The 130,044-nt window shown below is 33.0% G+C and overlaps 2 protein-coding genes across 3 annotated transcripts; one reads left to right on the plus strand and one right to left on the minus strand.

The window, feature by feature from the left end:
* The first annotated feature begins 5,358 nt into the window (after nt 1-5,358).
* On the plus strand, nt 5,359-103,659 carry vn (membrane-bound neuregulin protein vein). Of its 2 annotated transcripts, XM_077434215.1 has the most exons (6): nt 5,359-5,946; nt 79,656-79,718; nt 100,345-100,480; nt 100,663-100,805; nt 103,137-103,236; nt 103,530-103,659. In XM_077434215.1, exons 1-6 carry the CDS (start codon nt 5,424-5,426, stop codon nt 103,648-103,650), a joined length of 1,086 nt encoding a protein of 361 aa, XP_077290341.1. In that variant the 5' UTR covers nt 5,359-5,423; the 3' UTR covers nt 103,651-103,659. The 2 variants fall into 2 exon arrangements, with proteins under 2 accessions (XP_077290341.1, XP_077290348.1); XM_077434222.1 differs by lacking the exon at nt 79,656-79,718 and having other exon boundaries at nt 5,362-5,946.
* Nucleotides 103,660-108,733: 5,074 nt separating this feature from the next.
* mad2 (mitotic arrest deficient 2) lies at nt 108,734-113,964 on the minus strand. The gene is made up of 3 exons (XM_077428941.1): nt 113,737-113,964; nt 113,263-113,409; nt 108,734-109,318 (listed from the first exon to the last, which is right to left on the minus strand). Exons 1-3 carry the CDS (start codon nt 113,837-113,839, stop codon nt 108,912-108,914), a joined length of 657 nt encoding a protein of 218 aa, XP_077285067.1. The 5' UTR covers nt 113,840-113,964; the 3' UTR covers nt 108,734-108,911.
* Nucleotides 113,965-130,044: the final 16,080 nt, after the last annotated feature.

The raw sequence follows: 130,044 nt of genomic DNA on the forward strand, positions 1-130,044 counted from the left end.
ATTGACTGGTCCAAAAACTGGGCGATAGCCAATAACGCTCAAGGCGCGAAGTGACCCTCGGAAAAAACAAATAGGTGTGTCTACCTTTGGAGGAACAATCCCATCTAAGTTGCCAAGCCGAATTAGCACAATTTAAAATAACAGTTGATAATACTGTCGTAAATAGGTATTATATAATTTGATCATCATATCAGCCATTATTTATTTAATTTTTTATTTTTATTTATTTAATAGTTTTGGACCATTGTGACATTACAGGAAGAACCTAATGCGCCACAATGGCCTACATTTGAAAAAGATATAAAAACATGATATAAAAACAAGTAAACTGTAAATAAAGGAAAAAAGCAAAAGCAGAAAACATGGTAAAATAAAATAATAAAAAAAAAGTAACAAAAGGAAAATAATACATCATTCAGAAAGAAAAAAAAATAACAAAAGTGTAAAAATTAAAAATAAAATCCATAAATCCCATTCTTTGTTTACACTGAACAAAATTAAAATAATATATAAAAATATACAAAGGAGAGAGAAAAAGTAAAATAAAAAAAAAACAAAATATAAATAAAAATAAAATCACAGCGAGGCCCAAACGGAAGAGCGTAGATTAAGATTCCACTCATTCATCACATTCAAATTAAGAAAGTAATGATGAGCGCAGGTTACCAGATAAATATGTTAATATAATATCCGATAATCTACGCTCCCCAAGGTGGAAAATATCACATTCAGGGACAGCAGCAACGATTTCATTGAGAAGTCGAATAGCTCTTGGAATAGGAGCCATTCGAAAAAGAACTGTGCGAGCAGCAGGTACAACCATCAAATGATGATGTCTACCAAGCACATAATTATTAGGGACATAAAGTCCCAACTGTTCCAGCAACAACGGGCATGACGTATTACCACGCAATAGCTGGAGAACGAAATGAATTAACGAGAAGTTTCTCCGAAGTTCAAGGGAATTATACCCAAGCATGCCCAAAAGCAAAGAAGTAGAGTAGAGATATGGGTAATAACCATATTCTTTCCTATATTGGAAACGAAGAAATGCTTTTTGCACTTTCTCAATCATCAGAGTGTAATTTGCTTCATGCGGATTCCACACAATCGCATTATACTCTAGCTTACTTCTCACAAGCGAATTAAAAAGCAAGCGAGAAGACAAATCGTTGAAGAATAACCTAGCATATCTCAAGACAAATCCAAGTCGACGAAAGGAAACGTCGGCGATTGTCTTGATGTGGTTGTGAAAGGTGAATTGAGGATCAAAAGTGATACCCAAGTCGACCATAACTTCAACAAAACGGTATATGTCGGTCTTCAACATATGTCGATAGAAGATTACTAATATAATAAGTAATATACATATAAATAAAGGAGCTGAATCTGACGGCATACCTCCATGGTTGATCAAAGCTTGTTATCTAGTACTTTATTTATAATATTTAACAATTCTTTATCTACTGGTGCATTCCCATCCAAATGGAAACTGGCCCACGTTGTGCTTACTTTCAAGTCTGGCGATAAGTCATGTTGTGATAATTATAGACCAATAATATAATCAGATTTTCAAAAAGCCTTTGATAAGGTTAATCACGGTTTGCTAATTCACAAAGTATCTCATGGCAGTCTACTTAGTAGATGTTTAAATTCCTACCTAATAGAGCGACCAGATATAATAAACTCCTTTACGTACCCAATGTCTATTCAAATTATGGAAGAGGTTTATTTGTCTGGCTTACAAGTTCCACCATTAATGCACTCAGTACTGCTTCTTATGATTTCGATGTTTTTAATGTAAACGCAAACCAAGCTAGAATGATTATTGCAGATTTATATTTTAATGTATAACAGAGTGTTGTTAATTAAGTTTATTTGAATTTCAAAATAAATAAATAATGTTACGTAAAATAATACGTAAAAAATCGCATCTAGTGTAGCTTGCAATACATTTATGTTGGTGGCCAGTGGCATAGTATTATACTTTCAAGTCTGGCGATAAGTCATGTTGTGATAATTATAGACCAATAATATAATCAGCTTCAAAAGGAAAGGAGTAGGATAGAGATATGGGTAGTACCCATAAATTATATTTGAAAGTGGCGGAAATCCAATTTTCAGTTCGCATGCCGGGTTCAGCTAGTAAATAAATAAAATTAAAAAAAATATATATTACCATAAAATCATATTACCATTATTAACCTATGCTTCACCTGTATGGAATAACGCCTCGAATACTAACCTTTCCAAGCTCCAAGTAATACAAAATAAATCCCTAAAAATAATTTATAATACACCCATATATACTAACCTGAAATAACTGCATGCCATATATAATATTCCGTTTGTTACAGACATTACTAACTGCCAGTAGATTATATGACATAATCACTAATAACCATACTAACACACTTGTGAAGAGTCTCGGTGATTACAACAAAATGTCTATACCCTTCAGGTATAACACACAGATTACCTAAATACAATCTGCTCTAGGTCATCGACTTTAGAGAGTCTTTAATTAATATTATGTATTAGATGTATTATGAACATTTATAAGAATTGTAAATATGTTTTTGAGCTCTTTTTCCTATTATGCTTTAGGTTAACATTACAATAATATAATACTGTGATTAATAACCAAATTAAATTAAATTGTAAAATAGAAAATGATCAGTAGATCAGTAGCTATTAAAATAGATATTTATTTATTTTATTTATTTATATATATTTTAGCTATCAAGCTAATTTAAAAATACATCTTAATTATTATACTTAACTCTAAAATTTATAATTAACTTATATGTAATGTCCCTCACAGAGGTGTCTCTTCGCACCTCGCAGGAATGCATCCATGTTTTTAGCAGACCTGACGCACTCAGGGAGGGCATTATACATGAGCACACCCCTGTGAAAAACACCCCCAGCCGTCTTATTCTTTCTTACTCTACTTACAACTAGTTTGTCCTTATTTCTAGTATAAAAACTATGTTTATCTCTATTCCTTATTATATAATCATATTAATAAGGAATAACATATTTGTTACATATTTGTGATGATATGGTAGCACTAACGGAAACATGGTTGACTTCATCATTTTTTGATGCTGAACTTTTTGATTCTTCCTGGAGGCTGCATCGTAGCGATAGAGTAGATCGACGTGGTGGTGGTGTATTATTTGCTTGTCGTGATTGGTTTCGGTCGGTCCGGATGACAAATTTTGAAACTCTATCTGGTGAGGACTTATGGAATTCATAACTTGAAAATCATAATCGAGAAAGAATATTACGAAATACAAAAACCTTGTAAACATAGAATGAATTCAAGACGATAAACGATATATAATAATAATAATAATTATTTTTAGTTGTTTGTGTATATATGTATATGTTTTGTTTTTGTTATGTCTAATTTATTATTTTGTTTCTTGTCTTTTCTGTTATATTTTTGACCATTGTGGCGCATTAGGAATTCCTGTAATGCTACAATGGTCCAAACTTTAAATAAATAAATAATATCTTATCGAGACAATTCGAGCGATAGTCAGTGTGAACGTCCACATACGAAAGGGAGCATTCATCACTGCTGTCTACAGATGATATTTATTTACATTATAACATTCTAATTATACAAATATAAAAAATGCTTTATTTAAATAGTCATCATTTCAACAAATGTAACACAAACGACTGGAATATATCCAATCCTGAAAAAAATACACATTTACTATTATTTTTATATTTCATTATCATTTACAATATATTTCACTACTATATACATATATGCAAAATATGAAAACATTAAAAATTAAAGTATATTCAATAGTATAAATATTCCCAATTTGCACCTGTAATGCTACAACGGTCCAAACTTTAAATAAATAAATAAATAATACATAATCATCAAAATACTTAGGTAATAACTTATGATCTAACTTATAAACAAAAGACAATGTACTAATATTTAGACTAATTCTAATACGCATCCATCCTAATTCATCTAACATACTTCCAATACTCTTAAATCTACTCACATTCAAAATAGCTCTCATAGCTTTATTCTGTATTTTTTGCATTTTTTCTAAATTTTCGCCACTAAACAAATTAAGCACAGTGGCACAATAAACCACATGTGGCAAGACAATTGAATTAAACACTAAAATTTTACTTTTTTTACTTGTGAATATAAGATTAGCCAGCAGCATAGCTCGGACGTTAAGCTTCTGCTTACCGTAAAGAAGGTGCCGGGTTCTATCCCTGAATGAAAATGAATTTTTCACATTTAACAATTTTAAGCTTAAACTAACAACTATAATATAACATAGTTAAAAAAATTAACCAAAACTATCATTAGTAGTCCTAAAATAATATAATATAATTCAAATGTAGCATTTTAATAAACCTACATATATGTTTACGTCATTTTCCAGAGGTATCCATTAACACCCCTCAAGAAAGCACCAATTCTACCTCTAAAGCACCTTTCAGGTGTTCAAATATACAAGAAGGGTATTGTATATTTGAACACCTCTGTGGAAAACACTTCTTGCAGTTTTTGCTTTCTTAACTCTACCTATAATTAATTTATTCCTATTTCTAATTTTATAATTATGTATTTCTTCGGTAAGCCAGCAGCATAGCTCGGTCGTTAAGCTTCTGCTTAGCGTCAAGAAGGTGCCGGGTTCAATCCCTGAATGAAAATGAATTTTTCAGAGTATGCTGTTGGTCAGACCTGGATTTGTGACTCCAGGTTGATCGTTTCCTATCAAAGTTTGCCAATTTTCTCTGATTTCATTGTTGAAACGGTTCTCGGAAAAAAAAATTGGCTAAAAATCCTTCCTACCTACTATGTCACCACTATTTGAAATTTGATTGATGTACAATAAAAGTTTATGTACAATTCATAGGTGTCTCGCAATTCAACGACTTATAATAAAAATGCTGCATTTGTATTTGTAATTGGCCAGGAAGGCGCATTGGGATTTACCTGTAAGGCCTAAAAAAAAAAAAAGATGTATTGTGAATATAATTTCGTAATAATAAAAATTTTAATTTCCATTTATCCACACCCACCCCCTGGATCGGTCTGATTGGATCGGTGGAGGCCTCGCTTACTGGTATGATCATGATCCACCACTGTGTGGAAACCTTCACCTATGTATACGTTAGGGCGTGGGGTCGGGGCGGGAAATGCGCTCGGAGAGGGGGTGGTAATTTCCCGAGGAAAAGCGGTTGAGGGTAGGGGTGGAGGCGTGGTAGTGGGTGGGGCCTTTGCTAGTGGTAGTGGGTGGTGTGGGGTGGTGTGGGGTGGTGGGGTGTGGTGTCGTGGTGGGGGTGCGGGTGCCAGTGCTTGGTGTCAGTCGGGCGCCGACGTGGTTGGCGCGCGCACGTGTGTCGGCATGGCGGCGCGCTAAGCGGGCATGCCGGCGCGGCCGGTCGCCGTGTGGTCGCGGTCGCGGTCGTGGTCGTGGTCGTGGTCGTGGTCGTGGAGTGGTGGTCGTGGTCGTGGTCGTGGTCGCGGACTCGCCTTCGGCCAACGCGTGCTCGTGATGGTGGTGGTGTGGGCCGCCCTTGCCGCCCTCGCCGCCCCCTTCCCCGCCCCGGCTGCCGCTGCCGCCCCCGCCGCGCCGCGCCGCTGCCTCAAACACCAAAAGCAGCTGGTCGCGCTCGCCGAGGGCGTGCAGCGCGCGCCCCTCGTGCTCGAGGCGCGCGCCCGCTCCGTCTCCCCGGACAACGTCTCCGTCACCTTCAAGGTGCAGCGCGTGCTCAAAGGCACGGCCAGGGAGGAGCTGCTGCGCCTGCAACTACCCCCTCAGGCCAGGCGCACCCTCAAGATGGACGGCCGCTATCTCCTCCTGCTCGAGAGGGCGCCCACCCGCGCCCTCAGGCTCCTCGATCAGCCCACGCCGCGCGGCATCGCCAGGTGCCTCAGGATAGCTCCTGGTAAGTTCAAACTCCAAACTTATCCAAACACACACCACCGGAAAATCTCACATTTTCCATTTCCCACATGGGGCACTCGTGCGATTCCTATCATTGAAAATTTCACATCGACTACATACAGCCAGCAGTTTGGCTTAGTGATAGCGTATATATTTAGCATCACTGAGGTCATAGGTTCGAGTCCTCGCCACTGCTGGTTAGATTCCAAATCGATCGTTTCTCTATCAGAGTTTTTGCCAATTTTATCTGATCATTGCTGAAACGGTTCCTGAAAATTGGTATTAACCCTTTGACTGCTACAACAACGATAAATCGTTGTTTTGAAATCGGCGAAGATTGCTACGACGATCGTTGTTGACGTCATTAATTGTCGTATTTCAATACTTTCTTTGAGCCACCAGCGCATCAGTGGCACGAAACATTTTTTTTATATACGTATTTATATTTATTTTTCAATCAAGCTTTATAAATATTTATCAATTTTTTAAATAAAAGCTCTTCAATTTCGGGTTCATCATCAAAGTAAATTTCGGGTTCATTGTCAATGTCATATAAGGAGTTATTACTTGGGAATTGATTATTGTCGATAAATCCATTTTCAGAATCAGTAGAGCTGCTGATTTGTCGAGTTCCTCGGCGAGGAGCTATTATTTCGCTTTCATCACTTTCACTGTCCGATATCATTTTGCAGAGTTAAAATAAATGGCAAAAAACAATAGAAATCCGCTTTCAATTATATAGGTCACGAGACGTCACGAATTCATGCAATCAATCAAATGCAACTGAAATGCATACAAAATGTTTATGATACATGTTGAAAAATTATTTGATTATTAGAAACTTCGCATTCTTGTGTGTCTCGCTCACACGTACACAATTAAAACCAAGAAAGAAAGAGAGAAAGACCGCTACCTGTTTCGAATATATCGCATGTTGTAAGGATACATCGATATCTAAAAATAGATTATTGAAAAGAATAAAGCGTCGGAAAACAATTGTCAAAACTTATTTAGTGTATATATGTAGGTATCTCTTTCGCACGCACGCATGTAAAAGCAAGACAGAAAGAGAGAGCACGAGTCCACGACTGCTTCTTAAAAATGTATATAAAGTATTATAAAAATTACGAGTGTTCGGCGAAGTAAGTATGTAAAAAAAAATATTATATTTATTTTTTTTCAAAATAATTACAAATGTTAGCATTTTTCGCTTGGACATTGAAAAACCTCGTAGCAGCCAAAGGGTTAAATCTAATCCTGTTGTCACAAAAATCTGCCCGTGTATAATTTGTATTAATTATACACAGTAATCTGAAATCCATAGATGTCACTATGATTATTATTTCTGATTAATTGTTATATTCTATATAGTATATACTTTAATTGTTATATTCTGATTGTATATGTATGTATTACTGTATTTCTGATTTCTGATTGTTTATGTATTTCATTAACGTACACCCGTCGCATTGGAGCAAATCTGTAATGGCGAGTGTGTATTGATTTGTGACAATAAAATAAATGAAATAAAATATTATTCAAAGACCGACATTTGTTTATCTGCTGTTCTTGTTCAATATCATGACTTAATTGCTTTTTCTGAAACTTGGATTTGCGATTCTGTCTTAAATGGCGAACTTTTTGATGACCGCTATTTAGTTTTTCGGAGGGATCGTTGCAGCAGAGGCGGGGGAGTACTTCTCACTGTACGAGCTGCTAGTTTTCAATCTGTTCGCCTTTTTGATCAGCTCAATACCATCGGTGAACATATTTGGGTTGAACTTTAATATGTGTACTGTATTTTCCTCCGAATTATAAATTAATTTTTTTCAAATTTGCAAAATAATTTTAATGTTTTGGCTGGCAGGAAAGTCATGATCTTGGGTGATTTTAATCCTAGGAGTTTGAATTTTGTTCCTAATGAATTAATTTTTATGTCAGAACTATTAAATATGAGTCAATTGAACTCAATAACTAATTGTAATGATTTATGTGTTTATGCATGTATAATGTATGTATGTATATGTATATATGTGTATTTTTATATGTATGTATGTATGAGTGTGTATTTGTGTATACGTGGAAGTATTTGTGTATATTTGAATGGTGTACATATATGTTTATATAATTGTCTTTGGCCAAAAAGGCGCATTGAGTTTACCTGTTAGGCCTTCTTGGTGTAAATTAAATAAAAAAATAAAATAAAATATGTATGTAGTTGGTGGTGGGGTGGAAACTACATGATTTTTCACAATTTCGTATGCCTAAACTTTACACTGTTGGTCTAAAATGTTCTGACCGATCGACTGATTCTACACATGTATAATTTGATCGACCGATCGAATTATACATGGGTTTGAAAATTTCATATCAACTACATAGTTGGTGGTGGGGTGGAAACTAAGCGATTGCTCTTAGTCAATTAAGATATGAATTTTCCACAATTTCGTATGTCTAATCTTTACACTGTTGGTCTAAAATGTTCTGACCGATCGAGCTATTATATAGGTATGTAGAAGTTTGTCGAAAATTGGAAAGCGTATAAACTATTTTCCTTGTTCTCCTTGAAAATTTCATATCAACTACTTAGTTGGTGGTGGGATGGAGACTAAGCGATTGCTCTTGGTCAATTAAGACATGAGTTTTCCACAATTTCGTACGCCTAAACTTTACACTGTTGGTCTGAAATGATCTGACCGATTGAACTTTTATGTATATACGTATGTAGAAGTTTGTCGAAAATTGAAAAACGTATAAACTATCAATTTTCTTTTTTACACATTAAGAACTATTTTTCACGTTACCCGAAATTTTCCTAAATGTTACACTAACTAATTTAGTGAAAGGTTGAAACTAAGTGATTTCTATTGGTCTAAATGTTCTGACCGATCGAACTGATCGACCGCTTCTACATATAATTCCATCGACCGATCGAATTATACGTAGAAGTGTGTCAAAAATTGGAAACGCATAAGCTATCATTTTCTTTTTTATACATTAAGAACTGTTTTTCATTTTGCCCCGAATTTTCCAAAATTTTATTTGCCTAAACTTTAGACTAACCATCTTAATGAAAGGTTGAAAGTAACCGATTTTTATTGGACTGAAAAGTTCTGACCGCTTGATCTATTATATTTAGAATCGTTTAAGCGTTTAAATGATTAAACGTTTAATCATTTTCCTTTTTACACGTTCAGAAATATTTTTCAATTGGCCTGGCATTTTCCACAATTTCATATGCCTGAACTTTAAACTAACTAGCTTAGTGGAAGTTTGAATCTATGCGGTTTTTATCGGGCTGAAACGTTCTGACCGCGTGATACATATTTACATATTATACTGTCGAAATTTATGAAAGATAATTTTCTTTCATCATTTTCATTTCGAAAAGTAAATCATTTTCTTTTTTTACACCTTTAGAAGTGTTTGTTCATTTTTCCCGGCATTTTCCAAAATTTCATTTTCCTGATCTTTACACTAACTAGCTTAGTGGAAGGGATTGAAGAGTTGAAACTAAGCGATTTCTATTGGGCTGTCTATTTACCGTTCTGACTTGATATTTAGAAGTTTTTCGAAAATTGAAAAACGTATATACTATCTTTATTTTTAATTAAAAATTGTTTTTCATTTTACCCGGCAGTTTGTACTTCACACTAACTAAAGGTTGAAAACTAAACGATTTTTATTTGGTTAGACTATTCTGACCGATCGAACTATTATATAATATTTAGAAGTTTTTTGTTTTATTTTTAACAAATTACAAACTGTTTTTCATTTTGATCGACAATTTTCAAAATTTAATTTGCTTACACTTTAAATTAACTGATAGAAAGAAAACTTAGCAATTCTTATTGGTCAGTTACGATGTTCTGATCCATTGCATTATAGTATGTAGATATGTATATGGAAGTTTGTCGGAAAATCAGCAATGTATTAATCACCGTTTGCAATTTCACACGTTTGCATCTAGAAAATGAATAGCAGTGTTATAGTAAAATTATTTTTTTACGTTTTTAAAAATGTCCAAAACTACTATTTTCTGAATTGAGCTACTCAATCAAACATCAACAGGTGATCTTCTATAGTTCCTTGTAAACTTTACTTCAAAACTTCCAAGTAACTACCGGAAAAACCATTTTCAATATCGATCGAAGAATTTCCAGTATTTAATCTATTTATATATGCATATCATATATGTACATCAATTCAGTTAACTTTGTAGTTACAGTAAAAATACGCGTAAAAACAGTATTTAAAAAAGAAATAAAATGAGTAAATTTGTCTACATCTAATATACTAAAACCATAGCCAGATAATATGTTTTATTTTATTTGCATTGTATATTGAGATTTATTACAAAACTAGTAGAATACTCAAAACTAAAGATCATTGAGTTGTATGCTCGATTATGTCTTCATAAAGTATAATGAACAGACTTGGTTTAAAAGTTTTACTATGGCATACGAATCATCGAATGCTTTACGTTTCCAAAGTTTATCAACTATCATATGCCGGAAAAATCCTGAAAATATATATAATGTCGTGTGAAGATTTTCTATTAGGAAAGAAAACACGTACATATACTGTATTCGCTTAGTTATCTACATTAAGTAGTGTTAACCTATTGATCCTTTAAAACTTAACAGAAAAAATTAAAATGTGCGGTCGGAAAATTTCAAGGAAAGTCTTTTCTTGCACTCGAAAAACTTCTGCAGATTAAAACTTGTATTGCAATATTACGTACAATCACTGATTAAAATTCCTTTCTTATCTTTATTTTATATTGATTTAAATGGAATATCGTTACAAAATTTATAGTGTTATGTTAAAATGTCATTATTTGATTCATTCAGTTTTTTTTTTGCGATAAGCGAGGCGCTTCGATTAAGTCAGAAATTTTACAATTTAAAGATTATTCAACTGATATGATCACATTTAGTTCAAGCTATCTTCTCTACATATGCACAATATTTACTTAGGAACATATTTAATATTTTTTTAATTGAAATATCCAAACGTTTGAACAATAATCCCCAATTCGTCCAAAATATAATTAATGTGCCTGTCAATAATTATTTTGTTTAAATTTAATTCTCACGATGAATTCACGTGCTATCGATACAGATTAACTTTAATACGTAATATCGAATTATTATGTGAACATTTATACACTTCATTGAGATAATTGTAATTTTGTATGTCCTATTATTTTTTGTTATCATTATCGATTGTTTTTTCGTAGTATGTAACGTATTTATTTAAATTTGCTTAAATAATCTGCCCAACAACAAAGATAAAAAATTTATCCCACCTATTATCTTGCATATTATCGTTTAGATTACACCTCGACGTTTTGTTTTATTTATACGCTTAAGTTCCGTTTAGCAATCACTAACAATAACTTTCTAATGGTAAGAAGTGCGCAATTTTTCCGGAAAATTTCCACCACATAAACAAATAATAACACATGTTAACCCTGACCTATAAAAATGAGGCGCGCGATACGCATATGATAAGCAATATATATTTTTCAGGCAAAATTTCATTTTTAAATTCAATTCATTTCGTAACTAAATCGTAATCATTTAATTCCATTTGATAAAATTTTTTAACTCGTTCATTTATATTCATTTTTTTCTTATATGTATATTATATATGAGTCCAAGAAGCAAATTTGCAGTATTTATTTACAATTCATTTTGATATATTTAAATTATTTTGTTCAATCAAATACATATAATTATTTAATGAATTTATAGCGAACTTTAAAACCAGCTCTTAAAATCGATCCGATTTAGCGTGAGACTTACGAGAATTGAGCATGCTGTCGTATCTATGCAATGTATTACAACATTATAATGATGTAAAATAATTTCTTTATTTTTTAACCATATAATATTATTACAATATAATTCAATGCAATGTCTTTAATAATATTACTGTGAGTTTTGCTGTCCATAACATGACGTTGACAATTACCTTCATCGTCTAAAAAATATAAATTTCTATTAATATAAAATATATACTCATTTCATAAATAAATTACTAATATCAACAACTTATGTATTTTATATTAAAATTTTATTAATGTAAATATTTCGAAACACGTACTGAAAACTAACGAAAAATAAAAGTCAAATTCTACCGAACGCTATACGCACGTACAATGTTGTATTTCTTGACCAAAATTCAATTTGAAACTGAAACGAAATGTAATTGGCCATCGCGAATTGAGAAGGGGGTCAATACGATAGCATATACATTTTACATAAGTGTAATTCCAGATCGGTTCGATAACAGTTTCATTTATTACGATAATTTATGGGGCTTTCTCGCAATATAGCGGACTGACTATAAATCACCAGGCCAACGAATTATTATTTATACCCAACGCCATTTGTTTCCTTTACAAAGATGTAATCACTATAACTATTCAAAAAATAATCTCGGACTTATAGCAATTTCAAAAGTGACACTTCTTTTATCTCATATGTACATACTACACATAAAACATCCGTACTACAAATTCCAATACCGGTACTTTTGAAATCGGTCCTACTAGATTTTGACCAAAATTAGACCTTCAGTACTACTGGTAGTACACAATAGATTACTAGTAGTACCGAAATATAATAATTTAATTTTTTTGTTACTTAAATAGCTTTGAATTTAGAGCAAATTGTCTTAACGCCTGGTTTTTAAGAATTATTCAACACTGAATATGCTTTCGCTGTGTACCTAAGTGTACCATAAATTTAAAATCAAATGTACATATGCTGAAAACATCTATGTATGGTGTAACAATAGATGAAGTTTTTTGATCGAACTCGACATTTTGTACGTCAATACGATAGCACTCGACATTTTGTACGTCAATACGATAGCACTCGACATTTTGTACGTCAATCTCGTCAATACGATAGCATGTACATTTTACGTAAGTCACGTGCTTATATAAGTACATTTTGAGTCTTAACTTACCATTTTTTTTAATATTTTTACAAAATGTATACTTCATACTGTGTACGTTTTAATTTATATGTATATTTAATAGTGTTTAACAAAGTTATCCACGTTTGAAAGTCGCCCATATCGCCGCATTTCGGCGTATCTAGCCATTCTACATATCTCGCTCTAGCGCACACTCCAACTGATATATCTCGATTGCATCAGATGGTATTTAACGGTTGATGTTTTTTGATTGATTTTTACAAACTGTATACTTTAATCTGTTTACATGTGAATTTATATGTATATTTAATGGTGTTTAACAAAGTTATCTACGTTTGAAAGTCGCCCATATCTTCGCCGCGTTTCGGCGCATCTAGCCATTCTATCTCGCTCTAGCGCACACTCCAGCCGATAGATCTCGCTCGCACGGCAAACGAGGCTGTTCTGATTCGATCGGATCTATTCAGTGATTGCATCAGATGGTATTTAGCCGTTGATGTTCGGTTGATGTTTGCAAGTGGCCGCACAAAGGATAGCGAGTGGATGTGTTTGTCTCGTCGGCCGACCGTCGACGAGGTCTACCACGTATATGTATACACCGAATAGGGCAAAACGGTGGCAAAGAAGCTGCCGCCGAGCATCAGAAGCAGATGAAGAAGCGGTCGGCAAGGCTGAGCTGGTTGTTGGTACCCAGTGATACCCAGGCCCCGACTGGCCACTACCAAATATGTCGCACTGGCTACGAGCAACCATGCTCGAAACACCGCTCCTACTACAAATGGTAACCATTGTCCTGTTGCGTGGATCACACCTCGACTCTCTACTACTATGTGGTACCCAGCAACCCAAAACTGCTGCGTCAATAGTGATAGTCTCCCTTAAAAGTATTTCTGAATAAGTTTTGGCGTTTTGGCATAGAACTACATATATATAAGCCGCCTTTAAACAGGCTATAGATTCGAGATGATCTTTAGCATATTGAAAGTACTCATATGATTATATAAAACGACTATAGTTAGTTGACCTGGTGAGTTAAAGTATTGCGTCAAAATATCAGTCTTTCTGCATTGATTTTAAATGCCTTTAATTATTACTAAATTATATTCACAATACATCTTATATCTATTTTAATAGCTACTTATCTATTGATCATTTTCTATTTTAAAATTTTAATTTAATTTTGTTAGTAATCATAGTATTATATTATTCTTATATCAATGTACAGCATAATAGGAAAAATACCTCAAAAACCTATTTACGAAATTATGTTCACAATACATCTTATATCTATTTTAATAGCTACTTATCTATTGATCATTTTCTATTTTAAAATTTTAATTTAATTTTGTTAGTAATCACAGTATTATATTATTCTAATGTTAATGTACAGCATAAAAGGAAAAAGAGCTCAAAAACCTATTTTAAATTCTTATAAATATTCATAATACATCTAATACATAATATTAATTAAAGACTCTCTAAAGTCGAAGATCTAGAGCAGATTGTGTTTCGGTAATCTGTGTTTATACCTGAAGGGTATAGACATTTTTTTGTAATCACCGAGACTCTTCACGATTGTTATTAGTGATTCTGTCATAGCATCTACTGGTTAGTTTGTTAGTAATGTCTGTGACTAACGGAATATTATTTATGGCATGCAGTTTTTTCAAGTTAGTATATATGGGTGAGTTATAAATTACTTTTAGGGATTTATTTTGTATTATTTGGAGATGGAAAGGTTAGTATTCAAGGCGTTATTCCATACAGATGAATTATAGGTTAATAGTGGTAATATGAGCGCGCGATATAATTTTATTTTATTTTGAGTTGATAAAGAACTATGGCGATTAAATATTGGGAATATTGAGGATATACCTCGCATCGCTTTGCATTTCGCTGCTTCAATGTGAGGTGCCCATCTCATTATTTTATCGAACGTTACTCCTAAATATTTTGTTAATGATTGCAATTTTATACTTTCTCCATAGGGGATTTTCAGATCTGAACTTGGCTTCTGCACTTATATGAAGGTGTTTACCTTATACATAACATATATCAGCAGTTTATGTAATGAATTAAACGTATATCAACAGTTTATTTAATGAATTGTCCACTTTACAGTCACCATAAATTCATGGTTATCTTTAAAGTATGTATCGTTTAATATATAAAACTACGTTTTATATCGGAAATAATTAGTTGACTTGATGATTTAAAGTAAATTCGCAGTATTGTGTCAAAGTTGTGTAAAGTAGATGGCCGAAACTACTGATATTTATAGTCTTCACAAAAAAAATTACGATAAAAATGAATCGTTTTAAAACATCAATTCCATTATATACTTATAAATTTTGCGTCGTAGTAAGATTATTTATCCTACTGTTAACTTGGAAGAAGGCATACGCTACGTGCAATGTTTTAAAACCGAATTGTCCGGCATTGCTCGGTCGAGTGAAAGTAAATTTTATATTATTTTACACTTTACAAAGACACTAGTTTTAATTTTACTACCATGGAGTAGTATATGGGTACTTAATTTGGTGCTTTTATATCTAAAACTATGTATATGTGTAGATTGAAACCTACATATATATGTACATATGATGCCATAGAGTTTGATATCATGCTATCAATTCCAGACTATTAATATTGAAAGCCTGAAGAAAAAGATCTTCGATCAATGCGTTTTACCAGTGATGGATGTGAAACTTGGATATTGAACGCCAAAATTCTACACCAAGTCCAATGCACTCAAAGACGTATGGAACGCTGTGTGCTCGGGATAACGAAGAAAGACAAGAAGCGGAAAACGTGGGTGAGAAGTATGACAGGGATAGTGGGCATAGTGGATAGAGTAAAGAGATTGAAATGGCAATAGACGGGCCACGTGGATAGAAGAATGGACGAAAGGTGGACAAAAGAAGTGCTAGAATGGTACCCGAGAGAATGCAAGAAAGTAAAAAGAAGACCGCAAGGAAGATGGGTAGACGAAATTTGGAAAATGTGTGAGGTGAGATGGATGAGAGTTGCGCAAAACAGAGAAGAGTGGAAGTGTGGAGAGGCCTTCATCCAGCAGTGGATGGTGAGTGGCTGTAGATGATGATGATGATGAATGTTCAACAACTTGAACTATCATTAAAATAGCAGTCCTGAAACCGATGCAATTAAATATATATATGAAAACTAGAACGATCTAAAATTTCAACTTGGAACTAGTGACTAATATTACCTGGTCTAGGATTTTCCGTATACAATTTTATAATGAAAATTTAAACCAGAAAAATTCCTTCTAAATATTTCATTCTTGTCTATTCGTTTTCTCAATCAAATATTGGTATATTTGATATATATATATATATATATATATATATATATATATATATATATATATATATATATATATATATATATATATATATATATATATATATATATATATATATATATATATATATATATATATATCAGTCAAGTGCCGTTTTCGTTATGACCTATATTTCAAATAGACACAAATAGATTGATGCATCCTCACTTAATACACTCAGTCACTTTCGTTAAGAACATTGCCAGTCGTTTACATTCCTAAGTATTTTACAAATTCGCCATTTTCCAATATGACATAGTATTTTGTTGAACATTCGCATAATTTGTTTTTCAATATTAAACACGTATTAAAATTTGAACATTGGAACGCAATAATCTATCCACAAAACGATAACAGTGTATCATCGGTTTATCACATATTTTGAATGTTCTATTTATTTACATTTTTTCCATACGCTTCTCAAATTTCATTCGACGTAGGTATACATTACCGGAAGTAAGAATATGTTTTTTATTTGCATGTATTTTATGATCATTTAAAATTTTATGCGATTAAATCATTTCAGCCTCTGTTAAAAGCCATATTTCGTTTTGATCATAATTCTATGAATTAGGATTGTTTAATTTGAGACCATATTTAGCAAAGGGTTGTAGAATTTTATCACATCTTTAAAATTGGATTATTAAGAGGCTAAATTTTGCTATATGGATTCCATTGAAACTTCAGAATTATGGAGATTTTTCATGAAGCATCCCACATAAATAGGCATAGCTAACCCTTTTCCCTAACGAAAATGAAAATATCAGTTTAAAGAAGTATATGATGTTATCAGAAAACAGATAATATTGAAATGTTATCTGTTTTAAGAAGATGTTTTCTATTTTTCCGTTTCATATTTGCTTTGATAACATCTTCTTATAAAATTGCATATATGTATTTTGCGCAATGCCGTTGACTTACTACAAATCACCAATTTAACTAATTATTATTAATATGAAGAGTCCTGATCTATTTAATCATATAAGTTTTATTTACATATGTATATGCGAGAGATTAACTATTTTTTCCCATTAACTCTTTTAAGAAGTATATGATGCTATGATAAAACAGATAATAATGAAATATTATCTATTTTAAGAAAAAAAATTATTTCTTCGTTTCATATTTGCTTTGAGAACATCCCCTTATAAAATTGCACACATTTTAAGCATATACTTTGGGCAATGCTGTTGACTTACTACAAGTCACCAATTTAACTAATTATTATTAATATGAAGAGTCAATCCTGATCTATTTAATCATATAAGTTTTGTTTATATGCGAGAGATTATTTCAGAATTATGGAAATTTTTCATGAAGCATCCCACATAAATAGACTCTACGTCAATAATTAACAAGAATTAAGATGAAAAATGGCTCAAACATATGTATAATTCGTCTATTAACGGGAATTATTTTTTATGAAATTAAATCACGAAGCCTACTTATCTTTATCGATATTAAATGCGTCACACTTCCTCTGTACAAAGATGTAAATATTATTGCTATGCAAAAGACAATCTTGATTTTATATGTGACACTAGTTCATGGCGCGATTTTCCAATACTTTTAAGCGCCTTAATGAATAGACGCAGTTCTAAATATACTTTTTAACTGTGAATTTTTTCCCAGCAGTTACGTCTCTGAAAGGAAAATTTGAAAATTGTCAAATTTTCTCAAGCTGAATTTCCAACTTGGTTGAATCTCGCGCTCTCGTCACGACCTCGCCTCTTGGGCCAGCTCGTCTGGATCCACCTGTGCGATTTGCCGTGTATTTTAGTGACAAATCGGCATGCTTGTACGTGTCTCATTATGCGTGTGTGTGTGTGTATGTTTGTGTGTCTCGAATGGCGTTATTTGCGGACTATTGAAAACGAACAGTGGCCAGTGTGCAGGGCATACGTAACGGATTTAGCGTGCATTAGTCTAGAAAACTGCATTCTTGACAATGACGGGTGCACCGCTGTCGATACGCAACCAGGTACATCGGAGACACATATGTACCTAAAGCACATACTTTCTTGAAATCATCATCATCATCATCATCATCGTCTGCCATTTACTACAACCACTACTGCTGTCGCCTTCAAAGCTAACCCTAATCGATACTGCCTGATCGGTCGGTCTAAATGTGTCGACTCAAATATGGGTCAAATCGATTATAAATGAACAAAGTTCTACCGGATGGAACTATCCCTCACGAGTAATAAACTTGGCTTAATTCACTGGTTGAGAGTTGTTTTAGCAGTTAAAGAGCGTGGGCTTAAACCACGACCAAAATTGAAAAATTTAGTCGACGATGAACTTGGCGATTATAAAATCCAGATCTGCAAAATAAGCATCACCAAAGAAGCCTACTTTATCAAAAAAAATAATAATCCATTCCGACTATCCGTTATTTCCATCCCAAAAGACAACGGGAAACCATAACATCTCTTCTTATATTGCAAATAGTTTAATTGTCTGATTTGCTAATATTTGATTTCTTAAAAAGAAGATAAACAACAATCAAAAACATCAAAATTTTATTTGTAAAAATTCACTCATGTGGGTTAGTTCTATTATACAGAAGTTTGATAAAATTTAGTTGTACCAGTTAGGCGGAATGTGAATTTTACATACATAAAAGTTCTAAGTATGATTATAGGAATTGAAATACAACAATTCAATCAATCCAGTTTGTATTACATTTTTCACATCGGATTATGCAATCAATCCATAGTTATAATATATGAGACTTCAATTGAATTTCAGGATTTAAACACTTTTCAACTGAAATCTGTTAAAACCATATCGTTTTAGATTTAAAGCGAATCAACACGTTAAAGTTTCTGGGAGCGCATTAAAATCAATTTGATTTCGAAGAATTTCTGGTAATGCTAGTTTTTGTGAGAAATATACAGTTCCAATTCATAAATTAACCATTTTTGTTTCATATTGAAACAATTGATGATAATTATGATGTAAAATATGACTGTTAGTATGTAAATCGCAAATTAATTTGATTCATTCAAGTATTGCGAAACAACAGTGGCACATTTCATATAATGAAAAAAAAATATTCATCCACTAGTTACGGATTGTAAAACTCCAGAACTTAAGGATGGGAAGATTTCGCTACGATAAAAATGAAGTAAAAAATATGTATCGTCCAATTATTGCATTTTCCGACTGGAATTGTCAGCAACATTTACGATTGTTTACTAATTGGCAGTCAGAGTCTGATTGTTACGGCTCGGTCGGGGTTAATATTTGTGTTGAAAATTGCAGTGGGAAAATGGCGGAAAATGTCACAAGGTGACGACTGATGTAGCTGTTGCAGCATTGTGCATTGCTATCGTAAAATACGAAGATTCTAAATTGATTCTACAGCAATTTTGATCAGAAGATTTTCTTGATTTATTCAAGCTTATTATGTAATAAAAAAAATTCATTAAATAAATCAATGCTATTGAGTTTCTACAACAAATTATGTAGATACTACTCATGTCATTATTTTCCTTCATAAACACTACTCGGTGTTTCTTAGGCTGATGAAAGTTGAAAAATACCTCAAAAAGCTACAGCCTTATAAAATCAGAGTCAACTTAAACATTAACTGATTTCATTTTACAATAATATATTATACATATACAATCGAGAAGAATCACAGGGGATTTAAGAGGAGTGAGAAAGTATGTAAAAATATAAATAATCATTATAAATTCTCTTAGCTTTCAACAAAAACGATTAACTAAAGCCGTCGATTCATTTGTAACATACTTGCGAGCAAATTCTCATAAAATACTCGGTTTGATGATAGGATTAAGAAATTTCAACTAAAAGAACATTTTAAAAATTCAAACTGAACATTTTATGATAACGTACTACAAATGAATCATTGACTTAAGAGATCATACACTCAGACTTTGTAGAAATCAAATTAAAAATCCCTTCTTATCAAATAGAGTAGTTTAAGTTCGGAATGGTGTATAAGATGGACTAGTGATTTTTGACGACTCAGATTCATTCTTGAAATTCAATGGCATACTTTATATATTATATTATATGCATTAACGAAGTATCGATAGATGAAGTTGTTGATGCTTCAAATGTCTGTGCTTTTTCCATTAATGTATATGTCTATTATAAGGTCTCATGCTTTTAATGTAACAAACGTTGATATAATCCACATATTAAATCTTTATTATAACACTGTTCGACAAATGACGACTTGTTTTTTGGTCTGTAGCTCGCAATTTTACCGATTTAAAATTCAGCACACTTCCAATTAACCCTTTTAAACGAAAACAAAAAATATTGTAACCAAAACACTATTCCAATAAACATGTTTCGATAGAAAATACTCAATATAAAATAGTATTAACAGTGGGAAAAATTCCAAGTGAAAATACTTACTTTTGACTTTTGATTTGAACTGGACGACTAATTAGAGAGATTTAAAAACTGAAAAGTACTAAAAATGAAAGATAAAATACCCGACTATAGATTCCAATATGCATTTTTAGCAGGAAATTGACAGATTTTGAGACATCGACCGAACAACACGAAGATATAGAAAAATCACGCGATTTAAAAAACACATATTTTCAGCTTTCAAATCTCTCTAAGTAGTCGTCCAGTTTAAATCAAAAGTCAAAAGTACGTATGTTCACTTGGGATTTTTTGACACTGTTTATACTATTTTATATTGAGATTTTTCTGTTGAAACATGTTTATTATGATAGTTTTCTAGCCTGTGTGCTGAATTTTAAATCGGTAAAATTGCGAGTTAACATCTCGTACAATTATTTACTCGTATTTACACGAATCTGAATTGAATTAATAGGGATAATATATTAAATAAAATTCCACTTAGAAAAATCATATTTCGACTATGATTTTTTTAAGACTAAAAAACACATACATATATCTACGAATCTCGAGCCAATCAACATTTTTTATTACCAGATTCGTGTTTACTGGGTATAGATCTATAAGAAAAGTCATATGTCGTCTCTGAACCATTTTTCAGTGTAATTAGCGTATCTTGTTATGTAATTTTAATACGGTATTTGATAGAATTTTTATAATTCTCCACCTCTATAACACCGCAAACGATACTAAATCAACACTCCCTTACATATTCATGTATGTATGTATGTATTTCACGCGCCTAAAAATATGAAAGCTCGAAAATTCAATAGGAGCTTTCTCGATCATACCTACACAAACCTAAATATAAACTGGAGCGTTTTAAATTTGGCGTTAATGTTCCGACGCCGAGTAAAATACGATCTCGCTGACAACACTTACTTTCGTTTACATTTTCGCCCTTTCCGCATTCGGAACATTACGGACGCCCTTTTTTTCCCATCGGCACCTAAAAATCTCTTACGGTGAGGTGATGAAGTCCCATATATAGCCTTGCCGCTTGCCAGTGTTTGTGTGCGTTTTTATATTATTAAATACATATATATATATATATATTTATGGTGTTGGCGCGTAAGGTCGCCTTATTTCAGTGACCCAACGCGCTCGCCGCGTACTACCGTAGTACGCGCGGCACGCCAACTGAATACGATATCAACCTGTTGCTAAAGTGCATTCGCACTCGCTCGACACTCCCGTATGCACTCTATTTATGTCGTCGATCACGTGTGGACAGTTTTGATGATTCGCACTGATCCTTTCCGGGATTTCACTGGCTTTAGGGAGTGTTTGAATTGTACCTATCTCGTGGCACAAGCAGATAAATCCGACTCATCGACGGATTTCTGCTGTTAAGTCTAATAGGGATTCAACCGAACTGATTAAACACACTTTAGTACAAATATGAGACTGATGTCTCATCTCTGATGATAAAATATCACAATAATATTGTGAAGAAACCCATAGAAAAGGATATAACAGGAAATGTCTAACAGGTAAACTCCAATGCGTCCTCCTAGACAACTAATTACAAACATTGCAGCATTGTTTTATTACATAAATCGCTGTATTACTAGAGGCTGAAGAACATGAAATTAACAATTAATAAATCCATAGAGACATCTATGGATTTAGACTTGTACATTTTTTATCAAATTCAGATATTTGTGACAATTTGATGGAGGAACAGTTTCAACAATGAAATCAGATAAATTGGCAAACTCTGATAGGAAACGATCGACTAATACCAAGTCTGACCAGCAGTATTAAATATTAGCACGGGCTCGAACCCGGTAACCTCTCGGTGCTAAAAATAATCGCAACCTCCGAGCCATATTAATGCAAGTTTGCAAAACTTTTTTAAAAAGAAATATTTAAAAACGATGTGTAAATCTATAGTTTTTAATTTGGAATATTCAAAATCTCATAGTGCTCTAACTTAGATCGTAGACAGTTTATACACATGCATACAATTTATGTATACAGAAGGGGTTGTATTTGGGTTGTTTTTTCAAACTTTCATCAGACCGAGCAACGCTGGTCAATGCCATAAAAATTGTTGTCTTTTGTGTATTCGCTATATATGTAAATCTACAGTTTTTTTTGTTTAAAATCATCGAATTTGGTTTGATATTTCATAGTACTCCAACTTGTAAGTCAGATTTTGTCAAATTCCAGAACCTTAAAGAATATTTAAAGACATTTTAACTGACTATTAATTGCATATGAAATAAGACAATTGTGTTTGGTATAAAATTTTTATCTTACTATAAATAACTGATCCTTCACCAACAAATAACCATAATATGAATGTGAATGTGTGACCAAGATTACCAATATTTTTCAAACAACTATTTTTGAATTACACTGAGCAACACAAATTTACGTTTGTTACTACTGCTCGAATAAGTATGTTTAGATAATAAAAAATTGAGATTGAAAACCAATCCTTGTAAACGTAGTGAAATATAAAATTGGCCCAATGGATGTATGATGAAAAATAAAATATGTAAAAAAAGCATATATTTGACATTTAAAATTCGCTAGATAATTAATTAAACATTTTTAAAAGCTATAAAAAAAATCACAATCAATAGAAAAACATCTGTCTATTGATTTTAATACTCACTTTTGTCACAACCATACTAGATTTTGAGTTAAGGACTGCAAAAGCTAAAAATCTGTAAAAATTGCACAGTATTTTAAATTCTCACATCTCATTTACAAGGAAAAAAACCAACAAAAATCATTATCACATTCGAATTAAACGGGTTTAACGTAGTAAAGATTGATTATTTTCTGTTCCGATAATTTTTTTTGTTGCTCAGTGCTATTAGTGAATCAAAAATATACTATGAGAGAGTGTGAAAACTTGTAATATAATGTTATGTGCTATAACTTTTGAAGTATGTAACATTTGAAGTTGTGTGAGGATGGCGAGAGCGTCATATGAAAAGCCAGCTGTCATCGCGTCGATCTGACAGGTGATTCTGTTATATCGGAGATATTGCTTGATATCGTATGATACAAAACAGTATAAGTGGTTCAAAAACAACTAGTGAAACTAATGAAAATTTATATATAAAGTCGCATAATCCTCGCGATGACAGGTTCAAATTTGAACAGCCCCAAATGTCCGTTGTTCGCCGACTCGATCGGTGCGATTTTTCCCAGAAACTTAGAAAGTCCTGATTTAGACCAATACTTCAAAACCGGTGTTCCACACTAAGTGTGTCGTCAAATTACCGAGAATAGCGAGCGTAAACATCTCATTATAGCGGCCGTCAATCGGTAAGGCCAAGGCCTATATGACGAGCCAGACCCGTATCCTGTTCGAGTGCACCATCGGGATGCCTCGAAAATAGACAATGCGAATTTTCGAATTCTGCGAAAATGTGGATTGTTTATAATCGAATGTGTGCCACGCGATTGGGACAGTGCCGCAACTGCATACCTGTCTCCGTTTCTCTGTTCATTGTGCTACAGGTATTCTCCTGTCGCAAGTGCACGTTGCACTTTTATCGATACCCAGAGCGCCAATCGATCTTTAGTTAGTCTTGAGTTAATTTGAAAATGGACACTAAAAAAATTGGCCGTCTTGATGAAAGGAATATAATAATATATGTGTTTAGGCAAGATTCTATCGTAGAATCATTGTTGTACAGTGCCATTTGCAATCGTTCACTATCCACATCAATATTTATTTTATTTTATTTAAGTTTAAGTTTGTGTGCACCCAAATGTGCCACAATGGTGGAAAAATAGAGATATGATACGTTTATTTAATTGTTATTAGATCAATTTGATTTTTAAATGCTTTTTATTATTACGAAATTAAGTTCACAATACATCTTATATGTATTTTAATAGCTACTGATCTACTGATCATTTTCTATTTTACAATTTTAATTTAATTTTGTTAGTAATCATAGTATTATATTATTCAAATGTTAATGTACAGCATAATAGGAAGAAGCGCTCAAAAACCTATTTACAATTCTTATAAATGCTCATAATTCATCTAATACATAATATTAACTAAAGACTCTCTAAAGTCGATGATCTAAAGCAGATTGTGTTTAGGTAATCTGTATATATTCCTGAAGGATATAAAAATTTTGTTGTAATCACTGAGACTCTTCACAAGTGTGTTAGTATGGTTATTAGTGATTCTGTCATAAAATCTACTGGTTAGTTTGTTAGTAATGTATATGAAATAGTATAATATAAAGTTGTAGTCCTGAATTGGAAACTAATTTACTCAGCGGACATTTATATATAAATTGTAAATAATTCGAATAGGCAATTGTCTGACCAGCAGCATTCAAGATTAGCATGACATTGAACCCGGTAACCTCTCGGTGCCAAACATTAAACGCAACCACCGAGCCATATTGCTGCCTGTTTATCTTAAAGTTCTTCCAAATTTGGTGATTTTAGATTGATAACTGGATTAGAACTGTAGATTATGTAGAACAAACATGAAATATATCTATAAAATTAGTTGTTTTGTCCTGGATTTAAATTTATTTACCATTTTTTAAGTATCATTTAAGGTTATTTGATAATTGATCCTCTTTAAATCAGTACAAAACTGCATACGACATATTTTAGTAATTTGTGTGATTATGTATAATAAATGTGCCACAGTGGTGGAAAAATAAAGATATGTATGAGAAAAATTAAAATATATACATATAAATATGTACACACACACAAAAAATTCATTTATAATCAATCGCAGATAAATTAAATATATCAAATAATAAAATACAAAGTAGGGAATGTCTAGCCACAAATAAAAAAACATCCCTGCGAGGCCCAAATTTTTTAAGATATTCTTTCGATAGTCTACCTTTTTAATTTTAACTGTTAAACATTTATTATTTGGATGCTATGTTCGATCTCCTGCAGAATTCATATTCCTATCCATGACGAAAAATAGACTATATATCCTGAAAGAATTAAACCATAAATTGAAAAAAATAAGATAGGATCTCAAAAAACTGACCCAATATGTGTATGTATGTATGTATGTATGTGCATATACTTACGTATGAACACTTTTCTTTTAAATTAATCTACTTTTGCTCCATTCAATATTTTAGAACTATGTACATATGTGTGTATTCCAAACATATCTATTTGTAAATGCTCTAAAACCGTAACATATAAATAAAAGTTTGATAAAGCAATTTTTATTTTAAAGAATATAATATTAATTGTGTGCTTTTTTCAAGTAATTGTAACGATATGTGACTTGGAAGTATATCACTCTTCAAAATATGAATGTTAGATATACAAGAGGGTGTCCAATAAAAGTGGCATATGTAAAATCATAAAAGTCGATCAGTCCTACACGTGATTTTCAAGAGTAACGATCGATTTTCCGAAGAAAACAGGTGCCTTCCCGGAATTTTCCCCGCACACAAAGCAGAGGCGATAAAAGCGAAGTCAATATCGTCGATACAACAATAAGTATGTGCGTGTTCAAGTGTGTAATATTTTTTTAACCTTTTCTCGCCGCATCGACAGGTCGTTTTCGCTCCCAACAATAACAAGCCGTATCCATTTTGCAAATATCAGACCACCGAAATAGAGCGATTCCATCGAATCATCGTTTCCTTGGAAATCTCATCACCTGCCCGGTATTCGACGATGCTATTCTATACATAAACTGTTCTCAAAATGTGCTTTTTACTTTTTTTTTTGTATAGATTCCACCGACATCAAAATCTGCCTTTTCGCCAGATAATAAAACTTTTATCAACTCCTGATTGAACTCATGTATTTTTCATGTCAGTATTGTGATTAATCAGGGTATTCCATGTGCTATTTCGCCTAACCGTTGATACGTTTATTTAATTGTTTTTAGATCAATGATCCTCTTTAAATCAGTATAAAACTACTTACGAAATATTTTAGTAATTTTCCATAAAATTGTTCAAATATGTATTGCCTATATATGTATATATTTAGATTTTCACCCATATCATATTATCATATTCTTAGATTAGATACAAATAATGTTCAACTCAAGCATCAACCGCATTTAATCATAACATCAATTTCCTATTCGTAATGATACTCAATAATTAATGTACACTAAACCGCAATAACAATGCATAAAACTTTCCATATCTATATATAGCATTCTCCCAATTATTCGGGATAATTGAACGGTTAATTGAAAACCACAGACAATTTGAACTTTTAATTTTGAAATATGATATATTTCGAATGCGGACAATAGATGAACATACATATTTTTTTAAAGGTTTGTTAATGAAATTAGTGAGTATATTTTCTAAGGACGTGCTCACATATAATTTACATACACATATGTATTTGTAAATATAAAGAAAATTCACTTATGACATTTTTCCATCATGTGTCTGGAGAATTTGCTGTGTATGAACGAATTATACATACAAATCTCCTTTATCAAGTTGATGTATTCAAGAAAACTGTCAAATCATTATCGTGTTGTTGCTAAAGCAATTGATGATTTTTCCTTCACTTCAATTAGTTAAATCATATTAAAACCACTTCTTGAAATTGTATTGTTCGACATATTCAAAGCGATAGATCTAACGTTGCTAATCATAACCTGAACCAAGATAGATTTACTAATAGTTTTCAATAATGTCATGATATTGTTACATTCATTAACAAATATTTTAAGACCAGGAATATGATGTTGTTTCAATATTAAAAAAAAATCACTCATTGAATCATGATTTGAATCAAAGGTGGTAATAACTTTGCTAACTTAAGTTAGTCCTTCTTTATCAACAAGCTTTTATTTAATTTTATAATATTAAAATAATACTGAATTCATGCATGGACGATCAATAATATACTGTTTTTATGTGTGTACATATGAATGTTTTATTTCTGGATAAAAAATTAAAGTGAAATCTGGAAATCATTATCGTTCGAGGATATGATGGAATTTGACCGAAGTGTTTTTAACTGCCGATTGCGGTGTGCTATGTGTGATATGTGTATGGATATGTGTTATATATGGGAATTCCTGAGTATCATCGGCCAAAGGTTGTCCACCGCTTAATGAGTCATCAGTCATTCGCGGGCAAAATGAGTGACGCTGATGCACCGCGATGCACTCCAACGTCATTGCATGCAACAAGAAACAATCCGTGGTGTCTTCCACGTCAGCTATGCGTTTGTAAACAAATCGCATTATCATTATTGTTTTCTTCCAGATTCGAAAATCGACTACGATGATTACGTTTGCAATGTCCGATGACTTGTGCAGAGTCTATTATAAACGTAAATGACTCAAATTGACATACATATGTACATAGATGACGATTCTATACAAGTTTTCCTATACTTTCTAAGGAAAGTGATATTTAATTTACATCAACTTTTGTGTTTTCGTTTGTCTTCATGTAAATGTACTGTTGTCAGTACATAATTTGGGCTTCATTTTTAGACTATCCAAGCCCTTTAAACCATAGTACTGTTTTGTATTAATTTGTCAGAAGTCATGTGGATTTTTACAAGAACCGTTTGGAATCCTTTCTATCGAGATTATACATATGTCAATAATTTAGAACCTATAAACAAAAAATTCCATTCCTACTGCAATTCCATTGATTTATTAACTGGAAGGAAAATATATGTTTTATGTTTTTTTGTTTAAGATTTTGAATTATAGCATTGATATTCCTTATTTATTAAGTAAGATCCTATTCCATTGTCCAATCAGATCTCTCCATAATCCTTAATTGTTTCACATTAATCCTTGTAATACCAACTATTAATTCGATTCCCTTCTATGTAGATTTTGTTCTTCCTTTGACAATATTCCCTCTCATATTGATCCTTTGTATTGTTCCTTTTCTTGCTTCAAACTTGTATTTTTTATGATTTTTCTTTGATATGTATAACCCATATATATCATTATTTATTCATTTTTGGTGTCAATGTTATACATATATATATATGTATGTACATACGTTGAAATGCTGTTTGTTTATGTTTTTTAAATTAAATAAATTATGCATATATGCATAAAGATGCAGTAAATTATGATAGTATATATGTATTTATTATTACATACATAACAACAAGTATCCAATAACAATTTTGACTTCTTGAATCAGCACTGGCTTTTATTAGATTCTAGCGTAAAATTGACCGTAGTATTTTTATATAAACGTATCATTAAATCATTATACATATATGTATGAATGAATAAATGTACATACATATTTAGAATTTTATCATTTTTTTTTATGACAAGCGATATCAGATTAATTAATCAGTGCATATTAACTTTCATAGATTGCGATTTTTTTTCAACGATTGGCATTCTTACTAAATACTATGTAATGCATGATTATATAAGTCATGTGTTGTTTATGATTGATTATAGTGTATATCACAGTAGATACTTTTAAACACGTTTTAAAAATTTTAATTAAAATTAATCATTAAACGCATACATTATACACAAAATTTCCTTTTTGTATTTTAGAACCACACTTGGCACAACGTTACATATCGGCGTGATCTTAAAATTTTATTTAGTATAAATAGCAACGGAAGATGTATCTATCTGCATATTTTTCTTGGATTTTTTCACTGACTTTGAAATAGTTTTAAATTAAAATGTTACTCTGCGTGGCGAGCTCGATTTTACTCTGTGCACCGGGCATATTCACACGTCTCGATGAACATGGCCATTATTTTTTTTTTCACATAGGCCTCATTAATAATTCAACTAAGTCATATCGGATGAGCACGTGAGAAAAGGTGGCTATGTGTTAAAATAAAATTTTCATACTAAAACACTTTTTTACCATCAAAAAATTCGGTTTCGAGACTTGGACTCGTACAGATTTGTGAATTATTTAAATTGAAACGCACTATAGCCCAAAACTCACTTTAGCTTATTCTTCTTCTTTATTATAATAATTTAAATACAATGAAAAATGAGTATATTATTTAGATTTTTTACTAAATAGATTACGCAAGTATGGTGACACGTTTGAAATGTTGAATTTTATTAAAAAATAGATGTATTATCAGTGCTTATTAAAATATTTATTGTAATTGATTGTTTCGTTTATGAAAATCATATGTAAAACATTATATTACTAGTGCTTCGTTTACAGACATTGATTAGATCTATGGCAGTTCAAATGTTGTCTTTTGGATACAAAAATGTTTATATAATATTGCTATACATTTCTCAATTTAAATACTTCAAAACAAAATAATCCAAATGAGTTAAATAGCATGATACACTTTCTGGAAATGAGATAATACAGTGTCTTGGTGAAATTCATTCAATTTGGACCATAGAAGTTTTCAATAAATTTCAATAACTACATTAAAATGAAGCCATACATATGAACGATATTTTCTTCTAATTATATTTCACATAAATCAAAATTTTACATACAATAATGAGACTTTCTGCGTCGTTAAATATATACATAGGTATTTTATTTAAGGTTCGTTTAAGACTCATTAAAATATATAATTTTTAAAAATCTCATATAAGGCATTTTAGTCGTTATTTAAATATTCCAATATGTATATAAAATTAATATTTATATGTACATACATATGTTCGATATATAAATCCACATATTGCAACTTTGGACAACCAAATTTGGTATTATATTAACGAGTATGGAGATATTTAATAAAATAAATACACGCGAACGAGGCGCACAACCAATCAGCGTGAAGTGGTCCACGTGGACTAAAACGTTTGACCAATTAGAGCAACGACGAAAAATTCTGACCAATGGGTGCATTTTAAGCATCCGCTATAGGAATATGGCGTCACGACCGATCATGCCGAGGGAAGCGGAGACCTGAGTGTCTGACATGTGCTCCTGATATTAAACACCTGGCTTGGAACGTCTGACATACACACACATATTCATTCATCATTTTGAATGGGTGAACGGGTTGGATCGGTGAGCGTGTAATGCGCCACTCAACTTTTTATATTAAGAAGTGCGCGCGCGCCTATAGATTACCTTACATTATATTTGTATTATACAAATATAATATAAATTATATACATATATAACATGTAACTTTATTTTAAATCGTGTATCAATTCCTTTCCGAAATCAACGGGCACAACTCTAGTTCTCATGATAGTTGTAGACTGGAAGCGGTCGCAACTTTTTGATGGTTTTATCTTACTGTCATCCGACCGAGCAACGCCAGGCATCGCCGGCTATGTTCTAGTGTTTGTAATGTAAAAAAATAATTCGAAATGGTTAAAATTTGAAGTGAGCGTTTGCATCCCGTTGATCGATCGCTAGTTACGCGGGCGAACAATCCGCAACATAGTACGTGGATTTCGGGCTAACCCTATCTGTCCCGAGCTCTAAAAGAGGAGATTCATCACGCCTGGCGTGCCGGCGAGCCTCTTATTAACATTTTATTTGTAATTAAAAGCATTGTTCCCCGTAGCGGATGATGAATGAGTTCCTCCCGCGCGCACTTATCGGCCAACTATACAGCTCGTGGGAATAAAAATGTAAATTCGTTTTCGTTTTTAATCACGAAACCTAGACGAGGCGAATACGTGCTGGGTGTGTGTGTGTATAGTTACATATTATGGAATACGAACGTTTTAGTGTTTTTAATTTTCACGTATAATATAATTCGTGTATTATGTTTGTTTAAGCGTCCGCGCATTGTGCTCGCTCGCGTTCTAACGCAAAAGCTCACCATCATGCTGTGAGTTTTTATTTATTTACTTTTTTTTCATTATTTTTGACGAGATAATCGCCGACACTGCCAGACGCATCGGTCGTCAACGGTTGGCATGCGAGCACTTCTAAAAATTGAGCCTGAAAAAAGTTTGAAAAAAAAAACATTTTCAAGTCCATATTTCAACTTTTAAATATTCATGCAACTTATCATTCCTAAATGAGTAACAAACAAGTAGGTACATAGGTAGTACATACATATATGGCAGATATGATTTATATAAAATTGAATGTCTGTTTGTCTCGTATAGGTTCGTAAGCCACTCAACCGATTACGATGGATTTTTCAGGATTTGTTTTATGCATGTCCGGGAAGCTTACTGTCAAAAACGGGAAAAAAACTCTTAGTAATAATATTCGTAATTACGATTTTACCGACGCGAAAGTTTGAAGCGCCATTGTGTAGTCAAGGAAATGTGTTCGTTGGTAACCACGTTATCAGTTGGTTTGTGACGACACAGCTTTGAAGAGATGTTAGTTGAGCTCCAACCGTCTTCACCGTTTTTACGACAAACTATCGTTACTGTAATAACGGGAACGGGAACTGGAACAGAAACGGGATCGGGAAAGGGAACGGGAACGGGAATTGCATGCGTTATTGTGGCATTGCAACGCATGCCGGGTTCAGCTAGTTCTATATATATATATATTGCTAAATATCGGACCAGATGTAAGTCGATCTTTTACTAATTATAACCTACAATTAACAATGTTTTTATTAGTTTCACTTCATCAATTGGTCTGACAAACTTGCCATACTCTTTTGATTGCTTTGAAACTTTGCCATTTAGTGAGGGTTGGCCGCCGATAGAGATTTCAATTGGGTCCGCAAAGTCGATTGTGAAATATATTCGTAATAAACACGTTTAAGAATCCAAAAATTTTGAAAACGGTGATAGCTAACGCTTTGCCACTAACCTGTAGTCTTATATTTTTGGCCCCCTATTCTACCCCCTATTCGTTTTGCCAGATTTTAATTATTTAAACGCCTATAACTTTACCTTTTTCACAATCTATCTTATAAAACTTGTATTATAGACTCTCATTATATTTCATATTTATTATTACTTCACTAATAGGTTATAAAGTTAATGATAAAAAATTGTTTTTGTAAAATCAAATTGGACGATGCGGTGTTCGTTCTTTGGCCAAGGCGTTTTCGCCGTCTCTCTTTTCAATCTCATCAACATACAATTCAAATTTTTGGACTGATTTTAGACTCTGTGTCTCTTTCGAACTGCAATATTTTACGAACCTATTATCATACTGGAATTTATAAGCCATTTTAATGTCGCCCCACTTCGATTTTGTCATCCCACATGTCGAAGATTAGAACTGTCAAAACTTAATTGTTGAAATAGCAAAATAGACAATAGAAAAAGCATTAACATATTATATGTAATAAGACTTGCAAGGTATGTAAAAAAAAATGTTATTCAAACCAGGCCCAGATATTAGTTTTAGTATTGTGTCATCGATTTCGTTTGAAAGTCATCGGCGAATACATACATAACCTAAAATCTGTTTCCACAATTTCTGATTGCTTCGATCAGTTTCAATTTACTCCAGCATATTTACATGCTGCGTTGACCCAGAAATTAGTTTTAGTATTAAAATATTTTTAGTATCAAGTTAAAAAATGTATTAAAAACATGGTATATTTCAATATGATGAAATATACCATGAAAATCTGAATAATTTCTCTATAACATCAGTCAATCAATAAATCTGTATGCATACATATATCAAATAGTAAAGTAAATGACAGTCGTGATGGCACCAATCAAAACTGACCCTACCACCAACCTATCCATTCGAAAATGGAAAGCCAGTTCAAACCCTTCAACCTTAAACAGAGTGATGTTTCGCATTTGAATACGAGAACTTATTCATAGGTAGATATTATCCGCACACACAGGGTGTGTCGTAAATGCTTTGTATGCAAAATATGGATCATAAATCTGACGCGTTATTGGGTCCTCGACCGCAGCCAGGGCTTATCAACTATGGTAATTCAGTTTAACGATTTAACCCCGAGTCGTCGTATGACGAGCATTCCTTTTGCACCACGATTAATTGCAATTATGCACTATTTGCCGACTGGATTCGTTTAACACATGCGCATACGCAAAACGCATTACAGTTAAAATCATCATCGACAATGCGAAATCATGTCACGTCGATTAGCATCGATTTGCTCTTGTATTCAATTTGGAGCATAACATATGCCAAAGAAACTGCAATATGTATCTTAGTTTGAGCTTGGACCATTGAGGCATTACAGGAGTCCCAAATGCGCCACAATGGTCGAAAAAAATATAGATAAATGAGAAAAATAAAAATATATACATATATGTATACACAGACAAGAAATTTAATAATAGCATGTAAAGTAAAAGTATCAAATAGTACAATATAAAGTAGGGAATGTCTTGCACCTATTGCCAGCACCAATATATAAGAACCAGCCGCAAATACAAAACATCCCTGCAAGGCCTAAATGGAAACATTAAAGAGAATCAAAAGTTCATCCACACATCACATTCAATCATGAAAATAATGATGAGCGCAGTCTACCGGACAAATAGGCTAAAATAATCTCCGATAACCTACACTCACTGAGGTGGAAAATATCACATTCAGGCTCAGCAGCAACGATTTCATTGAGTAGTCGGATAGCTCTTGGAATAGAAGCCATTCGATAAAGAACTGTGCTGAAAGGAGGTACAACTATCAAATGATGATGAACCACGTACATAATTATAAGTAACTACTATTCCAACAAGGACGGACATGCCGTATTACTACGTAGAAGCTGGAGAACAAAACGTATTAATTAGAAGTTTCTTCGAAATTCAAGGGAATTATACCCGAAAGAAAAGGAGTAGGGTATAAATATGGATAATACCTATACTATTTCCTATATAGGAAACGAAGAAATGCTTTTTGCAATTTTTTATTCATTGTAGAGTAATTTGATTTTCATTATACTCGCTTATGTTTTTCATTATGCTTGCTTCTCACAAGCGAGTTGAAAAGCAAGCGAGAATATAAAGGGTTGGAGAATAGGCTAGCATATCTCAATATGTACATAAAGGTGACTTTTATTCAATGAATATTTATAAAGCCTGGTATTGCTCAGACGTTTGAAAGTTGAAAAAATGTAAAAAGTTAAGCTTGAAATACTTTAAAAGGTTTGAAAAGATGTGAAAAGTTTCATTTTTTATAAATTTCCAACAGCCGAGCAACGCCGGACAATTTGACCAGTACATTTTGGCACAAAAAATACGTAAATACTTCACAATATCGTTTCCACTGAACGCTTTATCGAAAAATTCTGAGAATTTTGCAGATCGCGATACAAATCGAAGTACACCAGTCTGACAAGTGGATTCGGATTCGCGGTGAGTTTTCCGTCGGAAAAGCGTCGACGAAAAGCTGCTGGCAGAGACCGTGTCCGGGTTAAGCCGGTCTGATGAAGACCAGCTCTTGTCGGCTGTCTACATTACCATAAATCATGACTGGCCAAAATCAAAACACTTCTTTGACGGACGTTAGCTTCTCTAAATAAACGACCGAATAAACGATAAGTGCACTCGGAAAAACTGCAAACGCATACCGATCGAGTGCGAAAATTTTCGCACACGATGTGGCTTTAAAGCCTACAGGATGTCTTAAGCGGCTGGTAGGATTCAAATTATATGTGAGAATACGATTTGAGTAAAATTCGGTGTCTGGTTTTCATTATTTTGCGTGGAATTCATTTATATTATTACGTATTTGTTTGGATTAGGATTAAGCATTCCTTTTTACCAACGAGAACCTTTCAGATCAAGTTGTAAAATAAATATATTAATTTTGCAATTTTATTAATAATACTATGAATCAATCTGAAAGCTCGATATGTCATTATGTATATAATCATGAACATTAACACAATTTTCAACGCGATGAAAAACAAAAGGGGTTAAAAATTCGGTATGTATATGTATATTTCATCCGAATAAATCGTCAATATCAAATGAATGTTTAATTTACCAATACATATATGCAAAAATATATTTAAACATTTGACTCCTACAAGTTTAAATGTTTAAATTTAAATTGACACCTCAGCTTAAGATTTCTAACAGAAACAAATATATTAGAGATATGTACATATATTTATTTATTTTTTAATTATTTTGAATTTAACTATTTAATATTATTGCAATACAATTCAATGCAAGGTCTTTAATAATATTGCTGCAAGTTTTGCTGTCCATAGCGTTGACAATTACTTTTATCATCTAAAAAATATTAATATAAAATATATACGTATTTCATAAATAAATTAACAATATCAACAACTTATGTATTTTATATTAAAATTTTATTAATGTAAATATTTCAAAATACAAAGCACGAACTCAAAACTAACAAAAAATAAAAGTCAAATTATACCGAACGCTATACAAACGAACAATGTTGTATTTCTTGACCAAAATGCAATGTGAAAATGAAACGAAATGTAATTGGCCATCTGAAGTCGAATGGAGGGTGAATGTGATAGCATGAAAATTTTATGTAAATCTAATGCCATATAGGTTCGACAATAGTTTCATTTTTTACGATGATTTATGGTGCTTTCTCGCAATATAGCGGACTGACTATAAATCACCAGGCCAACTAATTATTATTTATACACAACGCCATTTTGTTTTCATTGCAAAAATGTAATTACTATTGCTATTCGAAAAATAATCTCGGACTTATAGCAATTTCAAAAGTGACACTTCTTTATCTTATATTTACATATATACAAGTGTATATTGCTCGACGCACATCCATACTACGAATTCCAATACCGGTACTGCTGAAATCGGTTCTACTGGATTTTGACCAAAATTAAACCTTCCGTACTACTGGTAATACACAATGGATTACTGGTAATACCGAAATATAATAATTCAATTTTTTTGTTACTTAAATAGCTTATCGCCTAGTTTTTACCAACTACATATTCAACACTGAATATGATTTTTCGACCTGCTATTCAAAGGAGCCGTTAAGTGTACCATAAATTCAAAATCAAATGCACATATGCTGAAAACATCATACTATTCATATCTAAATATGTAAGGTGTAACAATAGATGAAGTTTTTTGATCATGCGAAAATTCGAACTCGAGATTTTGACTGATTCAAACTCGGAATTGATCAATGATCACGTTTTCATGATCTAGAAAAAAGTGTGTCAGTGTATTTTGAGGATATTTTGAACACCGTTCGTCCTATCTAATTGATACGACGCTAAATTTTTTAAAATTTTTCAATTGACCGGAAATGCCCCCCCCCCCCCCCCTTATAGGTGTCCCATTTTGTTTTTTAATTCAATTATCTTCCCAAACCGCTAACCGATTCAGACAGAAATTTGTTGAACTCGAGATTTTGACTGATTCGTACTCAGAATCGATCACTGATCACGTTGTCATGATCTAGAAAAAATGTGTGGCTGTGTGTGTGTCTGTGTATTTCGGGAATTTTTTGAACACCGTTAGTCTTATCGAACTGAAACTTAGTATCGGTTACTGAATTTTTTATTGAAACGACGCTAAATTTTTTCATATTTTTCAGTTGACCGGAAATGGTACCTCCCCTTATACTGTACATATGTGTCCCATTTTGTTAAGTTTTTGAATTCAATTATCTCCCAAACCGCTAACCGAATCAGATTAATTTTTTTTTACATGTAATAGAAATTATAAATTGTATACCCTAATATTTTTAAAATATTTTTACCTCAACCGAAAGTAGTACTTTTACTCTAGAGAACTGAGGTCTTTTATGTTTTTCTCAGAAACCTTTCGGTTTATTGAACTGAAGTTTCATATGTTTGAAATTTCACTGTTGATTCTGAACCCAAATACTTCCATAGTAAAATGTCTCACTAGAACCACTGGTGCAAAGTGTATGGGGGTAAATTAGTGGACATTACCTGTTGCAATGTGTCAGTGTTTACATACATATGTCTGGGAAAGCTTGGAGCCAAAACTCGACGCGTCGCCGGCCGGTTGACCCACTAACTTTTCTATTTCCACTCTCTGGTAATATCGTAAATATATATGTATATACATATATATACATACATGTATATGAGAGCTCGAGCTTCCGAGGGGTGTCCGACCGGAAGTCCTCGTCTTCCTTCGAGCTTTTTTGCATGTCGGCGTAACGACTTTGTCCCCGTTAAACTCATTCATCTCGACTCGGTCTCGTTATCTGTTTATCTTGTGTGGCCGCGCGTTAAAAACGGCCGTTTGGCAGCGAATTTTCCGACGTTTTTTTTTTTTATTCTTTTTATTTTTCGGCAAAAATGTGATGCAACCGGTAAATTAGTGTGTCAATGACATCCGACACCGACGCTTTTATCATCGTCACGCGCCACTCTCAACTGAAAAATATCAAGATTGTAAATAACAAGTAGACTTGAATTTGCATTTAAAGTATAACCTAACTTTTGGCTTGCTACTTTGTAAACATTTTTTTTGGATTCTTCGTTTGGCTTATTGCACTAGAATGAAAATGGTACATTTGAGCCGTTGTATTTGAAAGGGGCACAAGGCTACTTTTCTGCATTTCGAGAAATCTATATCTACTATATGATATGGCAGATATGATGATCTTTATGATGTATATAAAATTGAATGTCTGTTTGTCTCGTATAGGCTCCTAAACCACTCAACCGATTACGATGGAACTTTCTGGATTTGTTGTATGCATGTTCGGGAAGATTATTGTGAAAAAAAACGGGAAAAAACCTCTTAAAAATAATATTCGTAATTACGATTTTACCGAAACTTGAAGTTTCTTACACGGAAGTTTGAAGCGTCATTTTGTAATCAAGGAAATGTGTTCGCTGGTAACCACGTTACCAGTTCTTTTATGATGACACGGCGTTGAAGAGACTTTGTTAAGTTCCAACCATCACTTGAAACGAGAACGGGAACGGAAACGCAACTGGAACGGGAACGAGAACAGGAACTGCCTCATTCTGGAATTGCAATGCATGCTGGGTTCAGCTAGTATTAAATATAATGTTTTTAGTTTAATCACTTCATCGCCATAAGCGCACCAGTGCGCGATCTTTCGTAATTAAGGCTATGACTCAAAACTAATTTTGGTTTCTTAACAGTTACATCTTAAAATATCCTGCCCTCCTAATTAAATTAAAAAAAGTCAATATTTTTCGTTAGTTGGTGATATATACAATATATTGAAGAGGTAAACACATATAATAAAATAATCGAATCGGTTTCTACAAACTCGTGGCGATTAAGTGCTTAATCATATTTAAATAACAATATTTAAAAATACTGGTGAGCTGTAATACGTTTATTTTGCTTTTCCGAGATTCTGGACATATCGAATTAAAAGAAGTGGTTACAATTTGTGAATTAAGTCAACAAGAAATAGTGTTTTTGGAACTGAAAATTGGACTTTCAAATACGACGGTTCATATGTGGATACAAAATATATAAAAACGGACGCGATCTATGTATGTGGGTATGTATGTGTGTATGAGGCGGATGCGTCGACAAGTATGGAGAATTAATAAACGTCAGGAAGATTTACTTTCTCCGTTTTAAAAACGCGTTGTATACGATATTTTATCTGCAATGTAATGGCAGACGATACATTAACGTGTATTGATGACCAAAATGAGCAATATGGCAAAGTATGAAAACGATCGGATAAGAAATAAAAATGACCACTGACATGTTTTTTTTTATTTTTAAATGCTTTTTATTATTACGAAATTATGTTCACAATACATCTTATATCTATTTTAATAGCTACTGATCTACTGATCATTTTCTATTTTACAATTTAATTTAATTTGGTTAGTAATCACAGTATTATATTATTCTAATGTTAATCTACAGCATTATAGGAAAAAGAGCTCAAAAACCTATTTACAATCCTTATAAATGTTCATAATACATCTAATACATAATATTAATCAAAGACTCTCTAAAGTCGATGACCTAAAGCAGATTGTGTTTAGGTAATCTGTGTTTATACCTGAAGGGTATAGACATTTTGTTGTAATCACCGAGACTACGAAAGCCATGTGAAACGTAAAGGAGGTATGTAAAAATAAAACAAATTTTAGAATGCCAGGAGTGTATGTTTTGCCTAAAAATATTTGATAAAATAAATTCACGCAAACGAGGCACACAACCAATCGGCGTGAAGTGGTCCACGTGGACTAAAACGTTTGACCAATCAGAACAGATACATTCTGACCAATGGGTGCATTTTAAGCATCCGGCATATCGGGATATGGCGTGACGACCGATCGTATCGAGAATACGCGGGGAAGCGGGATAGCGGGGAAGTGGGGACCTGAGCGTCTGACATGTGCTCCTGATATTGAGCACCTGACTTGGCGTCAGCGTCAGATGCACTGCGCGGGAGCGTACAGTGATACACACACACTCATTCATTATTTCAAACGGCTGAATGGGTTGGATCGGCGAGCGTGTAATGCGCACATTCAACATTTTACTATTAATACATTTTACTATTAATTAAAAAAAATTTTAAGTGCTAAAATAATAGCATTTCATATATGCCATTATTTTAGCATTTAAACCATATTTTTTTAAAAATGTCACTTGTACCAGTCTTTCAGCCCGTCAAATTACCTTAAATTATATTTATATATGTATATATACGTATAACATATAACTTTATTTTACTTCGTGTATTAATTTCTTTCCAAAAATACCCATTGAAATCAACGGGCTCAACACATAGTATATTATATTATAATATATAAGCAATCAATCAATATTATACGATGTTTCGTAATAACGTCCACTTAACAATATTTACGTACATATCTCCATACAATTTCCACAACATACGAGCTTTACGACGATTTCAACTCTAAAACTGCCAATAATCGAAAATAAATGTTGCTCGTATTCAAAGCATCGCAAATCAAAGCCAAAGACAGGTGGTGGAAATTTTCGGAAAATTCTCACTCAGATATTACATATTGGCAAATGAACAGTTCAAAATAGCTTTTACGAAGTTGCGGATTCGATGCGCTTTAACCGCGAAACTCGTAAAGTGCAAGAAATTTACGACTTCCAAATATTGCTTGCGAAACATTTTAGCCGCTCGATTTCATATTGTTCTAAATATTATGTGTAATTTGTATGTGCTAGAGCTTATTTACAACTACGGCATATTTTTTTTAAATTATTACAGGAATTTATGTACTATAACAGCAGTGATTTTCGTATAGTTCTACAAAAACATGCCAATCCATCGGGAATAATTAGCATTGTGATGATTTAATTTGACAGCATAAGTTTCAAATTTAATATACATACATACATATATATGTAGGTATATGATACATATGTATAACGAAACAAAAAATTGCTTTGATTATTTGAAACAATTAAATAAATCGCTTAACTTACATACAATAAAAAACATGAAGGGCTTTTGCATAGCAGAAGAGAGGTCTTGGGTTCACGTCCCGGCCAAATATGCTGTTGGCGAGATCTTATGATTATGACCGTCTCCTGTTAGAATTTACTGATTTTTACTAACCTCTTATACGTTTCACATGGTTTTCGTGTGAGCGGTAATTTTTTATATCCCTTATCTCTTATCCGATCGTTTTCATACTTTGCCATATTGCTCATTTTGGTCATCAATATAAGTTAAGGTATCATACGCAATTACGATGGTGAAAAAATATCGTATTAGACACGTTTGAAAATACTGCATCGTATTACACGGTGACGTTTATCTGTCACATTCATAATTCACATCGGTAGTTTCATTACTTTTCGCCCTGCCATCTCGCTGTCAAATTTTAACTATTTAAACGCCTATAAGTTTTTCTTTTTTCACTCTATATCTTACAAAATTTGCTTTATAGATTCTCGTTATCTCTAATATATATATATATATATATATATATATATATATATATATATATATATATATATATATATATATATATATATATATATATATATATATATATATATATATATATATATATATATATATATATATATATATATATATATTTATAGTTTTGTGGAGGCTTGCTGAGCCAACGGTCTTGGGTGTTGCCACACCGGCCTTTATGCAGGGTGGCAACACTGTTCAGTGAATCTGACAGAATGGCATTTAACCCATAACCTCAAATCAAAACAAACTTTCTAACCAATACAGGCTTAATATATGTACACAGATCAAACAGTGATAGTTTTATTTTTAGTTATTAGTTATTACCTGATTTTTCTAGCTTAGTTGTTATGACGGATCCAATAAATTGATATTGAGTTATTAGCATATGGAATTTATTATTTCTCACAAATTTTCTGTGTATATAAAAAAATGTTGAATGTTCATAGATTTCTCTATTGTATTTTATGTTGGAAAAATTGATAGTACTTATTTACAAAAATAATCTAACCATATGTGTCGCTTTGGGATAATTCCTGTCATGGCAGATGTGATGTTTGTATTTATGCAATAAATAAAATAAAATATACATGTACTAAAGTAGATCCGGGTATACTATGAAGTATGTCTGTATAAAATGAATATACAAATATATTAAAAAATATTATCAAGGGATTGAACAGGTACATATGTATATTGGAGGCTCATTATTCAGGAGGAATTATTAAAAATACATATTTTAAATGTTTAAACTTCAAAAAGGAAAAAAAATCAAATAGAATCGTATAACGGTGACATAAAGACAGTTTCTTATGTATAATTTCTAAATATATTTTTAAAATAATTTAATAATAAATATGAGTACGTGCTATATATGTATAATACATATGAGATAAATCGTTGTTTGTTTGTTTCACATTTTGAAGAAATCATACACATAAATAAATAATAATAAAATAAATAAATAGTAATAAAAGATTACGACAGCAACATATATCAAACACGTTCCCCTTTTTGAATATTTGATATATTTTTTAATTTGTTCAAATTTGAAATCCATAGTTTGAAAGCAAACTTATTCGTGTCGTTTCGTTTAACACGAAATTAAAATAATTAATGCAAACTCGCCCAAAGTAAACGTTATATTCAAATTGAGCCCTTATTATTCCCTAAAGGGCAGGTGTGTTCGACTTCCTCCCTTCGTTTTATCTTTTTCCGCTTTTTGATGCCTCTTACATTATAAGTAAAAGGTGTTCGTATTTCTAATTTATCTTTACAAAGACTGATCGACCTGCGTTTTGTGTCAAAATATTCATTAAAAATGAATCGAACCGAATCGAGAATGAACGTTAAAAAACATTGAAGGTATTGTTAAATTTAATGCGATGTGTTTTATCTTTATTCAAGACAAATTCTCCAACTTAAATGTTTTTAAGGTTATGTTAGTGATTTGTATTATTAAATAAAATAATAATAAATAAAAAATACATGGCATTCGATGCACTTGCATAGAAATGACGCGTGCATGTTTTTCAACACTATTTCAATGCAGCGATTTTTCATTTGGATATTTTCGATCGGGAAGAGTAAATAAATACATTTATCTTTCTAAAAAAAAATATACGTGTACGTGAGCACAGTAACGATGACAATAAAGTGGGGCTAACTGGCGTGCATCCTGCTGGTTTTGCCAAAAATCAAAAGTACACAATGTCGGCCAACTTTATTATACAAATAATGCTCTTTTAGAATTTATTAAAGCGTACAAATGCAAGTGCGTGAGAGCGTTATTATTTTCATTTATTTATAGTTTTTCAGACCTGATACATATATATTTTATACATACAGGTTTTTTAATACACACATATCAAACGTACCAAAATGATTTTAAAATGTTACTGTGAAATCAAAGCGTCTTTTAAATTTTTAATAACGGTTTATTTTTAATTTAAATAGATCTAAAATTGCAAAAAACTCTATATTTGTAGTATCGATAAAACGTCTCGTAATAATATCATGAAATATTTAATGTAAAGCGTCTCGTTTAAAATACATATTATATATTAGTTAACAGTACTGTTCACCTTCGGGACATTTTTTTGTACTAAAATGTGAATAAAACTATTTTTTTCCAACTTTATTCGATTTATTTTCAAATATCAAAGCTTTATTTTTAAAGTAGTGAAATTGCAATCAGTGGTGAATAATGGAAATAATTGGCAATTGAAGTTGCAAAAATAGTAATCCGTCAAATTTGATTTTCATAACTTCGAATGGTGATATTCACTACTGATTTAATTTATTTATTTATTTTTATTTTTACATACATATGTATATACAAATATACCAGGAAGGCTTAACAGGTAAACCCCAAATGCGCCTTCCTGGTCCGCATAATTATTACATAGATACATGTAAATCTAAACAATATCTGACATCTATGGTCAGATATTACAAACATCGTATTAATACGATAAATAACGATGAATAACTTTCATGTAACAATACGAATTTTTTATATTCGATAAACAACCACAGAGACAACTATGGTGAGCATTATGGCGAAACCTAAGATATAACAATAACTAAAGGTTCGCAACAGAAAATTGGGAAGGAAACGCCAATTTTACAGGAATCGTTTCAATGAAAATAAGAAAAATTGGCAAATTCTGATAAGAAACGATCGACCTTGACAAACCAAGGTCTGGCCAATAGCGAGACTTAGCGGGAATCGAATTCGTAACATCAAGTACGAGATAATTCAACATTTACCACTAGACCACGCTACTGGTTAATACTAGCTAATTTGAAAACTAAGTTCAGAAACTGAAGCTAAGCAAGTTTGAACTAAATAAAAATAAAAATGAAGAATAAATGCATTCATTCATATGTTGGTGAAAAAAATAAGGGAGGATTGAGTCGTAACGATGACTTTAATTGGTATTTTTTTATAGACGTTCAAAGACAAGTATTTAGATGCATATGCCAATTTCAAAATTAAGATAAATTAAAAAATGCCTTCAATCGCTTTCTTTATTAATATTAAAATCACTTTTAGCAATTAATAAACTCTGTCATACGTATTCGTGACGTACGCGTGACGCATATCGGGTTGATTTCATTCCGATAACTATTATCTAAACACACAATTCACAACTATGTACGTATATAAATAAATATATATATATGTACTTAATATACATACATTCATCAGTAGAACACACTTTTAAGTGTGTTCGTGTGCTATTTGATCCGTAAAATAAATCGACCGTAATGGTCTACTGATTCCCGTCACGGCATCAAAGGCAGGAAGGTCAAAGTTTCGATTTTTGTCTAAGTTGAAATTGTATTATAACCATTCGCAAACTTCTTATGCAGTGTTTTATATATTTATTTGAGGCAAATTATTAATATTTCTTGTATCAAGAGAGAAGAGATGAAATTAAGTTCTAGTAGCTACATTTACACAATGGGGATTTTAAATCAAAATTGCCGCTTTGTCAGAAAAAGAAAGTTTTTCATCAAATTTTTTTGGCAGTATGGATGCAAAACGTAATCATTGAACGCTAGAATATTACACAATATATTCAAATAAGTATGGAGTCTTGAATGTTTGATATAATCAAGAGATACATGAAACGGAATACATATGTACTACATGTGTAGGTGATGGGTATTACAATTGAAACTAGCATATTGTAGCAATTAAAAAGATTTAAATAGAAAATAGGCGAGTCAATAGCTAAAAAAATCACGAAAGGTAGATGAGTTAAGAAATTACAAAAAATCTAATATTTTATCATATTTTTCTGGATGTAACTAAGATCATGAAAAATTTAAAAACTGTCCATTGATCTAAGAATCATATTCATCTGCTTGTTATTTTCAAGATAACATTTAAAATGCATATTCAGGTACACTTGTAAATATCATTGTAGCTTATAAGTATTGTATTTCATTTTAAAAATAATTAAAACATGATTAAAATGTTCAAAGAACATTTAAAAGGGCGAAATATATAATGTTTTTTCTTCTTATTAGAATATTCATAATCTTGCTGTATACTTGCAGTTGAGAACCATTGGATTAGATATATGAACAGATACGAATGGAAATGTGATGGTGAGGCCTACATTCAGTGAATGGATGAATAAAAATTTCAAATACGCCTCGATATTTTGCGATTCTGATGGAATGCAATGTTGCATCAATTTTAAGTCATCATTTACAAGCGGCTTGGCGCCAGCTCGATAAGATACCTTATCAAATCTGTTATGATTATTTTCTTCTATGACTTCCGAAGTGATTGTACTATTATATCACATAAGTAATGCGATTAGATTAGGTCGACGCTCGTACAGTCTTTCCTCGGTGACGAATTTTCCGTGGCTTTTCCGGGGGTAGCTCGCTAATCGCGTACAAAGTTGCAGCGCGACTCTCTCAGCAAACGCACAGTTTATTTATAAAAGATGAAGTTGCATGCGTTGTTTTATTTTTTACTTTTTTGTTTAATACTTTTATCCCAAGGGTGTATATTTAGAGCGACACAGTCGGCTAATGTGCACCGACGAATAAATTTTCCGCGTTTACTCAATAAACACTATGTGCTTATGTGCGTACTGGAAAATAACGAAATTTATAATGATAAAATAGAGCACTTTGATTGGGCATCGCCGCTATTATTAAACGGAATTTAAATGTGTGTATTATTCAAATCGACTCTGGCGCAAATTGCCTCTTTGCGATTTTTTTTCGCACTATTCCTCTTTGTACAAGTTCATTGTGATTGTTATCGTGAAATCGCGCTCGAAAATGACGTACTGAAACGATTTGAATCGACGTGTTTCTGCGAAATAAAAAAAAACTCCTCTTCTTCTTATTTATATATTCTATATTTAAAATCAAAAATTATCTATTGATAAACAACCCGTAATCGCACCTGTATATTTAATAAATAATCTATCAAACTAAAACGCTATTAAATTTTAAATATTCCACATGTAGTAAACAATCTTCGCGTCAAATTCAATAGAAAAAAATTTACTTTAATTGTTTTTATACAAAAAATGACAATTATTCCACATTACAGTGAAATTTGTTACAGTGCACTTTTTCAAGATTATTGAGATTTAATCAAATAACTTATCTTTAAATAAAAATAAATTAAATAATATCTTAATACATACTAAAGATTCGATAAAAATGCAGTTTATATCATTTTGAATACGTTTTAATCGAATCTTAGAATGCTTACGAATAAAAACGTATCATAAAAATTTATAATTTTTTCAGATATTTATCAACAGCAATCGATTGATAATTATCTACTATATTAAGAAGAATGTTGTTATTAACACTGCAATATAAAATTGTTAAATTGGATCCAACGAATTTATACTTAAAATTAATCTAACTTTGACCTAACTTCATAGTTTCTGAAATGAATTAGAACTCGCGATCAGCAGGCTTTAATACAATATGTTTTAAAATACTTTCGTTTTTCCTTTTTTTTCAACTTTAATTTGTTTGAGCAATGCCAGATTATTCATCTTTTCAGTAATAAAATACCAAAGCATCAAACTATACACACCATGTCTTTGTGACTATGGAATTACAATTTCGTCCTACAAAATGTTTATACCCTTCAGGTATAAACACCGATTACCTAAACACAATCTGCTTTAGGTCATCGACTTTAGAGAGTCTTTAATTAATATTATGTATTAGATGTATTATGAGCATTTATAAGAATTGTAAATATATTTTTGAGCTCTCTTTCCTATTATGCTGTACAATTAACATTAGAATAATATAATACTATGATTACTAACAAAATTAAATTAAAATTGTAAAATAGAAAATGATCAGTAGATCAGTAGCTATTAAAATAGATGCATTGTGAACATAATTTCGTAATAATAAAAAGCATTTAAAAATCAAAAAACAATTTCGTCCTGTTTAGATATTATATAGGAAAAGTTGGGTGATGTTCACACGCTATCTTCCACTTTATGAGTGTCTGAAAGAGTGGCTTTTATTTTTACAGCTTTATGATTTTTCACTGTCGCTCTTTTTTCTTTATTTTTTTAATTTTTAAAGTGAACCATCGCGATGTTCCCGCGCGATAACGTTCTCTCGTCTTATTGTGACGCGTATCCGTAACGCTCCCGTAAACCGTAATTGTCTGTCCGTCTGTCCGAACACCCATTGACGGTGACAGTGCTGACGGTGATATAATGATATAATCACTCACACATACACACAAGTGGAATTAATTGTCGGCGGGGGAAAAAAGGACGTGATAATCATCGCCCGCGCGTCCTTACTATTGCGGACATCCGTTCACTTTCACTTCTTGAAGATTGATTATTAAAATAATATATCCACATCAACAACATACACACTTAAAAGCACACATCAGTGACTATTAAAATTATTTTTTTCAAATTTTTATACATAAAAATAAAAAAGTTATTCAATACAAGCGAATTTCGCGCGAAAATCTTTGCGCTTTCAAAGTCCAACAATAATCGAAAAGCATCAGTTGAATATACATATTTTTTCTCTAGAAATCCGTTCGTTTTTTTCAATTGGCGAACGTTTACTCGAACGCGTCTCTCACAATTTACACAAATTGATAAAAATATCCCAACAAATTGTAACAATGTTCGCGTATTTAAAGAAAAGAAAAAAGCGTTTTCTTTCATATTTTTCGATTTTGTTTGGATTGCGCTGAATTATCACATCTCTACTTAAATATAAACGACGATGATGATTTAAACGTCGGCATCGTTTAAAATACAATTCCGAGAAAAAATCGACCCACAAGTAGACCGAATCTACCAATATAAATATGATCTGGTATACTCAACACACCGGTAGGACTATTTAAACACTACGACAAAGTTGTGCAAATTTTAAACGCCAAAAGATGTACGCAAAGATAACCTATTTCATTTCAGAAGTCGTTGAAATATTGACATGTACATAATTTGGTTCAGTTGAAATATTGACATGTACATAGTTTGGTTCAATAGTATACTGTCAAAAGTGATGGCAATCTTCTTTTATCACCTATTTTAAATACACAAATCAAAATGAATGAATATACGAGTGTAATATTAATGAATATACGACTGTAATACATTTAATAGTGAACATATGAAAGGTCTAATTTTTACCCTAAAGGTCTTTCCACGTGGTATTTCGACCCTTCTATGTAAAAAGGATCACTTTTGAATGGATGAAAACTTGCTTAGCTTATCTTTTAAAACTCTCTATGCTGATACTTAATATGTACATATATAAGATATGACGAACTTGATATGTAGCATTCTGTTTACGAATAATAACTACTTTCGAGTATTTTTCGAGTATAAAAATATTTTATAGCATAATGCTATCTTACTTATGTAAATATAATACATATACATATATCAGTTTGGTTTTGATTTTTTTGATTATTAAATGCTTTTTATTATTACTAAATTATGTTTAACACAATGCATCTTCTATTAATAAATAATTCTTGAAATTGCAATTCAATTAATAAATAATTCTTCGGGTGTAATTTTATTGGTATAGCATGAGATTAAATATTCGTATGCGACAAATCTAAGACTTTGTCTATGTTTATGTATGTAGAATATAAAAAGTATCTAAAACAAAATTCAGATATGAGAACGTTCTCAATACACATTTGAGCGTTAACTCAAACATTTGGAATTTTCATTGAGACAAAAGCTCTATTTTCATTTGTTGGATTTTGTCCATGTATGATTTATTAGTTAATATTGCTATAAGATTACATACATAGGTATATAATATCAAAAATTACAAAGTAAAATGTAGAATTTCATTCACTGATACAAATTTCAGTGCTGATAAGATTAAAGTTGTTCGAATTATCTCCGAAATACAGACACACATTTTTTAAAAACTATGAAAACGTGATCTGTGATCGATTTTGAGTTCATGTATGTATGTATTCCTTGAAGAGTTCTTTCTCAGTCAATATCTACAGGTCGAATTTTCACATGATCACAAAACTTATCTATTGTATAGGTAGATACTAAGGCTTCCAAGCTGGCTTAAACCGAAACCTAAAAACCGGCTTTTCGACCATCTTTCAAAAACCCAAAAACCAGCTTTCTTGGGTTGATTAACCGGCTTTTTAAGATTTCCTTTAATTAATGTTTTTTTCCTCAAAACTAACAATTATTAATTTAAAATTTCTATGAAAGATAAAAAAAAAATGTGTTTTGGATCCAAACTTTTTTTAAGCAAAAAAAAAAGGTATGGTACTTAGCGGTGGCTTTGAGAGTTTTACATAATTTGTAGTTTTTACGCGTTCCTCTTCTTGTTAGTAGCTGATTTAACTGAATTTTAGATCTAAGTATGATCTTATGAATGTTTATAACTCAATTTGATTTATAAGCAATTATTTTACAGCAAAATAAAATACATATTTACAATTTTTTTTCGATATAAAAATTTAAAGCTTAAAACAAAAAAAATCTTAATTTTCTAAAACCGCTAAAAGCCGGTTAACCGGCCTTTTATTTGTAAAATCACCGAAAACCGGCTTTTTCTTTCGAGCGGTTTTTTTAGAACCCCTAGTTAGATACATATATTGTTTAAGTTTATATACATACTAGCATATATAATTTTTTATTTTTTTATATATGTATGGACATACTAGCGGAACCCGGCATGCGTTGCAATGCCAGAATAACGCATGCAATTCCCGTTCCCGTTTCAAGTGATGTTTCAAGTGAACTAACGTCTCTTCAACGCCGTGTCGTCATAAACCAATTGGAAACGTGGTTACCAACGAACACATTTCCTTGACTACACAATGACGTTTCAAACTTTCGCGTCGGTAAAATCGTGATTACGAATATTATTATTAAGAGGTTTTTTCCCGTTTTTTATCACAGTAAGCTTCCCGGACATGCATACAACAAATCCTGAAAGTTCTATCGTGATCGGTTGAGTGGCTTAGGAGCCTATACGAGACAGACAGACAAACAGACATTTAATTTCATATACATATATATGTAGATATATGTACGTAGCTTTGAGGAAGTACATACATACATAGCTACCTTTATATTGTGCGATGTTTCACGCTTTATCTCTACACCCAAGTCGGAACACGTGTGTACGTCACCGTGTCGGCAAGTGAGGGGCGTTTGCTCAATATATTTCCTCACTCGAAAGCTACCGCTCGTTCTTATCTAAATAACTCAGCGCTGTGTTACAGCTGAAGTGTGTGATTTTTCTCCGAGGCAGAGAGATATATGCAACATTATCTCCCGGAGATGAGGACACGGTCTGGACCCAGCACGTGGCCAGCAAAGACCACGTGTAAAAACAAGCGCTCATCTCCTTCTCCCAATTCACACTTCACTCTTTCCGTTTTTTTTCCTTCATTCTTTTTATTATTCTCCAAACGTCGTCTTTCAAGTTTTTTTGATTTTCGCGATTGATGCGAGAAGGTTGGCGTAGTACAATAATAGTTTCGCGTATTGTGTTTCCTCCTGTCAACTCTTCATAAAAATATCGCGAGGAACACTTGGCACACGTCCCGCCAACTCTGCGTACCTAGAAATATCTGCAATGCAAACATCGTCAGTTTAAACAATTTTTTTACTAGTATTTGAATCAAATCTCAATAATGCTCAGCATGTGCTATAATCGAATCGTCGGATTCTAATTTATTTATTTTAGTTTTATTTTGATTTGATTTTTAAATGCTTTTTATTATTACGAAATTATACGTTCACCATACATCTTACATATATCTATTTTAATAGCTACTGATCTACTGATCATTTTATATTTTACAATTTTAATTTAATTTTGTTAGTAATCATAGTATTATATTATTCTAATGTTAATGTACAGCATAATAGGAAAAATAGCTCAAAAACCTATTTACAATTTATTTTAGTTTAAGTTTGTACCATTGTGGCATTACATGAGTCCATAATGAGCCACAATAGTCAAATAAATACAGATAAATGAGAAAAATAAATATATACAACACATATATACATTTACATATACATATTCATAAAATGACATATTTGGCCAAAAATCAATATATATCGTGTATTACAGTACATGAAGCTAGACGCCAAATTTGAAATTTATATATACATATGAGAGTTAAAACTATAAATATTTATATATTAGAGATAACCAGAACCTATAGAGCAAATTTTATAAAATATAGAGTGAATTATAGGCGTTTAAACAATTAAAATCTGATATGAAAATATCACGGCGAAAAGGTTTAAGATAGGTATATTATAGTAGCTTGCCGTCACCGTCATAGACGTCACCGTACCCAAAATTGTGGCTATTTGATACGCATTGTATACGATATTTTATCTCCAACGTAATGGCAGATGATACATTAACGTATATTTATGACCAAAATGAGCAATATGGCAAAGTATGAAAACGATCGGATAAGAGATAAGAGATATAAAAAATTACCACTAACACGAAAACCATGTGAACTGTATAAGAGGTATGTAAAAACAATATCATTATAATAATAGCAGATAAAGTTAATATATCAAATAATACAATATACATAAAGTAGGGAATGTCTAGCCAGCAGCAATATACAAGAACCAGCCGCAAATACAAAACATCCCTGCGAGGCCCAAATAAAAGAGAAAAGATCAAATAAGAATAAGAATAAGAAGAATAATCTATTTATAATAATCTATATATAAAGTTGCCAAATACTAATTAAAAAAACGCATTGTATAATGGCAATAGTAGATGATGTATCTATGCATAAATTGACTTGAAAGAGATGCTTACGTTAAAAGTGTGTATTTGAACGATTTAAAAATTATTTCCATTAAAAAAGAATAAAATGGAGTTTCGCAATTGACATCACTTATATATGTATGTTATAATAATAATAATAATAATAATAGCTTTTATTCCAGACGATGAGGAGAATAGTGCAATCCCCAACGCCCATATAAATAATATATAGATAATAAAAAAAAAAAAAAAGTATTGAAAAATAGTAAACAAAAAATAAATAAATAAATACATAAGTAAATATATAAATATTACTGATAATAAATAATATTAATAATAAATAATAATAATAATAAATAATAATAATAATAATTATAATAAATAAATAATAATAAATAAGTCTAATAATAATAAATAATAATAATTTTATGTCTATTCAAGGCGGTCGGTGTAGCAGTTCCATCCATCGAACATACAATGAAGAATGCAAATGAGAAGATGCAGCAGCAAGAAGACAATTAGGCGATAAAAATATACGAAGACGTAGAGAGGCCGCTCTCATCCTGAGAATGGCTTCAAAATGAGGCACATGCCCTTCTACAAACATTTGCGACGCGCTACAGCTCCTAGGTAACCCGAAAAGAGCACGGTAACAGTTGTTGTATTGTACCTTTATCTTCCTCATCGTCTCCCGCTTGTATCTGGTCCATAATTCACCAGTATAGAGGCTAGTACAAAAGGACATAAATAATTGTCTCTTAACCTCTACACTGGAGTGGAAAAATCGTCTAGCCAGCATATTTGCCCTTACACAAATGGCTCTTCTTTGTCTTTCGATGTCACGGTCATCAGATAGATCCTCCGTCAGCAAGTGTCCCAGATACTTGACTTCCCTAACAGTTTCAAGATTACGCCCATCTAAAATAATGTTGGGGACGAAATGAGGACCTCGACCGTATCGGAAAATCAGTACCATGGATTTACTCGTATTATACCGCATATTATGTTCTGCAGCATAACTCGAGCAAACTTCCAGGAGGCGATTCAGAGCTGACGGAGAAGGCGCCAAGATCACCATGTCATCCGCATAGCTGATGTGGTTACTGCATATTCCTCCTATGTGGCAACCAACTCCAGTCTGTCGAAGGCGATGTGAAAGTTCATCCATGTAAAGGTTGAATAAGCCAGGAGACATTGACCCACCCTGTCTAACCCCGCACTAATTTAACTTTTTATATGTAGTAGCCGAATATAAAAACTATACAGGTAGAAAAAAACGCGACAGGTGAGATTATTAATAAGACACGAGACAATCGAATAAAAATACGAAACACGTAATAAGATGTCGAAAAATTTAGATTAGTCTTCTTTAGAATGTGAATAAGCTTATTTGCTAGATTGTATTAAAATAACATTCTATTTAAGTTGAACTTTCAGTGTTTTAATAATATTTTAAACCATTTCTTTAAATTTAGTAAAAGGTTTTAAAAAAAGTTCTCCTCTAAATTTTGCCGCTTGCCGACCAGGACTTATATTTTATTTAATTTCTCAAAATATACCGAATGCCTAATGCAGGGTCTTTATATTGTATCTATTACTCATCAAAACCTCTACGATTCTAATTATGTCACAACGAAATAAAAACATTGATCAGTATCAACAGAAATAATTATTTTCGCCTGAAGCTCCTTGTACACATGCTTCACAGATGCAAGAGAGATTCGTAACAGTCGGTATTACAATTATATCCGTCTTGAAATGATAGCTTATTATATTAGTCAACATTTAATACATGATTTAATGATTATTATAGCTAATTAAAATAATTAACCTCGCAGATTTTGCATTATTTTAACTTAAAACACACATTTTTAACTGGACGCTTGGCGTCCAGCTCAGTGGCCAGCAGATTTTTTAGCACAGTAAGGCAAGTGTTAATATCCAATAGTAAATATGTAGATTATTCAGCAATTATCATAAAAAATACTCCATAAATTAAAATGAAACAAAAATTTAAACATAGCAAAACAAATTTTCATAACTTGTACGAGTGTGTATATATGTATGTATATACATATGAGTGGGATTTAGTTTTCTAATCTATAAAAATGCACGTATGAATGATTAATTTGGCATACATGAGTAGAATGAATGGCGAGATTGGTAACGCGTAATGTGTCGGAACAGTTTAGACCGTTGTGGCGCTCCGCCTAGTAAACAATGTTTTAAACCGTTCAAAAAGTCTAATTTTTCACTACCACCTACATTGATATGTCTCCTGATAAACAGATCCTACAAATGTATATATAATTTGATTTTAAAATGTTCATATTGATCATAAATACCTACAATATTTTATCGGTATATTCTAATAGTTACTGATTCAGCGATCCTACACTATTTTATTTAACATATTTACATATGTATAAACAATCAATAAATAAAGTAATATATTGTATAAGCAGCGTGGACTAGTGGTCAGCATATTATGCTTTCAAGCAGAGTGGTCACGGGTTAGAGTCCCACTGCTGGCCAGACCTTGGTTTGTGACTCCAAATCGATCATTTCTTATCAGTCACCTCTCTTGCTAATCTCAAGTTATTCAGCGTCTTGAGGTTCGCCAATTTGATTATAAATTGCTGCAAAAATTCCTCCATAGATGTCACTGCGGATGTTTGTATGAATTCGCATTGTATAAAATACTTATTTATATTGATTGTATTGTATAAGTGCTCTCATCACTTTGGAGCGATCTGTAAAGATGAGTGTTCATATTCTCGAGATTTTTTTCTTATTTGTCTTATTTTAATGGTGGTTTTTAAGGCATAATAAGAACATTATACTTATTTGAAGACTTGATTTAGAGAAAATTGTCTGAATATTAGCACTTGAAAGGGGAGATACCTCTTGGAATATAGCTGAATTTGCGAGATGGGGAAGAGGATACTGATCTTATTGGATCATTCATAACAATAAAGCTAGATAAATTGGCAAACTCTAACAGTCTGGATTTTATGACCATCCATATCTTACCAGCAGATATGTAGGTAAGCTGGGATTTGATCCCACGACCAATTTCTGTAGGTAAACATATACGCTGTAGCTTCTGCATAAATCGATGGATAACTCACTCAATAAATACCTTTAAAAATGTACACATTCCAATAAGAATTTCCACGCGAATTATAATGCTTATCGATCATATTTAACCTTCGCGTGGTGCGTGAGTCAATCACCTGTGAATTTCGATTAAAATCGCGTCAAAATTTGACTCCCGTATGCAAAAATGCAAGCATGGAATGCAGATCGGTGAACCCACGGGTTGTTGCACTAACCCACTGCCCCCGTGCACGCAATCGTGACGAATCGTTTACAAACCGATAGATCACACACACGATCGATCACTATAATGTTTTTGCAAAATGCAGTTCGATGCATAAACCTCTGGCCAATTTTATCACATGCTTAGAATTTTTACGACGTCGATAGTTTGCGATTTGTGCTGCTTCAAACGAAGCGCATCTTCTGCTTTATGTAATCTGTGACCTAATTTTCAGTATGTATGCTTGGGACAAATATTATTAAACAATGTTTATTATAAACATCGTTTATGATTTATTGTACTATTATTACAAGAATTTTATTAGTTGCACTTCAATAATTGGTCTGACAAACTTCCTACACTCTAGTGATCGCTTTCTAAGCTTTGCCATTTTGCGAAGTTTAGTCGTTGATAGAGATTTCAATTGGGTACGCCAAGTCTATAGGGAAATATAATCGTAATAAACACGATTAAGAGACCAAAATTTTTGGAGACGGTGACAGTTAACCCCTTCCCACCAGCCTGTAGACTTACATATATGTTTAACCCACTCGTTTTGTCAGATTTTAATTGTTTAAACGCCTATAACTTTATCTTTCTCACACTATATCTTATAAAATTTGCAGTATAGGCTCTCATTATCTCTCATATATATTTTTACTTCACTAATAGGTTATTTTGAATAGATTATCCTTTCGTTCGCTATGTATGTATAAGTGGTTACTTGACTGCAAGCAAATTGGCAAACAAGTATCTAGTGATTTGTCTGTGGTGGCGTTTTCTAATGGACTTGCAAAGTATTTAAGCACACAGATTAGTACACAGATTAGTACAGTAGCACACATATTTTGTACAAATGCACCAAAGAAATAGCACGTCCAATATATAATGTCGCAATCCAGGCCAAAACTCACCCCTCGGAGTATGTTCGGTGATGTTTTATCCTTGTATTGACATAAGTTTGACAGTGTATTTGAAGAAATGTGGGATAAACTTGTTGAAATAATAAAATCGTACGAATTAACAATGACATTACGATACGCCCATCTCAGCTGAAGTCTACTTAGGCATGCCCTACCGTACGATTCAGTGTGTCTGCGTCTTTAGTCGCTAACTTTCAAGGATTCAAAATGCACTGAGTTCTCTTTTAATGCGGTTTATAAAACCAGCATCATATATCAATGGTTACCGTGTAATGCTTTCAATTGTGTGGTTGCGGGTTAAATCTCTGGCTGTGCTGCTGGTCAGACTTTGGGTATATGACTCCAAGGTTGATTGTTTACTATTAGAATTTTCCAATTTATCTGATTTCATTGAAACGGTTCCAAAAAATTGGCAACCCTGTCCTACTTTTCGCAAAATTCGAGCTTACAGCATCTTGAATCACAAATTTATAAAAAATATTCAAATTAATCAAAATTTTTCCAAATTTATCCATAAATGTCTCTATGATGCTCTGTTAAATTAATCTATAAACTGTTTATCGATGTTTGTATGTAATTGGCCAGAAAGGTGCATTGGGATTTACATTTTAGGCTTTCTGGTATATTTTATTTTATTTTTACCAATGGACAATTAATTACAAACAATGCAGCATTTTATTATTACATAAATTACTGTATTTCCAGAAGCTGAAGAACTCAAAATAACAATTAATTAAAGAATTAATCCATTGAGACATCTATCGATTTTAGATTTGTACATAATCTTTTCAAATTGCACATACAATAAATACAGAAGATTTGTGACAGCAGGAAAGATGATTTTTTGCCAATTTTGAGTAACCGATAAAAATGGCAAACTCTGATTTGGATTCACAAATACCCCCAAATCTAATAACATAATATATACGTACATATATTATATTATATATACATGATTCCTAAATACATGACTTTTTTTTAAATACAAGTGTCACATTTGATTCAAATACAAATTATAGACACTTTTGCTGCTGCTCAAACTTTCTCTGACATTTTATTTCAAAATTTTCCGATAAACGTTCTAGATCCTGTATTTAGTTGTGTGGTTATAAAGATTAACAATTGATATATAGCAACACTTTTTCGCAACAGAGTTACTGCCAATGCTACCTCTCGAATACTTGAGTTCTACGTCAAAAACTATTTGGATTTTTTTTTAATCAAAAAGTATAATGTATTAGTACTCCTGATGAGTCAATAGCAATGCATCGCACGGCGCTGAGTTGTCTGCACCTCTCAACCAGACTCATATTCTCGTATGTGTGTACACACAGACAAGTTTCGATAATAGCTCGGCGCCGGCACGCCCCTGTGACATAACATGCGACGCCTGGCGTCGTTACTCATCTACGCCACTGCACTGCACACCTTTAAACGTTACCAAACACTTTCAACACCTGTCGCCCCCTATGTGTTTTGTTTGCATAAAAAAATAGTTTGAGAACCACTGAAACTCCATCTCAGAGGTGCGAAATCTATGATCCATGTACAGATTTTGATAAGCAATCTAATTTGTAATTTAGAAAGACATTTTTATATATGTATGTATGTATGTATGTATGTATCCTTCGTTCGTAGAAATCCGTGACGTCATCGTACAAATAATTCGCTTTTTCCGATTCAAAGTTCCCGGGGGCGTAAGCGTCAGGGGCGGAGTCCTAGGGAGCGCTAAGAGCGAAGCCCTAGGGGCGCAGAGGCCGAGGGCGGAGCCCTAGGGGATGCAGACGCTGGAGGTGTACATATAATTTTTTATAAGAGACTTACTATATACGTTTGTTTATTCGTGACAGTCAATTTAATAAAAAAAAAACAAATGAGTATTCAAATAATTTATATAAAATAAAACTATTCAAATAAATTTAATAAAATGTTTACTATTAGATTAGTCATGTTTAAACGGTTTATATTACAAATACCAAGCGAAGCCGGGTAATACAGCTAGTTTATTATATTTTATTCAAATTTTGATGCCCCCTCCTCACGTTAGACCAACAACCACGATGTTGGCCCAACATGAAGAGAGGATTAGAATAAAGTGAATCATTTCGTATAAAAAAAATTCCATTATACATTCAGTAAACCAGTAACATAGTTTAGTGTATAATATTAACAACTGAGGTGTCACGGGTTCGATCCCTGGTCCAGTGTTGGTGGCACGCAGTCGATCGTTTCCTATCTGAGATTGCCAAATTATATGATATCATTTTTGAAATGGTTCCTACCAAATTGGCCACCTACCCTAATTTTTTACTATTATTCATTAATTTTAATTTTATAATAATAACAATTTTTACTACAGACGATTTAACGGATAGTGCAATCCATATCGTTCTATATACATAAATATGTAAATATTACAAAAATTAAATAATAATAATTCAATTTTAGGTAATAATTTTAACAAAATTATTACAGTTAAAACGTATACATATGTACATATATAATTTACAATTGTATTTAATTTACAAAGCATTCGGAAAATTTTAAATACTTAACACTTTCCCACCAATGAATAAAAACACATGATATTTATATATAAATATTTTTTTAAGTTAATATTTAGCCGTTTAATCCAGACAAAATTAAGTTATAATCTTAAATGTTTTTGTTTTTATCTAAAGTTGATCATTTTCTAAATATACATAAATAGTCTGCGATATATTTTTTTAATAAAAAAATGCAACAAATGTAGTCATTCTTTTTCAATAAATTTGGTGATAATAGTGTACTATGTATGTACATAATTTAAGGGTCCCAAATCCGAATATTCGAATAATTTTTATACGAACTTATTTTTTTCATTTTCAATCTACAGCACATTTGTTATATTTGATGTTCCAGATAATGATTCTTTTAAAATTTTAATAATATCTTGAACTTCTTAAAACTACAAATAAATAATTTAAAGCTACTATTCGATATTCGATATTCGAATATATGTACATACATACATATGTATATATGTATTTACCTACATATATGTAGATAACAAATAATAACTAAAAATAACTGTTTGATCTGTGTACATATATTAAGCCTGTATTGGTTAGAAAGTTTGTTTTGATTTGAGGTTATGGGTTAAACGTCATTCTGTCAGATTCACTGAACAGTGTTGCCACCCTGCATAAAGTCCGGTGTGGCAACACCCAAGACCGTTGGCTCAGCAAGCCTCCACAAAACTATAAATATTTATATATTAGAGATAACGAGAACCTATAATGCAAATTTTATAAAATATAGAGTGAAAAAAGAAAAAGTTATAGGCGTTTAAATAATTAAAATTTGACAGCGAGATGGCAGGGCGAAAAGTAATGAAACTACCGATGTGAATGATGAATGTGACAGATAAACGTCACCGTGTAATTCGATGCAGTATTTTCAAACGTGTCTAATACGATATTTTTTCACCATCGTAATTGCAGATGATATCTTAACTTATATTGATGACCAAAATGAGCAATATGGCAAAGTATGAAAACGATCGGATAAGAGATAAGGGATATAAAAAATGACCGCTTACACAAAAACCATGTGAAACGTATAAGAGGCTAGTAATAATGAAACGTATATGAGGTTAGTATTAATGAACAATCAGTAAACCGCTGTTTATATTAAGTATTTTTTGATAAACAAAATAATCAAGCAGTCACTGACCGCTAACATAACTTACTGATCATTTATTGACCAAATCAAATTAAGTAAAAAATATACGTTTAGTTTTGTTTGCCGAATTGAAACCTTGTCAATTATTTTACAATTCTTTTTTAAGCAAAGTGGTAAAATTAAATAATATAAAAGTAATAAATAGCATACTATATTATTGTTATATCATTAAACTTTATGAGTATGGCAAATTTTGCGCAAAAAATTTAAGTTTGAGAAAAAAAAGTTTATATCCATCAGCAATTTAAAAATATATATAGAGACTTTTATATTTGTATGTATATATATATTAGATTTTCTATGAAATCTCAAAAATGGGAAAACCCCACTCGTATCTGTTTATAATATGTACATTATGAGGACCACATGTACATAATATACAGACGATGCACCAAATATGACAATTATATTATATAAATCACGCCTATGATAATAACTCACGTTACAATCAATTAATACTCGTTTTAGAATTAAAATGGAATAATAAATCTTTTCGAATGAGTTATCCTACATATTTATTTATATATCGACAATAAAAGTCATCCGTTGATTTAACGCTGTTATTGAGCTCTGAACTGAGTTTACTTATTGTGCTTACTGTGAATCATATAATAACATGCACTTTCATTTCTATGGTAGTTGTTTGTTCTTTTTTTTTATTGTCATCTTACACAAACGTTCAGCAGGACTTGGCTCACCATTCCCGGACATATACGTGTGCCTATAATAGATTGGCAAGTTTAATTCTAAACAGAGACAAGCCCAATACTGTATATCCGTTTCGGCAGGCGATCATGCGCGTAACGACACGAAGATAATACACATCAAAAGCGCAATTGTACTAAACGTTGATTCTCAAAGTTTTCTGATCAAATCATCAATCAAATCCCATATAAAAAAAATGATTTATTTATATAAGAAAGATTGATAGATAAAGTATCTTTTTCTTTTTTGGAAACCCGTTTTTGCGGAAATTGGATGTCACCATTGAACTCATTATTTCACTATCTTATATAGACCGTAGGGTTTTTAACCCTAAGAGTGCATTGAAATTTATTTAGAGCGATTGCATGCGTTGAATATTTATCATGTTGATTGCATTCGATCGGTCGTTGTTTACAATGCAGCGCAACGCATCTCGAGCGGCGAACATCAACTTGCACTTTTTCATCTCTGTTTACACGATAATACACGGTTAATGACTGTTGATTTATTTGATTAAATGGGTCAATGATCAGTAGTATTGTGATGTATTGTAATCTATTCTACTCGGGCGGTTGAAAGTTGGAAACAAAAGTAAAAAGTATAACTCATTCAAACAATGTTAAAGTTTTCGATTGATTGAAAAAAGTAAGAAAATAAGGAAGTTCAGGATTATAAATTACAATTTATATATTACCTCTTTCAAAACCATGATATATCATACTAAATTTGTTGATTCTTAATAGATTTTCATAGCTGACAAGCATCTGAACACACGTTCATCTTTATATATGTATGTACCATACAGTTTACGTGCATATAATTAGCCCGGCGTTACTCGAGTGTGTGAATGTTGGAATGAAGGTAGTACAAGTATGCAGTCTAATTCATAACATCGTTAGGTAGTAGATTGAATTTGAAGGTTCTAAATTAAAAACTGTAAGTTTGCATAGCAAACAAGCAAACATTCGTCTTTCAAACAGATTACATAAAAACGCGATGAGTTTGTTTCTGTCAAATTTGACCGCATAACTTTTTCTACGCGAAGATTAATTTTATTTTTATTTACGAATATTATAAATATTTTTACATGTCGTGATGTTTTTAAAATCTCACACTTATACAGCGTTGATTTAAATATTGTGCGTGTAATTTAAACGTTTCGTATATATATTTTTTAATATTTGAACTTGACTTAAATATTTACCGTATTCGATGTGCCAAATGCGGTTTAATTTTTATATTATCTCTGTACCTATACAATAGATGACGTTTTATGGTCATGAGAAAATCTAACCTGGATATGTTGAATAAACCCAGAATCGATCATTTATCACATTTCCATGATTTCTTTTTAAATAAAATTTTGTGTTTTGGAGATAATTCGAGGACCATTAATCTTATCACGGCAAATATTTCAATCATTGAATGAAATTCTAATGATTACGTTTCAAAAATTTTCAGTGAACCGAAAATTATACCTACCCTTATAGTTGTAATCTTTTAAAAAAAAATTAATACAATTATCTCCGAAACTGCTTAATGGATGGGCTTTAACTTTTTGACATGTAACAGATGTGATGAATTTCACACACTATTATCTTTCAAATATTTTTACCTCAATTAGAAGTAGTACTTTTTTGTATTAAAATTTCGAGGTTTTTTATGTTCTTCTACTAAATTTTTCAGCGTATTGAACTGAAATTCCATCCCTATAAGTTATAACACAATATCAAATAGCAGAATAAATTTAGTGAAGATCTGTCAACCAAAAGTGGCAGTTCACTCTTGCACATTTTTTCTTCTACATTTTTTTTCGACCTTTCATATATGTGTTATCTTCATAAAAAAAATACAGTATAATCCTTGTATCAATTTCATGTAAATAAAAAATTTTCAACATATTTGATAAACTGAAAGTGAGATTTATTTCCTTCAGAAAAGTCGAAGATATTATTACCATTTGATTTTTGCATACTACTGAAAGTTTTAATCGTATTGTTTATTTCATATGTCGTTTGTAGTTTTTCTTTTTTTTTTCATCGGTGATTTGGAGGTTAATTGTTTGAGTATTGATTGATTTAATCGATGTTTGGGTGTGTGTGTGTTTAAGGTGGTTTATCTTTAGATTATAACGGACCGCGGTTATATTGAGCGGACCACCGAGTAAATAATTGGCCAATGGTTTACAATGGGTACAGATCCACACACAGCCACGTGTACAATGGGACGATAGAGAGCGAGAGAGAAAGAGGGATAGAGAGGAGAGAAGGGAGGCAGGGATTTGACATGCCCCGATTCAATTAACTGATCAAAGTCAAACATAAAATATATTTTCGGTTTATTTACAAATACGCGCCCCACGGCGCGGCTCGAACTCGTAGACGAAAATGATTTATTGCCGGACCGTAAAATTTGTTTTACAACTCGGAAAAACTTTATAGAACGATCAAAATATAATACATACGCGCGTGTGCGTAAGTGTGCATTTCTCGTACGTATATACACATACGTACATACATACATATATAAAAGAAAAAAAATGATGTGTGATTTTCCCCGACGGAGATTTTTCTAAATCGCGCCCGCGATCTTATTTTAATCGAACCGATGCGATGGTGGTCAGTGAACTTTTCCAGCTTGTGTGTGTGTGTGTGTGCTGAAAATAATAATAAAAAAAGGAAATTGGTTTATTTCCGATGCGAGTCGCGTTATGAGAGTCAAACTTAAAATATTGTAACGTGTTTGTATAATCGGGTGAGGAGCGTGAAGGTGCACCGGAAACGCGTGGAAAATCTGTATAGTTTCGAAAGTTTTTGATTTAGTTTTTTTCATTTTTTTGCCAGTATATTCCTGTCTAATGTGACGTTGAAACATTCGTGTTTATATATCGCATCTAGGAATTTCAATACCGGTACTACTCATATCGGTTTTGGGGGCAAGAATCGACTCTCGGTATGTACTACAACTGATAGTACCGAAATATATTTACTCTCCAATATCGTTATTTAATTCATCTCCAGTTTCTTTATTCATATTTCAATCCAAAATAAGATGATATGAACTTTCAATGAAACTATGGCGTATTGAATTAAGAGATTATAAATCGTATTAAAAGAATTATTTCATTATTTTTTCCATAATCCAAATGGACAATGCAAGTTAGTCGTCATTTTTTTACTAATCGATACAATTTACTGTGCTTTTTTCTTAAATAAAATAATACCAACATTGTCGGTAGTAGGAAAATAACTTTCGTTAATACCGGTAGTGATATATGACGTTATATTTTAAATCAATTTTTTTAATCGCGTCCTTATAGAACGCGATGATAATGATTCTGTACGACCTAATTATGTACATATTTTGAAGATTCACTATTTAAAGTTAGCTTTATTTCAATTGTATATTTTTTTGTCTTTTATTTTCTACGATTGTAAAATTTTAATGTGTGTTTTTGGATATAAATTGATACGAGATTTAAAAATTAAAGAAAAAAATTAAAATTTTATTGCCTAAAAATTAATGACACATTATTTTTAAATGTTACTGATATTTTTGAAATATATCTAGGAATATAATAAACAAAACTAGGAATATATCACTACATTACTTGCGTATTTAAATCAAATTGTGAATTTATCATAATTGTGCTCTCAAGACGCAATATTTGCATTATGATAAGTAAAATCAAAATTTTTCGAATTGTCCCGAATATTTCTCGTCCCTCTCCGAAAATAAAAGTATGGAAATAGATTTGATCAAAAACTAACCTCTGTAAATAAAAGTATTTATGATTCAATTTGATGAATTTGTAAGATTTTAACAGACTGAGAACGATCAATCTGAATCATCTGAAAAATTTTACTAGAAGTAAAACTATTTACAAAAATGAATATATTTTAATTAATTTCAAGAAACTTATATTGTTAAAATAAAATGTTTTAAACATAAGAATTCAAATTCAAACATAACAATTGAATTTTCTTAAATTTTATTAGCAAAATAATAAAAGAAAAAATTATTTTAAATTTCACTAATTCAGACGAAAAATTATTCAAATTCAAAACTCTTATTGTAAGTTTAGGCACTTAGTCAAAATCTTATCTTACTAAGATTTCTATTGAGATGAATTAAATTTTGAACTTTCCTTTTGTTCAATCCTATCTATATTTACATAAGGAATATTATAAAAATTAAAAAAAAAACAATAGAAAAATAGAATATTTTATAAATTACAAAATGAGCATGTATTGAATTTATTATCCGACCATTCGTTTATTATTTGTCGGAGAAATACATGCAGATTATGCAACATTGATTTTGCTAAAAATTGACATTTTTAATCGTCATCATTTGAGTCATTCACCCGACCAAATGAGCAACCGAAGAACACGCGACGAACCGTGGCCGATTTTTTTTTTTAGTTTAATTATTTTTCAACATTATTTACCCGCACACATAAACACTGAATAAGTGTGCCATTGTTTGAACAGAGATTTAGAGGATTGAACCCGTCGTCGTCGGTTACCAGGCGAACGATTGAAGAGATCTGTGTTTAGTCTCAGTTTGTGCCAAACGTAAATAAATGAACAAATTTAAAAATAAAATTTGATTTTTAAAACGCACGCTGCGCGTCTTAATCACTTTCCCGCTTTTCGCGATTTTTCCGTTTTCCCACACTTCCATTCACACTAGCGATTGTATGTGTGTGTGCACACGGCAATAAAGTAATTAATGAAGCCATAAATAGCCATGGCAAAACAAACGAGCAGTCGCGGAAGAGCTAAATCTGTCGTTTGCCATTAATAAGCCACGTCTAGACTTAATATAATATGCGAGTCGGTGAATGACATATTTGAACGCATCTTACAAGCGATCAACACGCACTTTTCACAACTTAAATTGGTCTATAAAAGCACCAAGACTCTTCTGGTTCATCAACCGCTTCGATTACATACGACAATATGAGTATTAAATATGTGTCTGCATTGTTAACGATGCAACGCGCTGTGTGCATGTTCATTCCAATCTCTCTATGAAAATTTAAATGTATAAAAAGTAAACATAAATACATATATCGAAGATTGTAAAAACGATCCGTCAAATTATTTATTATGACATCGTAAATCAAATGAGTCAAAGTTGTACTATATTGCCTATGATAAATGGGTCAGCTTAAAGTGTCAATAAATGTATTATATATAATTTGTTTAGTGCTGATAATCACGCGAACTCCTTGTAGATTTTGTGTTATATTATTGTCTGTTCCATGCTATGAAGGGAAGACTAAAACAGACGATTTTAAATTAACGTAGAGTTACGTACGCTCTATCTTAAGAATTCTTACGGAAATGAAAATAGCAGAGTTGCCATTTTAAAAAGTCTTCATTTATTTCATGATTGTAGCCTCTATATAGTAAATTTCCTTTGAAAACATTAAAAATATCATCATCAATGGGACTGATACATTTTTTTTGCTTAACTTTGATGCAATGTTGCGAACCTGGGTGTTAATCACCAGGTCAAATAATCATCACAAAGTATTATATAAGTATTATTGCTCTGCGAGAGATAATCATGTATTTAAATCGATTATAAAGGAGACATATGTTTTATTTGTCATATAAAATATCATAAATTTGATGCAATATTGCGAACTGGCTGTAAATAATTATTATTGTTACAAATTATCATTCTTGCTCTATTTAATTCAATAAATATTATTGCTATGCGAAAAATAATGTTGGATTTCAATTGATACGAAGGCGACATACATTTTTTGACATATAAAATTTCATACATATGTACATATATTGTCCACATGAATTTGACGCAATATTGCGAACTGGCTGTAAATAATTATTATTATAATAAAGCGTCATTCTTTCTTTATCCAATTATTAAAATATCATTACCATGCGTGAGATAATCTTTGACTTAAATCGATTTTAAAGGCGACATATATTAACTATACATTTTCATCAAATAACATACAATTTTAAACATTTAACAAAATACTGCGGACTGACTGTAAATCACAAGGCTAACGTAATTTTAATTGTAAAAATCCTTATTCTTGATAAAGGTATATTCAATGATATAAATATTTTTTCGATAACTGTCACTTTTTACAAACCTCCTTTTAGCTTCACTTACGAAAAAATTCTGTAAAAAATTTTCCTCTTATCCGATCGTTTTTATACTTTGCCATATTGCTCATTTTGGTCATCAATATAAGTAAATGGATCCTCCGCCATTATGATGGTGCAAAAATATCGCGTTAGACGCGTTTGAAACTTCTCCCACGAAAAAGTGCCTGACGTTTATCCAGCGTTTGTTTAGACTCTTCTCACTTTTCGCCATGTCAGATTTCAATTGTTTAAACGCCTATAACTTTTTCTTTTTTTACTCTATATTTTATAAAATTTGCTTTAAAGGTTCTCATTATCTCTCATATATAAATATTTATAGTTTTAACTCTCATTACGTCAAAATGTTGCGTGACGTCAGAGTGCGCGCCCTCTTAACAAACTGACATTGCCATCGCCCCAAGACGATTATTTGATAATTTATTATTTCAATTAAAGCTTAAAGAATCACTAGTGGTGTCAGTTATATAAAAAATTGTCACGTATTTTGCATTCGTCGATCTGTTTGACTTTGAATGTCGATGGCGCGCTTAAGACGCATCGTCGGCTCGTCCGGCCCTCGCGAGCTTCCTCCGATAAAATATTAGAGATTCCACGGAATCGTGTGTGTAAATTGAGATGAATAGAGATGGAAAGAGTGAGGGGACATAAACCGATGAAAAAAACGGTGGCTCGCGAGGTGCTCTCGTTAATTTATTTTGCCTGTAGGCGCTCCTGAGTCATGGCGTCGTCTACAAATACTCGTCTCGGCGACTGTGATTCAGACGCGGCCATCCGAAATAGAAGTCCACCAGCTGGGCACCTCGTTTAACCCTCGTACGACCATTAAAATGGATCTTAATACCCCAAAAACTGTATCGAAAGCGTCAAAGACCATATAAGCATCGAAATCCTTGGAACAAACCCCCCCTAGGCTGACCTATAGTTGGGTTTCAACAGCTAGACTAACACACACTACGATTCCTCGATTTTCTTTCGATATGCTTTCCTTTAATTCAAAAATTTATATCATCGAATATGAAAACGTTCTGTATATTATACGAATCAAAAACATATTTAAAATATTCAAGACAAGGGCCAAAAGTTCAAGTTCATTATAAGAGAGTGTGAAGCAACGATGATACGTTTGCTTTTCTTTGAGGAAAATTCAAGCTTCACGTTTGAAAGATTTAAATTTTCAAAGATATTTTTATGTAAATTCAAAATAAACAAATTTGTGTGATCGTTTATATCTTATATATTTATGTATCGTAATGATTGTTTATAATCGTAAAAAAGATGAAATGTTATCATGTTGTGTTGGATTAATCGGTCGCTTATTTTATTACGAGTTGATAATACTGTCGTGAAATGTTTTATTATATAATTTGATCATCATATTTGAAAGTCCAATTTTCAGTTTCAACAACAATATTTCTGTTTGCCTAAATTCACAAATTGTTATCGCTTCTTTTATTTCGATATGTTCAGAATCTCGGAAAAGCAGAATAAACGTATTAGAACCACCAGTAGTTTGAAATTTTATTAAATTTGTTTAACATTATATTTAATGAAATAAAGTGGACTTATAACTCTTTCAAACATAATGGCTCAATTATGGTGTCATATTATATGAAATAATCATAAATTATTATCAGTCATTTCATTTCATTTAAATTTACAAAATATTATGGAAGTACTTTTTAGAGTGAACGATAACAAATCTTATTTTTCACCGAAAAGATATCCCACTTTCAACATAATTGGCACATACATACATACATATAGTAAGAGAAAACTGTCTTCTTCTCAATATTTACCTAATTTTTCTAATCGTCTAGTTAGAATCTATAGGTAGAAAAATTTTCCACATACAAACTTTTGAGGCTCAGTAATAGCTTTTGAGGTTCAAACCAGCAGCATGGACTAGTGGTTATGTATATGCTTTCGAGCAGAGTGGTCACGGTTCGATTCCCACTAGTAGCCGCTGCTCAGACCTTGGTTTGTGTCTGCAAGTCGATCATTTCCTATTAAATTTTGCCAATTTATCTAATTTTCATTGTACCGGTTTATCCCATTTATCGCAATTTGCGACTTTTTCCAAATGGCGCTGATTCAAATAAAAATACTGCAAATATATCCATAAATGTCTCGCAAATTTTGAGTTCCTCAGCATTTATATAAAAAAAATGCTCCGAAAATGTAAGTTTATAAAAAGATTTTTCCATACATGTCTATATGATGTTTGGTAAATTATTCTAAGAATTGAATGTATATCGATGTTTATTATTTGGCGCATTGAAGTTTACCTGCTAAGCCTTCTTGGTATTGTATATATATGTATATAAAATAAAAACAGTAATGTTACTACATACTATCAAAGTAAAGATCAAACAGCTGATACCGTTCCAATAATTTCAAATTTCTTTTTTCACTCTAACACATCAAAACCAATTGCAAAACATCGATAAAATACAAACAAACACGCAAAAAAATATAGGGAAAAAATTTATCTACAGTCGCACGTCACAAGATAAGGTCCAAGCTTGCATGCGACAAGTTAAATCTCGAACAATTGACATAATTTATTATAACATTTTTATAACCGAATTCATTAACGACGCAGCCTTTAATTAATGACCCAATAAAGGTACGGACGTTCAAATTTTTATATTATTTTTACACCGATACTTAGAAACACGTCGCTCTAATTAAGCGACCGAGGTCCATCGTCGTAACTTTCGCAAATCGACAGCACCTCGTGAGTGTGTTTATGCACATATGTATGTATGTATACACACACACACATGTGCGAATCTATTATTCGGGCCATCCTCGTGTGCACTTTTTTATTTATTTTTTATTATTATTGTGGGTCCCCAAGGCAAAGGCGCCGCCCACGACCGGTCACACACACAAAAGGGCCCCCGAAGTGGACCGAGCCATTCGGCATTTATGTAAATTGAGGAATTTCAGCAATTTCGACGTATAAAAAATAAAGGGGTAACGGTGCAGCCGTATTGCCGACTTTTCGGCGGTCCATCTCCGAGATGGAGAAGTGCATCTTGCAACTTGCACCGTCTTTTGACCAAATTAACTCGTTACACGCGCCGCATTAAAATCGCACACGCGAGAGTGGACAATTGGAATGGATGACTTGTCGCCCTATTTCCATTTGAGTGTTGTGTTTTTAAATTATATACATACATACGTACATGTTTCTTGTTCGTGATGTATCGTAAGGTCAGTGTCGAGCTTTGGATTTATCGAAAGTGGTTGATTACCTTTTGAAGCTGGTACAACAAGTTGATCTGTCGTTTTGAACTCAATTATACGAGAACATTCATTTTCACTATCATATTTCTATGATAAAACCGCACAGAAAAATACGAACGCGAAAGAAATCGCACGCCAAACAATGCACATGAAAACATGTCCTTATCATTATTTTTTTTAATTTTTAAAATCCTTATTATTATTACTATATCATGTTCACAATACATCTCATATATATTTTAATAGCTACTGATCTACTGATAATTTTCTATTTTACAATTTTAATTTAATTTGTTAATAATCATATTATTATATTATTCTAATGCTAATGTACAGTATAATAGGAAAAAGAGCTCAAAAACCCATTTAAAATTTTTATAAATGCTCATAATACATCTAATACATAATATTAATTAAAAACTGTATAAAATCGACGATCTAATGCATATTGTGTTTAGGTAATCTGTGTTTATACCTGAAGGGTATAGATATTTTGTTGTAATCACCGAGACTCTTCACAAGTATGTTAGTATGGTTATTAGTGATTCTGTCATATAATCTACTGGTTAGTTTGTTAGTAATGTCTGTAACTAACGGAATATTATTTATGGCATGCAGTTTTTTCAAGTTAGTATACATGGGTGTGATATAAATTATTTTTAGGGATTGATTTTGTATTATTTGGAGCTTGGAAAGGTTAGTATTAGAGGCGTTATTTATATATTATATATTTGTAAGCCTTATAAAAATTTTAACTGCATTTTTTAAACTTTTAATAGCCTCACTCTACCGACTTACGGATGCTTACTGTCAATATTATTTGCAAATATCTCCGACATGAAGCTAAATATAAATAAAATCATTCAAAATTATATCCTAATCATCCGTCAGATCGACGTGATGACAGCTGGTTATTCTAGCGTGGCTTCCTACCGCCCCTCACAACTCACTTAAACAGTGGTAAAATATACTTTATTTACCTTTTTTTTAACAATTGAACCGTTATATTTGAAAGTAGCAGACATCCAATTTTCAATTCCAAAAACACTATTACTGTTTGACTATATTCACAAATTATTATTACTTCTTTTCATTTGATATGTCCAGTATTTTTTAAATACTGTTAAACGCAATACAGTACATATATGTATATATTTAATGTTCTGTGAAATATTTGCGAAAAGTGGACGTATGCCACTTTTAAATATAACGGCTCAATTACTGAATAGTTCTGACAGAAATAGTGCCTATGGCCAAAACGGGATATATGTACATATGTACATATGAGGCTTACAAGTTATAATGGTTAGTTGGAATGCTGCATTCAATGTTTTTTACATAATAAAATAAATACATTTTAATACACTTATTTATTATTACTACTTAATTATCTAAATATATATCTAAACAACGATATCAATGACGAATTCGATTTCGATGCTGTTTTCCATTCCGATTTCCGATAGCAATTTCGGTTCCAAATTCAGTTCCGGATCCGGGTTCCGATTTCAGTTCCGGCTCCGGATTCTTGTTTCAATTTCGGTTCCGGGTTATCAGTTCTGGTTCCGGATTAATTTTTCAATAGAGTTCAGCTTCAGTTCCCGTTCCGGATTCCGATTTCAGTTCCGATTCCCGATTCCTATTTCTGATTGGCTGACGATAAACTTTATTTTTCGATTCAAATAGATTTTATTTACTATTAAAATAGCCATGTTTATATTATAAACACTGAGCCGGGTAAAACTACTTGTATATTATATTAAAATGAAGCTAGTTTTATCATTTGTTTATTTAAATATTTCAAAGTATTCTACTATGAAAAAAAAGTCACATAAAATCGAATTTATTGTTATTCAATTTTTGTTATGCAACTCTTGACCCAATTATCAACACAATTTTATATAAAAAAGAATATACATATGTATACATACATACATAGAAGTGAGTTACGATGTTGCCCTTATTCACAGAATTTTTCTTTTGTATGCATTATCATTAAAACGAAGTGAAAAAATGGAGCTTTTGTATTGTGGCGAATACACCGCGCCCTTCAAAATTTATATGCATTTCTTATGAACATAAATTTGGGTCGATCCAAAAACGAGCAAACGATCCGAACAGAGATAACGAACCGCGGTCAAGTATGTATGTAAATAAAACACACAATTCTGAGCTTCGTTATGTCAGAAAATCATTATTCACTCAGCGAACGCGACACGTATGTAATAAGCGTTTAAAAATAAAATTTCCTAATTTCTTCCCATACATTCTTGGTCGCGGGAAATTTTCCTGCTTTCGCCGAATCTGCATTCGATCCTCGTCCGGCACGTGATCATTATTAGCTTTTTCAACATCAATTTGATGACAAGATCCAATATAGTCACCGGTTATATACTAACCACAACGTTATATGCGACACATCTCGCGCATTCTGATGAATTTGTCGTGGAATTTCTCCGCTGTTTGAAATTCATACCGCAATTTCATCAAACAAACTTTGCCGAATTATAGCGTTAAACTGTCGTCGGACCACTGCATTTTTTTTCATCATCCTGTACGTGCTCGTTTCGAACGACCTCATCGTATTTTTTCTGGGATAATTTGTGAGAAGTGAATTCTCGAATTTCGGGGAAAACGTTCGCTCATAGAGTAGGTCATTGGATATACGAGTACGGTGACGCGTTTCACCAAATCGATCATTTCAAATTGGTTAAACTTATTTTATTAAATAATCACTGAACTAGTAAAGCTAATAAGAAGCTTCTAAAAAAGACAATATAGCGATAAGGATGGGTGAGAAGTGCCTGAAGGGTACCCAAGAGAGTGTAGTGAGATATGTAAATAGATAGACGAAGTTTGGGCTCAGGTGGATAAAACATATCAACATATTATAAAACATTATTTTCAAAATAGAATGTGATGTATGATTGAAATTTCGATATTCTCTCTTCCATTAGCTAGCAGTATGACTTAATGGTAGCGTGTATGTTTAGCACCAAGTGATCAGTGGGTTCGATCAGCTACTATACTGCTGGTTAGAGAGTTTGCCAATTTTATCTGATCATTGTTGAAAAGGTTCCTCAAAATTGGCATAAAATCATCTTTCCTGCTGTCACAAATCTTCTGTATTTATTGTGTGTATAATTTGTAAAAAATATGCACAAAATCTAAATCCATAGATGTTTCAATGGATTAATTATGTTATTAATTAATTAATTGTTATTTTGTGTTCTTAAGCTTCTGGAAATACAGTGATGTATGTAATAATAAAAATGCTGCATTGTTTGTAATTAATTGTCCAGGAAGGCGCATTGGGGTCTTCCTGTCAAGACTTCCTGGTATATATATATGGAAATAAATAAACTTAGTACATTGTCTTTTGTTTATAAGTTGGATCACAAGCTATTACCTAAGTATTTTAAGGGTTATACAATAATAAATAGAGATATACATATATAGTTATTATACTAGAAATAAGAACAGTTTAGTTGTAGGTAGAGTAAGAAAAAAAATAAGACAGCTTGTGGTGTTTTTCATAGGGGTGTGCTCGTGTACAATGCCCTTCCTGAGTGCGTCAGGACTTCTAAGACAGTGGATGCATTTTTGCGAGGTGCGAGGAGACACCTCTGTGAAGGACAGTGCATATAAATTTATACATCAAATTTTAGAGTTATTAAGAATATATTTTTTAAATTAGCTAGATAGCTAAAATTATATAGATAAATAAATAAACTAACTGAACCCGGCATGCCTTGCAATGTTGCAATAACGTATGCAATTACAGTTCCCGTTCCCGTTTCAAGGGATAGTTAGAGCTCAACTAACGTTTCTTCAAAGCCGTGTCATCATAAACCAACTGTTAACGTGGTTACCAACGAACACATTTCGCGTCGGTAAAATCGTAATTACGAATATTATTATTAAGAGGTTTTTTCCCGTTTTCTTTTCACAGTAAGCTACCCGGACATGCATACAACGAATCCTGAAAGTTCCGTCGTTATCGGTTGAGTGGTTTAGAAGCCTATACGAGACAGACAGACATACAAAGAGACATTCAATTTTGCATACACATATAGATAAATATGATTAAAAGCTCCGTCTATTACGCCTGATCCATCTTTTCACAAGGTTTCTATATGTATTTGTTTCATTTCATCAATTTGTCTGATAAACTTCCTACATTCTTCTGGTCGCTTCGAAACTCTGCCATCATGAGAGGTTTGGCCACAGATTAAGATTTCAATAAGTCGATGGTGAAATATAATCGTAATAAACACATTTAAGAATCCAAAAATTTTGGAAACGTTGTCAGCTAACCCTTTGCCATTAGGCTGTAGCTTTATTTTATTTTATTTTACATAGATATATACCAGGAAAGCCTAACAGGTAGACCCCAATGCGCCTTCCTAGACAATTAATTACGAACATTGCAACATTTTTATTACATAAATCGCTGAATTTCAAGAGGCTGAAGAAACAAAATTAATAATTTATTAATCCATAGAGACATCTATGGATATAGACTTCAGATTTTAATTGTTTAAACTCCTATAACTTTATCTTTTTCAGACTATATCTTATAAAATTTGCATTATAGGCTCTCATACATATATATTTTTACTTCACCAATAGGTTATTACAAATACATATATATAGAAACCCTTAATTGTGTATGAAAGTTTGATTAAAGACAATTACAGTTCATACGATAGCCAAGACTTCTTCTATAAGCAATCATCCTAATTAATGTACTTTTTTAAATAAAAAGAACTGTATAGTTTCACATCCATATGAAGTCATCAAACAAATACTCTATTACGCTCATAATTCGATGATTGCATCATTTTCAGAAACAGTGTGTCAACTCCTCTCCAGTATGATGCAATTAGCTCCATTTTATTACATTAAAAGTAAAATCTATCCCAAAAACTTCACCTGAAAAGTAGTATTTGACCTGCCGATTATGCTATTGGTTCATTTGAATTGCATGAAAAAGAAGCTGTGGTGGTATAAGAACGTGTACATATATGTACATATGTATGAGCCTTTATATTTGTAAGTGGCGCTAGCCCACTTTCCTTCATTTCGAGAAATATTATATTAAATATTTTAAAATATTTAAAAATAATGGTTTAAAATTAAATTAAAAATAAGCTCGTTCTTCTTTTCCAAGATTTTAGACATATCGAATTAAAAGTATTGATAATAATTTGTGAATTGAGTAAAAATGAAATAGTGCTGTTTTAATTGAAAATTGGTCTTCCGCCACTTTCAAATATTAAAAAGGCTTACCTCGATAAAATAAACGATTTTTTTTATTAATCCACAAGAATAGTCAAAATATGATTTTTCTAAGTGGAATTTTATTTAGTTCTCATATAAAGACAATTTAATATATAATCCCTATCAATTCAATTCAGATTCGTGTAAATACGAGTAAATACTAGTACGAACTTTTAGCTCGCAATTATACTGATTTAAAATTCAGCACACTTCCAATCAACCCTTTTAAACAAAAAAAAATAGTGTGGCCATAAAACTATTCCAATAAACAAGTTTCAATAGAAAATACTCAATATAAAATAGTATTAACAGTGGGAAAAAATTCCATGTGAAAATACGTACTTTTGACCTTTGATTTGAACTGGACGACTACTTAGAGAGATTTAAAAGCTGAAAAGTACTACAAATGAAAGATAAAATACCCGAATATAGATTATAAAATTCATTTTGAAAAGGAAATTGACAGATTTTGAGACATCGACCAAACAACACCAAGATATAGAAAAATCGCGCGATTTAAAAAACACATATATCTCCGAATCTCGAGCCAATAAATATTTTTTATTACCAGATTCGTGTTCACTGGGCATAGATCTATAAGAAAAGTCATATCTCGTCTCTGAACCATTTTTCGTGTCGAACAGTGTTTTCAATGATAAAAATCTTTAAAAAATCAAACCATTATATACCAACATAATGTACGTATAAGTTAGATTCGCTGCGGATTTTCTAGTTGGAATTTCGTAATTCTCTCTTGATTAATCATCGTGGACGTTTTCCAAGTTCAGCAGACAATTTTTTTCGCCAGTGACTCGAAAAAATTGCGAAAAGCGTCTATAAATGTGTCACCGTCTCAGACGTAAAACTTGGCAACTAATTTTCCCCGTTTTTTTTTTCTTCCTTCCTTTGCACCGAATAGAAAATACTCCTTTTTCATCGTGATTTTTTTTCCCGGTAACGACACGTCACACACCACTCTCGGGGATTACCGCAGTACTTACCGAGAGCGATGATGGTGTTTATTTTCAGCTGAAAACTGGTTTTTCTCGGAAGAACGGTGCGAATCGGAGACGCGCGAGCCAAAGTTTTCGCCAAAGAAAAATCACGCTGAAAAGAAAATTTATGCACGAGGTGATTGCACTCTAAATCTGTCGCATATAAAATCAACCCTAAATATACCATCACATCTGATATATCACATAAAAATGCACAATGTCACAATATATCTTAGTTTAAAAATACACAGCACATTTTCAACTGCTTGGTTTCAATATTTATTTCCAATTGCATACTTAATGTAAATTTCAAATCAAACGACATTTATTAACTTATAGTATCCAGCTTTGATCTACATTTTTGTATAAATGATCAAATAACAGTTGCCGAAATAATAACTCTTTTATTTATCTAAAAAAATATTTTTGTATTTTATATATTTTTTAATTTATACCAGGAAGGCCTAACAGGTAACTCCAATGTGCCTTCCTGGCCAGAAACATTGTACATTTGATACAAGTATTATTATACAAAGTTAATACGTACATATCTATTAAAATTGACGGAGACATCTATGGTCAAATTTGTAAATTTGCAGCATTTTTTAAACAATTCAGCTAAATTCATTAAATATATATCAATTAATATCCACAAAGAGATTTATAGTCAAATTTGTAAATTTGCAGCATTTTATACAATTCAGCGAAATTCAAGATTGCAGAAAACTCTAGATTTGCAAGAAAAAGGCGAAGGTTGCCAATTTGTTGGAACCGTTTCAATGTAAATCAGATAAATTGGCAAACTCTGATGGGAAACGATCGACCTGGAGTCACAAATCCAAGGTCTGTCCAGTAGAAACCAGTGGGATTTGAACCCGTGACCATTTTGTTCAAAGCATCATATGCTAACCACTGGTTTATTCTGCTGTTCTATTTGTTTTCTAAAATAAAATTTCCATTATATTCTGAATCAAAATGAGAAACTCTGCTAAGTATAGAATATAATATATTAGTATAGTTGGTTTAAAAAATTAATCTAATGTAAAATAAATAGAATTTTGAAGCTTTTGATGATAATCCTTACTTATCATACAAACAATCAAAATTATGGTTTGCTATTGATTTAATTAATTTTAAAAAATTATTTATATATATATATACGTATTTACCATATCTTTTATATCGAGCTTAAATTTTATTTGTTCATTTTTTCACTATATAAATTTATAGTTTTAAATACAAAATCATTAAATTTGGAATACCATATATCATGGTACTTAAACCGTAGATGGTTTTTTAAATAAGTGCGTCTCGAAATGGAAATAGTTACAAGTTTTATTTTTCACCCACTTCAGCAACGCCAAGTAATTCTGCAAGTAATTTATTATCGAGAACTGCCTTATTTTATATATTTTTTATTCAATGGCATCAAATTCTGACACTGCCCGACTGACACATTTTGACATGCTACGCATGCATGTATGTATGTATCTTTGAGGTTAGATTTTCCTTGATTACCATTAGTTTTCCTATATTAAATGTTATATTTGTAGCTTCAGGGGCTTTTGACTTCGTTTTGAGATTAATATTTGAATTTTTCCGTAAGATTTAGTATCAAATGGAGACCGCCAACTTCATTGTCGGCTTTAAAATTCTGGTCGCGTGCTGCCCGAGTCGGTGCAATCCCACGGATCGGTGGTCTGTTGTTGTGGTGTTTCTCTCTCTTGGACATACCCTCCGAACAGGTTGATCAGTTTGTATTTGGTAAAAATTTTTAACCATTTCCGAGAATATCGTCTGTGTGTGTGTCGGTGTGCGCGGGCGTATAAACAATGAGATGTCAGGATATTTTTCATTAAGATTCAAGGCTTTTATGCAATTCCACTCGCAAAGAATGACCTCTCACCAACCTGTCCAAAGCCATTTTTGGTTCAAACAGTGCACTCAAGAAACTTCGAGCTCCCTTCAGGCCCTTTTTTGGAAAAAAGGCAGACGACGCTGTAAAAAACTGACGCGTATTTGCGAAAAAAATAAAACGATTGCATTCAATCTATGCCTTCTCAAATTGCACGCTCTCGAAATCGGCTTGACATTTTTGCCAAATTATTATTATTATTACTATTATTATATATATATAATATAAGTATTTCGCATACATATCAAGTTCTTTATTACACTACACTGAATTACCCGGCGTTGCTCGGGCGATTGAAAGTAAAATAAATAAATAAAAATCTTTAGATTATACAGTTTTGGTCAAAAAGTTAGAGAAATCATCACGATTACACCAAATTAGATTATTCTAAATTGAAAACTGTAGATTTGCATTTCAGACAAACGAACATCTTTGTATAGTAAATCGAAACTCTACTGTATGACAAGAAAATACAACACAAATCGTATTTTAGTAAGTGGGCCAAAATGAATCACCCTAAATAGTTAGCTTATAACTTAAAATATATACATATATAAATAAAATAAAAATATGCAAGTGAATAATTATACTATTAAATATTTTTATTTAGTATTAATTTTAAAATTATCTATTATAAAAAATATATTGAGCGTAATAGAGTGCGGCGATATATTGTACATATTATGAGTATTCAAATCACTGCAATTATTGACATTTTTAATAAAAAAAACATTAATAATATTAATTTTTATAAATTTTTCATAAACTTAAAGCATTATTTATTTATGATAAAAAATAAAAATTGGTACTTTTTGAAAAATTAAATTTAAAATCAAGTGATGAATTTTGGCCCACGCATTACGGTTGACCCAATTTATTAAAACGCTCCATAATCAAACATTTCGATTTATTATTTAAACAATAGAATCAATAATTGATTTTTTTTAAATTAAATATGTTTATATAAACAAGTCCTTACCAAAAATTAGAAACAAATCGAACATATGTACGTATAATCTTTGATTTGCGATTGATTTATCGTAGCAGACGCATAAATACATCACAGATTCACCTCGAAACGGACCATATATCTAGGAAGAACCTTCATCATCATCTCTCTCAATTGAATGCAAGCAAGCAACTTCGATTTACACGATGTTTTCGTTTCTTATAGCGCACAACAAAGCGACACCTGTGATTGGCTCAGGACGCAAGGCTACGCACGCGCCAAGAGTCAGTAAGTAAAGTGTGATTGAACATTAACAAAAAACCAATAACAAAAATAATCAAAAACAAAATAAAACCATACATAGCATCTATGCGTGTGATTGTGTGGGTGTTTTCTCCTTTTTTTTCGTGTTAATAACAACTGCTTATATAATGGTACATCAAAGGTGTATAGGACGGTCCTTTTTCATGGGGATTTATATGGGCAGGACGTTTTTGGGCGTCGAAGGTACTCTCGTTACCCTTTAGTATTCAATTTGGAGGCTTCGGTATCTCATTATACATTTTGCAACAGGTTTTAAATCAGCACGGAGAGTTGTTGGTGGCCCTATATAACCGAGCGTCACTTTTATTTGTACTGTGCGCGAGCATTGTTCCGACTCTCTACGGACAGTGGTTCGTAGCCTTTTTATTTTTATTCACTTTAAAGCGTATTGTTTTTACTCTATTGTCCTGTTAGGCAGTTATCACGTTGCACATGCAATATGCTGCAAGTACCTGCACACTACCTGCAGTGTGTACATATATATGCGAGTCTTTCGAAGATGATCAAAGAAAAGTTCAAATGATCATGCCTTCATACATTAAAATTTTTACCGTTTATTTACTCTATTTTTATTAACTAAATAACTTTTTTAATTCCATCTTCTTTATTGAGTATAAAAAATCCCATGTCTCACATGTCAAGTATCTTTTTAGAAGCTTTTTTTATAAATATGTATATTCATTCTCAATGGATTAAGATTTGTTCTATGAGTTGATCATATATAGAATAGGTATTGTTTAAAAAATGTGAATAGCTTGGAAAATTTGAAAAAACTTAATGAAAAAGTCTGGAAATATAATGACTAGAGTACGGACCCAAAACGCACTGCTCAATGTTCAATTGTTGTAAAATGCTTTGTAAAAAAGGTTCGGCAAACCTTTAACAATGCATTTACAACATTTGAACAATGAACGGCACCCTGGTTATCCGGGCTTCAATAATGACTTTAATATGAATGAATATTGTGCTAGCTTTAGATGAAACCATTTTAATTAATTACTACAGTCATGCGAAAAAAATATAAATGTGAATGACATTTCATCATATTGTGAAACTTTGAACCAACAGACCAACTAATACAAAATTTTTCCAAAGCATATAATTCTTACTCTATTCATTTTATTTTGCTTCCAATTTATTATTCTATTTAATTTTTTTTTTCAAACTGTATGATTTTTGAAGATACTCTTCTTCGAACAGTGGCCCATTTAACTTATATTATACACCAGGCTTTCTCAAACATCCAAAAAAAATTGAAAAATTGTTTTCAATTTAACATATTGAATAAGAATAATATTTTATTTCTGATATTCTAATCTTAAAATATGTTAACTCTTATTTTAGATATTATTTAATTTTTTTAAAAGTAAAAATTACCCCCCCCCCCCCCCAATTAACTATTATTATTTTATTTATTTACATATTAGCCACAGTGACATTACAGAATACTCTAACGCGTCACTGTGACCAGTCATATAAGCATAATATAAATACTATATATAAGAAAATTAGCGAGACATCTATGTATCTATCTTATAGATAATAACTTTTTGAAATCATATTCAAATAGTGGTGACATAGTGGGGTGGATGGTTATTGCCAATTTGATGAAGGGAGCGTTTCAACAATGAAATCAGATAAATTGGCAAACTCTAAATATATTCTTTTCAATCGCCGTCAGCTCACGGGATCGAACCCGGCTACCTCTCGGTACTTAGTATCAACGCAACCACCGAGCCATGCTGCTAGCTATTAAATTAAGACTAAGCCCTCCGTACTTATTTATAGTCTTATTATGCCTACTTATTATAATACAAAACTATATCAAAAGCATATTTTGAAAATTACCGAGCGCTCTCATTCGTAAAAATTTCCATTTCGAGCACTGGTATGTATATTGGATACGGTTCGGTAATTATTCCGCAAAAAGTGATTTCGCGCACGTCACTAAAATCTCGATCATGGAACATCTGGCATCCAAAAACTCCATCAATAGAAAGGCAACCACGCGAAATATTGTACTAACGAGAACTCGAGTGCCAGGTATTCCGTATTCGCGATTTTTGTGGCAACGATTGTCGTGCGCGCGACCGCAATTTGCGCAATAATCCGTTTACCATTGGATACATACCACGTACCCCATCGTATTCTCTCATGTGATTCCGGAGATTAATTTATAACATACATTGTAGCTGAATTATAATTTTTATCCTTGTAATCTTGACCTTTTGAGCTAATATGGCATGGCTTGCTTCCTGCATCTTGCTAGCACACAGGTCAGTAAGTCACAGTAAGCGGAATGCAAGCCAAAGAATTTAGGTACTGTAAGCATTTCAGTCTTAGGGCGAAATCACACAGCGGTAAATGTGGGACGTGGGTTTTTTTTTGATAGTTTTAAACATATAGAAAAAATGTCGCGTTCGTGGGATGCGTACGTGGTATAGTCCTTTGAAAACGATACATACGACCGTTAGTCGTTGAAATTGTATGGTAGTATTTATCCTTTCTTGACAGTTGTCTCTTTTTTCTGGCCACAGTATCATATTGGGGTGACCTGTGAAGACACTTTGGTATACTTGTGTATTAAAAATAAACAAAAAAAACGACCCTTGGGACCGAATCTTACCGAATATTTAACAAACCTCCACGTACTTCAGAGTCTTCATTCGAAAAATTCCAAGCAACCAACCCACGACTTTATTCCGATTATTGAAATTCAACATATGTATACAACAAATCATTCCCTTTTCCTACTCACCACTATGTCCGTTTTAAGGTATATTCATATTAGCACAGCACTTACCGGCAACTCTATATAACCAGCAGTATTAAAAGTATTCTTTGATAAAGCAACAGCAAGTAACAGCAGTAGCCGACAACCGATCAGCAGCGTGTACTATTTGAAAGTATATATGATTTCTAAAAAGTGGTCATGGGTTCGAGTCCCACTGGTTGCTGCTGGCCAGACCTTGGTTTGTGACTCCAGGTCGATCGTTTCCTATCAGAGTTTTCCAATTTATCTGATAACCATTGTGGAAACGGTTCCTCTATTAAAATGGGCTAAAAACTATCCTACCTACTGTGTAACCACTGTTAGAGTACGATTTATGTACAAGTTTAAATTCATAGATGTCTCGTTAATTTCGAGTGCTGCAGTGTCTAGGAATACAGCGACTTATGTTATAGATCACCTTTTTTTATAGACCATTGTCAAGCAAGGATAAACACTGCCATACAATTTCAACGACGAACGATCGAACGTATCGTTTTCAAAGGACTATACCACGTACGCATCCCACGAACGCGACATTTTTTACATACCTTCTTTCAGCTTCACTTAAGATTACAATTCAGGAAAAAATTTGCCTCTTATCCGATCGTTTTCATACTTTGCCATATTGCTCATTTTTGCCATATTGCTCATTTTTGCCATATTGCTCATTTTTGCCATATTGCTCATTTTTGCCATATTGCTCATTTTTGCCATATTGCTCATTTTTGCCATATTGCTCATTTTTGCCATATTGGTCATTTTTGCCATATTGCTCAATATAAGTAAATATATCCTCCGCCATTACGATGGGGAAAAACATCGTTTTAGACGCGTTTGAAATTTGAATTTCTTAAAAGTGCCTGACTTTTATCCAGTTTTTAGTTTTAAACATAGATGGCGGTAGTAAAATAAAATTATTGGTATTTTTATTCAAAATAATTCTATATGTTTAAAACTATCTAAAAAAAACCACCGCTGTGTGATTTCGCCCTTATTCTCATTTCAATACTTTCCATCATACCTCATAATGACTTGAAGCAGCTACGCCTGAAATCAACCACACTTGGTTCTACGACTTAGCTAGCTGGCCACACATCTATGTGATAGACCAGTCCGTAGAATAGTCCACACATTATCCCAGACACTGTGTACAAAGTCTGGTGCGTGTGGACAGTGCTCGAGTACTTGTAGTGAAGCAAGCACCTGCGTTGGTACCTGGTGCCGGTCAACTTTCACTGCATTAACGGCACCCCTCGTACTACGGCGTAGTACTTGGTCTGCTGGCACTACAGTTAGCCGCCAGCAAGCAAAAACCTGCGGCAGACGATCCTTCCCCTCCTCTTCGATCTCCTCCAAAGGACCTGCCTTTAAAGGACCTGGGGCGCCGTACTAACGGTACACCTCAAGGACAACCGGACAACGATCCCAAGAGACACGCAACTACCCTGCTAAAACTAACCACAACTCGGCGTCTGCCCCGAACAGTACCTCTCAACATTTTTCACAATAAGAACAGACACTTCAAATCTCAATACATATTGACAATCAGGCATTCTAATACCAATACTAGCGGCTTTTGGGCAAGGTACCACCTTAGGTACTACTGATATTTTTTCACTTACAGCTTAACCTGACGTTCTGGTGTAATCCAGAAGTTACGTTTTGGACATGTTTCATATTGTACCTCTATCTCTATATCTATAACATCATCATCTACATCCAATCACCACACAGTGCTAGATTTATTCATTTAAGCTTAAGGCCCACTGCCTTTAATGGACCATTGTGGCATTACCAATGGACCAAGATGGTCGAAAAAATACAGGGAAATGAGAAAAATAAAAATATATACATAAATATGTATTTACGGTTCCGTACAAAGTGATCTCGCAAATGTCACTTTAATCTCGATCACGGAACATCTGGCACCCGAAAACTCCATCCATCGAGTGTCATATATTCCGTAAATGCGATTTTAGGGCAACGATTGTCGTGTGCGCAATCGCAATGTGCGAAAAAATACATTTATACATAATCATAACAAAAACCAATCTGCATTATATTAATAGCAGATAAAGTCAAAATGTCAAATAATAAAATATAAAGTAGGGAATGTCTTGCATCTGCAGCCAGCATCAATATATAAGAACCAGCTGCACATACAAAACAGCTTTGCGAGGCCCAAATGGAAGAGAGATGATCAAAACTTCACTCATACGTCACATCCAATTATTAAAATAATGATTAGCGCAGGCTACCAGACAAATTGGCCAAAATAATTTCCGATAACCTACGCTCACAAAGGTGTGAAATATCACAGTCAGGCTCAGCAGCAATTATTTCATTTAAAAGTCGGATATCTCTTGGAATAGGAGCCATTCGATAAAGAACCATCAAATGATGATTTCTACCAGGCACATAATCATTAGAGACATAGGAGTCCCAACTGTTCCAGCAACGACGGAAATGACTTATTACCACGTGGAAGCTGGAGAACAACACGAATTAATAAGAAGTTTTTCAACGTGGATGCTTAAATTCGTCTCAGATTTGAGCAACTCTCATCCATCTTATCCTACATATTTTTCTAATACCATCCACCCATTTCCTTTTTGGCCTTTCTTCCACCCTTTTACAATCTCTTGGGTACCATTTTAGCATTTCTTTCATCCGTTATTCTAACTAAGTGACCCACCTATTTAAACCTCTTCACTGTTTCTACTATATCAACTACATATCCCAACGTTTAATGGTGGGTCTATTTTTCTGTCTACCATGTTATCGTCATTTGCGTTTCCATTCTTTTGAGCAATACTCAATCCATGGAACCTTACGTGTGATCTTTTACAATCACTTGGATACCATTCCACCTTGTGACAAATCTTCTACCTAGTTGCATGACCCTCTTATTGCCACTTCAATCTAGTACATCTAGTAAAAATGAATAGTGCATTAGTCCATTTTTAACACATTATTGATAATATTTCGAGTCTTTCAAAGTTTTGCTATCAATTAATCACTACATTGTCTACTAGTTTGTCGCGACGGGTCTTCGGACGATGAATTCTCCAACTAATTGCGAAGACAAATCGCTCCGTCTGTGAGTCCAATTAAGAGACCAAGTCAATTGAGCACCTTTAGTTTACAATTATGTAGGAAATTGAGCAATTTCCGATTACTTTCATAATTACCTACGAAGCTCAAATATTTTTTAATCCGATTCAATTCACCCATCTTAGGTAGTTTGTTGATTTCAGCTGTCAGTTGTAGTTTACAATAATGTATTAGTAATATAGGAACTTTTTTTTAACTTATCAACATCCTTATTGTAATGAATTTACCATTAATTTCAATATCATGAATGTATTTTTAAGTGCCGACTTCAAAATTATATTTTGTTATAGGATTTATCGAATTTGTTTAAAACATATACGCCAAATTATTCAAAAAATGTTTTAATTTAACATTCAAACGTTTGAAATGTGGAATTCGAGCAAAATTTAAATTTTTTAATGATTTCAAAACGGTCGAAAATTTGCCTATGTGGAGGCGAAGGCACCACTTTCGGTTCGGCTCGTCAGGGAATGCACGCCGATATAAATATTTAAATGATCATGCACGGTAGTTGCACATTCTCCGCATGTTTATATGTATTTTTCGATTAATTTTCGAGATGAGTGCGACAATTAGGCCCGGGGCGGCGGCCTGTTAGTTCAATTTTGATGTGCGGCACTGGCGGCGAACGAACCTCTTCCCAGAACTGCTACTCGTACACGCAAATTTCTCAACGAGATTCCAAAAACGACTATCATTATTAAATCGACGATACTATCGAATTATATTAAATACCTAAGGAATAAAAATATCTTATTGAATTAAATTCACCAACATAAGGATCACAAAACATTACTAAAATTGTAGTATGTAAATGGTAAGATACGTAAATAAAAGCTTCACTAGTGCTTTCACTTCTAATTTGAAAGCTTCGTGTATATTAAGTTCAATTTTTTCGAATTGACGAATAGTCAATATTTCGAATATATCTCGTTTATTAAATATTAGTGTTTTTACCCGGCTTCGCTCGGTATTTGTAATATAAACAGCTTATATGTACATGGCGAAAATAATAGTAAATATTCATTTGTTTTTTTTATTAAGTTTATTTGAATCGAAATAAAATAATATTCAACCATATATCGATATCGTCGTCATAGAAACTTTTATTTGTTTTAGATGCTCCCAACAAACCTTACATACAAAGTCTCTTTCTAAATTACATATACATATATTAGATGAGCGCCTAAAACAGTTTTTTTGGCTTTTGCAGTCATTCACTCAAAATCTAGTATTTCTGTTTCAAAAGTGAGTATTGGGATCAATACTTAGATATTTTTCTTATTGATTGTGTTTTTTTATTACTTAAAAATATTTCTAATTAATTATCCAGTGAATTTTCAAAGTGGAAAATATATTTTTTTATCGTGATATTATGAACGCGTTCATAAGGTTTTGGTTTTCTATCTCAATATTTTTTTCTCCTCGAGAATTACTTAACAAATCTAACTTGCTTCTTACTTAATGTGTATGCATATTTGCATAGTAAAGTCTTTCGTAGTTGATTTTATACATTTTTATAAAGCAGTTATTTATCTTAAAATATACAATAAAACTGATTGCATTATTAGAAAATAAAAATAGAATGGATTGCACTTTCAAAAAATTTTATTACAATTTGATCAAATCGGAATTGAATCATTCCACTACATACATACATATATTAATGTTGATTTATCGAAAATCCAAAAATACAGTTTAACCATTAAATTTAATATTCAATCTCATATTATTCTATGTAACTTAAACTAGGAATTCACAAACTATAGCCCATTTTTTAATCGGAAAACAAATCAGAAACGATAAACATAAACTGAAGTTAATTTCTGGAATGTCTGAAAAACAGTCCTATTTGGTACTCGCCATTTTTTCTGAAAAGGTTCCTTTTTCTCCAGCTTTCAATCGCGAAAGCAATGCTGGGCAATTCGGCTGGTAATTACAAAAATAATATAAATTGTCCAAAAAAACCGCTACGTTTTTGATCCAAATTCTGGCCAAATATATCTAATGAAAAATGCAAATCGACAGCTTGTCTCCTTGTAACTTGTAAAAATTTACCACCAGTAAGTAGAATATAACATATTCCGTAACGATTTGACTACATTTCAATACTAACAAACAACATTGCACATATTTTGATTTTTAAATGCTTTTTATTATTACTAAATTATGTTCACAATACATCTTATATCCATTTTAATAGCGACTGATCTACTGATCATTGTCTATTTTACAATTTTAATTTAATTTGTTAATAATCATAGTATTATATTATTCTAATGTTAATGTATAGCATAATAGGAAAAAGAGCTCAAAAACCTAATAACAATTCTTATAAATGCTCATAATACATCTAATACAGAATATTAATAAAAAAATCTATAAAGTCGACGATCTAATGCATATTGTGTTTAGGTAATCGGTGTGTTATACCTGAAGGGTATAGACATTTTGTTGTAACAACCGAGACTCTTCACAAGTGTGTTAGTATGGTTATTAGTGATTCTGTCATATAATCTACTGGTTAGTTTGTTAGTAATGTCTGTAACTAACGGAATATTATTTATGGCATGCAGTTTTTTCAAGTTAGTATATATGGGTGTGTTTTATTTTGTATTGCACGTATAGATATGTTCAATGCGTGTTACTTAACTTAAAATCGAAAAACGTGTGAACTAGGTCACACGCTGCATACCGATGCACCGAATCTTAAAGAATCCGAAAAAAAGTTTTTTAGTATTTATTTTTGGCAAGTTTGCCGACAAAGGTCGCCATAGACCATGTCGACCATTATGCCCCGATGTGGGTCATAATTTTCTATAGGAATTTGGTCTGAGATATCACGTGTGTGTGTGTGTGTGTCTTGGATTGTCTTCAGGTGGACGCAACAGGTAACACAGCCGTGAGGCCAGTTAGTCGAGAATTTCTCTCGGCAAGAATGCGAGCGATTCGCAACCGATGCACCGGCCCTGGTGCAATGTCGGGTGTATAGTTCTTGGCCAATTTGCATATCGGCCGCCCCTGCATTCCAGGATGCAGCCTAATCGCCGATTTCTTCTCCTATGCAACCTGCGGTGCAGCGGAGACCATTGCACAATTATCGGATGCCACCTGAAACGACAGGTCACGTCGCTCTGACAACATGATGAAAACTTGCACCTCTCAAACATGCCACTAGACCAGGGATTCTTCACTTATCGTGTTCCGTGGACTCTTCCAGTGCATTCCATAGACTCCTTCGTACAACGTTTTTAAATGCATCAATTAAAATTATTATAAAAAGCCTTTTATATACATGATGTTTTTGAGGAAATATCTATATTAATATATTTATTTATTTATTTTTTATATGTGTATATACCAGGAAGGCCTTACAGGTTAGCCCCAATGCGGCTTCCTGGCCAATTACAAATTACAATTACAATTACAAGTCGTTGAATTACGAGACACTGAAAAACTCGCAAATTAACGAGACATCTATGAATTGTACATAAATTTTATTGTACATTTATCATACTTCAAATAGTGGTGACATAGTAGGTAGGTAGGATTTATAGCCAATTTTTAAACGGGAACCGTTTCATCAATGAAATCAGAGAAAATTGGCAAACTCTGATTGGAAACGATCGACCTGGAGTCACAATATCCAAGTCTGACCAGTAGCACTACAGGTGTACTCTTTTCTATGGAGTTCAGCTCATGGGATCGAACCCGGCACCTCTGGGTGTTAAGCACAAGCTTAACGACCGAGATTTGCTGCTGGCTATATATGTATGTATGTAATTTCGAAAGAGACTTTGTATGTTAGTATGTATGTATATATGTAAGTATCTTTGGTTGGGAACTTCGTAAACAAAACAAAGTCTCTATGACGACAATTCAATTGGTTGAATATAATATTTTTTTCAATTCAAATAAATTTAATAAAAAAACAAATGAATATTTACTATTAGATTCACCATGTTTAAGCTGTTTATATTACAAATACTGAGCGAAGCCGGGTAAAACAACTAGTCATCTGTATATGCATATAAAATTAAATGTCTGTTCGTCTGTCTGTCTCGTATAGTAGATTACTGTGAAAACGGGAAAAAACCTCTTAATCTTTCCACCGCGTACGACTACTATACATTTCCTAGCGAACATGCCCTCAGCGCGTGAGACATGCATAGATGTCTTGGAAGTTCCAACCTGTATAAGAGCCGTCTATTGTGTTAAAATTTTATAACTTGGTTGAAAATATTACTAAATGTATACTTTACCAAATTCAATAGATGGCAGTAGTCAAAAAAAATTCAATATAGGCTAAAATAATTTATAAAATATTACAACCTATATTTATAGTCGAAAACGCGATAACAAAATCCGCAAAAAAGCAGCCGCGTACAGGGCTAAATTTGCTAAATTTGGTGACGCGGGCAAAGGGTTAATAATAATATTCGTAATTACGATTTTACCGACGCGAAAGTATGAAGCGCCATTGTGTAGTCAAGGAAATGTGTTTGTTGGCAACCACGTTAACAGGTTGGTTTATGACGATTTTTGCTAACGTTTCTTGACAAAGAAGTGCTTAATCGATATCTGTACATATAGATATATGTATACCTTGAAGGCCTAATGCGCCTTTTTGGTCAATTAGGAACATCAATAAACCATTACATTTATATAGTATCATAGAGACATATATAGACAAATTCGAGAAAAAAAATTGTTGGCGTATAAAATATATGTATTCATATATTAGCAAATTCGAGGTGATAGCATCTCGAAACAGGAAAGGTTGGCGATTTGATGGAACCGTTTTAATAAAATCAGATCAGGCAAACTCGGATAGGAAAAGATCGACCAGGAGTCACATATCCGAGTTCTGACCAGCAACAATAAGCCCATGACCTCTCGGTTGAAAGCATTACACGCTGAACACCGAGCTATCTTGCTGGGTTTTAATATCTGTTCTAATTGGAAAATATTTCCATCGTTGACCTTTTTATTTACATTTAGTTTATGGAAATATAAACATCTCCTGAATTGAAAATCGTATGACGTTTCTAAATTTTACCAGAACCTAAGCTAATTTATTTGAGCTCTATAAGCTGGACGTCGTCATAAACATCAGACCGGGATTAGGGCGGGAAATATATCTGAAAACAATGGAATTTCGGGGATAGACTGCGGCTTGGGAACAAAGGAATGACCGGTGGCGATAATTCTCCGAGTGTCACGCGCCCTGAATAATTATGACCGGAGTCAGTGTCAGGGCTGTCACAAGTCCGGACACGTACTCTCCGAGCCGAGTCAGACTTGTCGGCGACTCTTGTTTTCGTCGACCCGTTCGAATAATTGCTCTCTTAAGCTTAATCGCTGGCGGTTAATTGATCAAATTTTCAATGAGAGACACTCCGACAAAAGTTGAACCAACTCCGATTAAATCCAATTTTATCCATTTTTCCGGGCTTGGCTTTGTTGAAAAAACTTGATGTATTCACGCACTTTTATAATTTTGATTGCTATTATTAATTTTTTTTAAATCAAGTTTATCAGGGTCCAAAGTGGATATTTTCACGAATGGGAGCACTCAATAGTTTTCAAAACATGATTCAGATTTTTTTCAGAAATTTCAGAAATAAAATATTATCCTTATTCAATATATTAAAAAAATCAATACAAATAGTCCAAATAGTCGAAACAGCTTAAACATCCAATATTAAATATTCATTTGTTTTTTTATTAAATTTATTTTAATCGAAAGAAATATATATTCAACCAATCGAATCGTCATAGAAATTGACTTTTTTTCGATTTCCGATAGTTACAAACTTATGTACTTACAAACTAAATCTCTTTCGAAATTATATATTCGGCCGGAATTTTGACTTGTTTTAGAAGTTCCCAACCAAGTTCCAGCCAACAATATTTACTTACATGCAAAGTCTCTTTCAAAATTATATATTAGACTAGTGCTTTTACCCGGTTTCACTCGGTATTTGTAATATAAACCGCTTAAAAATGACCAATCTAATAGTAAAAATTTTAATAAATCTATTTGAATAATCATTTATTTTTTTTTTTATTAAATTGACTGTCACAAACAAACAAACATATATACTAAGTATCTTTCGAAACCGACGGCCTCTCTGGCGCCCCCTGGAGCCTTCACCCCCGGTGCCTGTGACCCCGGGGGCGAAGGCGCCAAATCCTTCGAATCCTTTGAATCGAAAAAAATCGAATCAGCGCCTATGAATCGAAAAAATAAATTAATCGAATGTGTTGTCTACGAACCAACCAACGAAGTTTACATACATATATACAAAGTCTCCTTCGAAATTATATATAACTAGGGCTACGCCCCCTGCGCCCCCCACTGAACCTTCACCGTCTAGGGCTACGCCACCTGCGCCCCCCTGAGCATCCACCGTCTAGGGCTACGCCACCTGCGCCCCCCATGAGCATTCACCATCTAAGGCTACGCCCCCTGCGCCCCCCGAGCATTCACCGTCTAGGGCTATGCCCTCTGTGCCCCCCTGAACCAAGGCGAATGTATCGAAAAAAAAATCGAATCATTTGATTCATATATATATATATATATATATATATATATATATATATATATATATATATATATATATATATATATATATATATATATATATATATATATACAAAGTATATATACGAACGAAGGATACATATATATATATACAAAGTCTCTTTCCAAATTATATATTAGATTAGATTAGATTTTAATTCTATTGAACTTTTAAGCTTTCAGTTTGTTAAGAAAACTCGGACGATTGAGCTCCTTGTTGAAAAATCACACATTGGAGACTTTCCCACAGCAATCATAGGACTTCTAGGAGACAAAAAATTATATATTGCGCAATATTTCGGGCCAACTTCGATGTTGAACCCGTCGGCGCACTTTGACAGCGAAAAGGTTAATGGCGTGCCCCTCGTTATTAATTCAAGTGAGCGTCCGCGAACGTCGAAAACGATTAATTATTGTACGCTGACCGTCTGTCTGTGTGGTTCGATGGAACAAAAGCGCAATAATAATATGACATCTAAATACATACATACATATATGTATATACACTGGCATAATCGCACATAACAAACACTGAATGGCGACCGTTAATTTTAATTTGTCCGTTTAAATATACCATTTCGTATGCGAGCGACGATCGTGCACTTTTAACTGCTGCTCTTGAACTGTCATTGAAACGGACTACCTGTACGGAAAATTCCCGGAAAAGTGCATCCATTACTTCTCTATCATTTCATTTGTTTATTCTCTACCATTTCACATTGATATATTTTATAATAACTAAGTCGTTCCCAATAAAGTTATATGCACTGTTTGCAAATTAAAATTCAACATATGATTTTAGCAGCTTTACTACGTAGGTATATCCATACTATAGCGTAATCGTGATCGTATTATTTAGCCAGCAGCGTGGCTCGGTCGTAACGTTGATATTAAGCACCGAGAGGTTGCCGGTTTCAATACCGTGAGCTGACCTCGATTGACAAGAATTTATTCTGAGTATAATCTTAAATGCTGCTGGTCCGACTTGGATATTTGTGGCCCCAAGCTGAACGTTTCCTATCATAGTATGGCAATTCACTTGATTTCATTGTTGAAGCGGTTGCTCATCAAATTGGCAAAAACCATCCTACCCACTATTTATCACATCTATAAATTTATATATCTATGTACCAATTTAATATCATAAATGTCGCTCTGGGGTAAAATCCGTAATGGCTTCTTGGTAAAAAAAAGTATATTTCTCTTATAAAATATTTAAGTAACATTTTTTATGTAACTTAAAATTAAAAACCGACAAACACATTTTCAGAGTATCACTAACATTCATCCAATTCAATTACATATTTTGATATGAATCTCATACTAGTATATGTATATTTTATTTTTAATTTATACCAGGAAGGCCTAACCGGTAACCCCAATACGCCTTCCTGGCCAGAAACATTGTATATTTGATATAAAGATTATTAACACCCACAGAGCCATCTATGGTAAAATTTGTAAATTTGCAGCATTTTTAAACAGTTCAGCGAAATTCATTAAATGCATATCAATTAACATGCACACAGACATTTATGGTCAAATTTGTAAATTTGCATCATTCAGCAACAAATCAGCGCAATTCGAGATTGATGAAAACTCTAGACTTGCGAAAGAAAGGAGAAAGTTACCAATTTGTTGGAACCGTTTCAACGAAAATCAGATACATTGGCAAACTCTGGTAGGAAACGATCAATCTTAAGTAACAAACCCAAGGTCTGGCCAGCAGAAACCAGTGGGATTTGAACTCTGTGCAAAGCATTATATACTAACCACTAGTCTATTCTGCTGGTTATTATATGTGTGGGATTTAGTTTTATAATCTAGTAGACTGCATGTATGAATGATTAGGTTAGCATGAATGATGAGGTTGGTAACATAGTATGCGGCGGAACAGTTTAGATCGTTGCGGCTCTCCGAGTCATAAACAATATTGTAAACCACCAAAAGAGTGTCATTTTACTGTATGTCTCCTGACAACCAGATCCTACATATGTATGTACATATATTTACGTCTAAGATTCTTTTCTGTAATTTTGTAACCTATCCTTAATCGGCATATTCATTGAAACCAGATTCAATTTGCAGTGTTTATACATGTTGGGTCAGTTTCTTATAGTATATGTGGGATTTAGTTTTATAATCTAGAAGAATACATGTATGAATGATTAGGTTAGCATGAATGGTGAGGTTGGTAGCATGGAATGCGTCGGAACAGTTTAGATCGTTGCGGCTCTCCGAGTCATAAACAATATTGTAAACCACCCAAAGAGTCTCATTTTACTTTATGTCTCCTGACAACCAGATCCTACCTATCCTTAATCGGCATATTCATTAAAACAGATTCAATTTGCAGTGTGTGCCTACTCAACTATGTACTTTGCATTAGGCTGTATCCTACTATTATCACGGTCCGTTTATACATGTTGGGCCAGTTTCTTATAGTATGTGTTAGATTTAGTTTTATAATCTAGAAGAATGCAGATACGAATGACTAGGTTAGCATGAATGATGAGGTTGGTAACATGGAATGCGTCGGAACAGTTTAGATCGTTGCGGCTCTCCGAGTCATAAACAATATTTTAAACCACCCAAAGAGTCTCATTTTACTGTATGTCTCCTGACAACCAGATCCTACATATGTATGTACATATATTTACGTCTAAGATTCTTTTCTGTAATTTTGTAACCTATCCTTAATCGGCATATTCATTAAAACCAGATTCAATTTGCAGTGTTTATACATGTTGGGTCAGTTTCTTATAGTATATGTGGGATTTAGTTTTATAATCTAGAAGAATACATGTATGAATGATTAGGTTAGCATGAATGATGAGGTTGGTAACATGGAATGCGTCGGAACAGTTTAGATCGTTGCGGCTCTCCGAGTCATAAACAATATTGTAAACCACCCAAAGAGTCTCATTTTACTGTATGTCTCCTGACAACCAGATCCTACATATGTATGTACATATATTTACGTCTAAGATTCTTTTCTGTAATTTTGTAACCTATCCTTAATCGGCATATTCATTGAAACCAGATTCAATTTGCAGTGTTTATACATGTTGGGTCAGTTTCTTATAGTATGTGTGGGATTTAGTTTTATAATCTAGAAGAATACATGTATGAATGATTAGGTTAGCATGAATGATGAGGTTGGTAACATGGAATGCGTCGGAACAGTTTAGATCGTTGCGGCTCTCCGAGTCATAAACAATATTGTAAACCACCCAAAGAGTCTCATTTTACTGTATGTCTCCTGACAACCAGATCCTACATATGTATGTACATATATTTACGTCTAAGATTCTTTTCTGTAATTTTGTAACCTATCCTTAATCGGCATATTCATTAAAACCAGATTCAATTTGCAGTGTTTATACATGTTGGGTCAGTTTCTTATAGTATGTGTGGGATTTAGTTTTATAATCTAGAAGAATACATGTATGAATGATTAGGTTAGCATGAATGATGAGGTTGGTAACATGGAATGCGTCGGAACAGTTTAGATCGTTGCGGCTCTCCGAGTCATAAACAATATTGTAAACCACCCAAAGAGTCTCATTTTACTGTATGTCTCCTGACAACCAGATCCTACCTATCCTTAATCGGCATATTCATTAAAACAGATTCAATTTGCAGTGTGTGCCTACTCAACTATGTACTTTGCATTAGGCTGTATCCTACTATTATCACGGTCCGTTTATACATGTTGGGTCAGTTTCGAGGAGCTACACATGTAAACCGATCTCGTTTATATTGTATGAGTCAACTCCAAATTGATTCCAATGTACATTTTTCTTGATATGACCAAAGTCAGCGAGCGTTTGTTTTGAATTGCGAGCTAAACGACTAGGGGGGGAGGAGAGGGTTTTAACTGTTATGAGTGGGTGTTGTTACGATCGACGAGGACAGAGATGAATCCGAGTGTTGCAGCTTCCACGTCGGCAGCTGGCGAGACCATCTCCACTCTATCTCTAAATAAGTCCAAGTTCAACAACCTCCACACGGGTGTTATGTAAAATTTTGCCCGCCGAACCGAGTGCTCCAGTCAGTCCCCGAGCTCCAACTGGGAAGAAACCGACCGAAAGGGGGCAAAAGCGAAAACAAAACGAAAAAAAAAATGACCCACCCACCCACCGCCACTCGGGCTATTATATTTAGAGTCGGTTGTGTTTGTTTGTTGTCGTTGTGTGAAGATTAGAGGAGATTCCCTCTCGGTTTGGATGAGGGGAACGTGTGTGAGGCAGACGCCCGTCTACCAGACGTCTCTCGGTTTATTTGGGTCGCACACTATCATTAAATGTTTTATTGGGTAAACAAAACAATATTTCGTAATCGGCAAGTTGTAAGTGTCAAACAAATGTCGCTATACATTACGATAACTATCCGGGGAGCGAATTCTCATTCAACACGTTGGATAATAAAAACAAAATTGATGGAACCAGACACGTACCGCACCGTACATGGAAATATGTAATTTCATTCTTTTATAGTGGCAATTTATTTATAATTGTTCAGTCGGGGAGTGCCTGTTGAATTTGAAGCACAGCTTTATAGAGAAATTTATTAGCCACATGAGTGTTTATGAGCAAAAGTTAATTTCAGCATTGATCTGCAGCAATTTTTTCGAACGCAGAGCAAAATAGGAAAATGCCTACAAAGTTCCGAGAGCCAAAGCATTTTATTTTAGCGATATGTACAAATACTGCAGTATATTTTCAAAATGATCTGATTCAAATTTGACTTGATTAAATATTAAATTTTTTATTTATTTATTTCGTTAGGAAAATTTACAGTTTTATTGATTTCAAAATTATTATTAGAATATAAACCGTTTTAAAAATTTTCGCATATATGTACATACATATGTATGTAGGTGAGAGAAAAAGAAAAATTTAAACATTAAAAATAAAAGATAACAATAGCATATGTAGTACCAATGATAGTGGTAAGATAATAATAATAAAAATAATCACCTAGATTAGAGTTATAACAAAAATATAATTAGATTCAAATTAAGCAAATAAGTAATAAATTAAGTAAGACAATTAGAAAAAACACAAAAATAATCTATATATGTATATAAAATTGAATGTCTGTTTGTCTGTGTGTCTGTCTGTCTGTCTCGTATAACCTCCAAAACCACTCAATCAATTACAACTTTCAGGATTTATTGTATGCATGTCCGGGAAGATTACTGTGAAAATAATAATAATATAATAAAAATTTCCAATCCCAATTATCAATTAACAACAATTTATTTTGTTTTTACACACATTTTATTTTATTTTTACATAGATATATACCATGAAGGCCTAACAGGTAGACCCCAATGCGCCTTCCTAAACAAATAATTACAAAGATGGCAGCATTTATAGCTTGGATAATACGCAAACACCACTTGCATACTTAATTGAACTTAATTTACCTTTTTAATGATAAATAACTGTTTTATATTCGCAAGATACGTATGTATGTACATATTGAATAAGATATCGTTGACTCTTTTTTTATTACTAACCTCTGCTTACTTTCACTTACTATCACTATTCAAGAAACATTTTGGCTCTTATCCGATCGTTTTCATACTTTGCCGTTTTGCTCGGTTTGGTCATCAATATAAGGGGAAGTGTCATCCGCCATTACGATGGTGAAAAAATATCATATTATACACGTTTGAAAATACATACATATGTACTTCCTCGTATTTCTAGCCGCGTTTTTTTAGCCTCTTCTTATTTGCATTATATATAATCTTATAATTTGTTTTAGAAACTTACGCCATTGTTAAGAAAAAGCTCAAAAATTAAATTTTATTTTATGTATCTAAAATAAGCTATATATTTATTAATTGTTATAATTTTCAAGTACAGAACACTTTGGAACTATATCCGACCCACTTATTGAAAGCTCAATGTTCGAGAAAAACTACGATGTATTTCTTTTCCGGAAAGCTCGTCTCGGTAATACGAGAAGCTCCTTTCTTTTGAGTGACAGTTCACTTTACAACCATAGAGCAAACTATCTAGCTATAGATTATATACTGTTTATCTACAAACCCATCTTCTTCGGAGCGACCAAAATAGCCTCAGAAATAATAAATATAGAAATTTACACTCATCGACTGATTTCCGCGCATATTCTTCCTCTGTTTCTCTTATCATGCTTTCGGCCAGTGGATTTTAATCTGGAAAAAAACCAAATTCGTGATATGGATGTGTCTGTTCAATGCCTAAATATACGTCAAGCTGTTTCTTTTACGATGAGACAAGAAACGACTGCCCCATGTCGCCAGAAAAATAGACCTTTGGCAAACTTCCACGGCATTCTGAGTCACCGCTGATCACTAGACAAACCACACACCCACTTCTCACCTTTAGTGCGAGAATCAATTAAACGAAAAATACGATAATTCATGTGCGTTAATAATTGTCGGAATCGAGAGTCACCGGACGGGAGAAATCTTTTATTGTATTTGCGTAATCGAGTTTACGTCGTAAAACCGTTGTTTAGTCTACGCACTGAACCAATCTTCAGATGTCTGAATCGGTGAAAATGGTGAAAAGTCATCGGCCTCGGGTCGGTCTAATAAAAAGATCTCGTTTGCGAAAAGTTTCCGCAAGCAGAGGGTGACGTCACTACATACGGGTTAGTAATATATAAGCAGGGCTTTTTTCCCTAAGAACGCGGCGGAACGCCGTTCCGGCACCTTTTTTCGCGGTATTTTCAATGCTTCAAAAGCAATTAGACAAAACAATATTCGTACGTATATAATCACAATCCATATTTATGTATATAATTTGCTAAAATGATAAAATACGGTGTCTTCTTGAAGAAGATGGAATATGGATGGATTTGAGATTGGCGCATAAAATATATAACAAATTTTATTTTATTTTTTATGCACTTGGAGGCGTAGGAAAAGCTGCCTTAAATTTAATTTAAATGATATTTGAATATAATTAGCAAAATTCCATCACCTATGTACATATTTATTTTTATTACATTTTATACCAGGAAGGCCTTGAGGTAAACCCCAATGCGCCTTCCTGGCCAATTACAAACAATACAGAATATTATACACTGAAAACTCGCAAATTATCGAGACATATATGAATTGTACATAAATTTTATTGTACGTTAATCACACTCAAATAGTGGTGACATAGTAGGTAGGAAGGTTTTTAGCCAATTTTTAATCGGGAACCGTTTCAACAATGAAATCAGAGAAAATTGGCAAACTCTGATAAGAAACGACCGACCTGGAGTCACAAACATCCAGGTCTGACCAGCAGCACTACAGATATACTCAGAAAAAATCTTTTCAAGCGAGTTCAGCTCATGGGATCGAACCCGGTGCCTCTCGGTGTTAGGCAGAAGCTTAACAACTGTGCTGTTAAGCTGTAAAGCTATGCTGCTGGCGTAGTAAAAGCTGCATTAAATTTAATTTAAATGATATTTGAATATAATTGACTCTGAGATGAAAAAATTCTTCCTAATTATTATCACTAGTGGTGAATGTTGAATTATTTCGTACTTGATGTTACGAGTTCGATTCCCCGCTAAGTCTCGTTGTTAGCCAGACCTTGACTTGTCTAGGTCGATCGTTTCTTATCAGAATTTGCCAATTTTTCTGATTTTCATTGAAACGATTCCTGTAAAATTGGCGTATCCTTCCCAATTTTCTGTTGCGAACCTTTAGTTATTGTTCATCGTTATTTATCGATGTTTGTAATATATGTATACTGACCATAGATGTCAGATATTTAGATTTACATGTATCTATGTAATAATTATGCGGACCAGGAAGGCGCATTTGGGGTTTACCTGTTAAGCCTTCCTGGTATATTTGTATATATGTATGTATGTGAAAATATGTATGTAAAATAAAAATAAATAAATAAATCACATTAACAAAATTCCATCACCTACATATGTATATGTTAGATATACAATTTTGCTATAATACGTATAATATTGGCCTGGTGCACGCGTTCGTGCACTTGTTAAAACTGTCAGTAGGTCGAATTTGCGCATGCGCAATGTCGCTGTGACGCACGTTTAGCCATACATATGTATATATTCTCATTTTTTTTTTCTTTTCTTTGCAGCAAAGGACGTGAAAGTCGGCGACAAATTGCGACTGAGTTGTCCATCGCGTGGTCGCAACCCTTCGAATCTAGATTGGTATAAAAATGATGAAGTCGTCAAACAAACCCTCCCAAGGATAAAACTGCAACTCAAAAAGTAAGTCCAACTTTTAAACTCAACATAGGTGAGGCGAATCACACAGTCTATCTTTGCCAGCCTGACACCGACTATTCTTAGAACCCGACGAGGGAGAACCCAAAATCGACTGGCACGCGAGCCAGTTGCATCTTAACGAGCGATAGTATTTATATTCATTTTTTTTGCTATTATTTTTGCAGACGTCAGTTGAATTTGGTGATAGTTAAGGTGCTTCTGGAAGATAGTGGTCATTACGAATGTCGAGCCTCTGGTGACGAACGCTGGCTTTCGAGAGTGGACGTCACTGTGCGCTCGGACGTCACTGTACGGACAGACGACACAAGTGAGTTACTTCAAATTTTATATATCTTTTTTTTATTTTTTAAATTATAGTGCCATTACGACTTTTGCCCCAAGGCGACACCTATGGCCAAATTTGTAAATATTTACTTTGATTAAATAATGCTAAAATAAGGATAAGTTGCCGATTTCTTTGGAACCGTTTCAACAATGAAATAAGATAAATTGGCAAACTCTGATAAGAAACGATCGACCTGGAGTCACATATAGCCAAGGTATGGCCAACAACACCGGGCCAGTTATTGAACCAGGGCTCGATACGGACGGGAGCGCATGGGAACGATGCTCCCTCTCGTAAAAAATCCAATATTAAAAGTCTTGCGTCCCTCTGATAGCGACTTTATCAAATGAATCAGTAATAATTCATTTGATTCACCCTGACTCATCACTAAAGCCCGGACCCTGAGGGGGCCGTTTATTGTTCAAATGTTGTAAATGCATTGTTACAGGTTTGCCGAACCTTTTTTACAAAGCATTTACAATAAACGGCACGCTTCTGGTCCTACCTCTACTCATCACACATAAAGATGTTAATCTATTATGAATACATACATACAATAATAAATACACATGTATACATATGAAAACTTTTGAAGATACTCTTCTTCGAACACTGGCCCATTAAGCTTATATTCCACGCCAGGCTTTCTCAAACAATTGAAAAAAAAATTGCCTGATTTTTTATTACACAGGGGCGTAAATTGTTCCTTTTACCTCAATATGACACAATGACTAGTACCGACTCTGATATCTTTGCATATAATGTATTATAATTGGTAAACCAAATTTTTTGAAAATTATCGAGCGCTGCCATTCGTGAAAATTTCCATTTCGAGCCCATTACCTCTCAGTCGATAGCATTATATGTACACTAACCAGTGATCTATGTTGTAGGTTTGGTTCAGTTAGGTTTTTTGCAAAATGCACTCAGACATTTGCTGAAAACCGTCATAAAATGTAATCGGGGATCGATACTAAATCCAGAAAAATTCGTTCAATTTAATGGATGATTGCGATAAGATCTGGATGGTTATTAAATCCAGATCGGTCGTCGCCCATTAGAGTTTGTCAAATTGTTTAACTTAATTTCCGGGACGGTTCCAATAAAATCGACATGCCCTTCCTGTCTCGCAAATTCGGCTAGGCTGAATTTGTTGATTGTACAAACATACACATGTTTGCAGTTTATAATATTCATATCTGTATACCTACATTGTATGATGTTTTTGAACACCAGCCAGGGTGTCGATTTAGGGTGACCTGTCATGGCACTATGGCATATATAAAAAAATGTTACATATGTGTATGTACATACATACTATATATCAGTGGCGTGCGGTGACTTTTCAACCAGAGGATGCTGTCTAAAATACGATCAGTTTATTTTTTTTAATTTTATTTTATTCTTCCAAACATTGTCATATTTATATCTATATGTATTAAAACATCTTTGACATGTTTTCGTTTTTGAATGAACATTCAATATTGGTGTGGGTTTTGTATTTATTTTTCATTATATGGTAGAGAAGCAAATGTCCTTTTTAGTACATTTTTAATTTAATTTAGTACATTTTTAACGGCGATAAATCCACTTCCATTGTTACTTTGCCTATTTATATTTAGAATAAATAATAATTTAGGACGTATTAAAATACAATAAAAGTAAATAACTTAGGACTTAGCGTACGAAATATCAATCAACGAATCAAGCGAAAGTCCATATATAAAAAGCGAATCAAGTCCATACATACCCAAAAGGAGATTTTGCTTCCAGAGCGCGAGCGGGACGACTGTAGAGTCGTCTCACTCATGCGCATACGCAAGAGTGACAGCTCACTTGTGCGCATGCGCAAAAGATTTGTAGAGAACTTCAGCATCCATGGCGATACGAGCTTGATGGGAAACAAGCACCGGTCGCGCAGGCGGCTACGGCCTTTCAACGGGGATGCTCTATTATGTCAATTTTGGATCAGACAACAGATCGTATATATCATAATCACGTAATCAAAAATAAATTAAAGAAATAAAACTAAGAAATTCTGAAAATAAACGGTATGAAAATATTTTTGACGTAAATTTTAAGGGATGCGCAGCATCCAAAGCATCCACGGACGGCACGCCACTAATATATATGTATGTACATGTATACATATATTCTAAGCCCGCTTTAAAGGTCAAGGAATTTGACCCTTAAAGCCCTCAACATGAGGCCACCACCCCCCCAACGAATACAGTCTAAGAGACTCTTTCGTCGGAGAGATATGTACATACATATATTATGTTATATGTATTAAAATTTGAAAATTATTAATAGGGTCGCTTGGAGAACCTTGTCCAATACCAGAGCCTGATGTCTACTGTCAAAATGGAGGAACATGTGTCTTCATCACTAATCTCAACGAAGCTTTTTGCAGGTAAGATATATTTTTTTATAATATTTTTACACAAAAAAACGATTTTAGATAGAGTATTGAAATTTTATTAAAAAATTATCTTAAATTTTATAAATATTAGTGTGCCATTTACAATGGCCTACTCTTGCTCCACGGAGAAGATGCGCAAAAGCAACGACCAGTACACGATTCTAGCGTGCGCATCTTTGCCGTGGAGTGGGGGTGAGCCTTCGCAAATGAACATTTATTGAAGTCATCGTAAGACCACGTTATATGAAACTTTTGTGTAATTTATGTTTATTTTATGTTGACAGATGTCCCGAAGGCTATGAAGGACACCGTTGTGAAAAGAAGGATGTTTCCAATCGCGGCAGTATGTATCCGTATCATTCCTACACGTGCAAACTCGGATTATTCTTGTCGTACTACTGCTAGATATTATTTAAAAAAAAAACAAAACGCATTTATTATTGTAAACACTGATGATTGTTAAAAAAGCAAAACTGTCTAATAGACGCGTACTTAGATCAAATTAAAAAAAATTGTAAGTCTATAGTGCCTCGCGAGGACATTTGAGAAGAGTGGTCGAAATATAATATAATATATTTATTTTATTTATTATTTGTACATATATATTGAAATATATATGTATAAGTATACATTTATATAGTTTATAATTCCATTTTACGTCTTCTGTGAATTTCAAGAACGAAAAAGAACAAGAAGATTGTGGAACTGCTGTGAGATTAAAACTACGTTGTGAATTCGTGTTGAACAGTGACGTGCGCTAAAAACAAAAGTATTTATTTTATAAACACTACGTGTAAAAATGTAAATATAATTATTTAAAATGGAAGGAGATGTATATGATCATAAATACAGTGATATTGATGATAAGTTCGAACAACCATTAAACTAAGTTATTTAAGGTGCAAAGGACGCTTAACTTTTTTTTAATTTACATTATGATTACTATTATTATTAATTTGATCACAAAAACTTTTTTTTTTTTGTTAACAATGAAGTATTTTATACTTCTTTTGTTTGGTATAATCAACAGTATTAACATTTTTCTATAAAAATTAAAACTAATCTTTACAAAATTAAAGAAAAAAAAATACACTAAATTCAAGTTTGTTGTGTGATCTAAGATCACGAGTGAAGACTTTGCAATATTTTTTGTTTAAAAATGAAAATAAAAATGAAAAAAAAAACAAAACATATTTTTATAAATGGGACCTCTACGTATACATATGATATGTATATTTACATAATTGTTTTTATCTCAATAATTTGTTATGATTGTAAAAAAATCTGTAATGTCATTGTTATTTATATTATTTTATTTTATTTTATGTTCAAATTCTTTTTAATATAATCTCATCAAAAAAAGCTTCTCACAACAAATATTAAGCTATTTAATGCGGGTATGCTCTTTTGTGTATTTTATATATTATTATTTTAATTTTTTTGTATAAACAATTCAAAAATAAAACGAACGACGTTAAAAGAAACTTGAATAATAAAAATAAAAACTCAATAAACATGACTTTCTTTTTTTTTTTTCTTTTTTCTTTTTCATACCAACCATGACCAAAATTTGTTATTTTTTGATAAAAAAAAAGATTAGGAAACCGTGCGAGAGGCAGACAACGACAATTTTTTGCAGATACAATGGTGGGTACAATTTTATTTTTGTTTGAATTATAATAGTTCCAAAACTTCAAAAAAACTAAAATAAGGAAATTTGATAGTGTTTTCAAGTTTGGCGTTCTATGGTTAGTTAATAAAAAAATAATAAAGTAATAAAAAATTGTTTGACCACAATAGATTATTCATCAAATTAATAATAACTTCGATGCTATCAAAAAAAAAAAACCATGATACTTATTATTTGTTGTGAGATTATTTACTCAAATAACCCTCAAAAAGCTTCTAAATATTTTTTTAAAAATAACTAATCACAAACATAAACTAACTTTCAAATCGACTAAAAAAAAATTAAAACGCATGCAAAAAATAAAAATAATTCATCACACTAATTCACACGATAACTTTTAAACATAATATAGTAAAGCTTTCAAGTTTATAAAATAATGGTTAACCAGAATGTATATGTGTGTCCTTGTTTTACTTTTACTATTCCTAAGACCCGGGCCACACCGTGCAACTTTGTCGGCCGACTTGTTGCGCGACCAGAAAAAATGTGAGCGACAAAGAAGTTGACGGGTGTGGCATGCCACATATACGTAACTGCATACATTGGTCGCTCGCAAGTCGTACTCAACCAAGTCGCTCGCGAGTCGCACGGTGTAGCCCGGCTCTAAAATAGCATAAAAACTAAATAAAGTTGTTTCCGTCGAAAGATATTAAATTGTTTTGAACTATCAACTCTGTTATTTTATAATTAAAACAAAATTAGCATTAAGCTAAAAGTCAGTTATTATGATTTGGTATCTTTTGATACAGACAACTTTTATCATTATCTTACATTCATAATCATCATCAATAATGTATTGTATTTACTATAAAATCCTGTCAATAACCACATTATACATACTAGATCCATTTACATACATCCTCTAACGATGAATATTTATTTAAGTAAATTGTATTGTATTATAAAAGTATATAACTTATAACGAATAAAGTTGATGTTGCAACTTCCAAAAATATTTTGATTTGAAAAGTTTTGTTTTTCTTTTCTCTTTTTTTTATAATTAATTTATATTTGTAATATTAAAATATATATTAAGTTGCAAATTGATTTACATCTATTTAATTAATCATAGCTTTGTTTCCGTATCAGGTCGTGGAAATACTCACCGTTCACCGAGACACATCAAATACCACTTACCGATATTTTCGACGCGTTGAAGCAACTATAATGTGCGGTAAAAAAAAAAAGTGACGGATAATTTATTTTATTTAAATTATTGTGAAGATTTATTCAATTAATTCAAGTATTATTATTTGTATTAAATTATTGTGATTTTTATTAATAGTTTCTGTGACAATTATTATGTACTTTGCTTAGTAAAATGAATCGATGCGGTGCAAACGATCGACAAGCGCCAGACAGACTGAACCACAGATTAACTGTACGTGTACCTTATGCGTGCGCACTGCTCGCACTTACACTAAGCGAAATCTACACGAAGTCCCGACATACACCTACCCTGTATACGATCTGTGCTTCTGATACTTTAGTTCCGAATTTTGCCTTATTAAACTCGCCAGAAAGATCCAACTCAATTATAATAATTACCTTTTTAATAATTGCATCTGTGCACATCGAAAGGTTACTCGTTATCTGATGTGCAATCTATCATTCGTGAAGTCGAAAATTGCGTTTAAAGCAGCCATCCGGTTGATCTGTGGTTCAGTCTGTCTGGCGCTTGTCGATCGTTTGCACCAAACCCTAAAATGAATACCTCTGTTAAATTGTTAAATAAAAACAATCAGTCGAGTGATTTTCTGTAATTATAACATAATACCCAAATACATGTTACAAATTCATCATATTCACTCAACAGGTCAAATTTACTCAGGGCCGCTCTAAGGGTAGTTGGCACCCGGGTGCAAATCCAAAGCTTGCCCCCCCCAATAAAAATTAATATTTTCGCTAACAGAAATAATAGATATAAAGTGAGGGGGGCGAAATCACAAAAATAGCTCTATACAATCTATTCAGAATATTTCACCTTATTATTCAAAATTGAAAGCCTTTCATACACACTTTTGCACACGAAACGTAGGCTTTGGCGACGTTGCAAATTTATTTCAATTTTTGTTTAGCGGAAGCTGTCGATATATTTTTTTTCGTAGGGCTTGGCGCCCTTTGGGGCTTTGCCACCCGGGTGTTCTGCGCCCTCAAATCACGCCTTAGAACGGCCCTGAATTTACTGTATAATACAATAAATGTTATATTAAATAAAACCGAAATCACTCCAATGTTTAATAATGTATGTATGTATGTAATAGTTTTCAAATAATATAACTGCAATGTAATCCTTATTATAATTTGTGGTCTATTGGAAGTATTAAAATTGATAAAGATTATTCAGTCAAATCTAATTTAAATTAAATTTAAAAAAAATATACGTATAATTAATTTTTCGCTTGCTTGCGATTTGATGTACAGTATTATTGTTTAGGACTATATTTTAGTATTTGTTAAGATTTTATTTATGTTTAAAATTTTTAAGGGTTGTTTGTTGATTTTTATTATTTATGTGAATTTATTGATTAAATAAAATTATTCTCTATGTGATATTCAACTATAATAATATTATTAAAAAATAGCCAATTTACTAAAAAAAAAAAAAAAAGCTACTATTTTCAAGGAAACGCTATATTGGTGCTGTTATAGTAAAAATTGAATTTATATTTAAATAAAAATGTACTGAAAATAAGTATATTATATATTTTAAATGTAGCCCGTCAAATGCTATGTGTCTTACTTGAATGTAACTCGGAATATTAATGAATTTCAAAAATAAATTTTATTTATTTAAATTATTGCAATAAATATGTATAACTCGACTTTGAATCTCTTTTGAAATATTTTTAAAGTTGTCCTTTCCCCAATGACGATTATATGCAATAAAAAATACATACATAGTATCAGTGGTGACTCGTCCATATGGGCTGCGGACTGCAGCCCTCCCAGTACAGTACAAATGCGTGCTATTTCTATAGTCTACATGGACTGCAGACCTCCCAGTATAGTACATATGCATGCTATTTTTGTTAATCTCTGCAGCCCCCTCCCCCCCCCCCCCCCCCACTATTAATTCTCACGAGCCGCTACTGCATATTATTCAGCTTTTATGTAATTTAAATGAAATAATTTGTAAAAACGTGTAGGTACTGAAAAAGATGGCGATAATCGTGCGAATAAAATTGATAAACGTATTACCTAAAAGATTTAGACGTCAAAAAAAAAATTACTTGCCAATTATTAGCACATAGGTCAAGTAGTCAAAAAGAAAAGAATTAATTGTGATGCTTTTGTATATTTATAAAAATATTTAATTGTATGTATTATTAGACGATAATATTCTGTACAGTATTATTAAATATAATAAATGTATAATAGAGAAATATCCCAATAAAATAAAATTCAAATAAATTTTCGACTTTTATTATTATTCCCCGAATGAAATATATGTAAAAAAAGTTTTTTTAAAATATACCTCTTCTATAATTTGTATATGAAATTATTATTTTGAATAAAAACAATAATTTTATTTTACTACCGCCATCAATGTTTAAAACTAATAAACAAACGATGGATAAACGTCAACGACTATCTCGCCAGGCAGATATCAAACGCGTCTTACACGATATTTTTGCACCATCGTAATGGCGGAGGATCCATTTACTTATATTGAAGACCAAAATGAGCAATATGGCAAAGTATGAAAACGATCGGATAAGAGGCAAACTTTTTCCCTGAATTGTAATCGTAAGTGAAACGTAAAGGAGGTATGTAATAGAAGAAAATGTTTAATTTTAGTTACAAAATTTTATTATATAACACATAAAGGTACAGTTAGTATTAATGACAAGAAGGAACAATGTGAGTGAGTCGCCGTTCAAAATAGTCAAAACGGAGACTTTTCAATAACAACACAACAAGTATAATTATAATAATACAAAACTAAATATTAATAACAAAAAAAAAACTCGAATCATTCTTCCATTTTGTATTTGACAACTGTTTCAAGCTTGTGTAAGCTCGTCGTGAACGATTTCAATTTTACATTCTGAGCGTTGGCTATGAAAATGGGCTTGGATTCAGACCACTTTTCGGGCACATCACAGTCGTTGATTGTGTGAAGTAAAATGTCAAAGGAGCACCGACAGTCTAACAACGGGAGAAAGGTGATGGTGGCCGATATTTGACGCATCACCTCTCGTATCTCCTTCTGGATCTTTTTCAGGTCCTTGTTGCCGGTGAGCTGCTTGTTTTCCGCAGTCAGTTCAGCGTCACCGCCTTCGTACTCAACATTGAACTCCCAACACTCCATGATCTCTTTAGTCCCTACGTTGACTATTATTAAAGAGACTTTGTTGATTTTTTTGTTTAAAATCCATTCTGAAATCAAAAATAAATAGCCGCTACATACAACAAAAGCATAGCTCGGACATTAACCGTTTGCCCGCGGCCGTCTTCTATGGAAGCTTTGGGCGACAAGTCTGTAGCAGCGCGGCTGTCTTCCATAGAATTTCTGAACTTTGCACGGGATTTTGAGCCTTATATGCGCCTATTTCAACTGTCTTAAGGTTCAAAATTGGTTGAATATATTACTGAGAGTTGAATGCCATCTATTCAATTTGCTTAAAATTCATATATACCAGTCAAAATTAGTGGTTTTGTGGAACCATAGTGAAACCTCGTTTATATGACGTCACGTCTGTTGAACAATGGCGACGATACGTCTCAATTGTATGAAGAATGATTATTTAACAATTAAGCCAAAACTATGAGATATATTATGTATTTTATTATTTAAAATAAAACTTTGTGTTAATTAACATATCTGGTTACTTGAGTAAATATTAAAATCTGTATTTAAGGTCGAAAACTCGATTGTCAAATTCGCGAAAAAGGTGCCGCGTACAGGGCTTGTTCGCTATATTTATTGCTGCGGGCAAAGGGTTAAGCTTCTGCCTAACACCGAAAGGCGCCGTTTCTGATCCCATGAGCTGACCTCGATTGAAAAGAATTTTTCTGAGTATATCTGTAGTGCTGCTGGTCACACCTGGATATTTGTCGACTCCAAGTCGATCGTTTTTCCTATCAGAGTTTGCCAATTTTCTCTGATTTCATTGTTGAAACGGTTCCCGATTAAAAATTGGCTAAAAACATTCCGACCTACTACGTCACCACTATTTATGATTAATGCACAATAAAATGTATGTACAATTCATAGATGTCTCGTTAGTTTGCGAGTTTTCAGTGTCTCGTAATTCAGCGACTTGTGTAATAAAAAAAATTCTGTATTGTTTGTAATTTACCTGTGACGCTTTCCGGGTATAAAATGTAATAAAAAATAAAAATAACAAAAGCTGGGGTCGCCTCGCTGCGCCCCTAGGCTCTTGCCTAGTCTGCTACACCTTTGGGCCGGCCCTGGCAATAAGTTCGAAACACTAGACCGTAAGTTCGGACTTTCGATTGTGTCAAGAAGGTTCTTATAAAAATCTAAAAAGCCTACATACATCAGCACAACTCTGCATCAGTGAGGATAAACAAGATGTTAGCTTCAAAGGTGAGGGTCAAGGATTTATTTTGTCTCCCATGCTGTTCAATATTTATAGCATTGGGGGGTTAAAAATGGGGTGGGGAAAAGCATATTCAATCTCAGATGCGTAAACGACATCACTCTTATAGCCGACTCTGAAGAGGAAATGGGGGGATCTTCTCCGTCGTCTACAAAATAAAAGCAAAATACCAGAGCGAAAACCAAGATTATGATGGTGGGTCGACATGGTCAGCTCGTGAGGACGAACTCTTTATCTGATCTTGAAGTTTTATAAGAGTGCGTCTATCTCTGATCAACGTTATCAGATGACGGAGAGTGTAAAAAGGCAAAGGCTGAACAAAATTTGGAAAGAACGGGGCATAGCTGTGTCTACGAAAAGCTAAGTCTTCTCCGTATTTCCATATGGACTATGCGAGCTCGAGAAAGTCAAATAATAAACACTTTTGATAGGTGGAGCTGGAGACGGATGCTTAGAATCCGCTGGAAAGCGACAAAAACCAATGGAAGAGCTGAAAGTTGGCGAAAAACTCGTCTACATATCTGTCTCAGGCGTGTCTTTCAGTTATTAGCCAGCAGTACAGCTCAGTGGTTGCGTTTATGTTTAGCACCGAGAGGTTACCGGGTTCGATCCCGTGCTAATCTTTAATACTGCTGGTCAGACTTGGATATTTGTGACTCCAAGTCGATCGTTTCCTATCAGAGTTTGCCAATTTATCTGATTTCATTGTTGAAACGGTTCCTCCATCAAATTGGCAAAGCCATCCTACCCGCCATGTCACAAATATCTGAATTTGATTTATGTATATGTACAAGTCTAAATCCATAGATGTCTCTATGGATTAATTCATTAATTAATTGATTGTTAATTTCGTATTCTCTGAAAATACAGCGATTTATGTCATAGAAAATGCTGCAATGTTTTAATTAATTGTCTAGGAAGGCGCATTTGGCTTTCCTGGTGTACATCTATGTAAAATAAAATATGGAGTGTAGACATGGACTATGCGAGCTCGATGAAGGCAAATAATATGCTTAGAATCCTCTGAAAAGCGACAAGAACCAATATAAGAGCTGAAAGTTGTTTGAGCACATCGCGAAGCAACGGGACAGTTTAGAAAATATTGGTCGTTCTGGGAAGTGTTGAGAGAAGTAGAGAAAAATCCTCAACAAGATGGAGTGATCAGGTCAGGTCTCCCATTGGGAAAACTATAGTCGAGTCATTGCAAGCTACGGGGTATCGAGAGACCTGAAGGACCATGACGGACCATATAATTAGGGTTGCCATACGTCCCAGTTTACGGGGACATGTCCCCGTTTTGAGGCTTGTGTCCCAGTGTCCCCTTCAGAAGGATATTTGTCCCAATTTTCTGCTTATTTATTTCATGATATAGGTGATTCCTTAAATTGAAGAATATTTACAACCATGGGAGGAAGAAAGTGTCATTTTTTTGACGACTACCCAAAGGAGTGGTCATGTATTAAAAAAAGAAGGAATGAATACGAAGCACTCGCAATACTATTGTATCGATTCAACATAGTGGAAAATTCAGCATTAAAAAGAGCATATTAAATCCGAAACTTATAATTCAAGATTGGTATCTGTATCATCCGCCAAAATTATTTCTTCTTATTTGATTAAGCAAAATTCCCAGGAAGATCTTTTGATATCTGCTGCGGAATTAACAATCGCATACAAAACTGTTAACCCTTTGTCCGCGGCAATAAATATAGCGAACAAGCCGTGTACGCGGCACCTTTTTCGAGAATTTGGCAATCGAGTTTTCGACCTTAAATACAGATTTTAATATTTACTCAAGTAACCAGATATGTTAATTAACACATATAGTTTTATTTTAAACAATAAAATACATAATATATCTCGTAGTTTTGGCTTAATTGTCAAATAATCATTCTTCATACAATTGAGACGTATCGTCGCCATTGTTCAACAGACGTGACGTCACATAAACGAGGTCTCGGTATAGTTCCACAAAAAACTAATTTTTGACTGATATATATGAATTTTAAGCAAATTGAATAGATGGCATTCAACTCTCAGTAATATATTCAACCAATTTTGAACCTTAAAACAGTTGAAATAGGCGCATATAAGGCTCAAAATCCCGTGCAAAGTTCAGAAATTCTATGGAAGACAGCCGCACTACAGACTTGTCGCCCAAAGCTTCCATAGAAGACGGCCGCGGGCAAACCGTTAAATATAGATTTTAATATTTACTCAAGTAACCAGATATGGTAATTAACACATAAAAGTATTATTTTAAACAATAAAATACATAATATATCTCGTAGTTTTGGATTAATTATCAAATAATCATTCTTCATAATTGTATGAAGACGTGACGTCACATAGACGAGGTTTCAGTATGGTTCCACAAAACCACTAATTTTGACTGGTATATATTCATTTTAAGCAAATTGAATAGATGGCATTCAACTCTCAGTAATATATTCAACCAATTTTGAACCTTAAAACAGTTGAAATAGGCGCATATAAGGCTCAAAATCCCGTGCAAAGTTCAGAAATTCTATGGAAGACAGCCGCGCTGCTACAGACTTGTCGCCCAAAGTTTCCATAGAAGACGGCCGCGGGCAAACGGTTAAACATGATTCATGATCCCCGTCTATGGTCCGACAATTATGGCAACCCTACATATGTATAATGGAAGTCAGAAGACTAGAAAGTTATCTCAGGCATGTAGAAAGCGATGATGAATTAGTAAATAGGTATGAATATAAAATATAAATGAAAATATACCTTCACTTTGTGATAATAAATCGTTGAGAAATGTTATTATTTCTTGATCTTGAGAGACGAACAGCGGGAGGTCGTATTGTGTTTGTATTTTGAACGATTCCGTTGGATAAATTCCTCGTTGGTATAATATAGAATTAACGCCAAACTCTGCAACGAAAAATGCAATTGGTAGTTATTCAAATAACTTGAAATCACAATCCTGAAATGTTATTAAACAAACTATTAATTTTATATTTTCATTGATAATATGCTACTGTTTTCGGTGAGGCAAAGTCAACAGATCTTGTCCGAGCATTTATTGCGTATTAATCAAAATACATAATTGAATATCCTGTATATATATTTGAATATTAAATAAATTGAATATTCTGTATTGTGATATGTTTTATATTTTGATTGAGTATTTTAAGTGCCCAGTCGTGATATGAAGGTATGATACGACGGGTTTGAGGTTATATTGAATTGAATTGTTACTCAGATATTCGCAGACGATCTGTGCAGATCCTTTGAGCGAGATGGCATTCTTGGTGTGAGTGGTCTGCTGCTGGTGCTGAGGAGCCTGCTGAACGACGCTCATCGTGACCACTGATCGCGTTTACCCACTTAGTCCAAGTTAAATGGTGTTTAAATTAAGTCTCGAACACCCGTCGACCGTCTGTTCAAAACTCAACGGCAATCTTGGTCGTAAAAATTGAAAACACGACCGAATACAAAATATATATTGCCAATTTTACATGACTTTTAAGAATTGTAAATAGGTTTTTGAGCTCTTTTTCCTATTATGCTGAACATTAACATTAGAATAATATAATACTATGATTACTAACCAAATTAAATTAAAATTGTAAAATAGAAAATGATCAGTAGATCAGTAGCTATTAAAATAGATATAAGATGTATTGTGCACATAATTTCGTAATAATAAAAAGCATTTAAAAATCAAAAAAAACATGACTTTATATAGTTGATTGATTTTAGCGGCCTATCCTAAATAAAAATAAAAATTTCTCGCCGACTGTAGGTTAGTGACCGCTGGCTTAATGCAATAAATTATTTAAGTAATGCACGTATAGAGATTGAATGTGCGTTCACGTGGAGATTGCGTGTTGTCAGTTGTAGATTGAGGAAGTATGTAACCAGCAGCGTGGTCTAGTGGTGAATATTGAATTATTTCGTACTTGATGTTACGAGTTCGATTCCCGCTAAGTCTCGCTGTTGGCCAGACCTTGGTTTGTCAAGGTCGATCGTTTCTTATCAGAATTTGCCAATTTTTCTGATTTTCATTGAAACGATTCCTGTAAAAATTGGCGTTTCCTTTCCAATTTTCTGTTGCGAACCATTAGTTATTGTTATATCTTAGGTTTCGCCATATTGCTCACCATAGATGTCTCTGTGGTTGTTTATCGAATATAAAAAATTCGTATTGTTACATGAAAGTTATTTATTGTTATTTATCGTATTAATACGATGTTTGTAATATCTGACCATAGATGTCAGATATTGTTTAGATTTACATGTATCTATGTAAAAATTATGTGGACCAGGAAGGCGCATTTGGGGTTTACCTGTTAAGCCTTCCTGGTATATTTGTAAATAAATATATGCCAGAGAGATGTAATAAGAATAGTGGGGCCCTTACGAATAAATAATTGTTGTCAATTTTACGCGGTACGTTTCTATAAATACGTTACATCGCACGGAATACAATCGGATCAATTTAATTATAAAAATGTATCCCATGTTGTTTATTGTGTGTTATTGAATGTATTGTGCAAGAGTTATCCATTGTTTAAAAATTTTTTGTGGAAGAATTGGTGCATTTAGTTATTGTCAAGCGTGTCAAATTGCCATAATTATTCCCAGTATAGCAGACGAATAGTAGAGAAAACTTTATAGTATTTTTCCATGCTTTAGTTTTAGGCCACTTAAATTTGAAAAATAACAATGTGATATTGCCAAGTATCTTTTGGGTTTTTATTGAGTCTTTTTTATGTCGTTATTTTAATTAATTTACTGTCAATAAATTGGATTTAATGTACTTACTTCACTGTAGTATTTCTCTTCTCCTAAGATCAAGAGCACAAAAGTTTTCAAAAATCCAAGTGGCCAAGGACTATTTCATGACCAACAGGTAATTGGATTATTAGTCACATTGTGGTAGTCACGAAGACAATTTTTGCCATTAAAATCGCGAATACGCAATATTTGGCACTCAAGTTCTCGTTAGTATGATAGTTATCGTTAGTATGATGGACTTTTCGGCTGTCAGATGTTCCGTTATAGAGATTTTAGTGACTTTGTGACCAGTAATCACCGAACCGACCAACAACAGCAATTCATCCCAATCTATTTCAATGAATCACGTTCAACTTATGGTCGTAATTCGCTGCCTTTAGGCATATGTCAGTTGACATTGACAGTTGGCATTAAACAGATGACTGTTTGAAACATAAAAAAAATATTCTAAAATCACCGTAAATAGCCTATTCAATTGTATCTTATTATTTAAAAATTAAACGATATTTGTTTTGTACGAGACGTACATTTATAATTCGATAAAATTTTCACTTTTTTATTATTTTTAAGAGAAAAAAAATCCAATTATTTGAAATGATGTATTTGACATTTCCAGGTTTTTCAAAATATCATTAACAAATCTATCCAAAATCCAAAAATATTGTAGGACCACATAAGAAAGTTGAAGGTGTTCATCCATCATGAAGACTACATTGGCATTGAACTCCTACTTAGGGTATGAAAACTTTAAATTAAATTAAATTATGCAAGGCACTATGGACTTCATGTCAAAGAGTCCACCAGCAAAAATTGCCTCACTAAAAATGGAAACATTTGAGACCCTACAGTTGAATCCAAAGATGAAAAAGATTTTATTCTGTCCGTTCTGTTATTGCTCTTGACCATTTATCTTTCTTTTCTCTGATCATGTGACCGGTCCATCTCTATTTTAATTTTTTGGTTTTTATGCTAATATCTTCAACTTTGGTAATTTATCTTAGGTCTGCCCCGTCTGGGCTCACACAACCATCTCCAACAGATCCATACTCAAATTACGCGGGCAACTACGACTGGTACACAAGAAACATTATTATTCACAATGACCTAAACATTGACTACTTTGACAAACACGTACACAAACTTTCCGTGAACTACTGCAAGTTTCTCGGCAAGGTAGACAATCCCTTAATAAATTCCCTCAGTCAGACTAAACTCACATTTAACCAAAGGCCCATCGACATTCTGAAGATGTGTATAGGCTAAAGTTAGCATCCAGTAAATGAACCAGAATCAACGACCTCCAAACGGTCCATGCCCGTTAACCACCCACTAGCACACCAACCCCGACAGTATCCCACAGATGATGCACTAATTTTGCTTAGTGTTCTAGCTTGACAAACACTCCACAAGCGATCAGCTGCCAGCTCGCATTACAAACATCACCGAGAGTCCGATTCCATATAACACGTTAGATAGATAGGTCAAGGGAGTGTCACTACCCGAGAAAACTATCGTTAAAACGTAGCCACAAAGAAGAAGTTCTTAGGTCTACTGCTCTTTTCTTATGTTTTATGGTGTATCCTAGCATACTTCTTTCCATGCTCCTCTGGCATGTAAGTTTCTGGAAGTTTTTTTGAGTGGTAGCCCAAGTTTGACATCCATAGCTCATGATTGGAAGTATGCAAGTGTTGAATATTTTTCTTTTGATTGTATTGGCATGTTGTTTACCCTTCATTATGTCTTTCAGGGACCAGAATCTTTTCCACGCGTTAGTAATCCTCTTTCCTATTTCTGCTTCCATATGGTCATTGAAAGACACAATCTGCCCGAGGTATACATAGGACTCCACATACTCGATAGGCTCACTGTCTACCTTGATGATACTCTTGGCTTGGTTTACGATAGCCTTTGTTTTTGTTTTGCTCTATGTAAGTCCTACTTTTTTACTCTTTGTTGCAAGGTCTTGTAGCATTACTTGTAGGTTGTTCTGAGTTGTCCGTAAAGCGTACAAGATCATCGGCAAATCAGAGATGATTCAAATTAGATCCGTTTAATCCATCTCTTTGAATATTTCTTCAAGCACTGCTGAGAGTAGTTTTGGTGAAAGTGGATCTCCCTGCCTTATTTATTTATTTATTTATTACAATCAATGTACACTCGTCATTACAGATCGCTCCAATGCGACGAGTATACGATAACGGTCAGAATACAATAATACATAGAATACAATCAGAATACATGGAATATAATAATTAATTTAATTAAATCGCAAGCAATGAACAGAGATTAAGGCTCAACAATGTTGAAATAAAAGGAATCCCTTGTAAAAATAATGAAAACGTCTTTAATATTTTTGACTCGATCTCCAAAACTGTAAATTGCAATATTCCAAAATCAGAAATTAATTATATCACTAGAGTTCCCACCCGCACTTCGGATAAACTACTTGTAGTGAGCTTCATCAATAGATATATTAAAGAAGACTTTGTTGCGACTACCCGTAAACACAAGAATCTCACAGTTAATGATATAGGTGTTGGTGTTGATAATACCAAAATCTACATAAATGATCAATTAACCATTGCCAATAAGCAACTTTTGACCAAAACAAAATCCTATGCTAAAGATAAGGGGTTTCAATACGTCTGGGTAAGAAATTCAAACATACTTTTAAGAAAAAACTCCACTTCAAAGATTCTACACATAAAGACTTTGGACGACCTAAAAAAGATTATATAAATATTTTTTCAATGAATAAGCAATCAATTCTAATTTTTTATTTATATTTTTCTTACCTTCTCTTTTATGTGACAATTATATTTACCGATCTTGTTATTCTCTTCTCTATATTTTATATCTACATTTCTTACTTTATTTTTTACTGTATTTTCCACCATATTTTTTACTATATTTTCACTTTTATTAATAATAATTATTTGAATATAAATATTATTATCAAAGAATATACACTAACTAATTCCATATTTTATTTTGCTTATACTTATTTCAATTCAATTGCTATCATCAATAATTGTTGTTTGATAATTGATTCTATATCTTCATTTATAATTACATATACTTGTACATGCAATTACATTTTTTACTGTAATTTCTTCCATACTTTTTGCTCTATTTATAACTATAGTTTCACTTCTATTATTGATTATTGTCTTAATATTAATATTATTGTTAAAGAATATAAACTGGTTAATTCCATTTTTCACTTTGTTAATATATGTTCAGATTCATTTACTACCATCAATGATTATTATTTGAACAATAGTTCTATATCTTTGTTTATAATTATTGATGCATGCTCATTTGTATACATATGTCTATGCTTACCTACGCATGTAGGCTTATACGTCTATCTTTATGCACTCTATCAATTCTACCCATATATTATGGTTTTTGTTTTCTTTATTAATTATTGGTTCTTTCTTATATTTCTGAACGCACTTTATTTTCAATTCTATCATCAATTGTCATCTAAATCATTGTTTATTATTATATTATGAACAAATACTTGCCAAAAAACTATATAATTCGCTTTATTAATTTTATTTTAACTCAATTGGTATCACGAGTGATGGTTTGCTCGGTAATTCCGTATCGCTTCTATGGATGCAAGTATGTATGTGTATATTTATATTCATATACACATAACTGCTGATATTTATGCTTCTAGATATCTACACGTCTATCACTACGTACTCATCAATTGCCAATTCTATTTACGTTTTACAATTTATCTTATTTTTATTACATTGCTATATTTTATTCTGTGTACTTTCCATGTTCCTTATTTCCATGTGCTTTATTTTCCTACTCTATTAATACGTTTCATTTTTATGTTTGCATACATATTGACATGTGTATTTTCGTGTATAATTGTATGTACATATGTGTGTATGTGTTTATATGCATTTGTATATGCACATATATATATGTGTGTGAGTACCTTTTTATTATTTTTCTGAGACCACTTAATGGATTCTATTAATTTATATTATCAAAATGTACGTGGTCTCCGTACAAAAACTGATATTTTTTTACGAAATATAAACATGTCCAATTATGATATTATTTTGCTTACTGAAACTTGGTTGATGGACACTATAAGTGATCAGGAACTCTTTGATGAAAGATATATAGTGTGGCGAAGAGATCGTAATTATGTTAGCTTAAACCAAATACGTGGTGGTGGTTGCCTTGTGGCAACTAAGCGTGAACTTGGAGTTGTTTCACGTCCAGAGTGGCACTCTTCTGCGGAGGATATCTGGATATCTCTCACTTTACGCAGCACCACTAATCATCGCAACCTTCTCAAATTTCATATATGTGTATTGTATTTATGTTCTGAGAACATAGGTAATTCTTTTAATACTCAACTTACTAATTTTCTTGAAAACATGTCTACTATTTCAACTAACTACCCGGATGATAGATTTTTAATTGTTGGAGATTTCAATCTAAGTAACATCCAATGGTCCCAGGATATCTCCAGAGGAGGACTTATACCTATCAATTCGTTAAGAAGCACCGAAATGACTCTTATTGATGCATTACATTTTTGTAATTTTAAACAATATAATGGAGTACTTAACTTATTCGGCCGTATTCTTGATCTAGTTTTATCAAATGAACATTTGGTAGTAGATGCCTGTTTAGATCCTCTCGTTCCTGAGGATCCTTATCATAAATCTCTGTTAATTACTGCTGATCTAACTTTTTATCGATCACTTAAATCTAAACCTTATACTAGATTCCTTTTTGATCTTGGTAACTATAACGAGATTCAAAATGAATTAAACTCTGTTTCTTGGTCTTATTTACATACTGTTTCTCTTGATGATGCTGTAAATTCATTTTATAATCTTATATATAATTTAAGGGATAAATATATCCCACAGAAACATGTTCAAAGTAGAAAATTTCCCGCTTGGTATACTGCACCCCTAAAAAAAGTCCTGAAGGAAAAGTACAAATTTTTTAAGAAATTCAAAAATTATAACAACCTGGCTGACCATCATACCTTTGTACTATTACGCAATCGGGCAAAAACTTTAGAGAAAGAATGTTTCAAAAATTATATGACTTTAGTAGAAAACGACATTTCCTTGAATCCCAAAGCATTCTGGTCCTACATTAAATCAAGGAACAAAAACAACGTCCTACCTCATATTCTGTATCATGGTGACATTACTGCTGATACGGGGGTGGACATTTGTAATTTGTTTTCTTCCTTCTTTTACTCGACGTTCCTTAAACCGGTCTCTAATCAATCGACTTCCTCTTATCCCTTACCAACCAACGTCTGTTCTGTCACATCTTCCTCTGAAATTGGATCAATTGAAATTCGAAGTGAAAAAGTATTAAATATTTTGAAATCAACTGATATTCATAAAACAGCAGGCCCAGATTTAATTTCTCCAATTTTTATCTCAAAATGTGCTGAAAGCCTAACTTTACCACTAACCATTATCTATAAAAGATCTATTAGTGAGGGCCTTGTACCTTGTATCTGGAAATCAGCATTCATATCTCCTGTACATAAGAAAGGAAAAAAAAACGAAATTTCCAATTACAGGCCTATATCAAAGCTATGTATATTTGCTAAGATATTAGAAAAATTAGTGTACGACCAACTTTTTCCAGCTATCTCGCAATCTCTTAGTATGCAACAACATGGTTTTCAGAAAGGACGCTCAGTTACAACAAATTTACTACTATTTAATGATTTCGTTACTAATGCCATGAACGATCGGTCTCAGGTTGATACTATATATACAGATTATAGTAAGGCATTTGACAAGATTGATCACGATATTCTCCTTGAAAAACTTTTACAGATCGGTATTCATGGTGATCTCTATAGATGGTTCACCTCATACATTACGCGTCGATCACAGGCTGTCTCATTAAATGGATTTATATCGAAATGGATGAATATTCCTTCTGGTGTTCCACAAGGCTCCCTCTTGGGACCTCTATTATTCAATATTTTCATCTTCGATATTGAAAAATGTTTTCAGAATTCAAATGTACTATTATTTGCTGATGATATGAAGATTTTCAAGAGAATAGACAACCAAAATGATGCTTTGGCCCTACAAGATGATTTGTTCAGACTAGAGGCTTATTGCAGCATAAATAAGTTGTTTATTAATGTAGCAAAATGCTCCTGCATAACCTTCACCAGAAAACTATGTCCAGTTGACTTTCCTCATTCAATTAACGGACATAGACTCACAAGGGTATCGGAAATTAGGGATTTGGGAGTCTTTTTAAACTCTGATCTATCCTTTAGTAAACATATTGATAATGTTGTAGCTCGGGCGTCGAAGGCCCTCGGGTTCGTCATCCGGTCCTCCAAATGCTTTACTTCTATAAAATCATACAAAATACTATATTGTGCATACGTAAGAAGTATTGTTGAGTTTGCATCCCAAGTTTGGAACCCAGATTACTCTGGTGCAAGAGACAGATTGGAGCGCATTCAGAAGAGATTCCTGAGGTACGTCAGTAGCCGTTTTGGATTAACCTATACTTCCTATGAAGATGCTTGTAGGTGTCAGCATCTACTTCCTCTTGTCAAAAGAAGGGAGATAGCTGACATCTCAACAATTTTGAACATCCTTAACGGCTCGATTGACTGTCCTCAATTATTGAGCAGACTATCATTGCGTGTACCAAATAGAATGACTAGATGTAATGAGCTCCTTTACATACCTAATACTTTTTCTAATTATGGAAGAAGCTCATTCATCTGGCGTGCAAGCTCCACCGTCAACACACTAATCTTAACAATTTCTATGTTTGACTTATTTAATATTAATGCTATACAAGCTAGAGTAATTATTGCAAATTTGTTTTTCGATGATTAATTTTAATGAAAGTTTATGATTATGATTATGAATTTTTATTTTGATGTATTTATTTTGTCTTTTTGTTTTTTGTTATATATTATATTTTTTATATTATTTCATAATTTTTATCATATTATTATTCTTATTATTCTGATATTTTTATTATACTGTTATTTCTATTTTTTTTCTTTTTTTGTTTTCTTTAACTATCTTACTCTATTATCATTTTTGTTTCTTATTTTAAATGTTTGAGCTTTTCTTTTTTTACCTATATGTGAAAATTATTAATGGTTTACTTAACATAATTATATTTTTTTTACTATCAATCTAATAAACTGTAAACTGTAAATTTTCCAAATAAATAAAATAAAATAAAATAAAATAAAATAAATAAAATAATCAAGTACAGAAATAATAATCATAGAGACATCTATGGATTATTTTTAGATTTTGTGCACAATTTTTATACACATAATAAACACGAAATTATAGAGATGTCTATAGATTTCAGATTACTGTGCATAATTTCTACAAATTATAGGAAATGATCTATAACCAATTTTCAGGAATCGTTTCAACAATGATCATATAAAATTGGCAAACTCTGATAGAGAAACGATCGATTTGGAGTCACAAAACCCCCAAATCTAACCAGCAGTTTGACGACTCGAACCATCGTTCTCAGTGGTGCTAAATATATACGCTACCATTAAGCCAAACTGCTGGCTAAATTATATGTAGGAATCCCTGTCTCTCACAAGACAGGGATTCCTACATATAATGCCACAATATTCCAAACTTCAATAAATAAATATCCAATTATTAATTCGCCTAAATCAACTGTAAAATACAAACAATAAATATGGACTCTTGGACGAACAGTTTGATAATTTCCATTTTAGTCAAATGCCCCAATCTATTTATATATTTACATACAATTTATATTTTAAATCAATATACATATAGTATAGTATGAAAATGTATGCTTAATAATAAATAGTCTTGTCACTGTTTTTAAAATAATTACCTATTATTAATCATCTAAGTATACTGAAATATTGATTTTATGAATTAATAACCATTTATTGATCTCGGAAAGCGTTGGTCACAATTGAAACAACGTTGCCGACATAGAAGCTAGTTTTACAGTACAAGTTTTTATGCAGTGTTAAAATTGAAATGTTTAAAACGAATATTGTTAATGTGCTAGTCGCTGAACAACAACCGCAAGAAATATTACAAACTGATTTAGTTAATACTAGAAATGAAGCACTGTTCGGATTACAACCGATGCTATTCTTTCACGCTCTATTTGGAATACGGAAAATCAAACAACAAGATGGGAAACCAATTCAAATTGGAAAATGTGATAAAATCTACTCCACATTGCTTCTATTAAGTTTTTTCTGCATTGCGACATTAATTTACATAAAACGTTTTTTTGATTTAAAAATAAGTAATCTCAACTTTGCAATCGTTGACAATATTGCATCTGTAACTGTATTATTGGGTAGTTCTCATGCTATTCTTATGTCTAATTTTTTTTCTTCCCCGTGTATTCAAACATTCATCGGCAATATCAAAGAAATCGACGGAGAACTTTTGATCGATAAGTCGTTGTATGAGAATTTGAGGAAAAATTTGCTGATAATTTTATCCGTCTATTGGTTTTTAGTTACGATAGAGAACATACTGAATTATTTCGCATTTGGTTTTACCTTATTACTGATCGTTTGGAATGTGTTGATAGTAATTTTCGACTTTGTGAATTTGGAGCTGATGGTTTATTTGTATTTATTAGACCAGAAAGTTGAAAAAGTGAAGTCATATTTGTTTATTCACGACGTAGACGACTCACAAATTACAATGAAAGAATTGTCTGGTAAAAGTTGGCCGTTGAAGATGGTGGATAAAATTAGTTGTATTTACGGTACAGATAAAAAGCAGTCAGTTGTGAAGAATTCAGGCAACGAATTGAGAGCAATTCAGAGTGTTTCTAATGGGAGAATCCTTCAATTGATGGGAGTGTATGATAAAATTGCCGACAATGCCCATATATTGAATATAACATTCGGAGCATCGGTTTGATTTTTTTTATGATAATTTGAAGACATTACCTAATGTTTCAAAGCATGTTTCGATATGTTTACTTTTCAGATAACATTTTCAGCATTGCAAGCTTTTCTCAATTCCATAGCAACGATTGTAACGTATTTTTCACTAGAAGAAGAACAAAAAGTATACATTTTAAACCTTTATTCATCTATCAAACCGATGCGGTGCAAACGATCGACAATCGCCAGACAGACTGAACCACAGATTGACTATACGTGTACCTTATGCGTGCGCACTGCTCGCACTTACACTAAGCGAAATCTACCCGAAGTCCCGACACACCTGCCCTGTATACGTTCTGTGCTTCTGATACTTTAGTTCCGAATTTTTCCTTATTGAACTCGCCAGAAAGATCCAACTCAATTTTAATAATTGCATCTGTGCACATCGAAAGGTTACTCGTCGTCTGATGTGCAATCTATCATTCGTGAAGTCGAGAATTGCGTTTAAAGCAGCCATCCAGTTAATTTGTGGTTCAGTCTGTCTGGCGCTTGTCGATCGTTTGCCCCAAACCCCTATCAAACACGTGATTAAATTTAAAAACATTATGTTTCAATTTAATTGCAGAATAATACATTTGTAATTATAAGTATAATTGATTGGTGGTTTCGCTGTTTGTGTACGGTATATGTTGGAGTTTATTTTTCTGAAAAGTTCACCAGTGGATGCAGATCACTCACTACTCTCTTGAATAAAAAAATATTCCTGCTGGAAGAAGGTTTGATATATACAAATATAAACGGTTCGGTGATTATTGGTCACAAAGCGCTCGCCCAAAAGTCACTAAAATCTCTATAACGGAACACCTGGCAGCCGGAAAGTCCATTATACTGTTGCTTAGGGGTGGGTGGAGGATCCAAGTAAAAGGCCAAAGTCGTGTCACAGCATTTATTGGTGATTAAGGAGATACACACACTGGCAGTGCTCAGCCCAGAATGTCTTGATATTGCCTAAGTACCGCCTTATAAGGGGCAGGTCTCTCAGGATATCTTCGACGTCTGATTTGTTTACCTATTGTTATGGTCACGTACTTGGATATATGTATATTCCCACGACATTCGGTCCCACGGTACCATAGTATCGGTCACTTCTGAGAAGGGACCAAATAGCGGCCATTGTTTAGCCTACACGCACTTAGAGTCTAGATATAATCCTTGAAACCAATTATAACGGTCACACAGTCTCTGGGATGCTACTCGGGCTAATCCGATTGCAACTACTCGGCGGCTCTTTTTAGTATACGTAACAATACTAACGATAACTATCATACTAGTGAGAATTCGAGTGCCAAATATTCCGTATTCGCGATTTCAATGGCAAAAATTGTCTTTTGGGCGATCGCAATGTGACTAATAATCCAATTACCAATATAGACACATGCATTAAAACATTAACATACATATATGATTGTATTCTTTCTGTTTAAAGATTCATCATCCCGGAAAATGTTGGAAAATTTTGCACTGTTCACGGACACTAGACAGGTTCACATATCGGCTTGCAATTTCTTCAATTATGATTACACATTTATTGTCTCGTTTACGGGTTCCCTTGCTTCATATGCAGTGATTTTGATGCAAGCTAGTAACGAAATTCGCGGTTTGTCAGCTGCACGCGAAAATAAAACATTAAATTGAAATTTATTATGTATATTTAGCATTTTAACACATTCAGCCCGGCGCATGATTTCATACATTTGCCCATGTGGTGGCACCGTCACGCGTATCGGCACCCAATTACGCGTGACGGCATTAAATCACTTTATATAATGAGTTGTCTCTAAATCTTTAGAATTTTAGTGTTGGGGTGCTCAATGAAGTGGAACCGTAAAATTATAGTCTGCTATAGCACTATCCGCGTGGCCACCGGTGGTACACGCCGGGTTGAACGTGTTAAGGTAAAGACACATGGAGAGGTACGCTGCATATGGTTTTTTTTTTAGATAATAAAAGGCTCTCCGACATGGTCGAGTTTGGGTCAACATCCTGCGAGTTGGGACCGATTCGACCATGTTGGTGGCTACCACCTTACTTCCTTCCCAACCGTCATATCATATATTATATATAAAGCCCGGACCCAGAAGGTGCCGCGTATTGTTCAAATATTGTAAATGCATTGTTAAAGGTTTGCCGAACCTTTTTTACAAAGGATTTACAACAATGGAACAATGAGTGGCCCCTTGGCTATCCTACCTCTAATTATATATAATATCGTTATTCTGTGTGTATGTGTGCGGAAACGCTCGCTGTACTATAATAGTCATTTCGATTCGACATATGTATATACGTCACAGTTAAGACACTGCCAACACAACGTACGAATATAATCATTTATATAATATTGCCATTCTGTGTGTGTATCTGCGATAACGCTCGCCGTACTATAATAGTCGTTTTGATTCGATATGCATATGTACGTCACGGGTCTACCTCACGGCACCGAAAGTGAAAAGGTCGAAAAAGCAAATATCGGAGTGCAAAGATCGAAAATCGAAAGATCTTAAGTCGAAAGATAAAAAAAGGGTGCATGGTAAACGCTACTATGTATATATAATATATATGAGTGGCATGCGGTGAAATTATCTCTCTTTTTGTCATACAGCCTTTTTTAATGTGCGCGCGCAGGATACGGGAGGAAAAGCCTGTTCCTCTTGTTCCTGTTGTATCCTGCTCGTGCAAATTAAGTGAGGATGTACGACGGGGGGGAGAGAGAGTTATACCGCACGCCACTGATATATATACTAACCGTTTTTCATATGTATGCATGATTAACGAATATTTTCGACTTTTTCACGGTCACCCGTACGTCACAACTAAAAAACTGGAAACAAAATGAATACGAATATAATGTGGCGGCTTTATGGCATGGTCGAGTTTCGGTCACCTTCCTGCGAGTTGGGACCAACTCGGCCGCGTTCAAAAGTTGCTACAGCACTTCTTCCTCGGCTGCCAGAATAAACACTCGTGCATCAACAAGCTAGTCGTCTCATTCGCCCTACCACCATAATAATAACAAAAGAAAAAACTTCTATTTATGTATATACTGTTTGCTAAGAATTTTTTCTCTAGGCAAATGAGCATTTAGCGTCATCTATTGAAAATTTATTTAATTAATTAATTAATTTTTCTTTTGATCGAACACAGGACCAACAAATTTATTTTAATTTTTTTTATTTATTGACTTAATATGCCAACACCCATGCAATAATCCGCACTGTCATTTTATTCCTTTTTACACCCATAATAGTTTCACCCATGCAAAAAAAAACGCAAGACGTACTCCGGTACGCCAAATCTGTGCCTCAGTGTCCCTTCGCCAGTCTCACCACCTAGAGTGTTATATTTTAGCTTTGTATTAACATAAGTTTGCAGTGATTGATAACAGTGATTTTCATATTTGAAGAAATGTAGGAGAAACTTGTCGAAATAATAATCTTACTCACTTTTGAGTGTGTTCTTACCATTGTGCATTAAAGGTCTGACCGCACTATACGGCCGTCGACTGCTGTAGCACGACACAACACGGCAAAGTTGATACAAAAGACAACTCTGTCGCGTGACGCGTAGTGCGTTATATCTCATACAATTTCATACAAACAATATTTGGCCGCACACTGCCGTTCGTGTCGCAGACGCATAGTGCGGTCAGACCTTAATTCAATTAACGCGTGTGTGTGCATTATTATCTTTTTATATTATATAAACTTTTATGTTAAATAAATTTATAATACATAAATAAAAGAAGTACATTTTTTATTTGTTTTTAACTGTTCTGCTGATCTGATTCAAATTTTGTAAAGTTGCATTTTAGGATCCTTGGGATATTATTGGTTAGTCCTTATCCTCAGATTTTACACATCTCCTTGGTACACGATGCATAAAAAGGCTGTTTAAAGTCACATTCAAGCAAAGCTACTATCAAAGCTGTGATACTTACGCATGTATGACTATATTATTTGAGAAAATACTCTTTTAAAATAGGTCATTTCATTTAATCATAGAAAAGGTGCGTAAAAGTACACGGTCCTAGTAGATAAAAGTAGTAAATAGTAAATGAAATGGCATATGTATTCATCTGCTACCGACGACACCTACATAGATTTTTTAAAGCTATTAAATGTATTAGTACACCAGCCTCAGGTTCTTAATGAATTTAAGTTTTATACACCTAGTAAATTCAGGGACCTGAGGAATCGTGATTTGTCTTCAATATCTAGAGCGATATATCTGCTCAACCGGGTTGCTAGTGAAATTGACCTGTTAAATGTAAGGTGTGCTGAACTGGTTGAGTGGTTGTGGAGCAATGTCAATGCAATTTTAGTATTTATTTTACATCTATACCAGGAAGGCCTAACAGGTAACCCCGATGCGCCTTCCTGGCCAGAAACATTGTTCATTTATACAAAGTAAATACATATCAATTAACACCCACAGAGAAATCTATGGTCAAATACATATCAATCAACATTCACAGATACATTAGTGGTCAGATTTGTAAATTTGCAGCACTTGAACCCTTTGACTGCTACAACAACGATAAATCGTTGTTTTGAAATAGGCGAAGATTGCTACGACGATCGTTGTTGTCGTCATTAATTGTCGTATTTCAATACTTTCTTTGAGTCGCCAGCGCATCAGTGGCACGAAACATTTTTTTTATATACGTATTTATATTTATTTTTCAATCATGCTTTATAAATATTTATCAATTTTTTAAATAAAAGCTCTTCAATTTCGGGTTCATCATCAAAGTAAATTTCGGGTTCGTTGTCAATGTCATATAAGGAGTTATTACTTGGGAATTGATTATTGTCGATAAATTCATTTTCAGAATCAGTAGAGCTGCTGATTTGTCGAGTTCCTCGGCGAGGAGCTATTATTTCGCTTTCATCACTTTCACTGTCCGATATCATTTTGCAGAGTTAAAATAAATGGCAAAAAACATTAGAAATCCGCTTTCAATTATATAGGTCACGAGACGTCACGAATTCGTGCAATCAATCAAATGCAACTGAAATGCATACAAAATGTTTATGATACATGTTGAAAAATTATTTGATTATTAGAAAATTCGCATCCCTGTGTGTCTCGCTCACACGTACACAATTAAAACCAAGAAAGATAGAAAGAAAGACCGCTACCTTTTTCGAATATATCGCATGTTGTAAGGATACATCGATGTCTAAAAATAGATTGTTGAAAAAAATAGAGCGTCGGAAAAAAGTCGTCAAAACTTATTTAGTGTATATATGTAGGTATCTCTTTCGCACGCACGCATGTAAAAGCAAGACAGAAAGAGAGAGCACGAGTCCACAACTGCTTCTTAAAAATGTATATAAAGTATTATAAAAATTACGAGCGTTCGGCGAAGTAAGTATGTAAAAAAAAATATTATATTTTTTTTTTTTCAAAATAATTACAAATGTTAGCATTTTTCGCTTGGACATTGAAAAACCTCGTAGCAGCCAAAGGGTTAAACAATTCAGCGAAATTTGAGATTGCTGAAAACTGTCAAATGGGTAAGGTTGCCAATTTGATGGAACCGTTTCAATGAAAATCGGATAAATTGGTAAACTCTGGTGGGAAACGATCGACCTGGAGTCATAAATCCAAGGTTTAAATCCCACCAGCAGAAACTGGTGGGATTTGAACCCGTAAACACTCTGTTCAAAGCATTATATACTAACCACTAGTCTATTCTGCTGGTTATATAATAATGGTAAACGGACTACAAGTCATATGTGAACCAGTCACAGGACAACCGGTCGCCCTAGATCGGTCAC

This window comes from Arctopsyche grandis, chromosome 1 (genome assembly GCF_051622035.1).
Source record: "Arctopsyche grandis isolate Sample6627 chromosome 1, ASM5162203v2, whole genome shotgun sequence".
In the NCBI taxonomy this organism is placed as follows: Eukaryota; Metazoa; Arthropoda; class Insecta; order Trichoptera; family Hydropsychidae; genus Arctopsyche; species Arctopsyche grandis.

Excerpts from the sequence above, each read along its gene's own strand:
- mad2 (XM_077428941.1), bottom strand. The coding sequence starts at position 113,839 with ATGAGCGTCGTTCAGCAGGCTCCTCAGCACCAGCAGCAGACCACTCAC. Across the intron at positions 113,410-113,736 it reads GATCGTCTGCGAATATCTGA|AGTTTGGCGTTAATTCTATA; the intron begins GTAACAATTCAA and ends TTTTCGTTGCAG. Across the intron at positions 109,319-113,262 it reads TTTATTATCACAAAGTGAAG|AATGGATTTTAAACAAAAAA; the intron begins GTATATTTTCAT and ends TTTTGATTTCAG.
- vn (XM_077434215.1), top strand. The coding sequence starts at position 5,424 with ATGCCGGCGCGGCCGGTCGCCGTGTGGTCGCGGTCGCGGTCGTGGTCG. Across the intron at positions 5,947-79,655 it reads GTGCCTCAGGATAGCTCCTG|CGCACAACAAAGCGACACCT; the intron begins GTAAGTTCAAAC and ends CGTTTCTTATAG. Across the intron at positions 100,481-100,662 it reads ATAAAACTGCAACTCAAAAA|ACGTCAGTTGAATTTGGTGA; the intron begins GTAAGTCCAACT and ends TTATTTTTGCAG.